This window comes from Tinamus guttatus, unplaced genomic scaffold (assembly GCF_059628265.1).
Source record: "Tinamus guttatus ecotype Peru unplaced genomic scaffold, ASM5962826v1 Tinamus_guttatus_pri_ptg000171l, whole genome shotgun sequence".
NCBI lineage: Eukaryota > Metazoa > Chordata > Aves > Tinamiformes > Tinamidae > Tinamus > Tinamus guttatus.
Window position 1 is genome coordinate 2,422,702 of NW_028288705.1, and position 144,179 is coordinate 2,566,880.

A 144,179-nucleotide genomic window follows, 5' to 3' on the forward strand; every position below is an offset into this window, starting at 1 on the left:
TTTAGCAGTGACCAATGACAGCAAAGAACAGTCGTATAAAATTTATCTCCCACAAAAATAAACTATATATATAAAAAATTTTATGATGTTCTCACTGATTCAATGGCCACATGCAATTTTTCAGTCTGAAAAAAATGAGGTATAGTAGGCCCTAAGAGGTAGTAATGTGTTTTGATTGTACTACAATATATAGAAAATACAAGATTCAGTTCATCAGAGCAGTAAGTCTCTTGGAGGTTAACATGGGACACGCATCTAGCGATTACTTCCGTGTCACCCACTGAATACTATGTTTTTATGATAAAAAAAAAATGCAAAGAAAGTTGTGACAATGAAATTGCTAAGGCTTGATGCGATGCCCTTTGGAGCCAGTAGAATCCCTTCCGCAGGCTTCAAGTGACACTGGTTTTGGCCCATAAGAGCTCCCATATAGTGGGATCATTCCTCATCTACTTATAGTGTTAACATGCCTGGCTGTACTGCTCCGATCAGCTCTTTCTCAGCGGTTTCCGCCAACAAACCCCGCTTTGCGGTCTTCCGAGGAGGTCCGGATTTCGTGACACTGCCTCTTTGAGGAAGCCAGTACGTAGTTACCTTTAACTGCATTTGGCTCAGTACTAAAGCCATGCTGATAGATGCCTTCCTGAGAAACTACCCCTGGCCCAGTTATTAATACAATGTTAAAAGGTACTGACTAGGAAAGAGAGGAAGAAGGGAAATAAAACAGAGAGAAAGAAAAGGAAATAGAGAGAGAGAGAGAGAGAGAGAGAGAGAGAAAGGAAAACGAAAGTGAGTGAGAGAATAAAAAAACCTCTACAAAAGAAGCATTTAAAATAAATCTGGCTGAAACATATTACAAAATCACATTTGTGTAAAATACATGAAAATACTTGTCAAGTATTTTCTTACAATCTACTAATTATTTTTAAACACATATTTGTGATTGCATCATGCAAAAGCTGAGCTTGTTGCTTCCACCTACAAAGCTTCAAGTTTCTTTGAAGGTTTTTTTTTGTTCTTTTTTTTTAATACGAAAGTAATTTAAAATGTGTTCATTTTCCACAAGTTATTTTACAAAAATAGTTTTGAATTAGGGATTAGTTGCAGTCCTAACTGTTTCAAACGTCTCAAAACTGAAAGTAACAAGTTCATTCCATTTAAAGTCTGGAGGTAGGTCTTTGTCAATCGATTAGTCCATTTCTTTAAACAATTCATTTGAGGTACAAACTTGGACAGTAATATTTAAACATTACAGCTAAATTTTTTTCTATGTCATGTAGTGTCATTGAGGAAAATTATCCTTACAAAGCTATCAGCAATTCAGTACAAAAATATATTCAAGTTAACAGTACATTACACAGAAGTCTAGCAGAGAATAGGATAAGTACATTAAAAAAACAAACAAACCAAAGAAAGAAAAATACATAGTCATGCTGAAACACAATAAAGATATTGCTTCCTTAACTGCAATTAGATGTTGAAACAAAAATTAGGGGAAAATGCAGATACTCATGATTATATCTACCCAGTAAAAATTTCCTGCATTGTATGTGTATAGCAGCATGTATTTATCAATCTGTTGAGTTAATTGTAAAAATCAGAGGTAGCATTGAATAGTGGGGTAATATTGCATCTGTTGCTAAAAGTGCTGCTTTGAATGAAAAGATGGAGAAATGCCACTGGCATGGAAGTGCTCAGTGAACCATCCTATGTCAAAATATATTGCTTAAAGTAATACACAAGCTTAGCTGAGGTACATGGTATTGGTTCTTTACATCATGACTGATGAGTAGTGAGATTTATTTCTTTTGAAATACTGGTGCAGGGTGAGTGGAATTAGTTGAAACTAGTCAAACCATTTGGATTATTTTTGCTTTTTTTCAGGTAAGTTTGTGATTAATTCTGAGGTACCTTTCTATATGTTTTAAAATGCTTTTCTTGGTAAAGATTTAGTCATTAATGGCGTAAGAGTGTTTGATGGCAGTCATTTCTATGTCCATAAGCAATGTCTGGCTCTACAGAAAGCCAACTCCATCTGACTTCCTAGTGTCCAGAAGATGACGGGTGTTCATTTTGTTTATTATTACTTCTGCTGATATGTTTGTAACTATACAACGTATCTTTGTCTTTCTTCCCTTTTGCAAAATGAAAGTACCTTTTCTTTTTCTTGTTGATGTCTTTCTTCTGATTACCAGCTGAATGAAGTGAGATCAGCTTTCGATTTTTTTTTCCTGAAATAACAGTAAGTCTTAAAAAAAAAAAAAAATCAAGTACAAGTCTACAAGAAAGTTATCAAAAAAAAAAAAAAAACAGAGTAGTATCTATCCCTTATCTTTGGTGTTCTAAAACAGGGAATTTACTAAGTAGGGAGTGGGTTGCTGGAAGTGTTGCAAGGCTGTGTTTCACACCAAGCCTTTCCTATCTCAATGCCCATTAAAATTAATACGTTACAAGTTTCTTGTTTCTATGCAGTGCAGTGAGTGACTTAAACCTGACTTAAAGCTCTTCTGACCCATTCACCCATACTTAGCAGCTCAAACAAACTATTAGTAGGTTAAGGAAAAAAGAAAACAGTAATTAAAAGTTGCATCCTTAATCTGTGTCCCCCGTTGTGTTACAGCAGTTTTTCACTAAACCTGGGACTGAAGGGATTACAAAGAAGATGATTAGTCAAATCCTTTTTAAAGTTACTTGATTTTTTTTCCCCCCAGGCAAGTGGAAAGACCATGGCAATAGAAAATAAGTGGTCAAGGCAGTGTCTTCTCCCTTCAAAAGACCCAACTGCTGATGAGGTAGAAATTGCGTGGTGCGGTCTCCTAGTCTTCCTCTGCAGATTCTTGTGAGGACGTTTCTTCAGTCTCTTCCTGGAATAAACAAGGAGAAAACATAATTACTTATTATATATATATACACATATATACATATATATATATATGTATATGGCAGCAAGGAAGAAACCCCTGTAATGCTCTGGCATGGACTTTTCATCCCTAGCAGCACCAATTGCTTTGGGGAGGCCGGTGTTTGACGAACAGCTTGCCAGCACCCAGCACCACACAGAATGGTGAACTCACCTTTTCCTTGGTGTCCTCCTGCATCCCGGTGCCTGTTCCACCCCTGCATCCTAGTTACATTTACTAACATCCAGCACCTTTAGGGATGCAGGGTAAGCAGGAGATGATAAACATGTTCGACAGAAGGGGCTGCTAGGGAGAATTGTATTTTAACCCACCATTTCACTGCCTAAACCAGCACGTGAAAAAGCTTGAGGAGAATAAGCATTCCCTCCCCCACCATAGCTAATGGAGACCTTTTAAGAATGACCAGCTTAAAACAGCTTATAACCGTCTTCATACTTTAATAGATTTGATTTTCCACATGGCTTCGTTTTGTCTGGGTGGCGAGCTGACACAATTTATAACCCTCTTCCTTTCCCAGGCCACTACAGTGCACCATTCAGCAAAGCATGCCTTAAAGCTCGGCTGCGTTATATGGCCAAGCTCCCATTCATTAGTGTTTGAAACACCTCAGCTGTGAAGGGCTCCTAAATGCTACCATGTGTGACACTGCTGCAGAAGAGCGGTGTCAAGGCAAAATGAAAAAAGAAAAAAAAAAAAACCCACCCCAAAACGCAGAGCTTTAATCATAGGGCACTGTTCACTGCAACCCCTTTGCAAAAGGCTTCCCCCCGCCACCCCTGAGGGGGGGAGAAAAAAAAAAAAGCTGTAAATCCAGGGAATAAACATAAGTATAAGTGAATGCATGACAGCTTAAAAAATATAACCATAGCAGCATCAAGCCATGAGATTTCACACTGGTTTTGTTTAGTCTGCTTTGGGTTATGTGGGAAATGTGAAAAGCATGAAGCAAACGCTCCCCCCTCTCCCATCAGCCCCCCCCTTCCCCTGCTAAACCTCGGGCCTCAAATATTTAAGCCAGCAGGTTTATACCTCTCGAGTAGGAAACGGGCCATGACCCGGGGATACTCTCTCGAGTACCAGGCACCAAGAAAGATGTAGCATGATCAAAGCTGCGGACGGACGAAAGAGAGCAAAGTCAAGTGTCAGCTGCCCTCTGACCTCTTCTTTTCAATTAATATTTAAATGCCAGGAGACACCAATCTATCACATGGATGGACAATTTTTTCCCCGCTGCAGCTCCTTTCCGCTTGCAACGTGGCTCTCCTTGGAGTGCAGCTGTGGAAATCATCCCAGGCCGCAGGAGGAGTAAGTGAACTTTGCTCCATCCCTTACAGTTTTGAGGGAAGCGCACTCAGAACTTGGGGTCATGGAAAAACAATTTCGCTGCCTCCAAAGTGCAATTTCCACTTAAAAATCATGACCGCAGGTTCTCTGTTCTTAGCACAATACAGGTAGGAGTGGTTTTGCTGGTGGTATTTGATGATGCTCACATGCTTAACTCCTCACAGTGCCAACATCAGCCCTGAACTCTGTAAAAACCTTCTTCAAACACCAGGTTGTGAGTTCTCCAAACTCTCCCTCAGGCCTCAGCACACACCAAGGGGGTTCCCTTCATTTTATGATGAGCCTGTCCAGAAAATACCAAAACCTTACTAAATCATTCTCCATGAAGGTGGACCATGGATCACAGCATGACAGGAATGGGACAAGGGAGAGCATGGGGAAGGACACACTTCTGAAGTCAGCCAGGGGAGCCACAGAGAGCTGTTTTTAGCTGAATACTTGTCTCCTCAAGCTATTTTACTGTGACTCTCACAGTATTTTGTTTTACTTATGATCCCTGCTGCTGTGACTGAGAAAATGAATAAAGATATTTATCCTCCATTAAATTATATATAGTATACATATATGTTATATATATGCACATATATGTTGTATGTGTGCACTATATATACTATATTCACTATATACACTATATATTCTATGCACATACATACAGGTACGCATATGTATATATGTCTAAATATGCATATGGATATGTACATATGCATATACATGTGTATGCCTGTAGTACCTAAAAAGATCAGAAAACAAGAATCAAGCTAAAAATCCTGCAATATTTAAATAATTAACTTATCACCAAAAAATACTTGCGACTGGGTACTCTGCTTTTCAAATCCATGTCAATTTGGGGAAAGACATTTCTCCACCAAGGAAAGCTGGCAAAGGGAGCAGACAGCTGCGCTGCAAAAAAGGAGCGCAAAAACTGTAAGATGGCCTCAGTACAACAGGGCACTTTTAAGCAACATGTCATGTGCTTTGTCAAGACACAGATGGAGCCACAATTGCTGCTCTGAAGTGCTTACAATTCAAACAAGATGATACTACAAATCAGACACATATGGATCCAAAGGACCTTGGCAGAGGTTCTGAAAGAGCCAATGCAGGTTGCAGGACAGGGACACCTAGGGGTTTGGGACAGGTGAAGGATCGGTTACAGGGACCGGCAGATTGTGCAGCCGTGATTCTCAACCCAGACTTTGCCAGCATCTCTCACACACATCTCCTCAAAAAAGGAAGGGGCCAGGACTTTGTGCAAGCCTTGTAAGTTGCAAACCTGCCCTGGTCCTAGTTCAGCCACTGAAGCTCATGGTTCAGCCCATCAGGGCATTGGGCACTTCGGGGAACAGGCTGTTTGACTCCTGTGGTGCCCTCCAGAGATCACAAGATCTACCACATCCAACTGGCACAGCCCTGCGCAGACCCAGGCTCAGCCCCCAGGCCAAAAGTCAAAGGAAGAACTTGGTCCAGCGAGAAATACTGTGCAAGTCCAGCTGTGCTTCTGATCAAGTTGAAGAGAAGGGCAAAAATCAAGACGGAAAGCGCAGTCATTAGCGTAGACATTAGAAACCCAAGTTGCTGTGTCACAGCATGATACCCATAAAGAGCATAAATTCAGAAACACCACCACAGGAAGCGCTCGGCTAAGCTGCAAAGGTTTCATGTTACTTGGCAGCCTTAATTCAGGTTGTTCTCACTTTGAGGTGCTTTCACTGTAGTTGTGGAGACAGAATGGTGACATGTGTTAATTGAGCGTAAATGTGCATCAACCCAGTTTTGCTTTGAAAAGCTGCTCTCCTGGTTATTTGTTTCCGCCTGGATCAAGCTCGCGAGAGACTGGGGTAGCAGCCTGCAAGGAGAAACCTGAGAAAGCTTCAAACCAGCCAGGTCTGATGCAGCTAACAGGGAATCTGCTGCCATGCTGAGCTCAGGGAGAGATGGACAAGGACCTGAAAGGCCAGGAAAACACTCAGATGCACAGTTTTGGCTTAACCTCCCACTGCTAAAACAACATCCCAGCCAGCTTGTTTGGTACGAGCTCCCTGCATGTCTCTGTGCCCAGCAGGCAGGTATCCTCATGGGCTGATGGACACACAATGTGCCTGACAGAGGCAGTTTCACTTGGTGCAACCTGCACCCAGTTGTCCCATGCATGGGTACAGTTTCTCCGGAGCTGCTGCTGGTCACAGCTTGGTATTTCAAGCCGAACGGTCAAGCAGCATCCGTGGTTATTCCCAAACTTGGCTGCTTGAGCTGAGCTACCAAGCAGGGAGTGATGTGGAGCTGCTATGTCTCAGCAGCAGAGAGTGGCAAAAGCTCCTGGATGCACAAGTGCTCCCCAGGGGCAGCACATGGCTGGCAGAAGTGCACCCCTCCTCTGTGGGATCCAGATGCTGAATAGGAGGTGGGGCCATCCCAGATACCCTTGGCATCGTTGAGGGCTGCCAGCAACCACTCCAGAAGGGTGCTGGCCTCTCATGTCTTCACAGAATCACAGAACTGTTAGGGCTGGAAAAGACCTTGGAGATCATTGAGTCCAGCTGTGAGCCCCTCGTCACCACCCTGCTAAACCGTGTCCCTAAGGTGACTCCACCGCTGCCCTGAGCAGCCTGTTCTGACGTTCCACCGCTCTTTCCATGTAGGAATTCTTCCTAATATCCAACCTGAGCCTCCCCTGGTGTAACTTAAGGCCGTTTCCTCATGTCCTACCCGTAGCTATTCCGGAGTGGAGACCAACCCTGTCTCACCACAACCTCCTTTCAGGCAGTTGCAGAGCGCGATGAGGTCTCCCCAGAGCCCCTCTTTGCAGCCCCCCAGCTGCTCCTCGTGAGCTCTGTGCCCAAGCCCCTTCCCCAGGGGTGGCGGCACCCAAGGGTGCGGGGTGGCCCCGGCGCTCCTCACTCTGCCTGCGCACACAGGTGTCCGCACTGAACACCGACCTGTTGTTGCTGACCAGCGCTGCCTGCAGCTCTCTCCTTCACGGAGATGTACCCGCTGCGGTCCATGTCCACCGCCTAGAACCAGGAAAACACCTCCGGATCCACGCCCGGAGAGGCTCCCCTGTCTTGTCTGCTTGCCCTGTGCGGAACCTCATGGTTCCACAGGTCACCTAAAGGGGCCTGCACTGGGCGTCGAGACAACTTGGTCCGATGTCATCTGCCCCATGGCAGGACCCACTAACCCTCACCAGGGTACTAATGTTGTCTTTCTGCTTTTGTAGGTTCTCCACTGTGGACAAAGCAGAAACTTGTGTCAATTATAGGAATAAAGCATTCACCACTACCACGTGCTTCTCATTTCTACAGCTCAGCTCTGGGACCAGCCAGAGTGCAGCTGTGCCACTAATGACCATATTAAAACTACAGCGCCTTTTTCAGGTCAGAGCCACTCCTTGTTCTCAAGAGAACTCCTTCCTGTGATAGCCAGTGCAGGCAAAAAGGGTTTATCACTCTCCTGAGGCCTGTATTTGGGATCCAGAGTGAGCTGGTTGCTGCATGTTATTTTTCTGGCCATGTATAACAGCAATCAGTAGCACTCTGGGGGTCCTCAAGAACATACAGGCTTAGTTTGGTCTTTACCTACCACCTGCATTTTTTTTTCTGGTCAACCTCCATAAGGTAGGGAGGGGTACAAGCATAACAAAAAAAAAAAGATGAAAAAATTGTTCCTATTTGAAATCAGTATTCCCTCCCTGCAGGGAGCCTACCTGCAGAACGCTAATTGTTTGCCATTTTTCTAAAAATGTTTATTTTGTTCAAATTCCCTGGGGCAAAGCTCCTTTATAGCTACTTCAAGGTTATTTGTCTTTGCCTCAAGAAGCTCACTAGCAATTCATTTGGTAATTCACTTTTTTCCCCCTCCACACTCTGCTCATGCATCTCCAAGTTGCCAATTTAAAAACCGAAGATCAGTTTTACAAGATGAACTGCAAGATCATGGTAACGCTACATGTGGAACCTCCGAATTTGTTAGAGCTTTTATTTTATAACAAAGTATTTGCTATTGGCACAGATTTTGCTGTCTGCTTCCGAAGGCCTGAGAGGGCATGCTTGAATAGATATGTCAAAAAGAAGTGCTGACAAGAGCAACTTGCAAACTGTGGACCATTGTCTGCAGTTAAGTTGTCTGAAATGCCCTGGCATGCAAGCTAATATTTTCAGAGGGGTCTCTGAAGTCAGTGACTCCTCTTGATGTTGCAGCAGTTTGGGCTGTGCCCAGCTGAGATGCAGTGCCACCTAGACCCAGGCAATACAGCAAACTTTACCAACTTAAATAGCACTAGCAGATACTCTCACGGGGTTTGCTTCATATAAAGCTCTGGGTAGGACCTGCTGCTTCAATCTGCTTCACCTTCTTCAAAACACATTGGCGAGACCTGGAGCCTGGCCTCTGCAAGGACGTCAGTCATCACGCAGCCCTGCTGAGCTCCCTGACATCACTCATCAGCAGTGAGTAAGGCAAACTTAAATCTGAGAATCAGGATTCAGGGCTCAAATTTTTAAGAGTATTTACTTCACCCATTCCAATAAAAATATTTATTACGGCAGAAGAGATCCCCATGACCATATACAAAAAGGCCACAAGATTCCTCTTAATGCTGGATTAAAGCATATTTTTCACAAGGGCGTCTGAAGAAATGATTTCAAAGAATATGAATGCAAGTTGGTCACCACCCTACAAGCAAGCCGTTTCCACGTGGTGTTGCTGCTGGCAAGTGCAGAGGAGCACAACTTTGGTTAAAAGCTCTCCCGGAATGGGGTAGTAGTGGAAGCACTGCGCTCTTGCACGGTCATCACTGCACTTTACACTCAGTACTCACGGACCAAAGCATGGATTAGCCCTGGGGTTCCCCCAAATAATCACACCTCCTGGTGCATAGATGTATTAAGGACAGAGAGACAACTGGTGGACGACAGGGCAGTTTGGGATTTAGGGGCTTGAAATCAAGCTTGCCTTAAATGTCTGTGTCCCATATTGAATGTAGCCTTCAAAGGTCCACCTTGTCACCTAAGGATCTTGGCCTTCAATGACCCTACTTGACCACTGTGCCAGTCCAATGTTTGGGCACTAACAGACCAACACATGTAGTTGCAGAGCTGGCAACACTCTTAAAGCTCCCTTCCGTCTGGGCATGTCCTCAGAGCTTTCAGACTTAGGTAATGCACAACAGCAAGGACAAAACATTTCTGGGTGTGCATGTGTAAGGAGCAGCACTGATCTGGAGTCTCACCTAAGCATGGAAATGCAAGACATATCTTTCTTCTGTTAAAGTCAGTCCACTCTTATACAAACAAGCAAATATTGCCCGATTAACCAAAGGCCTGCCCAGGGTTTACTAGATTTACTAGATAGCCTAGGTCTTGCAGCAAGTGAGCCGGCTGGGGCACCAGGAGCCCAGGCACTCAGCCGCTGGGCACGCAGCAGGAGCTTTTCTGTCACCTTGCTTAGCTCCCAGTGGTGCTACCCAGTGAAATGCTTGATACAATCAAGTGCTAATAAATCTCCCCAGCTATTTAGAGAGAAAGGGCTTAACTGTCAGGATTTTTAAATCCAGGAGAGCTCACAAGGAGAACTTCCGGAGGCAGGGATCAAGGTGACCTAGGCTTAGATATCCTGGAAAGTAGCTATTTTAGGCTCTGCCTCTCAGGATTTTCTGCAGATGGGCTTAACTGAGCCTCAGTCCGAGGTGCCCAGCATTTCCCTGCATTTTAGAGCAGCCCTGAAGGTAACTTGGCATGGAGGCTGCGAGGCAGCAGGCCATGCACTGATGAAGCCTTTTGAAATGGAGACTCAGCTGTCCAAGTCAAATCAGGTCGGATTTCTTAAAACGCCTTTTGGCACTTGAGTATAGCAAGTGCCTTTTTGACCGAAGCGGGTCAAAATACTTTGAAAAATCTGTTCCTCATGTGATTAAAAGGAAAGCGAAAATCTCCAGCAAAATCTCTGCAGCAGACAGAAGAATTTTGCTGGGAGCACTGTGTGAAGCCGGTCAAGCATTGACCCACAGGGAAAATATTGCCTGAAGCCATTGTGGGTGTTGTATCAGCATAGAGAAAAACACATTTTGGTCTTGGAAAGCTTAAAGCCCACAAGGTGTAAACAAACTTAGTGGGAAGAAAGTAAAATACTGAAGAAAAGAAGCAGCAACGAGCAGGGCTACGCCAGCCTTGTAAAGCCACCCTTACAAACCTCTCCTGGAGGCTGCAAGCTGGAGGAGCTGGAAACTGCTGTGCTTCACGCAGGGCACCACGCTTCAGGGCCAAGATCCTGATCATCTTTAGAGCTTAAGGAAACAAGAGGCTGTGGTAAGAGCCTATAATTAGCATGTGTGTTTATAAAAAGCTGAAAGAGCAAAAAACACCTGTGTTTTTTAGTCTTACAAGTTTTGCAGGCCTACACCCTCCACCGAATCTCTGCAAGCCACAGCGTAAGTTCTCTCTCATGGCTGTGGAGACTGCAAAGCCCAAAGCCATATCACAAATCACACATGTACACCCAACAGAGCCTGTCATCCTCCCAAGCTCCTACAGGCCTCTAAACAGTGTTGATTTCTGTGCGTTTTTATGTTCAATTTTATGTACAGTGACAGAGGATGGACTATGGTGCTGGTCTGGCTCCTAGAAGGGGAGGAGACATAAGGAAAACGTTGATGGGCTGAAAGGAAGGCCAAATCCACATCATTCACCTCTTCACCTCGCTCTTATTCTTGAACATGTGAAGGAAAATAAAGTCTGTTACATTTCTATTTTACTTAATTTTCCTTCCGAAAAAAATGACTGCTTGTTACAGACAGGAAGCAACTGCCAGAAGTTATTCACCTCCAATCCTTTATCACTTAAAAAAGCATTACGGGGCTGCCGGCAACCGCGGTTTCGGAGCTGCTATCTATTCATACCGATAACTACTCAAATAAAGCATCTTCCTCTGGAATCCCAGCTGAGGGATTCTGCCAAGTGATCAAACTTGTCTGAACCTTGGAGCGGCTGCTTTGAAGTAGCAAGAGGGAGACAGAAAACCTGCAGCCGCGCGCCGCGCACACCTCATTAGGGCCCAGCTATGTGGGAAGGCCAAGCGGCAGCTTCCCGGTCAAGCGGGCTCACCCGCTGCCATGGGGCCTTCGGGAAGGCGCAGATAAAAGGGCCTTTCAAAGTGCCGGTGCCCCGGTGACATTTTTATGGCGCGCAGCCGCTTGCGCGCCCGGCTCCACGCGGCGCCGCCACGGGCTGCGTTAGGGGCAGGTGCGAGCCTCGTGCTCGCCCGTCGCTCGCCCGCTTGCCCATGTGGCTCCTCAGCTTCTCCACTCCTGCGTCCAGCAACGATGGCTCTACCTTCTCCCAGAAATGCCCAGAAAAGGCACTCCCTCCCTTGCAAATGAGAAACATATTTTGGGAAAGACAACTCACCGGGTCCTCTGATTCCACAGACTTCTTGGGAGACTCTATAACTCAGCTAAATAATTCTTTCCCCCCGCTTTTTTTTTAAAAACACTAAAGCCGAACAGACTTGTAAAACACTTTTAAAACCGTCTGCAGAGTTTAATCAGCGATCTTACCACACAGACACTGGTGAGGCCACGCGCTGGCAGCAGAGCAGAGTATTTAACTCTCCAAGCAGAGGCTCTGGGTTTAATTTTCAGTTTCAGACTAAACAGCGGGTCTGCCGTGAAAGGCAGAGCAATGAAAATGCTTCTCCTTGCAAACTTTACTGACGGTGCAGGCACGGAGTACCAGTTTGTGCAGGCAAAACAGCACAAAATCGGAGAACTTTCTCTTGGTTTTAATAAACCCACCTCTCCCCCCACCACCATCCCCTCCTTTTTTTTTCTGACTGCAAAGAATTCTGCTGCTATTTTATTATGTAATGCTGCAGGCTAAAAATATATCCCTAATTTAAGCCATCTTGCCAATAAATCTACAAATACCAGGTAATCCAAAAAGGGTAGTTACAGTTTAATGACATACTCTTCTTGTCATCTTAACATGTTCAACTCCTAAAGGATTTAGAGTGATGCATTTAAAGATTTTTCAGCTTCTTAGATATCTCCACGCAGTCTAGCGGAAAGGGCAATAAAGTATGGTCCTGTCCTCCCTGCTTCTGGTGAAGGAACCCACCTCTCCGAGCCACAATCGCCCCGGGATTTGTGCTACCAGAGAGCAAAGCTTTTTCTCTGTCTAGATAGTTTGATTTGAATGGAGTGTGGCCGTCCAGACTGATGGTCAGAAGTTATTTATTTTTGATCAGACAGCCCTTTATGGGAGCTTCCATTGCGACTGAACACATCTGTATTTTTTGATCAAATCAGTAAAGGTTGCTGGTGGAAGTCTGTGTTTTAAACACATTTTCTTCCTGGGGTGGGGGGTGACAGATTTGCTGCAATTTATTCCCCAGTGTTAATTCTCCTCTTCCTAAAAATGCAAAACATACTAATACGTACGACAGTTAATGCCCCATCCTATAACACAGCTTGCGGAAACTATTAGAGGGAGCTGCCTAAAATACTGTGATTATTTTTTTGTTCCGATTTCAGTTTCCAGATTTTGCCTCAGAATAAGCAAGAGAAACAGGGAAGGTGGGAATCATTCATGGCCCTGAATGCGAGATCTCCTGGGTCCTAGAGCTCACTGCCCCATTCTTCCAGGCCCCAAGTCTGGTTTCAATGGAGCTCTCATTTTTCTTCCCGCTAATCCTGCCGTGAGATCAACCATTGGTAACTCTGTGAGAAATTAAACACTGGGATGTGGGAAATCTGAGAGCTGAATTCGGGCAGAATGTGGGTGATTCTTTTTTAAAAAAAATTCTCTCCTTTTCTTTTCCCATGGTGGTTGTGTGGCAATACTCTCCAACCCTGAGATCGGAGATCAGCCCTGCACAACGTTACTATATCAAGAGAGCAGAGGCAAAGCAAGAAGTACAGCAGCGATAACATATATATATTTTTAATATAAGCAGCATTTTTAAAACTAGATTACGGACAACATTTTTTGAAAGCGCTCCGCATTTCTACAAATGCCAAACAACAGGATCAGCAGCAGAAGTTCATCATGGTGATGCTCAACATCTGCTGGAGCAGACTTCATAAATAACTTAACATTTGTGGCACTGGCTCTCACTGAAACAGGATCCACGAGATAGTTTGCCCTGGCGATGTGAGTGCTACAATGGCCACCAGTCAGGCAGTCATTTTGAATGGCTTTTCTTCTGCCTCTGTGTGAGAAAAACACATTAATTCATTTAGGTGCTGCAGCGAAAAACTCAAAAGTTCACACAGTCATGGTGCTATGTGATGGCACGGTGGGAATACCGATGAAAGGGATGTGAGATGGACACTCAGTGTGGGGGAAATGTCTACTGTGATTTTATTACTTGTTGTCCTCTAGGAGCCCTCTGCCCGAGATTTCTTCTGTGGGCTGCAAGGCAGGAGGCATATTCCTAGCTCCATCCTCTCCTTCCTGAGTCTTAAAGCCTGGCATAGGTGGCACAAGCTGACGGACAGCCCAGGGATGCCAGATGTCACTCTGACACGCCAAGAAGGAAATAAATTCCCTGGATGCCACAAAGCCCTCAGTGCCTATAAGGGCAGCTGTGAAAAATGTTTCCCATTCTGTTTTACACTGTTACTTTGGGGGAGTAAGGGGACCTTATAAAAATCCCCAAATAACATAGAAATTGCAAAGAATAAAACAAAATATTGTCTTCTTATTGCTTTCCCACAGAACATGTTTTAAAATATATGTCACTTATAAACACTGAACATACTGCTATTTTCCCTAGCCACATGTTTTTTAATAGTGCTGGTATGCAAACACTGTAACTGGCTATTCCAGCAAACTATTTAACAGAGGATGAATATATTTACCTTGTTTTTAATGTTAAATCTCATTCCATTTCTCTTATTCTATGTCTAGTACAGCACATCTCATTTTTAACATGCATTTGCAACAGAAGATTATATGATCCCAAACAAGGCAAAGATGTCACGATTTCTAACAGTGCATCAAAGTTCTGTTGGTTAAGGTCGTACCATATAACTCTGAGACCAATCTGGGCTACAGAAGATTCACTTCCCGTGTTCTTCAGTGCAGTCATTCACAGTCCCAGCATACTTATTATTTTTATTTCAGCACATGGGACATCTTTCAATGATTTCAGCTGGCTGTGGAAGGGGAATGGATTATGATGCTGACTGGGAAAAACACAGAGCCTCCGTGAGCGCTCAGTAAAGAGCGCAAAGAGAGCTTTTTGTTTTGCAGAGCTCTCACACACACTAATCTTCACTAATTACTATTTTGATTATTTTTGTTGTAATAAGCTCAAAGTTGGATCATGCTGATATTTTCAACTTTCTGGATATCATTCCGGGGATATATAGAGGGTAGCCAAGTTCTTCCTAGAACTCAACTTTTAAAATCTGTCTGAAGTAAAGTACCCAGATATTAGCAGTGCAGACCCCAGCTCTCGTGGAAATTTTGGCCAAAATATATAGCGTGAGCATGCAAAAGTAGCCCTGTCTAATTTACTCTTGGCTTGCATTTTCAAAATACTGTTCTGTGCCCAGCCATCCTTCTTGGTGGTATTTCCCAAGCATATGTTACTGCTCCTTCTCTTATGGCTGTTGCTAGTGAGACTGCAGGTTGCTTCCACGCAGAGCCAAGTTTTGAACTGCACACAGTATAAATCTAAGCAGTTTTTCGGTCAAAGCCATGGGATTAAATACAAAGCTATCCTACGCACAGCCATCTCAGGCTTCTTTGCCAAGCAGGGATGCAAGAGGGAGGAGGAGGAGAGAGGGCAAGGACACGTGTTGCAGACTTGGGGAAAGGCTTTAGCTTAGCCCTCGAGTCTCAAGCCGTTCATCATCAAGCGCAGTGCCTGCTCTGAGCGCCAAGCACGGGGTTGCTCAACATCTCTCGCTCCTATATGTTTAGCAGGGATTTTAGGGAGAATCTTTGCTGGTAACCTGATAGCATGTCTGTATCAAATCGGCAAATGTGTGACCAGCGCTGCATTCAGAAGGTTGCTTCCTGCCCTGGGTCTCATCTCAAAGGAATTAAATGTTGCAGTTATGTTGAAATCTTCTTTTTGCCAGGTGACGGTTCAGTGCCATGCTGGGCTACACAGTGACACCGCTGCTCCTGGACGGACTCAGAGCAATTGGCTCCATGGCTCTGGCAGGGACGCGACATCCCTGAGCAGCGCTTTACAGCAGGCGATGCTGAATCCCCCAGCTTTTACCTGTCCAGCCGTCCGTTACGCCTGCGTACTTGTCCCTTCGAACTGTGCTACCTGAAGGCTAAATCTCTCAGGAACTCAACTCACTATGCAGCTAATGAGTAGAGAGCATGCACAAACAGCTTCCAAGACCTGGCTCCTTTTTCAGTTGTATCAAATCGTCAATGCATATGCTCCTGCAACTCCTTATGCAAAAAAGAAGAACTAGCATCTGCGTTTAAGCACACGTGGAGCCACAGCACAGGGAGACATGCCTGAAAAGGACACTGCAGTGCTCAGAAAACCACGGACAGAGCAGACTGCCCAAATACTTGCTTCTTTTCTGGACTCATTGCTGTGCAGCACTGAGGTAGGTGCCGCTGTAGAGCCAAGATGCAACAAAACCCTTTTCCTCTCCCCTGTTCTCGCAGGAGACCATCACTCTTTGAACTATAAACTCCACGGCAGCCCAGGCTGCACAAGTGGCACTGAGAAACATCTGTCTTGAAGGTCATTTCTCTTCTCCTTTTTCTTTCCCTTTGGCCATATATTATCACAAATAGTATGTTTAATTTACTTATAAATGAATTTCAGGAAGCAGCAGTATCAGAAACGTTGCTCTACCTTGGTTATTTAATAAATAAAAATCATACAATATTTAAATGTCAAAAACCTGCATCTTTGACCAATCTGGGTACTTAAGAGGAGCCACATTGAATTACATTCTTCAGATTCTATTCAGAACTTACGCCATATAAATAAGCAAAAAATTGCTGCCAGAAATATCAAACTTCCTTTTCTAGCCCTCATTCCTTAACATAGTTAAGTTCCATGCTTCATCTGCTTGCAAGATTAATAACTGCATCTTCCTTTATTTTGAGGGCATTTATTTTCCCTGTTTTTGTTTTGTTTTGTTTCAAAAACCTGTCCTCTTTTTAAAATTATTTCAGTCATCAGACCAACCATTCAGACTCCCTGCCACAATACCAATAGCAAGACATCTTCCTTAGGAAATCACATCACACAGTTGACCTGCAAATGTCTCAGAAAAAGAAAGATGGTAATATCTTAGAGTCCAGCACCCTCCATGAGATCTGTTTACTGCATCCGTGAGGAAAGTAAAAGACTTTTCCAATTTCCTTAAAATCAATTTTAAACCAGTCTCAGAACAATGGTAGGTAGTACAGGCATCTACTTTCTTAGTAATCCTGGCTCTAGTTCGCAAATATGGTATTATTTTTATTTTGTTTCTTTTTTTTTCCAGTTTATGCCAAGCAATAAAATAGGTTGCTTGAAATATAAACAGCAGAACTGGTAAATGTAAAATATAATTTTCAATTTGGAGACACTTTTCATCAGACTTTCCATGACATTTTATCCACTTGTTAAACTAATCTTCCAAATCAGAAAAATGTTTTCTGAATACTCAAGAGGCAAAATCTGGAAGAATTTTGCAAAGGAAAAAAAAAAAGTACCAAAATCAAAATCGAATCCTATCTTGATTAAAAAAAACCTCAAGCCTCAAGTGATGATAATATTGTGAAGTTTCAGAAAAATGAAAACTCTGTGGACACAAATGGGGGAAAAAGGTCAGTAAAACCAGGTTATTTCTTCTTGTGCAGCTTCGTGTGCAGTTTTTTATGCGCGGAAGTGTGACTGCCTTGGGGTAGCTCCCTGTTTGCTGCCCCGGCCCCACGCGCAGACACCGCGTGGCTCCCCCGAGACCAAGATCTGCCCTGGGCTGCGCAGGGAGCCCGGGCTCCTGGGGCTGAGATATGCGGGTGCTCAGCACATGTGCACGTGGCCCCAAGGGCCTGCGGCACAAACAAGATGAGCCCACAGGAAAACGCTCAGCGTTTGCTTTGGAAATTTTATTAGTAAAGAAAAAGCAGCTCAGCCGTTCAGAGGATGTTTTGGAGTGTGTGTAACGCACATCCAGTCAGCCTGCGTTCAAGTTAAGACTGGAAAATAGAGTTTCCTGCCTCTGAGAAGCAGCAACTTTCTGCCTCTCTGCAGCAGTGACCACGGAAGAAGAACACAGACACTCAGCACAGCTTCCTGACCGCTCCGGGAAGGCTAGTAAGAGCCCAGGGTCAGCCGCAAGGGCTGCGCTAGCCAAGCCTTGCTGAGGAGTGACAGCAACATTCCCTGCTCCAATGGACGGTGGGCGGCCTTGCGCGGGGGAAGCTCCTTTCCACTCGCAGCCTCGCTCAGGTCTCTCCCTGGGCTTTCCCATAGAGGGAAGCAGAAGAGCACATGTGATGGGGAGCACTGAAGCTCAGGGAGGTGCCGATTTAGGGCACCTGCAGGGCCACCGCCACAAGCCCAGGCGCTCGGCAGGCCCGGGAGGTTGGTGCTCCTGGGACACATGTGCGTGAGGCAGCTCCTGGGCTCCAGGCGCGTCCTGCTGGGATTTGCTGTGTGTCCTACAGGGCACATGTGGGGGTGCATCTGGAGAACTCGTACAGTTTGGGGTCCTGAGCGTGTATATATAATACGAGTAATGAACATGCAGAGCTTTTTTGATATCAAATCTAAAATCAGGAAATCAGAAAATCAGTAACAGGAACAAAATGTAATAGATATGTATTTTCGTTCCTATTCAGAAATAATATTTTTCATTTTAGCTCTTATTCTTGCTGAAACTTGATTTGTTTGTTTTAAAAGCATCTAATAAATTTAACACTACGTTGAAAAGTTTACCTGTATTTGGTCTGACAGACTGTCTTTCAGACTCAAATACAGGCTGAAGAGACTCCCAAGACTTGAAATTTTAATGGACCTCCCAAAGAGATTATAAGAAGTTTTTCAAAGGACTGTTCCACATTCACAATATTTCTTCCCTCCAGAAATGATAAAAATAAAACATGTCCTGTCTCCAAAAAACTCTGATAGCTCTGATGAAGTTTTCCTAAAAATATCTATTTCCTTTGCATTACTTAAGAGCGTAACTCCCCCATATGGCTGAGGACACAGCTGCTGCAAATGGCTTAAAAACGAAGAAACGGAGAAGTTTCCATTTGGATGACTTATTTGTACACTTCTCTAAGAATATTGCTATATCATACTTGCAAGATCTCGTTGCCTATTCTTTATAGTGAGTGGATTTAAAGGGAGCTTTGTATTTTTGAGATTTATACACATATTTACATGAGGATGCTAAACTTACTGATGTCAAGTGGTTAGGCTTGCTATCTTTTCCTAAGTTCCCCAAGGAAGCCTGACCATGCATGTCAGTGATGATCATAAAGATGCAGACAAGTCATATTATTCAAAGACTTGTATTAACAGTTTGGATGTGTAGGTTTCCAGTGGAATTTACTGTTGCATTTGCTGTCTGTGTGACAGTAAATCTTCAGGGCTCTGGGGATGTTTGAAGATATTGCAGTTCATATAAGCATCTGCATGGCCTTAAACTGGATAGCAGAGACCTATAAGTAGCTTTAGAACACAGTAAAGCTCTACACAGTGCTTAAAACCTGGGAAATGGGGATAGGAACAGAGAGTAGAATATAGAATTCAAAGCCACAGAATTTCTATGAATAGAGAATTTTGTCTGGTTTTACTGATTCTGTACTTTTGAAAAAGGCTTAAAACCAAGAGGTATCTGCACTGGCAATAACAACAACAAGAGTAACAGTGAGGTAACCTAGGACTCAGGAATCTTTGAAAATACACCAAAAATTCAAACTACAGCACTTGGGGTAAAACTTGACCAAGGGTTTCTGCCACTTTTGCCAAGCAGATCATGGTAACATGCTCACCATCACACAGCAGTTCTTGCATGTAACTTCTTACAGTCCCACTGATGAAGAAAGGATACATTTCTAACTTAATCCAGACTGCCACATGGTAAAGCCATCTGGGAGGATATTTTGAAGGAAACAGATGGAAAAGGAAGAGATTCCTCTGAATGTAGTGTAAGATTTACATTATCCTCCATGAACTTCCATGTAGTCCCCATGTTTATATAATTTATCACTATTTCCTTAGACAGCTCAGATTAGGAAGCCTGCATGAGCTCATGTTCTTGTTGTTAATTCTGAGCCTGAACCTTCCTCCTTTAAAGGGAAATTCAGTAGTGTAAAAAGCAAATGGAGAAAGGCAACTGGGTTTAAGAGAAACTCAGCAGCATGAAGTTCCTATTTGTCCCAGGAATTATGCTGCTTTACCTCCCCCTTCTTTCAGCCTCTGGAAGACCCTCCCGAGTGCTTGCTCCAAGCCATAATCTTGGTTCTCTGCCCTGCGCCCGCATCCGACAAAACCGCAGCGTTTCGTCAACATAAGTGTGGGAGAGCAGGGGCCTATTATCGTCGTGAAGGGTTAAAGACAAGGCAGTGATTTCACTGAAAATATTTCAAGCCAAGAATTAAAAAAAAAAAGAAATGTTCTCTGAGTGAAGACATAGCACACAAATATTTTAAAGAGTATAATTTCTCTAGTCGAACTGTGATGACTGGGGATTTCTAAAAAGTGCTCGCTCTCCTTTCATGCATTCTTCTGTGCCTCTTTGTTTTCTATGCAAACATTTCCATTAGTAATGGGAGTTTCAAAGGGCCTCCTCTTCTCCCCCTCTCCCCACAGAGATGCTGCAGAGGCTCCATGCACAAGGTGCTGCATCCCACTGGCTGCATCCATGGCATCCCTGACACAGGGAAGGAAAGGCCAGGCACATCCATTCGGGGAACTCTCACGTTTTGTACGTTCAGATGTTCACCATTTCACCACCACTGAAATCTGTTGTTAGCAAGAGAGTCCCCAATCCCCCTCTCTTTCCTAACCCTGGCCCCAGACCCAGCCTGAGGCCCTTCCTGCTCCCTCCCTTATGCGAGGGCAAGCATCCGATCAACGCTCAGACAAAACCTTTGCAGGAAAAAGATCCTCGGCAGCAAGGATTTCTGCCAGGCTGGGCCATGGGAGAGCAACAAGCCTGAGACCCCATGACACTGGAGGAAACTGCAAGGCGAGCAGCCTCCCTCCTGCCTCATGCGTCTGGCCCCCTCACCCAGCACCGGCCTAGGCCGCCCGACCATGCAGGTGCCACAGAAGGGACATGGGTTTTGCACCCACATGCAGATTTACTGCCACACTGGGCTAGGAACAGCATGATTGTGGCTGTAGCAGTCAAAGGATATAAGTAAGACAGGCAGAGGGAATATCTTTTATTAGAACAACTTGGTGTGTTTTGAATTGTGAGCTGCAGTTGAAGGTTATAGATGGTAAGTCCTCCGGGGCCGATGTTATGTTTCTTGTGTAAGTTGGCCTAATAAAAGACATTACCTTTCCTTGCAAAACTTACCTCACTTGAAAATACTACTACATTTACCCTCAATGTTATCTCTCCCATTAGGAGACATTAATATTATTGTCAGTGCCACTGATTCATCACTGCTGCGACCGTATTGATTTCTTTTGTGGAAACCTGATTCCTGCGCATACTTTTGAGCGTTACATCATTTTACCCCTTTAACTCACAGCTAGAATGTTTTCTGTTCCTTATGTAACAGCTCTTAATTCAGATTACAGTAGACATTACAATAATGTACACTGTACAGTAATGTATTAAAACCATAAGGTGGAATAACAAAAGTAATATTCCCTTGCGAAAGCAGACGTCTTTCCAGAAAAGCAATGGGCCCTTTATGCTCTTGACTCAGCAATCAGTCATGTTCACTGAAGTATGGTAGCACAGACCCAGGGACTGAGGCAGGATGGACCTGTTCCCATACCCGTGCAGTTTTCTGTACTGAAGTAGCAGAGCTCGGGCTGTCTTTTTACACAGAGTGGGTCAGGGAAAGAAAATAGAAGAGACAGCAGAAGTGTTACCCAAGTTTAGCGCATACCTGATGTGTGTGTGTGTTTGTGTACACACTTGCATTATTGTCACGTGGTGGCCACTATAGAAAATGGACATTTGTGAGCAAGAACCATTCAGCTGGGCTGTGGCTTCACCAAATCCTTTGCTCCTTCCCACACACCTCTGGGCTGGAAATTGGCTTGGTGGTCGTGCCTAACAAGCGAACTGCTACCCCCCAGCTCACATTCTTCATGCATTTTCCTTCATTCTTTACAATAAACAAGAGCAGCTGAAACACTGAGGAAGTGTTTATCACAGTCTAAAGAATGTATGTTAGCTTTTCTTACCTGAGCAGGCTTCTTTTGAACCACTTGCTGAGGCTGAAAAGAAAAAGGAAAGCACAGTGAGAAACAAAATTCATTCAGGTCACTTCACAGTGGCTTCAGGAATGCTAGAAAAATATTTGCATCATATGAAGTAAAATATAGGCAAAGTCCACATCCAGAAATGCAATGCTGAACATACCCTGCTATCACCCAGCTTACACTTAACTGTGAACCTTACTCTGAAGTAATTCAAAATATGGTGGATCCACAGGAATATATAATTACATATAAACAAATCAAGATCTAACGTAGACCTTTCTGGCATGCTACATGCTACATGCTTTGCTCTGTTACTTGTCAGACTGAGAGAGTGGCCTAATCCTGTAACCAGATTTTGTTATCTCCATTGACACTATTTATGCTCTGACATCGTGCCTGTGGATGCGATTTCAGGGCCACCCACCATCCAGGTGGTTTGGCGTGCAGGCCAGGAGAGCGTAGCCGTAGCCGCTGGGGGGACACAGGCAGGCGCTGCGCTCTGAAAGCTGCACCTCAGCAAGTCTCTGGTCTGGTCGGTCCCTTCGGAAATGGGAAATACGGTTCCTGGGGAAGTCTGGAAACCCACTGAGCCTCCTGTACCCTTCATCGCATCAGAGCAGAGGAGGAGGAGTAACGATTAATTAACTATCATCCATGCACTTAAAATATACCACTGATACTCTGCTTACACAACCTAGGAACAGCACAAAACAGTAAAAGCACAGATAAAGGATGAAATCCTGACACCGTGAGCACAAAGGGGCTTTTCTTCCTTCAGTGGGACAAAAATCTCTTTCCCCTCACCCCTCACGGGATTTTCTGTTTTCAAAATGCATTAATTGCACCCAGTGATTTTCTTCCTGCCCTTCCTTCCTGCTTGTCTTAATTCTGGCCATGACTTTAGTGCCTTCCTTGAGCAGAAGCCAACAGGCTGTCCTTCTGGATGGCCAAAAACCTAATTCTCATGACATTGTTGTAGGAAATAACTGGAATATTTCTGAATAAACAGTTTAGTGTAAATGGCCTTTCAGAGCAGTATTTCAGTGGGTAGGATCAATGAAAATGTAAATTAAATGTAACTGATTCAATTCAGGCTGCCTACCACAAACCTCCCATTTTAACAAGAGATGCTTTGTTTATTTTCAGTCCTTTTCTAGTTTAGTAGAGTCCTGTTGCTGTTATATTTTTCTATTTATGCCTCAGGCTCAAAGTTCTGCTCTCAGATAAATAGGAGAAAAGAATGTATGATAACTGGGTCCATTTTTAAACATCAGGGTGGATCCTCTTCTTTTCCATTAAATTCCCTTGCAGTGGAGAAGCTATTACCAAGGCACACACTTATTGATGTGTTCTCCAGGCGGACTGCAAGCCCTGCAAGGATTATGGACATTTGCTGCCCTTGGACAGAAAAATTATTTGTTTTAGAGCAATCCCTTATAATTACAGAATTCATTAAGCTCTTCAACAGTCTGCCATTAGTGCTTTTCTGCCTTATTTTCCTTTTTTTTTTTTTTTGCCTGCTTATTACACCTGCACACCTTTGCTTGCAAACCACATCAAATTCACTGCCATTCTTAGAGGCTGACTGCTTTTTCCTGCTCAGAAATCCCCATATGTTTTTGGCAGCTCACTCTGCATTCATGTGACTCTCACACACTGTAGCTCAATGAAATCTTCTGAAAGAGCTGCCAACTCACCAAATTTTCCATGAATTAAGTCCTGACACTTCAATGAGAGGAAAGACAATGTCTGAAACAAGGCCAGCTCTGGCTTTCTGCCTAGTATGTGTCACAGTAATTCTACCAGCTGCCCTTCTACACAGCACTTCATACTTTTCAGACCACCAAAAAGCCCCTTGAATACTTCCAGTGATAGCTGGGGCTTGAGCTGCCAGCATGTTTTCCCAGCCTCTGGCACCCACTGGCTCCAGACTGGACCTAGAAAGTTTCTGTGTGTGTTTGTTTTGTTTTGTTTTTATTTTTATGAATGGCTCTAGCAGGGGACTCTGACTCAGGCACAATACTATACAGCCATTCATAAAAAGCAGAAGGAAAATGTTGTACTTTACCCAATTGGAAATGGTTGCTGATACGGACCAAGTCTTGCAAGAGCCTGACTCATTCAAGACCTTTGCTATCTTAGCACTTAACATCAGGAGTTCCCTGGCAGCGCTTGCTCCCTGCCAGCTACATTTCTAGTGGCTTTGCGAGCTGCAGCGTGGCGCACATCAGGCTTTTGCACTTAAATGCACAGCAACCAAAGATCAAGAGCAGGGTGCAGGCCCCGGACACATCCCGTGGGAAGCGCCCCCGGCTGCACCAAGTGCTCCAGCTTGAGTCAGCGCGGAGGCCAAGCACTGGGGCTCGGGGGCACTGCTCTTCCCGCTGGACTCCTGCTGACCGGCTGATTCACCTGCAGTTAAATGCCAGCCAGATATATCAAGCAAGGCCTGTTCCTGCAAGGACTCCAGTGACTCCCCACTCCAAGACCACAGCACTCAGGTCATCCCAAACCTAAAGAACTAAGGCATACAGGAATGACAAAAAATCCTAAAAGTGCCTCCTCCTATGTCTTTAGCTAACTGTTGTGGATGTGGAAACCTCTTGACACACCAGGGAAAGAAATGCCTCTACCTGCTAAGCTTTGTGTTCACCGAGACCTTAAGGGACCTTTTCAGAACTTCAAAGAAGACACCTCTAACTGAAAAGACTTGCAACCGCATGTTCAACTAGCTGGAAAGAAAGAGAATCTGTCTTGGTTATGAAAAACATTGGAAGCACACAAAAGCCAAGGACAAGAGACTTAGAGGAGCTTTGTACCACAATAAGGCTGTACACAAGCCATGAGAGCGTGGAATTATTATGGATCCCTCCAGAAACCTACAGAGTAGGATGGAAGATGACCTGCTTTGGCAGATGTTGTCTCCTTAACGCAGTGATTCACACGTAAGCAAAGCTTTGTGGAACACTGAACTTTCATATTTTATTTTTATCACAAGTTTAAAAATTGATTATTTTTAATTGAATGTGTATCAGTTGACCTGAAAGCAAGGTTCGCCTTTGTAGGTCAAATACAAGTAGATCTTACATAACTTCCTCGAATCGGTATGATAAGAGAGCTCAAATGTTGGAAAAATCCCATGACAATGTCATTTAAGTGTCTGTCATACAAAAAGAAACATGAATACAGCAGAATCTGTTTTGACAGATTTAAACTATTACGTATGTTAGCTAAGATAAAATATAGCAATTTAAAATTTAATGACAAGATTCCTCATTTTAAAGAGGAAAAAAAATGTCCACAGAACAATGTAGGCAAATCTTTTTGTGGTTTTATCTTTAATTTTAAGCTTTGCATTTTCAAAGCCCAACTGTTTATCATCTACATCACTTTTTCTGACACCTCACCCTTCATTTATTTCAGTTTCAAATTCTGTCACTTGACTTTTTTTCAATGTCTTAGATGCATCTTCACAGCCAAAATCTTGCTCAGGCATTTCTTTGTCACTGACAACACCTATAACACGAAATAACTTCTCCCTATGCCAATAAATACAGATATTGGTCAAACAATTTCTCTGCCTTTTATATGAGAACGAAAGAATAGCTTCCTGTGACATTTATCTTGTACCAGGAATCCAAAACTGCACCAAAATCCACCCATCACACTTCTGACTCCCTGGAGTACTTCTTACCTATGACTTTTCAGAATGTTACAGAAAATATGTAAGGATAAGGCAAAGTCTATGTTAAGTAGCAAGACCAACGCTGGACCACATTTTTCACGATCAAAGATAAAAGCATCAGTTTTCAATGCAAGTCATTCAGCAAAGGCTGCGCCCGGAGCTCCGTGAGCACGCTGCACATCACAGGGCCCCTACATTGTGCAGTTGTAGTTTCCTCTTTAAATGCAGCGTTATGAAGATGTTTGACTGACAGCTCTTGGCAACAGCAACTCTTCCCTTCATTGCCAGAGCTTGACACTGACAAGACGTTCGTATGGGGGTAGCTCTGCTGGTGAGACTAAATGACCATGATGGAAACTAATATCCAGTTAGGATGACATTTATAGTGCTGACAGCTCAGTGTTGTGTGGAGATCATTACAATAATTTCATAGGTCACCCAAACACTTGTAGTTCTAAATTAAAAGATGAGTAAAACCATATTTAGACTTTTTGTCTACATATCCTAGAAAAATCAGGAAGTTCATATTATACCAGTTGAAACCAATATAATCCAAAATAAATCATGTCTTCCAAGCAGTTCCATATGACAGCATAATAACTACTGTTGTGCCCTATAGCTTTAATTGGTCAGAGTCCAACCTTTTCCTCCTTCTCCGAGGATACATTGATGCAGTGCTGGGCTTGGGAGGCCAGAAGTCTGGGAGAAAGTGCTCCCCCCTTGAATAAAGCTACTTTTTGATTCATGACCTGCAGAAGGAACCATCACAGACTGGGGGGGGGATAGCACACCTGTCATCTGCTGCTCTATTCCAGATACACCCATGGCTTTATTTAGAAAGAGGTTTGCAGAAGTGCTTCGACACCATCAATGGCAATGGGGATTCTCCCAGAGGCCAAGCAGCAATTGCCCATGTTTTGGAAACACAGGCCATGAATCCTCTCGCCCGCACCGCCTGTTTGCAGTCAACTGGCAACCGCGGTGTCTGTGTACGCACACTGCTGTGGGTCATTACAACCTAACAGCAAAACCATCTGGCCCTTAGAATTCAAATGAGATTTCACAGTCCTCTGTGCCGTCTCATAAATGAGACTAATAGTAATCTGTGGAGAATTTCTGGCAAAATCTGTGGAACTTTTATTCTTTATTTTCTATCCTACTTGGCACTACTCTGGGGTTTTAATACCAAATACAAAGTCAGGTCATTCAAAAAATATTTATTAGCTTATTAAACTGACCTCCCCTGACTGCTGCTGGAAAACCCTGCAACATCTTGTGAACTGCACAAGTAACTTCGGCTGATGACAAAGTAAATAGCACTTTACTCCCCTTGTTGATGAGAGCAGCAATCACCTTAGCGCTCAAAGGACACAAAGTGAATTTTAATAGTTAAGCGACCAGCAATGAGATTTTATATTTTGATTGGCAAATCCAAAGCAGAGTGCTTCAAATTACTCTTTTGGTAGTGTGAAAATTCAGGCACTGGCATGCATATCCAATTCGGTAAGTATATATATCCAGTGGAAATCAACTGATTTCACTGGGGCTAGAATTTCATCCTTTTTGTTCATAGAGGCTACCTTCACTATAAAAAGTTTAGAACTTGCTACATTTGTGATGCTTTTTCTGTTCTCAGAGGATGAAGAGGATGGCAAGAAATGTGTTAAAAATCAAATCCGCTTTTCTTTTATAGCAGTATCATTCATTATTTTTTCAGTTGCTTTGATCCAACCTTCCTCATAGTGGTAGATTTCTCACAACTGCAAATCTTCGGTAAGAAATCAAAGGTTAGAATGGGAAGGGGAAAATGCAGTTTTTCTTCAGCTGTTAATTCAAGCACAACAATACCCATCTGAGCTTGTCAACAGCGTAATCAAAATTCAAAGCACAGTAGCTGCTAGTTCAGTGTTCTTGATAGATGCTATTAATTTTTATAATCTTTCAGTTGGTGTCAGTTACGTTTACATAAAATATTTAGAGTAGTACAGCTTATGAAATACCCTTTTAATGGGCCTTGTATCTATGGTCAAAGGCTAAAGCAAAGGCTGCACTGGTGTACCCAGCCAACATCAATGAAATTTCAGTACTCTTAAGTTTCAGTTGCAGAAGGATCTGTTGCTGCTGACTGCTCCTCTTCAGAGGCATCTGTGTTCTGCTAGGCTCCCCTGCATTATCAGGTACCTTGCTTTCCTGAGGAACTTTCCTAATGCATTTTATTCAGGTTTAAGACAGCACTCTGCAGTTTTTTTTTTTTTCTGTTAAAATATTAATAAGCACTTTTTTGCCTTTCAGAATAGTTCTGGTAAACAGTTCATCATTCATGTCTTACTGATATGCTCCTAAGGAAACACGGGCTGGGTTCCTTTGCTTAGCTAACTTTGTATCTCTCCATCTATTAATAGCCTTCTATACAGACAGATAATGGGAGGTTTGAGTTAGTCTCAGCAATAGTGTAAGGAAAAGGACTATATTTTATTGGACTAAAATAAATGGTAACTGTTTTACAAAGAAACTATACCCTCATGAGACAGGGATATAAACTGATCAAGAATGACTTAGTTTTAAAACCTTGCAGACTTCTCCACACAAGTAAGTATTGTGCAAATGGTTATCTCTGCACTATCTTGTCTGTTTTGATACAGAAATCCCTGCAATCACCGTGCATTTCTCATGACCCATATGGAAATAATTTTTGGTCACTACTAAACGGGCTAGATCTGATTTGATGACCTAGAGGTGAGAAGCTCTGTATTGCATTACCATCTGTTCCAACTTTTGTTTTAGAGTATTCCCTCTCTTTTTACTCTGTCTCCTCCTGTCAATTGTATAGAAAAAAACAGACAGCTCCCACTTCAGAGACCATTTGCAGCAGTCCCACTGCTGGTGGCTGCCTGCAACCGATCCAAGTTGCAAGGAAGGGATTGGTGGATCTCTTCTCTGGACTGACTGCTTGGGAGCTCCTGAATCTTCCAGCCTTTCCATTGGCCTGAAGTGAAATAACATGGTCAACTGGCCAGTGAAGTATCAGCCCAGACCTTCTGCAAAATCTGGCAGTGATTGGAAAGGGAACTTTGAACCCCAAGGCTTTATAGCTGAAAATATAATGATTGTTCAGGTACCTTATCTCACTCTGGCCCTGTACCTTTATTCTCTGCTAATTTTAAGGTCACAAAGACCTTAAATCGTTCAGTGATTCAATGTATTCAGTATTCGACATAAGCATGTGCTTGGGGCATCTTCTCTCTCCTGAAATCTCTACTGTGGGCAAGTGATACAAAGCCAGCCCCTGCAAATACAGACAGTTGTGCAACATGACAGGAGTCTTAGCTTTTCCCTCCTCCTTTTCACAGTGCAGACCAAGAAGCCTCAGCATCATCACTCCAGCACTTCTCAGAGGCAGCCAATGCCACTCTTCTTCAATTTAGCTGCATGCCGCGCTGCTGCCTCCACAGCTTTGAGTGCCATGTTTTAGCAAGGAACTTCTCACGCAGGGCAGGTGGGCTTCAAAGTGCCAGGAATAGCCCCGAAGACAAACATAGGCCCAGGACAACATCAGCTTTTGGGGTGCTGCGGCACACAGCCCATTTTGCAGTGATATGTGACAGAAGCAGCTGCGACATGTCCACGCAGTACTGAGGTTGCTTCGGATGAGCTCCTGTAGGACAAGTTGCACTGTATGAGCAACTAGGGCACCCACTGAACTCAAGACCAGGGCCTGGTTGTAAGTTCACTGGGCGCTTAATGTCTTAAAGACTCTCCGGGAACAGAGACGGTTTGATTTCACTCTGGTTCACGCCACTGGAAGGGGATATGCTTTTTTCTCTTCTTTTGCTCTGTAACACCCTTTTTGGGTCTGTGAGGCTCCTCCCAGTGTCTTCCATATGGAAGAGCTACAGCCCCCTCATCTCCCCAGACTGATGCATGGACACAGCAACCTAGGCAGCCTCTGCTGCCTTGCTGTTTCTGCCCTCTTAGAGCCATAACGAAGCTGGCACAGAGCTTACGGCCATTCCCAGGCCCAGTGCTGCAATTCTGCAGGACCTCCCTCTCCCATCCAGCCCATTCCTTCCATGACCTCCCCTTGCCCTGGAATGGCAGGGCAGGGCTCTGCTCCGAAGCCAAGGCACAGAGCACAGGGAAGGCCACCCGACAGGGCCTTGCGGATTCTCTGCAGCTGAGATCTGGCCTCAGGCACTTCTCTGCAACGTCTTTGTCTGGGCAGATACGTCAGTAGCCACATGGTTGGCTGGGGATGTTTTTGTACGTCTGGGATATACAGATGTCTGATAGCTGTCTGTCCATTGTACAGATTTGGTAATTATTGCTGCCGCCAGGAAACTGATGCTGCTGAGAGCATCTGTCAGAGAGGCTGGACGGAGTCTGCTGACATCTGGCACAGTTTCATAAAGAAGCCAGTGTCCAAAATAGAAGTACATTTTTCATGTACTTAAAATATATCAGGGGCTTGGTGGCAAACGGTTGTAATTCATTCATTTGCTCACTTGATCTATTTTGGTGCATGGTGCACCATGGTACCATGGTGCATGGTACGTTAAATACTGAACTCAGCTCATACTGCTATTTTTTAATGGGCAATGGGCATTACATTCAGTATGTCCAAGTGAGTAATTTGTAGGCACTCCTTGTGAACAAAAAAGGAAAAAAAAGAAAAAAAAAGAAAACACTTAGACTATATTTCCAGTGTGCTTTTACCATTCATTCTGTAATGGTAATTTTATCATATACATATAGACATCATCGTGAAGTCCACAGGACACAGTAATGTTTTTTTAAAAATGATAGCAAAGCGATCTTCTCATTTATTCAATAAGAACCCATTTGCTAAAGGATTGTAAAGTCAGAGCGTGTCGCCAGCCCATTGATGGCTGCACAAGCACGAATGGTGTCTGTGTGCACATGCTGCTCTGCCTGGGAGAAAAGGAAGGAGGAAGAGGGAGAGAGAAAGCGATTCTGCTCTTGATAAACCTGGTGTAATTTTGGGCTTGTTCTGTTTATGTCTCTGGATAGACAATGAATGAAGCCTAGTCTAGAGAGAACTCAACCATAATTTTTAAAGGAAAATTACCTGCTGTCGAGCTATGGTTATTTAATAGCCTTTTGGAAGCTACATCTGACCTGAAGATCCTATTTGTTGCTTGGATCTAACAACATGAACATCAAAGGTATGTATGTTAGGTATGCATGCAAATCCCCTGGAGCTTTTTTCATAATATTGCAGTAACTTGATACCACATCAAGAATGCAGTGCCTAGAGCACCCTACTCCAACCCGCCTTGCTGGTACAGCTTAAAGCAGTTTCCTTGTTCACAAAGCACCATACGCCACTTGGAAAGGAGCCTGGTTTTAAATTGTAACTGTTGCTAGGGAGTTCTCGTGAGCGTTTGACCAAACGTAGCGCAATCCAGATAATCAGACTGCTTGATTATTTACTCTTAAGGCCTGGTAAGTCCTTCTATTTTCTGTTGTTTCTCTTATTTGTTTCTAAGTGACAACGCAAACTAATTGTTCATTTCGGGAAAAGAAAAAAAAAAAAGAAAACAAGAGCTAAATCCTGTCCTTGGCTAAATTCTGCCCTTGGTTAAAACCTAGTTGCAGAGTCTACTCGAAGAAGTAAATTCTTCCCGTCTTAGTCAGATTCTAATTTTGCTTGGACCCTATGTGGTTTGAGGGGTGCCAAAATGCTACAAGTTGGTAGCATCTGTGGCTAGGTGGTCCTGGCAGCAGAGGAGAGAGCAGCTCGCTATGTGGAGGATGGCGGGCCTCCAAATGCTGCTGTGGCTGGCACAGAAAGACGTATCCTTCCTTTCTGGGAATGAGGCACCAACCTACCACGTGGGGCGGAGAGAAGCTTGATTTGGAGCAGAGCGCAATCTGCCTCCGTGAGAGCAGGAACTGGCAGCCATAAGGCAAAGGACCCTAACCCTTACAAGACTGCCTTATTGCTGTTGTGTATTTGGCTTTTATCATGTTCTCAAACCATGCGCTTTATTGACATATTTGGGGTTTTTGCATTTATGTCAAGGGCACTGTAGCCTTTCAAAAGAGAGAGATCAAGGAGCCTGGTTAGAAGGACTGCCCTTGTGTACTGTGGGTTTTTCAGTTATTAGGGTGGGATGCATCTCACAGGCATTACAGGAGTGCTTGTCCTTCTCACATCCTGTAGAAGAAGCCACAAGCAGAACCTCTTGACTGCACTGCCGCAGGGAGCGGCAGATTACGCCCCTTCCCGCAAGCACAGCAACACTCTGCTGCTCAAGACGAGCAGGATCCACAGCGGCTCATGCCCTTCCCAAAGAAGAGCTCTATAAATCTCTCAGCACCGCAATCTGTGCACGATCAGGTCTTCCTCAAATGGACTGCCCTGAGAGCAGGACAGCCAGAACATTCCCTGTTATACAAGCACTGCAAGGGTGGGGGACAGTGATGGGATAAGGAGCTGCCCATGCCTCTTCGCCTTTCATCACCTCCCAGGAATGTCTGCCCTCAGGGATAATTTAGATGGGTTTACATTAATAAATGTGTGGCCTTTACAGCCATGTTTTTTAACTTTAATTCCTGTCTGCCCTTGCTGGCACATGCCCTTGGCAATTTGTGGTTGTTTTGCTTGTTCGGCATCATATAATTATCCTTTATTACTGCATCTAGATGTTTTCTTATGGTTAAACAAACACAGAGCTCATGAAAGTGATACAGTCTAGCTTCATTTTGGTTAGCATATACTTTTTTTTTGTAAGTAAGTCCTTGTTTTCCTCGGACAAAAAGATAGTGTTTTCCTATCCACAAACTGATAATTTCATGAATCTTCCAGATGCACCATCACAGTTTCAGAAAGCTTCCTAACTGATGAGAAATCTGTGCCTTCGGTAAAAGCTCCACATTAGGATATTATTAATGAATGTTCTGTACCTCAGAGTCAACCCTTCAATGTCACGTAAGCTCCAGACATTTCCCTGTTTAGCATCATGTTGGTCCCCTCCTTCTCATGACTCTTAAGTGTCCCAAGTCTCAACTTTTGGTTTGGGGTTGGTCGAACGGACTCTTATGGAGGCACTCAAGATCTCTATGCTCCACTCAAGCTATGGTTTAAGGCAGAAACACACTTCCTTCACATCTGTGCCCATTCCATGACAAGGTTATGTCTGTAACAACTAACGGAGATGAGATCAGATGGGTGAGGAGGAGGTTCCATGTGGCTTTGAAGAGAGAACACAGCAAAAAGAAGCTGCTCTCTGTCCAGAAATAAGGGCCTTCAGGAAAGAGGCTGCAGGGTAGTTTTGCTCTGCAGGTAGTTTTGGACCTTCTTCACCTACAGCACTGGCCTTCAATATCTGGGAGCACACTTTTCTTTTGGGCCAGAGTTTCTTATCTCAAGCCACGTTAAGCTCCACGTACGGGACTGCCAGCATCCTGGAGAAGTCTTAGGGGTGCAGGAGTTATGAAGACCTTACCAGTGAATCTCAGAGACTTTGGGGGCAAAATGCATAATAAATGCAAACAAAAATGCATACACTGATCCACATTCTGTAACAACACAGATAGAGACAAGTATGTCTCGTTCCTAAACTACAGAACTAATTGTATATCAATAACCTGTTGATATATAGTGGACAAGGGCTTACTCCAAGCAAAAGAAGTGCTTGGAGCTCCTCAGTGAAAAACATTAAGCAAATCTCCTCACTAGTATCTCTCATAGGGATTTTCTTTTTCCAAATATACTTTTCTTAACTCACACTGACTCTTTTGAAATGGAAATCTAACACATTGCGAGAGAACCTGTGGGACCTGTAACATTGTGTAAGGGGTCATATAGGTATTATTCCTTGGTTCAACAAGAGTATTCTTACAAAAAGCTTAAGAATATGAATTAATCATGAGATTACAAAAAATGATCACTACTTTGAAATACATAATCTGCATATTCTTTTCATCTCTGCAGATCCCAAAGTCATTTACAAACTGAAAGTGATATGGAGACCTTATAAAAGGATCTGTTTCACTCCGTATTGAAATTCAACCATTTCTGGGATTAAATCTGGCAGTTCTTTTAACAGCACAAGACAATGTTGCCTGCAGTTAGGGTATGAGGTGAAGAATACCGTATCCAGTAAGTGGCAAGGAAGGAAAGATGTAATTATCCAAATTGGAATCTGGCCAAGACACAGGGGTCAATACTCCTTCTCTTTTCAAAAGTGCCACGGGAGCTCTAATGACCACAAATGGTCAGGGACTTCATTTTACATCTCATCTGAAAAGCAACACCTCCAACCACACAGTTTTCCTGAGTACAATGCAGCGGCATTCATTGTAAGTGGATCGGAAAGAACCGTAGCAGGTGTTCTTGGAGATACACAGTTTTGCTTCCCAGAGAGTCTACATCTGACAGCTCAGGGATATACACACACCCCTTTTACAGCGCCAATGTGAAAACAGAACGGGACACTGGCACAAGACGGAACTCTGCTTGCATTGGATGCATTTATCAAAACCTGAGATCACCCCCAACTCTTTTCAAAAGAGCAGTATTCATCCCATGATCATCTCGTGACTTGGCTTCTGCTGTCTTGAATACGGACTTTTAAATCTATGAATAGCCAGTAGCCAACACAACTTTCCATTGTGGTATTAGTCCTGATGCATTCTGCACAATTTACTAATTATTTAGCTGCTAATTATATAGTTACTAATACTTACCAAGGATCAGTTAAGATGCTGCAATTCAGTTGTGTTAAATATCTCGTAAACTAAAATCTCACAGACTAAAAATTATTGCAAAATCTTACAGATTTGGAGAGACGAATTTGGTGCCAACACATGCTAGATTTTCATAGAAGGCTTACAAAAGTTATTTTTAAACAGTCTTTATTCTTAAAAAAAAAAAAAGTCTACCTGCCTTATACAGACTCTCTCTGGCACAACACATCATGCATTTTCCAATAAACTACAGTTCCTTCTAGGGTATTTCTTGGATCATTACAAGTGAGAGCAAGCCCCAATGTCCCACGCTCTCCAGCAGCTCAGGAGCAGTCTCATGCTGGACCATGTACTGTGACCAGCAGTGGGGCTGGGAGTAAAGCAAATCCTGTGCTACGGGAGACAGAAAGATTGGCTAAAGCTGATGTTTCCAGGTTGCCCAGCAAATGGTCACCCAGATCTGTCCCCTCACCCCATCACAGAGTTCTAGGGCAACAAGCCCAGCAAGAAAGGCTGAAAGCCTGTTGGGCAACAAGATTTTGATATAGCACCTCTAGAAACAGAGGAGTTTGCTGTCCCTGCATTAGACGCTATACAACTGCTGTACAAAAAGCTGGTACCCTGCACAGTGAAATTCCATAGTCCTTTTCTAAATTTGACTCAAAAGACTCTAAAGAGTTTGCCACCTGCACTCACATGATACCTACAGAACGGCATCCCTCTCTGGGCAAATTTCTAAGCAATTTCTGGCAGACCTTCACTTGTGATGGGCTCTGATGTCCTGCACTGGTCACATTAGATTATCACAGGGTCCCATCTGGATTTAGCATCTGCGAATCAAGGGTAGGATACTGATATCACTAATCTAACAAACAAGAGCTAGTCTATCTTGTAGAACTATCTCCAAGAGGGTTTCTTTTTCATAAACAGTTCCTCAGATTACAGGAACTTACATGCATGTGCTACAAAGAAATTAAATGATAAATTATGATCAAGGAAAGTTAAGGACCTGACACTAAAAAAAAAAAGCCACTAAAACCAGGTGCACATAACTAGAAACACCACATTTGTTTGAACATTTTTATGGAAGTGAATGCAATACAGATCAGCTGGGTTGATAGCATGAGTAAGGATATGTGGGAGAGCACAGGACTGCTATACTGAGAGAAGATGAATCCTAGAGGTTCCACAGATGTGCCAAGATACTGTATAGGCTTTTTAGCCATGAAGTTGTATGTAATATATACAGTGCTGCACTGTCTGCTCATAAGAAATTTAAATAGAGTCATTAGTCTCTGCTCCAGGCAAGTACTGGTTTTGAAAAAAACTGAGGAGACAATATTATATAAACAAGGTAGCACTGTATTAGAAACCTAATAGCTCCTCACCTCTTTTTTATAAAATCAGAACCAAAATTTTGTGATTTTTTGCCTAACTGTAGCCAACCATAGATTGTCTTGTTTTCAAAGCAAAATCTAATCAATGGAAATGCAAACATACTTGCTCCTGCCTTTTCTGTGAAAATAGTTGCTGCATCTTCACCACACTGAAGGCCCGACAGCATTAAAAAACAAAAACCAAAACTCAAAAACATATAAACTCCAAGATTTTTCTTGCTTGTGGCTTCACTCAGTTTACTCTCCTTCTGTTGTTTTACTTTAACCATTCGAGCTTGCTACCACACTAATTTTCCTCTGTCAGTTCATAATATCAATTTCCCTGAAGGTCAGAAACAATATCTCAGGAAATACAACCCGCTATTCAGGGATATCACAGGAAATTTGCATTTCCACTTTGTAAAGTGTTATTATTTGGGACTGACAACCTATATTATTTCATTATCCCAAAGTGTTAGGGTCCCTGAACGCTGTAAAGGAGTGAAAGAAAGCAAAATCAGTGCCCTGGCTGGCCTCCCGCTCACTTTTCATGGTCATTAGTGACCGGAGTGAGAAGATGACTTGTTGCTGAAGGACGTGCACAGCCCTCAGTGTCACTGCTGCAGGAGCATGGGAGCAGCTCAGCTGTGGCCCTCAGCTCCTCGAGCCTGGCCAGCCAACAACATTAGGGCTGGAGTGCTGCTCTCCATCTCCTACGAGCATCCCTGAGGAATGACGTGGAAGATACAGCCCTTGGATTTACTCTGCTACAGGAATACAGGAGATCTGCCATTTCTGCAGGAACTTAGACAGTTTCTTTCTAGAGTTTTATTCATTGAGTGTGAAAACACACTGTTTCGGGACCATCCTTGAGGGAACAGAAGGAAAGCTGCCTGTAGTTAGGTGCTTGCAAGCCTTGCAAACTTCCACAACAGCTGGAGTGAATATCCCAAAACAACCTTCAGCCCTTACAGCACATTTTCCTCTGTGGGTTCCTTTGAGGCCGTCATCAATAGAGACTCCAGCCACTTTATTGCCTTGGCATTCTTAGTACGACCATAAGGGATCAGGCAGGAAAGAGGAGACCTGTTGGAGGGAATCTGCAGCCCTATACATTTGTGATGCATTTTCCACACAACATAAAGAATATTAAACTGGAAAGGAGCTTTTCCCCTAGTTCTTCAAGCTCAGCCTTTCCCTTGGCCATCCTATTTTCTCCTCCTGAGCCAATGCAGGTGGGGAAGGGCCGTGCGTTGCAGAACTGAACTGGGTATGTACCTAGAGCAGACGAAGGCATGAAGACAGCAACAGGCAAGCACCATGTCCTGCTGCACGTGCCAGGAAATGTGCACAAGGCAAAATGTCACAGGAGAGAAGTATTTACAGCTGCTCAGGGATTCTCCCAGTGAGTCTGGCCTGTGCCCAGCAATATAGGTAACGATTCACATGAGACGACCTGAATGAAGGTAGAAATGTGTTTGAAACGGCTTTATTTATGGAAGTCCCACGGAATTCAAATAGGGGCTTAGGAGAAAGCACGACTGTGGGAACCTTCCTGCAGTTTCTACTTGGCAGACAGAATACATCCCTGAGACTTCACTTTTAGAAGTGAATGGCTCAAAGTGACTGTTTTTTTTTTACGATGAGAATATTTCAAGACACATGTCTATTTCATGTCACAGTTCTGCAGGCTGCAGAGGGAGGGTAGGATGAAAGGAGGTCTGCTTTCTGCAAGGTGCCAAGATGCGGCCCAAAGGAGCTGAGGGCTGAGGCGAGCGCTCTCAGGCAGCCTGCGCGAGTTACACGCGCCAGCCTGCTCTGGGGGGCCTCACGCTGGGAGGAATCCATTGGGGACCCAGTGCAGAGCCACAAATGCTCACTACGCCAGCAGGTTTTGCCCCTGAAGAGGAAACACAAAGAGATGTAACGCTAGCATGTCCTTTCTGAGCCGAGCCTCTCGCCCCCTCACACCTGGTGCTGCGAAGCGGGGAGGCCTGTGTGGGTATTCCGGTTTAGCAGGCAAGAGTCAATGGTAAATCTTGCTGGCAGAGCAGAGCCATGAGCTGGCAGGGGCTCAGAGTGTGTTCCCGGCAAGGCCGTCTTTTAAACCTGCAGACTGATGAAACTAATGACTGTGTTGAGAGATGCTCCTAAAACCCCGAGCCACCCCTTACTCAATGAAGGAAGCTGTCACTGGTCTTTCAGAGAGGCCTGGATGGGTTATTCCCCTCTACACTGCGCTGAACTCAGAAACATCAATCTGCATGACACCTTGGACTCCTCTTGCCAGGAGCAAACAGTGACGCACATTTGGAAACAACCCTCTGAGTCACAATTTGGTACCTGCTCCTGGCTGGAAGCTCTCGTGCTAAAAAGTTACCTAGAGATGGCAAGAAATGACTATAAAACAGCCCCAAGACTCCTTCAAGGCTGATTTAAAAAAATCAGGAGGAGGAAAAATGCCAATGTTTAATATTTAAACAGAAAAATGTTTAATTTTTAAACATTTATGTTCCTTTTATGATTGTTAAATCAATATTAATACAGAACGTAAACCATTTTACAGCCTCCACACTGGACTCCCCTGTCGCTCCCTTTCCCAACAAGTCTATTTTTTAGGAAGATGAGCAGAACCAGCAGGAGGTTCAGAAATGCTAGTCCTAATAAACAACTGCGGAGCGAGGCCTGCAGCCATTCTCCAGACACATTGTCTAATGACCTCAGCAAGAGCTCTGCCCGAGCGAAAACATGGAGTTTTGGCCTACTACCTCCAGATGAACAGAACGCTTTATTGTGGTTTGAGGTGCTTCCTCCTGTCTGAACTTCAGCTTTCTAGGCTGATCCAAATAAAGGGGCATGCTTTCAGCTCAAAGGGGTTTTGCCTGTGTGCCCTGGGTGGTATGAATGCTCCAAAGGGCTCCCAAACTACTCTCTAGAGTTATGTGACTTGAGTTTATCCCTGCAAACCCTGCCTTCAGCGGAGGGGAGGTTCTCTCCCAATAACCCGCTTCTTTCTCCATCATGTTCTTGGGGAGAGGGGCACAGCGAAGTGCCTCTGACATTTATTCTACTGATGTTTTAAAGCATATGGTTGGAATGCTCTGAATGCTGTGGAAGATTACTGTCACATGTCCTAGCCCACTGCGTATCTGTTGACACAGTATCACCTTTCATAAATTGCTGGATACCATTTTCCCATCAGCATCGCTCTGAACACAGGAATTACAGCCAGGACACAAATCCAAACAACCCTTATACGCTTAATAAAATAAATAACAATCAGCCTCTTAAATGTTTCTCCTTTAAAGGAATTTTCCTTATTTTAGATCAAACACTTCTCTGGGATCCATGCTAATTTGTAGTTTCCAATTCCATATATAGCTAACACAAAGCAAAAAGACAGAACCCATACAAAATTAGGCTGATTTGTATTTTTAAATTCTAAAATATGTACTTGTGTAGCGCTTTGGGCACAGGCAGAATTTTTGAATGAATGCAAACAAAGCCAGAACTGCTCGAACACATCAGGCCTCCTAAAGCATACTTAGCATAGCTCCAGGTCAGTGGAGCTAGACCAATTTACACGAGTTGAATGGTTGGCCCACAAGGTTCACATGAGCATGGTACCTCTGCAAGTACCTCCTCTTTCCCCTAATTCTGAAACTCATGAATAGGTTAATGCTGTTATCTCTATCTCACAGGCCTCTGAACTCTGCCAACTGTTTGGATTCTGTTTGGGTCACGTGAGAACAGGCTGGAAAATGCACACACACCTCTGCCCCTTCCCCCACAGAGTGCACAATTTTACACACTGATGGAGAGATAATGTCAGGTTTTCATAGAAAAAACTGATTAGAGATATGCTCCTTTTGGCTTTGAGTATAATGTTAAATTTGTTTCTTTTTTCCACAAAGACAAAATATTCTGGAGTGAACAAGTGAGTAAGAACTTTCAGTTCTACATTTCAAAACCCTGAAATGCCAATTTTCTGATGCAAGGATGTCAACAGAAGTATTTCTTCTTGCCTCAACAGTGGCTACCAAAGCATTACACTGCTATAATAGTACACTTCGGTGAGCTCCCACTCTTGAAACCTGTATCCTTCTCAAGCTCCATAAATATCTGCTTTCAGTAGGTCCTGAAGATCCATGGATGGAGAATTCCTTGACTCAGACCCCTGTTGATATCCTCTTGTCATTTAAACTTAGAGGTCAGCACATGTTAAACTATTGGATTTACTTGCTCCATCTACACAGGAAAAAACAAACCAGCAATGTGTTTGAAAGTCAAATATAAGCCATTTGGGGATGTGCAGACAAAATCAAAATCTGGCAGCTATTATTCAGGCAGATTTCATGCCAATGATGCACCATTGCTGAGAACAGCTTGCCTCAAGTAAGGACACACACTCTTCCATGAACAGCTAAGAGGAATTCCAGGGTAGAACACCCTAAAGCAACCAAGTCACTCAGCGTGCATAAGGCTCCAATTGCTACAGTGTCAGAGAATTCCCCATATGCTTAAAATGTACGTTAGCAATGACTCTCCTTTTTTTGTCCCTTTCCTGTTATTTTAAAGAAACGAATTTTGCACTGAGTTCATCTAATGCCAGAAGGTGTCTATGAAAGATATTCTCAGGAACAAGCATCATATTCTTGCACACTTCTGCAGCCATACTTACGCAGCAGAAAAGAAACTATGCCTCTTAATATTTTAAGATCTCCTTTGGTTTCTTCATATTTCTGAAGTTTCTGAGGCAGCGGGTTTTTTTTTACTTTATTTTTTATTATTTTACTTTATTATTTTTACTTTAATTCTTCCATCACATCTGCACGAGCCTTTGTCAAACTTGATGTAAACAGTGGTCTGGGAAGTGAAATGTTAAACCGTCAACCTTTGCTGGACATGGAGACTTTTACAAAAAGTTGTCTGAAAAGTGTCATTTACGGTGCATCATGTCAATGTAGATGCCAGGGGCATTAGCCCCTTCCCATTAGCAGCGTTCGCGGAGCTGCCCGCACTCCCAGGAGGACTGGCCCTGCAGAGGAGAGGGACCACATGCTCCAAGCAGTCCAGCCTATGCTTTGCTGGAAATGATAAAGGTGCTAATCATTAACATCACAGTCTTAATGGCTCCTTCAGGTCAGTTACTAGTGCTTACAGAGTCTTTAGTGTAAGTTTAAAAACCTAACAAAGATACAACACGTCGTGCAAACTCGCATCAACTCCCTTGGTACAGAACATCCTGGCGGTGTCCCAGGCCTTCACCAGCAGCTCCACTTCACTACACAACCAAGTATGCTACAATCACTGCTCTTCAGAGCTCTTTTAGCAAGCAGAGATCATGAGCCAGCAAGGAAGCTTAAGATCCCTTTTTTCCTCCCACCCATAACTTGATTGCTGCAATTGTGGGGCTGGCATCTTTTCCAGGCAGCTATGGTAATAATGATAATATAATAATGACGTAATCCAGACAAGAGATTAACAGATGACTTTGATTTCCACGACTGTCAAGCTAACAAGCATTAAATTCACCTTACGAAACAGTTTTTGAAAGGAAGAACATACAGATGCCAGCCTTGACAAAACAGGCTGTTTTATAACTTAAAAAAAATCCTGGAATTTCCCAAAGAACCAAGTAGATATTACAGACCAACAATGCCTACAGAAGTTCTACTCACAAATCCTCCTCTCTTGCATCCAAAGAGATCTCCCCAAACAGCTGGCCAAGAAGAAAAGACATGGAGTCCAACTGCAGGAAGATCCCGTTTTCTTCCCTTTTTGTTACATTCTTCCAAGTCTGGGGCCACTTACGTTGAGGCCAGCCCCACCACACTAGGTGAGAGCAGTAACACCAAGTTTGGTCACCAGGGTATCATACAGTGGCCCTGCCGATCACTTCAGACAGGCTGATGTGAGGTAGAGGGCAGAGAGAAAGATTCACCTTTTACCAGCACTCCAGTCTGCAGACACAAAAAGGTCAAAGCACCAGTATGTAGCTACTCTCTGGTTGTGACAACTGTGTCACTTCTGCAGTTCCCAAACTACAAAAACTCACTGGGTGGCTTGGGAAGGGTGCAAAAAGTGTTGGAAAGGACAGAATCTGGCTTGCTGCTTGCTTATTTACATCAAACTGTAAGGGTAGCTAGAGGAACTAAAGGAGAATTGACAAAAATGAAAAGCTGGATTAAGGCCACTTGGCCATGGTTAGACACTATGAGTTCTACATCTAAATCTTCATGTTTCCAGGCATTTGACAACCATTAAAGGCCAACAAGCTAGAGAAAATCTTCCCTCATAGGCTTCCTTAGTCGTAATTGTCCATTGGGAAAATGCTTGTACCATTTTCTTGTGCTGATTTCTCCATACAAGACACCTGATTAGTGAACTCATGAACTAATCCTGTTTTGTATATAATTATGTTTGAAGAAGATGCCTACACGATACTTTCACAGCATAACAACCCCTACTCCCTCCCTATTAGCCTTGAAATAGAATCCATTTTCTCAAGAGATAGGGTGTTACGACACATTTCTCACATGTGGATAGCCAGTTAAATCATACACAAAATCTTTTTATTGTCTCTTTCCTTAGTTTTGTTACATATAAAAACAGTAAAGAAAACTATTGCCTATAAATGTTTGTTTCTCTTTTAGTAAAAGAAATGTGAAATATGTCAAAGTGCAGCCAAAATCCTATTTTCGTCTTCTTCTAACTAAATCATGGCCAAACCAATTTCCTTCAAATTTTAAGGAAAAGAGAAATGCTCTTGGATCTGGCCTGAGAGCTTGTACACTACATTTCAGTCTCGAGAGAATTTTTATGGTTGTGTTATAACAACATTAATAAACAAAGTTTATAACGGAAACATTGACAGGACCTCCACTGAAGTGATACTAGCAAGGACTGCTGTAATAAATTCAATTAACATCTAATAGGAACTCTGATATCATCACATGTCAACTAACATTATGCTCTGAATAAAATAAAACTACATGGACTGGCTTTGGTCAGTTCTTTAAGACTGCTATCCTCAGATCCCACTCACTGAGTAGCAGGTTTTATAAACTGAGGCACCTTCTTAAAGTCAACACAAATTATAAATGTCGGAGAAGTTTCCCATTTCAGTCACACTCATTTAGATCTAGAATATCACTGCTGGATATGCAAGTCCTTCATCTTTACTGAAATTACATGGTTATGACTACGTCTGACTTTGGCTCAGAAGCCATTGAAAAGGATAAACAAAAATTAACAGTTCCCTTACAACAAAATATTTGGATATTAACCAGAGTTAAAAATCAAGCCTTAGTTTGCTTCCTGCCCACTGAGCATTGTTCTTGAATTCCACAGGTAACAAACTTACATTAATGAGGCTGGTGTCAGCACAAGTCTGTGCTGATGCACAACAGTCTCGTGTGCATGTGCTCTGCTGTGAAAGCACGGAGGCTGAAAGGCGTAGGGGATTCCTGAAAAGATGGCGATTTACGGGCTCGCTGATAACTTGATAGAGCTGATACAGCAATTATTGCACTAGGGAGCAGGTTAGCATCAGGAAACAAGGCCAGTACAACCCACAGGTTGTGAACTTTTGTTTCCTAGACAAGTAAATAAAACAAAATCCTTTTCAGAAGAATGTGCCTGTAGCCTGGATGACATATGGCAGAGATGATACAGCAAAATAATTACAGAGGAATTCAGGTGGGGCTTGAGTGCATGAAAGGCCCTGTGCCACAGCATAATTAGACATAAGACAGCAGGAGCCTGATGATCTCTTCCTGATGAGACAGTCTCAAAGGTGGGAACTCGGAGGGGAAGGGAACGGAGCGCTTGGTTAGCACTGACGGTGCTTTACCTTTGAGGACACGTATCCTTGGCCAGGCTGGGGATGCTGCTTCTGCCGGTGGAGAGCCCTGAGGCCTGGGCTGTGGGCGGCCGCTCTCCCAGCTCTGGGACATCTTCCTACAGCTGAACCAGGCCATGTTCTCCACAGGAAGAGTTGGCAAACAGCTGAAATGGACTCTGTCCCACAGCCTCCATCGAGCTCCCCTGCTCCATACCACCTGGGAACCCTTCCCTGCCTGCCAGCGCGCAGCTCGGAAAGCGGGGAGCTTTGTGTTTCACGTCTTTTTTACTGCTACAGCAATGAGAAAAGTCTTCAAGGAAACCGCAAACTAAGTAGAATTACAGAACTGAGACTCAATCTAGAGGTTTTATTAAAAGATAATAAATCTCCCAGCACTCACTACCATCATCAGTAAGACCAGAAAGTGCCATTTTTAACACTTAGCCTGACCTCCTACACAGCACAAGTCACAGTGTTGGTCAGCAATCCTTGCATGAACATTGTAATTTCAGGTTAAAGTACTGCATATCTTTCAGAAAAACATCCAATTGTGATTTAAGACCACAAGTCTTGAAGAATTCACCACATCCCCTAAACAAGCTCGTCTCCTGATCCATTGCCTTCATTTTAAAAAATTTATACCTTATGTGCATGTGGGAAGAGAAAATACAAAGAGTTACTCAGCCAAGTCCTAGTGCTCTTTCGCTAGTGCAGAATCAACCTCACATCAGTTTAATGGGGTTATTTTAATTCCACAGAAGAGGCTACAGTGTCTTTCTGAAATATCTTGTGAAGAAGTTAGCACTGATCAGTATTTTCGCCACCTGGTTAGAACTTTTCAAACTGAGTTTCCATCTCGGGATGAAAACAGACATGACAAGTCCTGTAACTCATGCACAAGATGAATGATCTACAACAACAACAAGAAGAGCAGTGGCACCATGGCATTTCTCTGGCTCCCAGACTGGCTGCTCTACCAACCAGCTTTGGCTGAAAAGTTGGCTAAAAGAGCCCCAAATGCTAACCAACAAAAAATAAACTTTTCTTCCCAGTTACGATCTGGCTCTTCCAAGACAGAGGACATGGCTCTGTCATATAGACAAAGTAGAATGTCTTGCCCTGATCTGCTGACAAATCCTATGATAGGACAGAGAATTGGAAGTTATATGACCCAAAATGTGCTGTTTCAAGGACTGAGGAAATATGGTGGATGAGAGTCCTTTAAAAATAAAAACAGCAAAAAAAGTTCATGATCAAAAAATATAAACAAAATGAAACAACTGAAATTTCTCATTTCAGATACTGACATTCAGTTCTGATTTTTAAAGTTTATTTTAATTATAGATTGATTTTTAAAATATATTTTAAGCAGAAAAACTGACCTTTTCATTTAGAGAATGTTGAAACAGGACATTTAAACATTTTGATTTTAACTGAAATGGGAAATGCACTGAAGTGGATCTTTCCTCTTAGGAATCTCTGATTAAAAGAATTTAGTGTTTTGGATGAAATAAGAAATCATCCAAAAATTCCAAACCAGTTCCTGTGACCTCTTACTCAAGCTGAATCACACTCCAAAGCATCTCAAATTTTGCTGTAGTCACAATCGCAGCCCTGCGCCTAGCAGAGAGAGGATCAATCTCCTCACACTCAATTCATATTGCTCTTGAACTCCACCTGCACATCCTAGAGGAAAACTGGGCCCAGCACTGTGAACTCTCCGTAACAGGGGGACGTGGCTGCTCACAGCCCATCTGTGCAGGAGCCACTGGTAAGAGGAAAGCAACGAGCAGTAAGGGACATCCCTTTTTTTTTTTTTTTTGAGGAAGTATGTGTTACATGCCTTTTGTTTTCTTAACTTGGAATAATGTCCAAAATATGCACATATGTATGCTGTCATCTGTTCTTCCCTTGAAGCTAGCAATTTCATCCCATTAGCATCACTGGGAATTAAAAGGAGACTTGTCATTGTGCTCTTTCTATAAGCCAAAATGCTAGAAAGCGTTCTCCAATAAAATTTTATCTGCTGCACGGAGCTTATATTCTAGCTAAAGGGTTTTTTCACTTAAAGGAATCAGATGACCCAGAAGGGTTTGGCTATGGACGAGACCCTCAGTAGATTCTCACCTATTAGTTTACCTCATCCAGCAGAGGCCTTTGACCCTCTGAGGTCCATGTCTTTTTTCAGTGGGCTGGAGGAGGGTAAATGGCACATGGAGGTGCTGCCTTCCCCCTCCTCATGCCAATATTTGCTAAGTTTGTCAGAAAAGGTAACATTTCACTTGAGTCACCACAGTTTTCAAGCTGTTATTCTTACTATTTTTCAGTCAAATACATGGGAAATAGATCTGCAGAAAACCTGAACTTGTTGAGGGAGATGCTGACCTGCTGATCTCTGGGGTGACCCCTTCATGACTCTAGTCTCCAGCTGAACACTATAAAGACTTCATCTTCAGCCACTGTTAAATATGACCTCACATCTATATTTCCCTACATTAGTTCAGCTGCAAGCCTACATTTTAAAGTTCAGCACTGTTAAAAAAAAAATAAGAAAATAAAACAGCCACCAAAATTAGACTTTCACCATCAAAAATCAGACTTCAAAGACCTTTGGTCTGTTATGCATAATTAACATACTAGGTCACAATTAAACCATGATTTGCATTTTATAGAATTAGTTCTTTGAGGACAACCAGGCTCATTTTTACCAGTTTTCTCCAGGAAAAGAGGTTTTGCTATTTAAAGGTACCTTAAATTTCTAGATCATTCAAGCTATTCTCAGGAGATGTAATACATGATCTCAAGCATAATGTTGCTTTCACATTATTTCATTATGCCTGTAGTATTTTTGGCACAGTGTTTTGGAAGGTGCACTTCAAGAAGAGAACAAATATAAAATAAACCTGCCAGTACACCCACTGGAGCTATGACTACACATCCTTTAATCATGAGCTCCACTCCAGCTCCGTGCACTCCTGAGTCTGTATGGCCCAGCGTCGAACCTCCCACCGTAGGCATTAAACACTGTAAGACGTTTGATTAACTTACTAAAACTCATGGAGGTCCTTGGATACCACAGCAATGGGTGCCAAGTAAGTGCTTATGGTTATAGCAACTCTTAATAAAACATTGTGTACCCCTGCTTTGGAAGCTGATGTGGAAGAGCTGAAGAGCTCTGGGGCCTTGAGGTCATATCTGGCGCCTCCTTACAGTTAAGGAGACTGAAATTTTGTAGCTGCACCTGATGTGGCCCAGCTGGTATGAGCTACTCATGCTATGAGCTGTCCTTCCCAAAGAGCTCTGCCTCGCAAGCCAGTGAGACATGGCCAGCAGCTCACGCCTGATCCATACTGCCAGGACATGAAAGTTTTGGGCAAGTCTGAAGCGCAACTCAGGAGCATGTGATCTTGAGCACCAGGTATATTTGAGATGTGGAGTTTTGGATGCTTGTACCTCAGGTTCCATTTTATCAGCTCCATCCTTTTCTAGGTAAGGGCCTTTTTTTTTTTTTTTTTTTTTTTTCCCGAAGATGGGGCAGTCATTTAAGTTGTTCAGGCCTGCAATGTGCTGCAGAACAGTGACTAAATCTTTTTTAAAGGTACTTTATTATCCGATAATATCTGATTCTGACCTCCTTTGCCTCTTTGTAAATCAGAGTATGCACAAAGTAAGCTGCACATTACATGAGGTCAGAACCTCAGCCGAATGGGCCAAGGATCACATTATTTTACTAGGTTTCAGATACACACACACACATGCACATATACAAACATGTACAAGCCTAGACAAGAGTCTAACAGGACCTACAAGATTATTACTTCACTCTATCATCACAGAAAATTTGTAATGCAGAGCATAAAATAATAAAAGTCTGCAACAATGTTTATGAGGAAACATATTGTATCTAAGGGCACAATTGTGAAGAAAAAGGCATTAAGATGGTTCTTAACACAACAGAAACCAGGCTAAGTTGCAGATCACTCTGGGATAGAGTAATACACTGACTAACCAGACAGCACATGTTTCCTGCTGTCTTTTTCCTGATGACATACAGAGCTATCACTTTGAATCTAACAGTTGGAAGGACGGAAGGACGGAAGGACGGAAGGGAGGGAGGGAGGGAAGGAAGGAAGGATGGAAGGGAGGGAGGGAGGGAGGGAGGGAGGGAGGGAGGGAGGGAGGAAGGAAGGAAGGAAGGAAGGAAGGAGGGAAGGAAGGAAGGAAGGAAGGAAGGAAGGAAGGAAGGAAGGAAGGAAGGAAGGAAGGAAGGAAGGAAGGAAGGAAGGAAGGAAGGAAGGAAGGAAGGAAGGAAGGAAGGAAGGAAGGAAGGAAGGAAGGAAGGAAGGAAGGAAGGAAGGAAGGAAGGGGAGGAAGGAAGGAAGGAAGGGGAGGAAGGGAGGGAGGGAGGAATCATTAAATCCTATGAATTTTCAAGCCCTCAGGAATTTCTCCTGAAAGAGCTACAGGCAGGCCTAATTACAATTTATCAGTTATGATTTCTCTAAGCTAAACAAACCCAACAGGTGCTTAGGGTCAAGAATCTCATCCAAATAGCTAACAGTGTTTTCCCAGACGTAAAAGAAGGGAGCTCTGGGCTGTGAAGCCTTCATGTCCAGTCTGCTGGTCTACTGCTTACAAGCATAAGGAGGCCTCCCTAACAAATTTGTGGTGCATCCAGCTTCTTCCCAATGCTTTCAGATAACCCTGTCACCACAATGTGTTCTTCATCAGGTTGTGTAAGAAATTATGAGTTTTCTACTCTTCCATTTTGGTGTGGATAATTTGAACAAAAAGTTGTTAGGGAAAGAGATCGCTAGGCTTTAAGAAATTCTGAAACAAAAACACGTAGTTTAGTTTGTCTTAATTGATTATCATCAGCTTAAAAAACAGATGAACTAACACTTGCAGTGGTCAAAGTGAAAATGAACTGGTTTCAACTGCTAGTTGAAAATCTAGGGTTTTTTTCAAATTAAAGATTTTCTTTAAAAAAAATCTTAAAATCTTTTTGTTTTTGAAGAGGAGTGTACTGCTCTGAAGTCATTGGTGTGATATATTTTCCTCAGGAAAATCCCGAGACATTTAAATATATGGAGGTTTCTGCAGAGAACAGTTTGCTCCCATGGGATCCTGTGCAACTGCAAGCTCACTGAGGAGTTCAATCCACGCAGGGTTCTCTCAAGCCTGGGGGTGAGGCATACAGTACACAAAGACCAAGCATCATGCTCTGATAAAAGCAGCTGAAACTTCCCTCAGAATGAGAAAACATGTTATGTTAATACTTCTGTATGTTAACCAACCTTGAGGTCAAATGCAACTGGAAAGAGCACCATAGAATCACAGAATCATAAAATCATTAAGGTTGGAAGGGACCTCTAGAGGTCATTTAGTCCAGCCTCCCTGCAAACACAGGGTCTCCTAGAGCATCCTAGTGTTTGTATTTTATTGGGCTCCATCATCCCAGAAAGACAAGCAAAAAGAACTTTAAAGAAAAGATGAAGTTGTGCCTCATCTTTGAATGCTGAAATTATTTTTTATATATAAAACAACTGGCGTATTACCCCTTGAGCTCAGATTATTACTTTTCACAACATACCCATTACTAGGGCGGTATAGTACTTTTTAATAAGCTACTGGAGACGGAAAAAAAAGCAAATGTGTTACTTGAAACACCACCAAGTAGCTATATAACTTACCTCTAGGGAGATAAAGTTTAAAAGCAGAGTAAGCTCACTTTTATTTTGATACCAAGGTGAGTCATTCCTTAACATCCTTTTCCTTCCTGTCCTCCCATGAATGCCAGTTATTATTGGGAATGAAACCTAGAACCCACATAAGGGGAACACAGGAATCAGGATCCTTCAACATCTCTGCTCTGAGGGCGCATAAAAACACTTGGAGAAAACAGAGCTGCTAAAGTTGTGCAGGTTATATGAGTTTATAGTTCTCCTGAGATTCAACAAAGGCAACGAGCAAGCTCATTGCCTTACTGTAGTGATCAGAGTTTACATGATCTGCCACCTAAAACAGTCATACAGACAAAAAAACCCACAAAATTAACAAAAAAGCAATGTATGCTCATAAGAAAAAACAACTAAAGAATGAGGGAAAAGCTGAAGGAAAATGGAGAATGGAGGAAAACAGAGAAAGGAGGAGAGAAAAAGAACCACATTGCCTTACAAGAGCAGCTTTGTGATTCCTCCAGTAATGTTACTCTGTTTTGCTTACCATGAAAAGATCCCATTAATGCTTCAGCCCCATCAAACAGGGGACCAAGTTCATGAATGGCACCTATCAGAGCCCAGGGTAAATCCAATGATTAGAGGGAATTTGCCAAAGGGCCTTTGTAGCTGAGAAAAATGCCTACTCCAGTGAGGAATGCAGCAAATTCCTGGGAGGACAGGCCCTCCTTTGTTGGCAGGCTGGCGGTATTCTGGAGCAAATAAAGGCACACAAAAAAAGTGGGATCTTAGATGCAATGAACATTTGAAGAAAACGCTCAAAGACCTCCTTGAAATATTCACACCCCCTTCCTTCTTAACTGTACTAATTCTGTTTAGGATGAACGAAAAGGCTATACTCAAAACACTACGAAGTCAGGGCTGCATAATGGAAATGTCTCCCTACAGCATCAACTTTACTTATTTAGTTTTTCTACTCCTTCTTCCTAATTAAAACTTCTGTTGACATAAGCTTTCAGGTACCAGATTCTCAGCCAGAGCATATTGCTCCAGACCTGCTGAAATAAATGGAGTTCCGCTGACTCACATCAATATAGAATTTGAACTCAGATTTAAAAAATGAAAGAAAAATACACACGAGCAACAGGGATGGACCTGCAACTGAGGTGTATACCACTTCTGCAATTTATCGCAGTTTGTTAATGTATGTGCAAAATGAGTATGTATCATCTACAAGGTATGCACCAGTAACCGAGACTGCAGTGTCAAATGAAGGATAAGATTGGCTAGATTCATCTTGAGAGCATAAATACATCCAGCCAGAAATTAAGTTAACAAGATTGACAAGACAAGTTGTCACTTAGCAACTAAAAAGGACACAACATGCAGGTGTTGATTCATTCTGACTTACATGGGAGACGCTCTTTTACTTCTTTTAGGTTAAGAACTCATTCACATGTTTAAACTAGCAAAATTACATGGAAACACAAATAACTCAGTCAAATACCAGGAAAAATATATTAAAGCTTCAAATATTTGCCTACCATGATCTTGTCAACTAAATTACAGCAGCACTGAGGTACTTAAAGCACATACCAACTATTCAGCACATACAACTATACTAAATGTACAGAGGCAATGCTCTGTCTGCCACAGGCAAGACTCTAATCTCACTTACATCAGCGCAAATCCAGAATATTTTCAACTATTTCACTGAACACCAGTATAAGTGAGATCAGAATTTGGCCCTATGCCTCCTTCACTGTTTCTCTCCAGAGAAAACAAAACCATTTTTTGTTCTTTTGCTGGTGTGAAAAATCAGATACAGATTTTATGGCTGAATTAAAAGATCTTATCTGCTTCTGAAATCTTGAACTGCATAAACTGCATGTAATCCTCACATAAACACATTCAACAAACATGGTTTCCTCCTCCCCTCCTCATTTCCTAAACTCTGAACAATCTTAATGCCTTATTCTTCACAATGTGCCTTAAATACAATATGTTTCCTCATAAACATAGTTGCAGGTTTTTATTTCATGTTCATCATTGCAAATTTGCTGCGATGATGGAGTGAAGTAATAATCCTGTTGTTCCAATTAGGCTCTGTGAACTTGTACGTGGTTGTGTATGTGCGTTTATGCGTGTGCATCTGAAACGTAATAAAATACTAGTCATTTGTAATTTTGGAGACTGATACCCTTAACATTTTTTGAAATGGGGATGAATTGTTTACAAAGGTGTTTCCTTTATTACTCTGCAAATGCTGTTCATTTTATTACTTGTTTTAAATGATCTTTTACTGGTCCAAGTGGATTTACATTCATAAAGCAGTGCAATGGAAGTGGAGGGATAAAGAGCGGTGTGCACAAACAAAACTGTGCACTGTGCAGAGCACCACTGCAACACGCAGTTATGCGTAAAAAAAACACCTATGTTAAAAACACATCTTTTCCTCTATTTTTTTAAAGAAGGAAAACAGCTCAAGTTTTATGTTAACAACTAGGTTCTGCTTCCTTCTGCATATCACTCAACCAGGTTATTAGGGGGATGTCCTGGCTTCCCTCACAATCAATGGCCTCTGTAATCAAATGCAAAACCGAGCCCTTCTCTCTTTATTCCATAGGAAATGGAGAGCCAGATTCCATGCCCTCATTCATGTTGCCTCATTTTCTTCAATGAGACTCTTTTGAGGATAAGATATCAAACTTCTCTCACAGGTGACAAGCCCTGAGAATAGGGCCTCAAGAAAAAGAAAAAAGGGCATTAAACCAGTCAAGAAAGGTTGTGCACCCACCACTCATGCACCTATTGGGTCTACACTTTCATAGATACTCAGCAAAACAAGGGATTTCATGGTGCATTGCTCCTCCAGCAAAGGTATCCAACACTTACAGTTCCACTTAAACACAATGGAAAAATGAGGATAGTGAGCACCTTACAAAATTAGACATTCAATGCACAGTTTGAAAAGAGAAAAAGGGAAATATGCTGAGAGACAGTAATTAAATTCCCTCCAAAAGGGGCATATGTCTCCACGGAACAGTTCTTTTAATCGCCATCAGCTGCGTAAATCCTAGGAGCATCTTCTGCAAAGCAAGTATCAATTTAGAAAACTGGTCATCAGAGAAATATGCAAAGCCTGCAAGACACAGTGCACACGTGTGTGCACTAACACTCTCATACAACTTTGATTTATTGAGCCTCTGCTTGGCAGATGGCTGAGATTTTAAAATACGCTGCTAAAACTATAGGATCTATTTGTTTGTTTGTTTTCATCAAAGACTGCAGTAACTCTAGACATAACTAATTGCAAAACAGAATACTAGGGTAAATAAATGTTACAGGAATCCTTGTTTGTGGGGACTGTCATGGAGCAGCACGAAACTCTGAGCTGTTCCTCCCAAGCAGAGGTTACATCAGCCAGCACATGCTGCTCATGCTAGCCCATGTACTGGGCTCCCTTCAGAAATGGCCAGCACTTACGTACCGATTTGCTCACCGTTACGCACTGCCAGAATGTTATCCTGGGATCTGGAGCCCCGGGACAATTCCTGCTCTACCACAGACTTCCTTTGGGTCTTTGGGAAGACACTTAGACCCAGGCATTTACAGGCAATTTAGGAACCTAAGGGCACAGACAGATGTTTGCAATAATATGCCAGACTGAAAACTGTGTTAATCCAGAAACAAACACCTTGCCCTGCTCACGCAATAGCGTAACCTCCGGTATGAAGAGTGACACAGACACTCAGGGAATTAACAGCACGAAACCACCCTGCATGAGTTGGCAGATGGGTGAATCACAGCAAACCGAGACAGAAACTCCCTGCTCATTTCTTCTTTAAAGAGGGAAAAAAATAATAAAAAAAAAAAGGCAGAAAAAGAATGACTGTTTAAGAGGGAATTTGGTTCAGGATTTTGAACTCTCCTTTCAATCAAAGCCAGAATTATTTACTACTGCAAACAGCCATTAAGCCCTAAGCCATTAAATCCTGTAGTGAAACAGGGATTGAAGCAAGAAATAACTGACTGGCCTAGATTCAGAGTTCAGTACCGACAAAAAGAGAAGCAGAAAGGCAGCGCGGAGGGTCTTTATCCCTTACCCGGCTTTCTCAGGCTGGTTCTGCTTCCTTCAGCTTGCGCTAGCTGTGCGTGGCCCCACAACCATCTCTTCCAAGTAGCAACTTGCTGCTCACGTAGCTGAGACACCCCGCTCCCTGCCTGTCTCTTAGTGAAATGACCAGAACCCACAACATCAAGTTAAATAAAAGGGTTATTCCTCCAGCAAATGCAGGTTGTAAAAACCTTTACAGAGGAGAGAAAAGGTCAATGCGTAACTGGCTCTTTCCTGTTACAATTTGGTACTCTTCACTGTCCCACTTCTCTGCAGTACCAACTTCACCGCAGTATCAACTACTGTGAGTATCCCTCCTTAGTTTCTGATTTAGATTTAGAATTGAGAAGGAATTATCTCCATTAAAATAGTGGCGCTAAATCAGTATGAAACCAGACAGAGAACTGTGGTTTATCAAAGCAGCTTCATGATGGGATTCCTCCAAGCATCAAAGATACAAGCACTCCTCTGAAAATGCTTTGGGAACTTTCAAAGCCCTTCCTGTAAATGCTAGATTTCTTCTCTTCTGGCATCACCATGAAAGTGGAAGAGGGCAGAAGGAAAAGAGGACATGAAGAGGGAGCGTCTGCTCCTAAAATACTCTGACAAAGTTACATCAAGAAAATTAAAAAGTAGATTTTTGCTTTTGGAGCTGTAGCTGGTGAACAGATTCAGCTGCTCATCACCAGCATGAGGAAGCAGCCCCTGTCCAGGTGAAACTCTAGAGAGTCCTGGGATTATCCCGGAACTCTCCCAGAGTTTATCAGGATATAAAGGTATCTGGCTATGCAGGAGTAGGTGCTGCTTCCCAAATGAAATCTGGACAGTGTTAACTTATCATGCCTAAGTCTGAGGCCTAAAATTACAGTTCCCAACATTTGTGTTTTTGTGCACTCTTTGAAAGTTCTTGGTAACCAAAACGAACTGGTTTTGGGTTTGCTTTTCAAGACTTAAAGCACGCCTGACCTTTTTCCAACTAGCCTCTGTAAAAATAATGAAATATAGGCACGTTTAGTGCTTTTTCACAGGAACAAAAGTAAACTTAGTAGAAAACAAAGTGGAGAAGAGAGGGCAGAGGTAGCCCTGAGCAAAAAAGGTCTTGCTATATTTCTTAAAGGTTCTCCTGTACAGACAGCTGTTAGAAAGTTCAGCCTCTCATTAGCACAGCACTACAGTGCTGACAGTACGGACAGCAATTAGAAAGTTTCGCCTCTCATTCATATAGGACCTTGTCTCACCTTAAACAGGAAATAGGGGCTGAGTTAGCAGAGCCTGAGTATAACAGAAGCCTGTGACAGTGAGGCAGAACTGCCATTAACATAAATCCGTCATAACCACATTCCATGAGGAAGAGGAATTTCCACACGCTGCAGCCTCTATGTTTTCTGATGCAGATGCAGATTTATCATGAATGGGAAGCAATAAGCCTGGAAGCCAGCGTGGGCTTTGCCAATGCACAAGTATGAGCTTGCAAGTTTGACCCTGAGCTGGGCCAAACACAGCTAAGGACTCCTGATTTTTACAATAAGATGGTCTACAAAAAGAGAACCAGGCTGTTTTAGCTGGATGGAAAGTGATTTGCTGTATATTCTTCCAATTGCCATTCTGCACTTCCAGGCAGATTAAATGACCAAATTCGGTTGCCTGCATTCCCTCTGGGAAGAAGCATGAGGGGGATGTGCACGCACGTCAGGGCTAAGGGACTGTTCAGGGATAGGAAAGGTAGGAGAATCAGGACCACAAAGCCAACACAATTCCAGTACCATTTTGTTCATCCTTCTAGCAAAACTTTAGTCTTTTTATAAAAAAAAAAAAAAGAAAGAAAAAAGCCCTGTCTAGGAGGCAGCTAAGTCAAGTGACTGAATTAAAGCGATTACTCTTCTGAATTACGATATCTTGAGTATTTTTACATAAAGGGAACTACAAATGAAAGCAGTTTTGAGCAAATTAACAAACAGCTCAGTGTCACTATTAATTAATTAAAAACATTTTTTCCAAGTCCACCTAATAGAAGGCTTCCTACATGCAACCAGTAACTGATTAAGTGAGTGACTCAAGCAGTAAAATCACAGTTGGGCCTATTTTCTTCATCCTGGAAGGCCAAGTTCAATATTTTTCCTATGAAGCATGCCTTACTATAAAAAGAATGTGATATTTGAACGTGAGTGTCTCTGCTCTCTGCGCTGGCACTGAGAGCCGTTCCTAGCCCTCCTGCCACATTTCAAGAGTACAGTATGAATCATAGTCATGTGGCTCCCCTCCCTGCCAAATTCTTTTCTTCTGCTACCACGGCGAGTTCCTCTCAGCCGGCTGCCAGCAGGACCTGTCCCCCAGCCAAGAGCATCAGCAGGAGGATCAGCGGGAGAGGCCGGGCTCACACTATCCGTATTCCCCGCCGAGGAAACGAGGAGGCAGCTTGTCGGAAACCGTCGGCCCCGGTGCTTGCCGAGTAGGTGGTGGGGCAGGCCGAGCAACAGAAAATCTGCAAGTGGGAGGTGGAAATGGGGAGAGCCACAGCAGGGGAAGGAGCGCGGGAGGGCCGCAGCCACCCTCGCGCTGCGAGGCAGCCCTCCTTCCTCCCAGCTCCGAACCCGCAGACACGCTCCTAATCCACCTCTCCTGCAGCGTCTGATCCGCACGACGCTGCTTGCCATCAGGCACGTTTCTCCAGCAACAGAAATCCCTGCACAGCAGAGCTATGAGGATACATATCTTCATGGAGGCTGCTTTCTCAGGATGTGTTGTCTGCCAGGGCCCCAGGCTGCGGTGGTGGGGAAGCGGGGAAGAAGGGCACTGGCTCAGAGGAGCTTGAAGAGGATGAGCACGTAGGTCACACCACTTCGTTTTGCAGAAGGGGAGATAAGATGACAGCACGTCTGACACTGGTTTGTGTGCCAAATTCATGCTGGCGGCCGAGGCAATAATGAACACCCTGTACGTACCCATGATAAGAATGATTAGAGTAATCCAGTAATCATTTCTAAGTTCTCATAGAGAGAACTCATTCCCTGCTCACAGCATCTTTTCCCGTTGTGAAATATCACCCTTTCTTTTGACTGCAATGTCCTAGGATGGGTAATTGACTACCAGGTGCTTCCTAGAAATGTGAAGATGGGGAAGAGTCTTTGACTTTGGAAAAGAAACAGTTGTTCTCTGAAGTGCCTGAGATCAGGGACAAACCCAAAGCAAGCTTTTGCTAGGGCCATTCATTCCACTTGCCTTTAGAATGAAGAATTAAAAGAATCATGCTTTAAGACACAGCTATACGCATTTCAATTGCTGTTACAGATTTTTGGCCTCATCCTGAACAACTGAAAAATGATCAAGATAAACGCATTGCCACTGGAAAAGTTTTACTAATCTTGGATGTTTTTACTTGCTTTAAGGTAGGGAAGAGAAAGGGTTCCAGCTGGATGATGCTGGGCTATATATATATATATATTTTCCCTAAATTATACTCTGACTCTTACACACAAGCACTCTGATGGATCTGCACTGATTTACACATCAAGCTGAAACCTGGAACTTTTACAGCTTACCTTGTGCCATAAAGAATCTGAGACTTAAAATGTATACAGTAAATCTAGTCTTGCATTATTCTCACAGGTTTATTCACTGTCCATAAAAGCAAGAAAGGAAAAGTACCCCAAAGGATATTAAATTCTGGAATCTCTGTGCTCTGTTCTATTTATGTAATGTTCCCATGTCCAAAGAAGCCAGAGCTTATAGACTTCCCAGAAGTAAATGCCCACGTTCCCAAGACATGAAGGCCAAGTTAAGAACTCTGATAAAGTGAGGATAGAGTGATTTCTCCCAATTTACATTGAATGAATACCCTTTTTACTAGGCATGCTTCCATAGCAGTCATATCTTAGATTTTCTCTGCCAAATTTCTCTCAGGTAGATTTTATTACCAACCAGCTTCCTCAGGGTCACCTCAGAATAGGAATTCCAGGTACACAATCAAATTCTTAGCCACAGGCTCACCCAGTGGGAACAGTTTCAGTGATGCCTTTTACCTTTCCTTTACCACGCGCTAACAACACACACATGGCTGGCTACTGCAGCTCAGCTGACAAGCAAACCTGCTCACAGGCCCTGCTCTTTTTACGAGCTGTCTCTACAACATAACATGCCATGGCTACTACAGCTCTGACTTGCTTTATAGGAAAGAGAATGAATAGGTGCATGCAAAACTAACAGGGTCAAACTCTACTCTTTTTTTTTTTTTCCTGAAATGTGAGCAGTTGATTGACTAGGTTTTTTATTTTCAGTTTCAAGAGGCAAAAACTGCTGGTGCGTTTCCACTTAAGAGAAAGGATATTCTTTGAGAAAAATTGTCAGTTTCTGAAACATATTTATAGGACCCTTTTCTCACTGCTGAAGGACACAGCCTTTCAAAGTATCATTATTTCTCTTGTAACCAGTAGAGAAAAGCATTATGTAATTTATAATACAATTTAAATTCCTGAAACAAACCTGCCAATAAAAAAAGAATCACAGTCTGTCGGACGAGGAATGAAGAGTTGGAATATGCCACTAATTCCCATTTTGCTCCATGATTTCCTGAATGGGACAGTGGCATTTGCTTTCATACAAAGTGCAAAGAGATATGAAGAGCAGAAATGTGGTGTACATATGAAGGACTCCATTTGCAGTGTTTCACTCTTGTAAAAACTACTTCCCTAATCAGAGTTCCAGAGCACTACGAACAAAAATGCCAGCCAATTCAGGAGGAAAAGAGACTATTTAAAACGTAGCACAGTCCATTTTAAATAAGTGATCATTAGCTTTCTCTAAATACATTACAGTCTCTTAGCCTAAAATTTTCAGAAAGTTGAATAAATCATTCTTAGCTCTATCTTAATGGGAGAAAGAAACATTTGCAGGCACCAATAAATTCTGGAAATAAAAGTGTCTGAGTACAACAAGACTGTACTATTAATGTTAGAAATATTCCCTTCCTTACATCATTCTTGATAGCAAGTTGCTTTAGGGACACATAACAGACTGACTTTAGTCTTTGAACTAAACCTGGCAAATAGTTCCATTAAAGTTAACATAGGACATGACACCTTTGGTACAGCTTTACTCCTGTGGCGATCATATAAGTTAAGTGTTTCAGAGCATGTCGATGGAAAGAAAACAGGAAGGTGCTTTTTCAACAAGATACCATGAGAAGAAATCTGCCCCAGAAGCAGCAAGTGCTGTTTGCACTGAGGAAAGGTGGGAGAGGGCTGTTTCTATCAGCAAGCTTATCCTTTTAATTCAGCAGTCCCCAATGACAACCACCTAGACAAATGTCTTTTTCACTCAGATTGTATTCATACTGCAAATTCATGCTTAGCATCCCAAGTGCCATCTGTGGGCTACTTCTCCAGAGGGTCTCTTCAGTTGCTTCCTTTTTATTTCTTGCCTGTCCCACTCTGTCCCTCCCAACTACTATTCAGTCTTCCAAAAGGTATTTCTGCTGTGGCTGTAACTTAGACAGGAGATACGTCAGTGTGTACTCAGCCTGCACATGTAAGTTGATGACTCAGATGCTCTCAGTACATGCTGTTTATACGCAGCATTTATCATTTCCTGGTCAGGAGAGGTTTCTACCAGAGTTCAGTGAAATCATCTAATCAACTGGAACTGCTCAGAGGTTCATTCACCTCCATCTAGATCTGAGTAGAAAATGACTTGGGGTTTTCCTTCTGGTGTCTTTTATCCAACAAAGGAGCTATTCAAGCCTAGGGAAACATAATGCCCAGTTTGGCTTTTGCCTATAAATAAATTTAATGCCATTATTGTGCCAGAAGAGAAGGGGAGCTCCAGGACACTGCTCCAACATTATTCAGTGAATCTATTTGTTAGCAAACACAGATGATTCGAGGGGTTGTTTTGTTCTGTTTTGTTGCTGGATCCACTACAAACACAACTATTGGCAGCTCAGCGAGCAACATATGAGAAGGGGCTTCCTCTCCCGCTGTAGTGTTCCTGGCTGCTTGAGCATGAACAGAAAAGGTGGCCTAGTGCCAACTGGCAAAAACAGCAGAAATAGCAGTGCATGATTCTAATACAAGCAGCAAAAAGACCAAGCACACAACATCGCGCTCTCGCTCTCCCATTGACTATGGTTGCTTTTGGCACACAGCTGCAGGCTTTTCCAGGCTGATTTCCCTCTGCTCAGGGCAGATAGCTTTGATTATGTAGTCATGCAAGGTAATACTGTATAATCTCAGGTACCGCTGATATACTAACAGAGTAAATAGAGGGCAAAAACACCAATCAGCTGTTAAGCAGCTCACGGATACTCTCTCACCTTGATTTTCTAAGGAAATTCTGCATAAAGGGGCTTAGCTGGGGGCTCCTCCGAGCAAAGCACATACACTGTGGGAACACATGGGAAAGGGTGTGCACCTACAGGGGAGGGAAAAATGCGTAAACAGCAGTGACTCAGTAATCCTGGTACATTTATGAAAGGCAGGTTCACTGGGATTAACATGCTTCCTTCACAAACAGATCTTCATTAGCAACTGCATGGAGCGTGCAAGCCTTTCAGCATATACAGGGTATGGCAGGGGGTGGACCAACTTCTTTCGCAGTTTGCTTTCTTTCTCCTCCTTTCTTTCCTGCTAGATATTGGCAGATCAAAACCAATCCAGAATGAAGCTGATCTTTCCACCACTTCACAATGCATATGAAGACTTTTGAGGGGGCTTTTTCATATATTATTATGCTTCTCAATTGAAAGATTGCTTATGCTTATCCTTTTAAGGATTCCTCCTCCTTCCAACCAACATTTACACTGTGATCAACCAAAGCAAGGTGGTTAAATTCAAGGACTCCACAGAGCAAGGAAATTCAGAGGTGGCTTTTCCTGCAAGAAATGGGCTCACATGATAACAAGCACAATTCCCATTTCCCTCTTCAAGAAGCACTTCTCCTTCAGGCAGTTTTTTTGTTACAGGTGAGACTGATCCAAACTCAGTAAAGACAATTTTCCACTGACTGCTCAAGGACAGTACAGGCTTGTGCAACACCTATTTTGACAAACACAGACATCTCAATGCTTAGATTCACTGAAGATGTGTATGTGCCTTTCTTTATTCTGCCTCTGATGTTATTAAAAGCGGGCAGCTCTGAGGTGTATTTGAGGATGCTAAGGGTAGCACCTTTCTCACAAGCATCCCGACCACAGGATTTAAAACAGTCATGCAATTGTTTCCTTGCACAAGCAATTTCCAATGAAGTCTACAGGAAGCTTAAGACTGAGCCCTCAGTGTTCTGTCCTTGAAGGCATATTGTGATCGGTGCTCATCCTTTTGTCTAAGAAGAATATATATCAACATAAGGATGCTCAGAGTATGGTGCCCAGCATCAAGCATTAAGCCCTGCTTGTGTAACTAAGGATGAAGGAAGAAAAAAATGATTGCACATATGAGGTATCATCCCTTCACAACAGACTTATGCTTTGCATGCTATGACGCGAGCACAGCCCTGGTAGGTCAGTGCAAATGTTGATCTGTCCAAGTAATGTTTTCGTATAGGCAAATGCCTAGGAAAGGACATGCAGGGAAAGCATACAATGATATATAATCCCCTGATATTTCCCAGGCATTTAGCTGTTTTAAGTTTTGGAAGCTCCTAAGCCCAATGCGATCTCTATGTGTTTAGTAAGCCTCAAAGGATTGAGGCTTCATGAACTCATCCAGTCTTCCCTTGAATACACAGAAAATTTTAGCATTCACGGCACCCTGAGGCAAGGAGTTCCACTGGCCTACAACTTGTATTGTGAAGATCTGTCTTCTTTTGTCTGTTTTGAAATAGTTTCCTATTGATTTTAGTTGGGACTCCTTACTCTTGTCTTGCAAAAACTAGTCAGCGGTCAATTCCTACCAACTTGTTCCAAGTTATCTCTTTTCAAAGCTGAAGATTCCAGCTTACTGACTTCGTAGGGTAGCTTACTGACTTCGTAGGGTTATCATTCATATGGTAGCTCACCCTTGAACCTTTTTCTGTCCTACTACCTTCTTTCTGAGAGCAGAAGACCAGAACTGCATGCAGCATTGAAGATGTGGACAACCACTGAGTTAGGACTTACCTTCAACTTGCATGCAATAGTTTTGAGAAAGTGTTGGATACAGAGTGTCCAATGTCTGAAAACAGTCTCCTGTGGCACCAGAAATGGTACAGCCTTAATAAAAAAGCTCACCTGAAAAGTTTCTCTGGACAAAATTTAAACACACTGCTCTGCAAGTTACACCTTACCGCAGTGGAAAATGGTTGGTTGAATAGGCCTTATGACATATATAAAAATCCCATGTCTCTTCTCTGGCTATGTGGGTAGGGGGCGGGAAGAAGGATCAGGGTGGAGTAAGGGAGGGGAGAATCCTGTGTTTTGTTTGATTATAACTTGTGTGATTTGGAAGTGTGTGCATTTTCCTATGGGAAGTGCCTAAATCTATCTCTAGTGATCTAAAATCAGTGTCAAAGGTTTGTGAATGGGTTACAGAATGAGCAATGGCACCTCCCATCGTTAGCTGTCTACATTTTTTATAACCACTTGCATACTTTTGGTCAACCACTGTAAAATAAACAGTCCTTCCCAAATGTTTTTGTTTTCTTTGACAGCACAGCAATAATTCACTTGGAATGCTGCAGAATATAATAGCACTTTAAAGCTGTTGTAAAGCTGCCTTTTTATGATTTATGTTTGAGTTGCTTTTTAACTAAAAAAGATGCCAGACCTACAAAAGTATATGGAACTGGAAGATGTATCATATGTGCTTGCACACGATGCGTGTGTGTGTGTGTATGCGCATGTGTGTGTGGGCTCATGCAGGAAAGACTATTTTAAATAATTTTCATTTTTCAGAGAAGATCTGATCGTTTGCCTGTGTCTTTGAAAAATGACTCAATGCAGCAGGCGGATTAACTTTTGCAACTACTAAAATCTAATCAAGATGACTGGAATGAATCTCCACAATATGAACTGTGAGGATCTCATGCTTACTACGCCCTTGAGTAGAAAAACAACACGCTCATAAACTGGACATTGCATCTGACCAAAAGAAACACTTTACAGATGGAATATTATATGACTGCAAAAGCAAACAGCAAGTCATACTCCCGACTAGTGCAGAAACTTGTGAAAACTATTCCAGTGACTGTTACCCTGCACTACCAGGGAGTGATTTCATGTGACCGCAGATGTTTATGTTCACTATATTTCCGTCTCTCATCTTCCCTCTGAAAACTCTGTCTCCAGCCTGCGCGACGAAGACCCTAGATCGTGCTGTGTGACAAACACGAGCAGGCTGTGTGTTAAGTTTGCTCTCGAAGGCTCAGAGGTTATCGGTTAGGCCATCACACCTGCATTCCTGACGAACGGCTGGAGACCCGGAGGGGCCTGGCCCAGCTCAGTGCTTCTCCAGCAGAGAGCAGTGATACACTGTCAGTGAGCTCGCTCCTGGAAAGCAGGGCAGCTTCCCAGCACAAGCAAAGGCAACGCTCAAAGCTGGCAAGCTCACCAGAGTGCATGTCAGAGGAGCTGGACTCGGAGAAACATGTAATAACATGGGGTCACCTGAAAAGAAAACCGTTAAAAGTACCTGCAAATGCAGAGGCTGAGCCAGCAGCCCTCACTTGAGAAAGATTACTCGTGTGAATATGAGCTCTGCAATCAGATGTGTGCTCTCTCCTGTGTTTTGCACTATAGGCCAAGAAATGCAGGGGGCATTTGTAACATAAACTCCATCTGCCTCCAGATTAGTATCCAAAAGTCTCTGGCAGCCAGGATGCTTACACCTGCTCAAACAGTACCAAAGTTTCTCTCTGCTGGACAGGAGAAGGCACCATGCCACCAAAAAACACCATCAATTTTCTGTGTCTGCAGTTGTACGGTCACTATAAATTTAGCTAACTCAGGTTATGAACAAGGCAAGTTTTACAGGCAGAAGGAAATTCTTCTATCAAATGAAGCAATAATGATTGGAAATAATGACAAGCTTGTAACAAACTTGTAAACTTCTGTACATATTATAGGGATAGGCTTATACACATATCCATGCATATGCACACACAAGCCCACTTCACCCTTCACACTGATCTTTCATCCTTGTGTATCCTCTCAACAACCATTATCAGCAGTGACAAAGTCAAACTCTGAACTACCCCTTCAGCAATAAGAGGTATTGATTGTTAAATTATAGATTTCATTGCTATCGTCTAAATGTAAAAAACAGGTAGATTATGGCCCAAACAACTGATTTGGCCCCTTTGTAAAAAAAAAAAAAGCTGCAATCGTAAAGTTTTCCTGTACCCCATAGGCTGATAAAATAAATGCTTTTATCTTAACCTGGCTACCCAGTTGGTGTTTTTACCCCTGTGAGAGAAAAGCCTGTGATCCCTGCTACACGACCCACTGGCCTGGCCTAGGAGAAACAGCCTTGCAGTGGTAGAACCTACTGTTCTTACTATTATTATTACTATTATTATTTAAAGACAGCCTCTATTAGTGGCCTTTTGACATGCTTCTTTCAAAAGGGACACTGAGGAAGCAGTGATCTCCTTTCCCCAGATACCTGGAAGGCATAAGAAGAGCAAAACATGGCTTTGCACAGAGCAGGTGCGAAGCTTCAGAACAGATGGCTATCTTAAGCACTGTCTTTGAGCAAAAACCTGCATTTAATTGGTATTTTTTGTAGGTCACTGTTCATCACTACAGGTTTGGCTCATTCTGGCACATCCTTGTAAGCCTCAAGCATTTGCAATGACCTTTTGTGCTTTTTGGAGGAACAACAGCAGCAACAAAAAAGCCTCCTTCCATAACGTTGAGGTGTGGGGAAAAAAAAAAAAAAAAGAGTGCTAGAGTTCTTATTCATGTAACCTCCGGGAAAGTGATGAGATCCTCTGCCTGTAACAGCACTTGCTTCTAAGCCTGCAATAGGCAACGTGATGCTCTTGATATCCATTACAGGTTCCACCTTCAAAGGAGATTTACACCACCATGCTAGACGGAGCATTCGAGAATACAGTGGAGGCAGAGAGCTCAGGGCAGGCCCTTTCCTAAAAGGCACATATGCAGCGAGGTGAAATGCAGAGGGCTGGCTCAAATCAAGTGACACTCCACGCTTAACATTCCTCCTGGCGATCGGCATCTTCTGGCACTACGTGAGGTTCCCTTCTAAGCGATCCTACCCGAGGCTCTGCCCTGATCCCTACTTCCTTCCCGCTCCATCACTACGACGGGCCCTGCTTGTGGCCAAGAGCAAATACAGCAGCATGCAGCGCACCTCATGCCCGGGCTGCCAGGCCGCAGGAGAATGTAGCTGCTGCGACGAGGGCTGAAAAGCTTGGGAAAGTGCAGCCTGGCTGGCTCATGGCAACATTCCACCCCCTCTGCCTTTCCCAAGGTCTCAGGCAGAAAATCCTTTTTTGTTCTTATCAGTTCAAACAAGAACAATGAATTCCTCAAGCCCGCAAGAATGTGACAAGGTGCCAACAAAGCCAACCAGGAAGGTGATGTATGGTCTATAGGCTGCAGCTCAAATAAATCACTTCACAAACCAGCGCTGCAAGGAGTGAATTCAAACAGCTTAGAGCCTTGAGTTCTAGTTCTCCCCTTCAGATTTCCACCTGCCAAGTAACCCAAACAAAAGCAGTATGTGTGATGCTAAAACGCTGCATGCCCTTTGCTTTTGCTAGCAGGAATAACTGTGTAGCATGTAATTAAAATGATATTACAGCGGTGTGTCTGCACAGCTTTTGTGAAGGCAGAGTTGCAGTTTCCATTATAAACCTTTATATTCAAGAGTTTACAACTGCCTGTAAAACTGGCTCACTGAGCAAAACTTGGCGCACACAGCTGTCAGACAGGGAGTAAATGATTTTTACCATATTTCAAAAATAATTGGTTTGGCTCTTTCAAAATCATACTAATGTTTTTTTAAAAAATGAGGCTACCCCGTTTGGATGCTTTTTAATATATATATATTCCACTTCTACAAAGAAACACCAGCAGGCAATTAATCTCCTAGTCAGGCAGTCAGATTGGGAAAATGAAAGAAAAATGGCCAACATATTCAATCATTAAAAGGCTGCTTACCAGGTATGTAGCCTGATTGTGTGGGGATTCTTATGCCTCATTCTTTGCTTGCATGATACGTACTCTAAACAGAACTCATATAATGCTTGATACTGAAGAAGGCATTAAACTACATTTATTATGATGAAAATCCACAGTACACAGAGACAACAGCAAGCAGATGCCTAAGATGCTCAGTCTGTGCATGGATTCTTTATGGGGCAGTGAGTAAAGCAAAGCATCTAGCCTAGCTCTAAGTGAAAGAAGGTTCCCACATTCGTTTTTGCCAGTGCATCACTATAGGCTGCAGCAGCAGCACGCAGCCCTTTGCAGGCATGGGCTTGCATAGGAGATGCTTGGCAGTGCAGGCAGCAGATCTGCAACACCCTGAAAGAGCCTGCATGTGCTCAGCAGAACATGTAGCACTGTGCCAGCTCGAGGGAGCAACTCCCTGAACTAACAGCACACCACACATCGGCAAACCTCCTCATACAGTAGCAGGATAGCCACACTGAACTTGTGATTTGAAACAAGTGACACTGCTGTTTAGCATGGTCCACCCAATGGACATCGTTTCTTGGCCAGAGACCTTCATGGACTTCACCAGGTAGCCTCTTTGTGGAGCAAGTGCAGAAGAGCTATGGAAGGCAACCACGGTGCTGCAGCCAAGGTAGCTCTACTCACCAGGTGGTGATGGGGTCAGGGTAGGAAATAATGATTTACAGCTTCACACTGCTGATTCTACATACTGTGGATCCTTGCCTGAGGCTCCCCAACATAATCCTCATCTGTTCCTACTTGGTGCAGAGAACCTCCTCACCACAGCTCTATCTTTCCCATTTTACAGCACTTCAGCTCAGCTCCAGAACAGCAAACAGACACCCCAGCCCTGTTCCTGCTCCATCATCTACCTCATTTACCTCCTGCCTCACCACTCAACTGGGATGTCCACACAACCTGCCTCCCACACAAACGGGGATGTCCTATGCCAAGGGTATGCTAAACCTGAGCATCCCCATCCCGCTTGCCTAGCCTAAGGAAAGAAAGCACCACTAGACCTCCCACCAGTAGCCTGCAGCAACCAGGTTTTTCTGGATTTGCCTCGTCCAAGCTGGTCATGTTTGCAAAGTAGAGAGAAAAGAAACACAGTAAGGCGGAAGAAATAACATACCTGACTCATGGAGCTTGGTGTTTTCCAATTCAATTTTTAATGCTTTTGTTAATTATTGATAGTATACCAGAATATGTGTTGCAGAGTACACTAAAAACTACGCTACCTCAGCAATGTCACATCTTACTGTGGCACTAAGTCACTAAATTTTCCTAAGAAGTGAGAAGAGACAATTCCTGAGCACCCGAGACAGGTGCTGAGCAAGGCTCCAGCCTACAGGGCATCTTAAGACGCCTTCAGTTGAGGTTTTCCCCAGTGAAGATGGTAGGATTTGGTTCTCCATCTTTCATGGACAGGTTCGCACAGCTTTGAAGAAGGAGTTTTGTTTAACTACTCGCAGATACATTCCCCGCCTCCCCCCAAAAAAGCCCTGCCCTAAATACATATTTTATACAACATACCAAAGCAGTCAAGTAAGTAATTCATATGCTGGGTTGAAATGGCTTATTTGGAACTGCTGCAGCCGAAAGTACAGCCTGCGGAGCATGTAGAATGGTCTGAAAAAAAAAATCCTCCTGAGAGACTGCTATGTAAAGGTTATTTTGGTGGAACTGGAAAGATTCTCTCCTGATATCCACCTTGCCACTTTACTCACTAGGGAGGTACTTGTGGGCATGGATCTAGGCCTGGAAATATTTATGTATATAAGCATCTCTGATTTACACCAGCCAAAATGATCACTCCTGCCAGTGAGCAAATGCTTTTTGGTTTCTCAAGTAGCCTGGATCAGAGCCTTCCTATGCTGAAGGCTGCATAAAACACACATAGATAACAGGGAATGCTTCAGGCTGTGTCTGCATCTAGAACTGGCTCTCTTTTTCTGTTGTTACGACACTGAAATGCAGCATTCCTGGTGGGTGAGGTGTGACAACAGCGGAGGTGAGAAATGGCACAGAGCCCAAACCCATCAGCTCAGGCACTACAATTAGCCTGGGCTCTGGGTCTGGTCCCTGAGACCATGGGGTAGGCAGGGAAAGAGAGAGAAAAAAAAAAAAGAAAACAAAGCTGGGCTGCTGGAGCCAGTAAAATAGGTAAGGAAACAGCAGGCCAGGCTGGGAGCGGAGGGGAAGCTGAGAAGGGAGGATGACACAGAACACGGGCAGAAAAGAGGCTGGGAATCACTGCCTGGAGAGACTCTCCAGATAAGTTCCATGGCACGTCCTGTAAGACTTGGTGAGTTTCTTAAAATTTCAGATGCTAGGGTCAAATGCATATATAAAAACATTAAAATACATCATCATTAAACTATTTTTAAGGGAAAAGTTCAAAAACCTGAATGTAAAGGGGGCTTTTCTTTTAAATCTCTCATGATTCTCAGCCAATCCCATGAAGCCTGGTATATATATTCTTTAGAAAAACTCTGTACAACAACAGAAATCACATGCAGAAGGCACTGAAGCACCAAAGTAACATACACAGTTTTCATTTGCCAGCTTTTGATGTTATGAGACAAATGACAACTAAAGGGCAGAGAAGAACAGAGAAGAAACTAATTTTACATTATCACTATACATCTACCTTTTATGTTACTTACAAATATAAAATCTGCTTACCTAGCTGAATATAAATTATCAAAAATATTTTAATTATATATTTTATTCTACTCTTAATTCACCTTTGCCTTTTAACTGTAATTCAGACCATACTAAATTCTATACATGTAGAATCCACACAACACAAAGATAAAAAAGGATAAAAAATCTATATTAGCTCCACTCTTCTATCAGATCACCTTTTTTTTTAAATATTGAACTTGGAGAACACCACAGGAACTCCAGCTAATGCAGACAGCACGCTATTCCTTTCACCTCCTAAGCAGAGGGTCTCAGCACTGCATTACAAGCAAAAATCATCTTTTGCGTCCTCTTATTCCTACCTCATGAAACAAACGAGTGAACATACAGTTTGGCACAAACACCCCAACTCAAGAAACCCCCATGAAAGCAGATGTCATAGGTCGGAACTAAAACACAGAAAACCACCCCTCAATGTGATCACCCTGTCCTGTGTCTGACAAAGGTATATTCTGCTGCAGGATCTTACCCACCTACATATCAAATACACACTTTTAATATAAACAAATGATGTAATAGAATGAATCACCGATTTCCATCTCTGAAATAAACAGTGTCAAGAGTCAATCAGCTGCCTAACAAAATTGCAACTCAAATGTAGTGTTTAACAAAATCCAGTATGCAGTTTATCATGTAAAACTTTTGTGATGTCTGTAAAGGGAGAAACTCAATTTTCCATGGGACCTAAATAAGCACTTTCATCTGGGGGAAGGAGGGGTAAATGATCTAATTCTGCTTGTTGCCAACTTGAATTCACTTTGGTCTCGGAAGGACTTCACTAACAACTGACACTACTCAACACCTTGGAGCACTGAGACCTCACAGAATTTCCAAACAGCTGGAGCAGAATTACACAGGTCTTTCATAATGAAAATGAGGGACTGGTAATACAGTATGCTCTATGTAATATTATAAACCACAATAGTGCCTTGTTTGTTTATTTGGTTACAAATACTATGTTTTTAGTAGCATCTGTGCATCACTATTGAGAGCTCAAACGCTTTCTTTTCTCATTACCTCAGTCCAAAAAACATCAGAATATGCATTCCAGTTAGACTATCAAAACTACAAAACTAACACTGGCCAATGATGAACACTTTTGGAAGAGTTTAAGAAATAAGCACATAATGATACTTTCCATAACGCTGTCTCCATTTTTAGTGTTTAATGGCTCTGGCACCTCCTGAATCCAACCTTTGGTGTTGAATAAGCCAAAATAAAATCACCTTATTTGAATCTGTCCAATCAACCTTTCAATCTGTGTAAAAACTTTCAGTTTCTGCAGCATCCTATAATCCTATTAAAAGGATCTTCTATACGTATTGCGTGGAAAAACATCTTCCTTTGTTTTCTCTGGATCTACCAGCTACTAGCTGCATTAAATCTGTCCAGCTCTGTTATCAAAAAGAAGACAGGGAGTGCACACTTCCCCTTCTGTGTGCTGCACCTGGTTTTTGAGACCCCAAGTCTCATCCTATCCACATTCATTTTCCCTCCTGTTCTGTTTAATTCTTCACTTGGAGTCTGTTATTCATCTGTAATTATCCACTTTACTCTTCTGTGTGTCGTTTTCAGGTCTCCTCTCTTCTTGCCTCCTCATGCCCTCCACACTGGCATTTTTGGCTAGCAGACGGGAGCCTCCAGTATGGCTCAGGAATGTTCACCGGAGGCGGGAGGAGACCTGCAGTTTCCTTTGGCTCTGTCTAGACTAAGCGGCGGCTGAATGCTCTGCTGTGCCAATCGCCCAGCTCAGAGATGAAGCTCGAGTGCATCATGGCTCCCTTCTCGCCTCTGCACTCCAAAAAGCTTGTGTGTGTCAGGGGAGACAGGAGAAGGACCCTGGGGTGCTCCTGAGTCTTGCCTGCATATGGATTCAGGACATGCCTAGCATACACGTCTAGAGTTGGGGGCTTGGAAACACTCCCAAATCCACTAATTTATATGTAACCTTTTTGCTCTTGCAAAGTTGCTAATGACTGGCCGAGTTGCTTGGGTAAATTACAACTCCTGTTGCTCTGAGGGTCAAGCAACACATGCAAAGTCATCCCAACTTTGTCCTCTATCAGTCTTTGTAGAATGACTACATGTTTCTGATGATAGGATGAACTCAGGAGTCTTAAAATCCCTGCAAGGCCTTGCAGCATACACTTCTAGGAAGACGCCTTTTGCCATCTCATCTACCCAGTGCCAGTCATATTAGCTGTTCCCCAAATGCAGGATGAACTGTGTGAGGGTGGCATGAAATTTGGTGCTAACTAACTCAGTTGTTTTGTCCCTTCCTCACTCTGACTTTTTGACTGTGAGCCCTTCTGTGACCTAGCAGGACATAGCTCATTTTGCGCACTGCTGAACTATAAGTAATGATGATCAGGAACCTTTACCTATGTTCTACCTAGCAAATTAAAAAAAAGAGAGAAAGAGAAAGAGAAAGAGAAAGAGAAAGAGAAAGAGAAAGAGAAAGAGAAAGAAAGACTCAGCTGCAGTTTCTCTTCAGGACTTCTGGCTTTCCACAAGATTCATTCTGCAGAATGCAGAAAAGATAAAAGTAAACTGGGGACAGTAATGCATGTTTTACCTTGTTCTCTTTATAGATCTACAGAGATTAACCAGAAACAAAAATACAGCCTGTGGCTATTTCACCGAGTTACCAGTGTTTCCAAGACTCATGCTAAACGTGAAAAGTACATATTCGTGGAGATTTATTTTTGTTTACGGTTTGCTTGCTTTTTAAACTAAGCTTCTTAAAATCCCATTAAGGAATCATGCATTGCATATGCAGACACTGCTAAAATAGTTTTGCTGCAACCTGTCTTTGCCCTAAGCTGCTCTGAATTGCTCCCAAAAACATTCCAGTTGTTCTGGGAAACTCAGGATCTGTCAAATGGTAAACACGGTCTTCCTAGTGCTAAACTGTCCCCTTCAGCCAAGAAGACAGGAGTTCGAAGGATCTAGTTTCTTTTCTGACAACTTCAGTAACTGAACCCAAAATGAAAGTGAAATTTCAGTTTTCCACTTAATTCATTGGCTTGGCGAAAATAGAAGCGCTCCTGTCACATTGTTTCTTGAATCTATTTGTACACTTGCTAAATTTTTATGCCCACTTTAACATTTCTTGCTCCCTGTAGAGTTAAAAAAATGGGGAAATTAAACCATCTTTAATCTGCATTAATATGATGGAGGCAGGTGTAACATTATGTGGCAATGTTTCCACATTAACATAGATATACATAGATATATAGATATAATACATATAATACATATACTTATTTTAAAAATGTGTTACTGGGTTCCACATCCTTGATAGGGACCTCCATAAGGTATTATATGGAATCACCTCCCTTCCAACACATGCACAAAAACACAGGTTGCTGCTGTTGTCTATGGTGCAGCAATTGATGCAAGAGGAAGAACAATCCCGTAGAGAAGAGCACTGACAGATCTCAATGCTGTTCCTGGCTGTCCTAAGGACCTTCAGTGCTAAGTCAACTGGGAAGCAGGTCTATTGACTCCAAAGACTCTTTATCACAGGTATATTGATCTCTCTGTTTTGAAAGGATGTTTTTAATGCATATATTTTCTTTTTTGAAGGAGAAGGAGAAGAGCAGTGCAGAAAGAGCATTACTTTCTTGCTATGCTAGCATTCATTATATGTTTCAACTTATGATATTGTGTGTATTTCAGTTAATCCAAATGTAACTTGTGCTGCAATATCTCTGAAATTCAACATGTTTACAGTCCTTCCTATCTATTTAACAAATATACTTCATTATATATCACTAATTCTGAACATCTGGAAAAGCTTGGGTAATAATATGGAGAGTTTTCCACCTCCAGAACTTATTTGTAACTTGCTAAGAGTTATTCTCTCTCTCAGACAGGTATATACATGTACACTAACTGAAACGTAAACATAGATATAGCTGGTATGGAATTGCAAGACTGACAGTATGTGACAATTTACTTATAAAAAATGCTAATAATTGCTTTCATTCTACAGGAAATTCTAGTAAGGCATATTACCATATTCTGCTGTCAAAGATCTGACAGAAAGCACACAAAAGCAACTGCAGTTTCTTTGCATACAAAAGAAATTGTAATTTTGATTTATGTCACTGCAAAAACATGCTAATGAAAGGTGGAGAGATACTTCCAGTCCATGAAACCCAGATATTTGCAATTCATCAAAATATTTATTCCTTACGGTATTATATGTTGGAACAGGTACTTCAGCTGAAAATTCTTATTATTGAAATATTAACTATCATATAGAAGCTTCTATACAGTAAGACCGTAAGAGCAGTTGCAGTAAGTCAGAATCAAAATCCCTCTAGAGCAGTACCACTTCAGACAATAGCTAGTACGGATGCTGAAGAAAGTAATGGGGCTAATACGGAATGACACTTTCTGCATCTCTGGAGCCGAATAAGGCACTAAGTAAGTTCATAGCTCTTTATAAACACAAACAAACAAGAACTTTCCATAAAAAGTCTATTTAAAAAGTCTTCTCTAATTTAAATAGACTCATTTTCTATTAATTTGTCTAACAACTCTGCCAACTAATTTACATATAAAAATTTTAAGCTAACGAGCCCAATAATTTAACTCCATGTTTATGAAAAAAAATCCTTTCATTTTTATCCTAACCATTTCTACTGATGTGTCTCAGTTCTGATATTTTGAGAAGGAAAAACAATCAGTTTCCATTCATCTCCTTCACAAAAGCAATTATGCCTACAGACCTCTTTCATATTTCCTCTTCAGTCTTCTCTTAGTTTTATTTGAGGAGTTTAAGTCTGTTTATTCTCTCCAGTGAGGAAATAACTGTACATCTGAATAACCTAACATTCATCTGTACTTCTTCTGGTCCATTATTATTTCTAAAGTCCAAATGTGTCCAAAATACAAGCGCACTAAGTTATATATGACATAGGTACATTTTATGTTTTGTTGTCTATTCTTTTCCTAACAATTTCTAAAATCTTATTAGCCTCTTTTGACACCATCACAGGTCTGACATTTTTCAAGGACTATCCGTAATGATTCCAAGCTCTCTTTCCTGCTTGGAAATAATTAACTTGGAGCTCACCCTTGAAAAGCTAAAGGTTTCTCCCTGAACACAGCAACACAAAGTGTCTCCTGCCATTGCACCACTGAGCCATTCAGTATTATAACTTTCAACCACTCACAACTTTAGTATTAACTACTTAAATAATTTGGTACCATACCAAATTGTTACTTTACTCAACTATAGTTCCATAACTGTGAGTTTTGAACAGCACAGGTGCCAGAACAGTTCCTGGTGGAAGCACACAGATACCTTCCTGCTATTGCCAAATCAGCCCAGAACTCTCTCAATCCCTGACAGTGTAATTCCTTTGCGAGCATTGATGAAAAATGCTGAAAAAGCCACGTTTTTTAAAAACCAAATACATCATAGTGATTGAACTGCCACTATCCACAAACTTCCTATTTTTTCTTCAGAGAATTTGAACAGATTGGTTATACACAACTCCTTTCTACAAAGGCTTAATGTGTTATTTTTACTTATCTTTCCTTATCAGTACCATATTTACCCAAGTCTCAAATTATTTTTCATAGTTTCTATCAATTTAGCTGGGACAACAAGGATCCCTCTGGGTGTCAGAATGACTACTTTCTACTTCTCCCATGTCAGACCACCTACTTTATCTCCTAGCATTAAAAGTTAGGAAATCCCATATTTCAGTTTGACCAGATTTCTTAAGTGAGCAGTATTTTGTCCTGGCAATTTGTCACTACATTTGAAAATATGTCACTTTTATTTCAACGCTAGACAGTTCCTCAAAATCACTCCCTATAGAGTAAGGTTCTAGTTTTGGAATCTCCTTAAATTCTTCAAATGTAACAACAGCAACCCAGAATACATCTATTGCTGAGGTTTTAAGCTACTTGAGGTCTCCTTTCACACGTTAATTATTCCTTGCTGTTTCCAAGATGTTAAACAGTTTTTCTATTAGCAGTTTCATACCTTTAACAAGCTGCTCCTCAGAACCCTTTTTAGACCTGTTTCATCAATGTTTTACATTTAATATGATGTAGGTTATTCCTTTCTACTACCTTCATATGGACATCACTTCCACTTTTTTAAGACTTTTATTATATGTTTTTTCTCTACTCTGCTGCTTAAAAATTACAGCCTTTCTGTAATCTCAGTAAAGTCTGTTTGATAGCTAGTATGCATCTACTTTGAACACCTAATAAGCAGTCTTCCTGCCACACGAAAGTCCTTTCACCCTTTGTTCCTTTTAATCCTCTTTTAGCCAACATTCTCAATTTTACGTTGTTTCTCCTTATGAAATCAAATAGGGTAGTGAATTTCCAATGGAGTAGAACAACAAGAATGATGCAATCAGGTATCTTTGTCAAGCATGATTCTTACTGTATGGATTTCACAAGTAAGCACTAAGTACTTTTACATGACATAATTCAAGGTTGCTTTTCCCAAGGAGTGATAAAATCCTCTTTGGAATCACATGTTCAAGTGCAGACCAAATGACTGGTGATTGAATATTGCTGCACTTTAACTCCTGCTTCACTGACCGACGTAAAATGAGTTTGTGATCTCAAGTTCAGCTCTTCATGAATATTCCTCTATTCAAATATCTGCCTTCAAGGATTTCAGAGGAAAAACCTCTCAAGTCTGTATTTAAAACTACTTCAACAGCTCGAGGCAGGCTGGTGGAACAGTACAGGCTGTGCCCCACAGCTCTTCTGGCTGTGATCAGATCTTTATATGCATGCAGACACTATTTTCAGAGATCATTTATCCAGCACCTTTAATTAATACTTTTAGTTTCATTAAGAAATTTATATTCCAAGTATGTGCTGCTTTTGTCAGTACTTTTAGAAACTACTTTAGATCATTCCTTTTCAGAAAAATTGTGGCTAACAATTTTGTGAGAAAACTAATTTAGAGGCTCTGTTTTGTTTTGTTTTCTGTTACTGACAGGGCTTGACCTCATTAATTCTTTGGCTGGAATTTTGCTTCCAGAAATACCTGTGAGGATTATTTCACAGGTTCATTTTCTAGTTCTTAGATGTCTAATTGCCTAATTTGTAGATGTGATCAGGTAGTTAATGTTCTAAGTACTATAAATGGCAACCACAATTATTTCCTGAAGCAAATTTGCAGGCACAAAAATGAAGGCCATTTTTCAAAAACAGACTAGAAATATGTTTTCAATTGTAGATAAAAGCATCCCCAGCCACATTAAAATATAGCTAGAGGTATCACGCCCAAAATGGCAAAGACTAGGCTCGTAATTTTTGGATATTGGCTACATTTATTAAAGCTGTAAATGTTGCCTGGTGACAAATACTGCATTAGGTTTGGTCTTTTCAAAGATTTCCTTACTTACTATGAACTGATTATCAAACCTGGCAGACAGTTGGGCAAATCTAGGATCTGGTTTTACTTTGTTGCATGCTGTATTTTGCGCTTATGCCTGTGTACACGGATAATAAAAATGAGGTCTTTCCTTCTTCTAACTGCACAAGGCATAAAGTCAGAGAAACAGTCTCTAAGTGGTTCCTTCTCAGTTTTTGGCAATTTCCTGGCCTCTTTGGCAACTTCCTGGCAACTGGCCTACTGTCCTCAGGTCTTAATCTTCTGTAGATTAAAGGAATAAAAGTCAAATAATGCACAAATATATAAAAGAGACAGTCTGATGCTTTGCATTGCTATCAAGACTCCTTAAAATGAGAGATTTCATTGTGAGAACTGACTAGCGATCCTGGTGGCATCACTTACTAGAGCTCTGCTAGTTCTTAGTATTGCTGCCCTTCAGTTTTCTGATGGCATATTCCAACTTTCAAAAATGGTTTTACATAGTGAGTGCAGCACACTGAAATTCTCAACGTTGTAACTCAGTAGAACTGCTGCAATTTGCAACAGCTGGGAAACCTTATGCAAACCCTTCCGTAACTTCTCTCACCGGCTATTGACAACCTGCCCACTGCATGTGGTTGTTAGCAGGCCAGTTTGAGAGAAGCCACAGTAATGCAGACTACTAGATTTTCAGAAGAACTTTGGACTGCACCTGTAAAATTCTTTCATGGGAATATAGATCCACAACAAACAACAGATATTTCACCTGCTTTTGCCTTGGATAGTAAGGAAAACTAGAAGAATATTTAAGAAAACATCCTTGAATACAGAGGTAAAGTCTTCTTTAACTCCCGTTTCTTCATCTCTAAGTCCCATCTGTGGAATGCTGGAACTGGGAAATTTAAACACTGACTTAATGTAAAGCACTTAATTGTCTCTAGATGTAAAAGTAAAGGTATCTCTACTGTACCTCCTGTCCTGGAACTCTAAATGGAACATATGTCACAAGTGGGTGGAGAGCCTGGATTTGAAAACACAGATATAGTGCTCTTTCCAGGAAGACTACAAAGAGTTACTAACTGATCAAATGAAGTTAGAAACTCACACAACACCAGATATGGTCAAGGAATGTCAGAGTTTTAGGAAATGATGATTAGATACAGAGACCTAAACTTGCTTACAGTTGTTGGTTATATGGTACCCATCAGGGTTAAACGTTGTAAGGAATCAACTCATCTCTACTGAAAAGGCAAGGAAACAAAGAAAGGGGAAAATAATATCTGGACTTTTAGTAGTAGTTGCCTTTCTAGTTGGCATTATTAAGGAACAGAAGTATGTCACAGTATTGAGTAACTAAGATTGGAATGCTATCTAAATATTCCTTGAGTGATTCTGGGGTATAGAGCTTGCTGGTGATGATAACTGAACCAGTTCTGTGTTATTTCCTTTTCCTCTTAGCCATGGACACTAATAGCAGAAATATTCTGTTTGGTTACTCTTATATAAGAGTTCTCCTCCTACACCGACGTTTTAGTCACAGGGCAGGTCAGTGGGCAAAATACACTCATTATTATTTCCTTTACTACAGAAACATTTGCCAGATCAGGATGGCCAAAAGTTTTGCATTTGCCTTTTGGGTTGAGTGGTTTGGAGACTCTGGAAATGACCCAAAGACCCGCAAAGTGGGACTGCTCTTGTGACCACACAGAACTCTGCATCAGACTATGTACACTGTATTCAGCACTGTTAAACACAGCTTTCCAAGTGAATAATGTCTTAAAAGGCAAATAATTTCACTGGCTCTCACTTTATAAATATGTAAGTATAAACTCATATATTTTAGGTATTCTGAGGTTTCCTCTGGAGTTTTGTCTTTTTTATTCCACTGAAATTCTTTTTTTCCTCTATCCATCTCTTCTCTGATTTCCTGTCCCTCATTGTTTCTTTAATGTCAATGTTGTTATAGAACCACAAAAGTCCAAATGGTGAAAGACCTTTCACATCATCTAGTCTGTTAACCACAAGAAAGCCAAGTGACTTTCTAATACATTTCTTCTTTATAATGCAGCTTAATCTCTTGCTTCTTCTTGACCTTCCCGTTTTCACTCCATTTTCCCTTTCTTCTATGTTGTATAATAGATTGTGACATATCTTTCTGTCCGTTTTGTCCTTAGTGTTTTCTTCCTCTTTCTTTTTCATCCATCCATTCTTTTCTCTGTTACACCTCTTCTACCTATCCCTGCACTTCCTCTTTTCCTCTTTCTCCAGCTAAATCTCTGCCACCCAAATCTGTTTTACCATCCCACCTTCTCCACATGGGAGGACTAAGTCTTCTGAACAAAGTCTTAGAAGAAAGACTCCTTTGTGTCCCTGCACCCCTAAGTACAGCACCCAGGTAATTCTCCTAGCCACTGGAAAAAGAAGTGGGGGGTTGATAACATTCTTACCAGAATTGTAATTCCATTTTTTCCTTGACTGCTTTATACTTTACATGTTAGTCTCAGGCTTTAGACAATCCAAAGATTATTAATCCGCACTGTTTTTAGCCGATCTTGCTCCAAAGGCAAGAAAGGGGATGTTCTTTTCTGCTCATTCTCTTTTTGGACATACTCAGTCCACATTCACTGTGAAATGGTCTTTCTTACACTACCTCTTCTCAACCAGATTTTTCTAATTTCTCAGTGAAAACTCAGGAACTAAAGGAAAAAAAAAAGAGAACAAAGGAACTATGTGTTGGTACAATGATTTGAAAATATCAAGCTAAAGCAGTCAGGATAGGACTCAGATGAATGGGAGGCTTTTGAAGGGAAGAGGGACATGATTTCATAGAAGGGAAATCTGCCTAACTGCTTAAGTAGCTGAAGAAGATGGAAATTCACTGCCAAGAGGAAGCGACTCCATGGATCATAAGAGAACACAAGCATTAGAAAGTACATCACAAAGCTCTCACATGTCGTTGCTCTTTCCCCAAAACCCTGAAACAAAATGAGGCAGTGATACGCATATGGTCATTTATTCTTTTGTCTAGATCTCTGTAATCTCAGACTTCTTAAAACAACTTATGTTTAGAAACCCTTATATGTCAATTTTCTTTCCTCAAGCATATGTCTCTCAGGAGAGCATGACAATGTCATACTGCTTTCAAGTTTGGACGTCCGGGATAAAATGAACTTGATAAAGACGAAGGGTGATCAGTGATTCCAGAGGCCATGTGGCCTCACATCTGTGAAAAAGAAATGACGAGCATGTGCGTGGGGAGAGAATGGAGACACCTCAAGACATGATCCTGGGGAAACCTATTCCGAGCAAGAAAGCATGGGAGCGCCTACGCTGGCTGGCCCACAGAGCAACCCAACGCGTCTCCGCAAGTGAAACTCTACCAGAGCAGCAGAGGCAGCGGCTACCTGAGCTGTTAAGTGTGCTGAGCTTAGCACTGAGCACAGCTCCTGGCGGGGCATCAGCAAGCACAGCTGAGCTTAACTCCAATTTCTTTTCAGTTTAGCAGTTCTCCTTTAAGTGCCACAAACAATAGGGTTTCCAGTACATCCCTTAGGAGTCTAGTCCATAGCCTAATATATCTCACTCTCTGGAAATATTCCTGATATTCCATCTGTATTTTCCTTTGTTCAATTTTTCCCTCCTACATCTACTTTATCTTATTATTTTTTAACCGGGTCCTTGTGTGGTTTTATATTAAATGTGCCTGAAGTGCTGAACTTCTGCTAAAAACTTTTATAGGATAAAACTACAAGTATACAAGTATTTCACATACCGTTCTGCATATTGACACTCACTGTCCCTAGTGAAAAAAAAAAAAATGAAAGCACTTTAAAGTCTTGAATTTCAGTACTATTAAAAAGAACTAGCAATAGCAACAACAACAAAAAAAATCCTTATACCTTTGCTCTCACATTGTACAGGATACTTTAATAAGGTGTTTTTCTATTATTTTCTGTTTCTTCCAAAAAATTGCCAAAGAAACAAATCTAACTTTATAACTACATCATTTTATAATTTAATCAAACATTAAGGACTTCCTTATGAAACTGAATCTTCAGTCCTGCTCATTTGACTTGTGCAAAATTCCTAGCTGGAGAACAGAATACCAAAAGTCACTGAAAGACGCGCTGAAAATCAGCCATATATCCACTGTGTTTTTCTTGATTCATTTCATGATTCATTGCTACTCTGCAACTATTATTTTTGCTATGGTGGCTTTTAATATGTTAAAAGGTATTTTTTAGAAATAGTAAAAATCTGCTACTGCTATGTGAAGAAAGTGTTTTATCTCAAAGGACTGAGATAATTGATAAATATTTTTCACATCTTACATACAAATACAATTTACAAATAGACAAAGGAAGTGCTTTGAAATTAAAATGAAGGGAAGTATTTTTCATGCAAGAGAGCTTGTTAGCCTCACTTTAACCACAAACATATTTTCCAACCCTGTCTAAAGAGATGAACATATTAAAATAAAAAAATGGACTTTTACTCAACAAACAGCTTTACTGCTTAGCACTGAAAGTGCACTCCAGTATTAAAGAATCAGTTCTGTAGTAATGGCAAACTGAATACTTTACATTGCATCTCATTACTATTCACAAATCTCCACTGATCACCACAGAAGGCATGTTAATAAAGGTCAACATTACCACTTATCTGCATAATCTCCCATAAGAACCATGCTATAAAGGATTAACTAGTTTAATTTTTTAATTCATCGGCAAAAATCTGATTAACCTGTAATAAAATCAAAGAAAATTCTTCCACAGATTTAAAATACTTGAGTCAGGCCTGAGCAATGAAGGTACAATAGGCTCTCTATCAAATATTTTAGTTTGATATTAAATTATTTCCGCTCCTTTAAAGAGTACACTAGCTGACTTATTAAATCGACTAGTTACTCATTTAAAAGTACTTCCTCAGTCTGTGGTACTATAACTCTTTAACAGGTATTCAGAAAGTGTGTCCTTGCTCATTTACTTAGTAAGATAAATTGATGCCTTTTAAAGCTGTGTATCAATTTCCAGCTTTTAAAATAAAAACTTAGGCAGCAATTAGCAATTATTGCTGAATAAGCAATTGGCACATACCCACCATAAACAGGCAAACTTAGTAAAGAACAGGATTGTTCAGTCACAATATCTGCTAACCTTAACTCTCCATACTACCCCAAACAAGCATTTATCTTTCATATTTCTTTTGTAAAGTGCTGCATTAGCATTATTTTCCTGAAAGAGATTAGTTGGTGGGAAGCTTCCTTTTCGTAAGCACTTTAATAAAACCAGCACATATGTTAGCAAACTTAATGGAAAAGTCACAGGGATTTGAATGCCTCATGTAGCACATGTCACATTAAATATAGCCCTAGTTTCATGCACGGGCAGTGCGATTGTTTGCCAAATCACTGAACATCGCTCTTAGGATACTCCATACATTTTATGTATTCCATGTGTACTATTCCATATTATTCCACAGTTTGTATTCCATAATTTAAAAATATGCATCAGATAATTTTCTATTAATAGATACTGTATCTTTGTCACTAAAGACATGGAAATAATTGTCGATAAATGTTGTAGGCCATGTACGTTGTGTATGGCTTTAGAAGCAAGATGGTCTCCTTTTTGCAGAAAAATACGAAATTAATTATATTACTTTTCTACTAGTGCGGATAAATCAGGGATGTCCAGCTGACTACCTGTGGGTTGAACATGACCCACAGGACAACTGAGTCTCCCAACTTTAGTACATCTGGGCAGAAGCAGGAGCCATGAAAGCTCCACAATGACCTGAACCATCAGGAAAAATCGAATTGAGAAGGTTGGCCACCTCTTTGAAAATGATAGCATGATGCACATTTAAGTTTGAAAAGGAAGATACGGGAGACAAAAATCACAGTTAAAAGGAGAACACACACCAAGTGATTGCAGTGAGCACAGAGTTTAAAAAAATGTCTTCATTGGCATTTGCTGAAGGGCTGGATTGACAGGTAGCTTACTAAAACATGTTTTTAGCATCAGAGGTCACTACTGCCATGTCACTATGTAAAAGGTTGTCATTAAAATCCTAGGTTGTGAGGACAGGAACATCGGATGAGATAAAAGTGTTTGAATGACCTTAAATAAGCATTTACATACTTCCAAGGTTTGGTTTGTGGGTTTGGGGTCAGTTTAAGTTTTAATTGTGATAGGCTTTTATGTTCTAAATCATAATAAAAGATTTTTGCCTTGGAATTTCCTCAGTTTACAAATACCTTTGTGTGTCTGTACATATGTAGAAGAATTGCTCAAAAACAGATACTCTGAGGACCTCATAAGCCTCATACAGATTTAACTGTTCCTTCTCAGGCATTTAATTTATACCAAATCATTCTCTTGCTCAGTTCTCGTTCATCACCTCATTTTGATCAGATCAGATCTGACTCAACAGTTTAAGACTTCTTGCCACAGTCATTCACAGCACGCTGAAGTCTTCTTCAGACAAAGCAGGGAGTTGGACTAGATAATCTCTAGAGGTCCCTTCCAACCTCAACCATTCTGGGATTTTGGGAAAACATTATTCAGGTCTTATCTATACTACAGAATGCCACAAGCCTGTAAGCAGTTTTGCAACTTATATAAAAATACAGTAATGCACTCACCATCCATGAACTTAACATATTTATGCATGTATATAAATGTATGTATGTAAAAGCACAAAGGTAAATGTGTGTGTCACATGTCTTTACATACAATGCACACTTATCTGAGGAACATTTAACCCATGAACACTTAAATATATTCTCACAAGCCCCTGGAATTATACTCTTCACCATGACTATTGAAATAAAATACTCATTTTAGAAAGAGAAGAAGCTACAGGAAGGTTGAGAAATTCAAAACCAAAATGTGTGGCTAATCCAAATTTTCCAGCTCCTAAATGTGCACGTGTTTGTCTCTACAGCTAGCAGCACAAGCTGCAAATAAGTCAGGTTCGTTTTTTTGCAGAGATGTTGTGGTCCTCACAATTAAATAGAAGCCACTTACATGAGTCTCCCAGTTAAGCACTTGCAGCTGCAGGAAGCCTCTACTTCCACTGCGGCTGCTCAGCGGTGCAGGACGGAGAATTCCAGCCAGCACCACTCATCACTTTCGTTTGGCATTAAAATGTTTTGTATTGTATCTCATGTAATCATTCCAGGTACAGTCACTGTGAAACTGAGACTAAAATAACCACCCACATCACAGCTAAAATATGATATAAAAATGTATTAAGGTGACTGACTCTGCAGTAACCGCAAACAGGATTTCAGAGTGCTGCATATGTGTGCACGTACCAGGAATGTGAGCAGCATATGTCTTTGCATTTCTTCATTGACAGCCACAGGTTTTCTAGCTCCCAGCTGAATGCAGCGAGTTCTCTCAGCAGCAGACACTACTTGTCAGTATCTGCAAGTTTTCCCACAGCTCAACTGTTTGCTTTTTTACATGAAAGGTCCAAAGAAAGCAGTGATTACTACTAGGGGAAGTATTTCTAAGAACGCTATTCCTGTAGGTTAGGACTAGTTAGGTGAAAGGGAACTGGAAAGAGGTGCTTAAGGCAGACTGGAAGACCTGGCACAAAGTAGAAAAGGAGAAACATGAGAGGCAACCGTGCGAATGCAAACCAACAGGAACTCTACAACAAGCACTGTCATCTCTTCAGGGCACATCACCATACTCACATGTCAAGAGAATGACAGTCAACTCTGACTGTGCCTCACCAAGCAGTCTGTCAATGGGGAAAAGTGGTCAGTCACCTTACCCAGACATTTAGTGTAGTAGTAGTTCACAGACCCTGAGAAGACACCAGTATCACTGTAGCAACCCTACAAACTCCTTCTGCCAAGGGCATTTGCCCTCACACACACAGCTTTAAGCACCTTACGAAAAGTATGTTGGAGCCAGAATCACAAGAATGCCTATCTTTGAAAGGGGAAAAGGCACTGTTTTGATAAATAATTAGAAAAGTTACACGATAAACAGAGAGTTGACAACTTTTGCCAGACAGTCGGACTGCCCAGGCAAAACCTGCTCCTTGACTGGTATCCCTCCAGGACCAGGGGTGAGAAGTCTTCCTTCTGTCCCAGGAGCAGCAGGCAGAAAATCCCTTTATGCATCCTCCTGTGTATGACTCAATTAATAGGCCATGACTAGGCTCAGAGGATGTAATTACAAAAACTGCAGGAAGCAGAGAGTCCCTGTCCAAACTTTGAAATGCTAGAAAAAATGAGACAAATCCTAGGGGAAATTTTCCTGAGAAACTAAGAAGCAGTGCCTGTGGGAAACTAAAGGAAAAAGAAAATTTGGATATCGTTTAGGCTTAGAACTACTGGCCCACACAGAAACCCCTCCTGTCTTTGTCAGAAGAGGGAAATGAGTGTAAGACAAAGGTGTCTCAAAAACACAAATGCAATTAAATAAGCTAAAAATGACCACAGTAATCAACTTTGTTAACTGATCTGTCCATCGTTACTGAAGTCTGTCTTGAGGCCTAACATGGGAAGAAGCAGAAGGAGAAATACAGAGAAATAAGCTCCAGTGGGATATGTTGGGTCTTTAAATGAAGTCCTCATAACCTTACTACCTCTTTCCTTTTTTTTTTTTTTTTTTTTTTTTTTTTTTGTAGAGTTTCTGAGGGCAGAGGGGGAAGATACCTGCCATGGGGAAGGTTATCTGCCACAGGGAAGAAAACTCATGTCACAGTGGCAGATTTCTAGCCTGAGGCAAACCAAGGCTGTGAAGCCCATACAGAGTCTGGAAGTGAGGCCCAAGGCATGGGCAAGGACAGACTTCCATCTCCACTGGCAGAGCATGGAATAGCAACCACGGTCTCACAGCTGCTGTGACCTGTAGCCCTTCTCTGGAAGAGGACTAAGGGCTCTGTGGCATACAGAACACCAAACACAGAAACTATCTGGTTGTTACAGACTCAGCCGCACATCCATAGGCTTGTTTGAGCTAACGACTCCAATATATTGGGGAATAATTAACAGTCTACTCGCCATTACCCTTAATAATAACTCCTCCAAGAAGAGCTATGAATGTGGTAGCGACTCAGCAAGAGAATTGAAAGATGAGCACTGAGAACCAAGTGAAGCAGCAAATAGGAAACATCAACAAAATGTTTTGGGACCTGCTGGCATCAAAGGTAAGAGTAATCCTGGTGCAATTCTCTGTGTGACACCAGGAAGGAACATGATGCCACTGAAGCTCAGCTGGAATGTTTGCTGCTGACAAACCGAGAGATATCTTGCAGGAAATTCCTTGCTCTTGTTGGCTGCACTTGGATCACACTTGCAACCAAGTCCTTGAGGAATCAACTGTAGTAGTTTTCCCTGCGATATTGGCCAAGCATAGCCGCAACAGGCTTTCCTCAAATGTAGGAAAAATTCCCTGTCACAAATGCAGATCAATAAAAGTGTAAAACAATATCATAGATAAAGAAAGCAATTCAAATCACTTGCAAGAAATGAAGAGGATCAGGATTTATACAACTGAAAATCTAACCATCCTCATAACATAACACCGCAGGCCTAAGGGACTTAAGTCCCTAAAAATATGAATATATTCCAACAACACCAGCTCATCTAGTAATATATATATTATTTATCCCCCAATACCTTCCCACTCTTCAGAAAAGCTAGCCTTCAATACTATATCTAAGCTTTTCACAAGCACAAACTTCCCTACACATTTGTTTTTATGTTATTTAGGTTGTACAGGAGCCCAAAATGCAGCACAGACTTCTCAAGTAGAAAGGAAGGCAGTGTTCTGAAAAGCTTCAGTTACTCTTCAATGAGCAAGAGTCTAGTTGATATATTTTAATGCTACTTTGAATAACCAGTCTAGATCTCATTGCAGCCATACTGCATGCATTTTGACACAAAAACCCAGAGCCAGTTGGGTCTTGATTGTCCCTCAATAGGCTCCGGGACAGAGTGCCATGGCCAACTCTGCTGATTCCCCCTCCCCCTACAAAAAAGAAACCAGTTTCTCTTCCCTCATGTAATGGACATAGTTGTGCAGCTTGTCCCTGCATGCACATGTGATAGCTGAATATCAAGTGCATCAGAGGAACACAAATAGCATGCGGTATCTAGTAACTTTACAGGTGATTCTGTTGCAGGCACAGATCCTTGCTCTCTGTTCTGCTCCTTTTCCCAAGCCACCAATTCACTGGTGCTGCCAGGCACACGGCTGTCTGACATCTGCCCTCCCTTGCACAACAGGCAGGGGGCACTTAGAAAGATTTTAGTCCCCTGGGTCTGCTCTTGTCAGTGACATATACGAAAACACAGATGAAAATGCCTTTCACCTTTGTTTTCCGACTTAGGAGAAAATGCAGCAGATCTGGGGCACCAGGGGTAAAAATCCACTCAATAGCAGGGGAAAAAAATCTATTCCTGCTAGAAACAGGCAGCACAGACAGTGTGGGAACACCGTCTGGCTGTCATCAAGGTTTTCCAGAACCAGAGGTCTCTGTCCTCCCCCCTTCACTTCATCCTGCACATGATGGACAGCTAAAGTAAAGCTGGGGCAATTCCACAACTCGGCTATTCACTCCGGGCTTTGATCTGCCACAGAAGAAAACTGTAACTACTCAAGATTCAAATACCTCTCATTTCGCCACTGTAAATCAGGAAGAACACCAGGAAAGATGGCCAGCTCCACAGCAAATTACCCTACACAGCTGCTTGGCACATTCTGCCCAATGTCAAGTCCTTTCTGTCCTTTCCCTCCTATGCAGAAGAGAGCAAAAAAAGAGAAAGAAAGGACTCAAGCGGCACCTAAGCGACACTCACCACGTACCTTCATGCCCCAAAGCCTCCATTCTCCACGGCCTAACTTTGTACAAACCCTTCCCTAGTCGGGGCTGGTGCCTCCCAGCAGGCACAGGATGGGTAATTCAGATGCAACATAAGGGTGGCACTTCAGTATAGCATGTAGCTGTTTATCCCATCTTTCCATGTGCCTTGAAAATAAGGAATTCTCCCGGATGTTTTTGACAGGCATATTGTATTCATAGTCTCTTTATTCTGTGGATGATTAATTTAAGGGATTACAAGCACATGCATGTAGAGTTGGAGAGTTTATTCTTCTGTAAAATACTAAAAATGGGACTAACATTTAACTTTGGAAAACAGATGCCTAAAATGTTCATTAAAGGATATTCACATCTTTCTTCTCTTCAAAAAAAAAAAAAAGTACTCTAGCTACACAGACAATAACACAGTTCTCAAATGAAAGAGGCCTTGCACTTGGTAGGCTCCACAGCATTCATGAAAGCTTTGTGACCTCCGTGCTTTTACTTTCATTAAATATATATATACTATATCCCCAATAAAAACAACCTAAAAGACATCAAACACCAAAAAAAATACATTGAAATAACATTAATGATCTAATATAAATCCACAAAAGCCAGGAAATTCAGAGATAAAGAAAGACTTTCAGACGAGGGAAAGCTTTCCAATATATTAAACTGGAGCATAAATGCACTTCCTCTTCACATGTTTGCCATCAAGTCATTCCAGACACAGGGGGTAAGTTCCTCCCTGGGGTAACTCCTGCCTTCAGCAGCACTACACCAAGAATTAATCTGGCCCTACAGAACTATGTTCTAAAAATGTACCTAACCATTTCTGAAAATTACTAAAGATATTTGAATTTAAACAGCAACTTCCTCTCTTTCAGTTCATTTTCTCCATTGTTCCAGCACTGCTGTAAAGCTAAATTTATGAGACTGCAATAGTTTCCACAATTGAAAACTATGATGTCAATCATGGGGTTATGATTTCACTGATGAATAACTAAGAGGAAGATCTCAGTGTGAAGAAGAAAATTTGCTCTCAGATACAAATATATTTGAAATTAGCAAAAATAAGACTGCAGCTCACTGGACACTGACATCTGCTGCTTCCTTTTGTATGAAGTATGAAAATGCATTTTAAAAATTTCTGTTTTGTTATTAAGTCACTCATCATGCTGATACATTGCCACTCAAAATCAGCCCTGGTGCTTGTGTTGTCTGGGTCAAAATTGATGTCAGGGGTATTTTAAATCATATGCTGTCAGCCCAATTCTTTGCTGTACTTTTCTGGAAGTTCCAAATCAAATGTATGGGGTAGGATAGGACATGTAGGGAATGAAGTGATTTTAAGCTGACTACAGACCTTCCATAATTCTGCCCTTGTCTTCAAGCTGACATGCTTTTGGCCAACAGATCTGGAGTCCAGCTCAGTCTTTCCCAATAAAGTAAGTCTACAGCAATGCTACAATAATGATACGCTATTATAACAATAAACAGTTACCAAAAGATGCCTGGGTATCAGGCTGAGTGATCGAAATAGGAAACATGACAGTGAAAAGTGGAAGGACACAGTCTTCTGAGCTGTATCTTTCCACAGCTAACCTTGGTACATAAGACAACCACCCCAAGCCTTGAGATACAGCTCGGAATCACTGCAGAAAGAAAAACAGCTTTCAGAGTCACTTTTGTTTCTAAAAAAGAAAAAATGTTTTTTTCTTTTCAATTTCCTAGACTACAGAGTGTAGAAGGACTACGGTTGGCCCCATACAGCCATGTGAAGGTGATGGATGCACCTATATGCATTCTTTTACCCTATAATGAAAACTTTAAATATCAGTGCATGGGACACGTTTTAACTGAGAGCTGGTTAGGTCAGATCCCGAATACGGGAGCAAGACTTTCCAGCTGCCTGTTCCCACAGTGCTTCCAGCATGTCCCGTGCACAGGCACCACACAAAAGAGCTACGGAACTAGCTCTGTGGCTCTTGACTTTGACTCTGCTCTCACTTATTCTACCTGTTTTTCACTCTTTGCTGTTAGATTTTCCCAAAGGTTACCTGAAATTTCTCATATTTAAACATGGATCATATTTTGTCAAAGAGCCTCCAAATAAATCCATTCAGACCCTTTTTTTAAAAAAATTAAATAAAGGTCCTTTTCATTTTTTCGGCTGCTTTATCATGTTCAAATTGCTCCAAACTAAACATTTTTCAAAGCTCCTATCCATGACATTTATGTAACCCTGAGCAAGGATAGCAGGCAAACTAAATATTCAAAAGTAGACATCGAGGAGAAGAAAGAGAAACCAAGAAAGGATGTGGTTATGGCTTGCTCACACTCCTGTCTCTTTGCATAAGCAAAGTGGCAAGAACACTCACATCGTGTAAGCGCAAAGGATCAACAGATTCTCTCCTCTAACTCCTTATGGTATGACCACTATTAGCTTTTATGAAAATAAACATGTCAACCAACGATGAGGGAACTGAATAAATCAATAGAGTTTTCTATCCCAACATTACATACTCAAGAAAATGGATTTTAAGGTGTAAAAAGGGCTGTTACTGACTTGTAAATGACAAAGATTGCTCTGGTACATTATACAATTAACTGGTTGAAATTTTAATCATTCAAAATAAATCACAATGTTTTATAATTATGTTTAAAAAAAAGATCATGATGGATCTAACCTCTCCCTTACATAGCTTTCTTGGTGATTCATGAACACAGAATTATTAATCTGTACTTTGGATAAACATGGCAACTGTTTTGCCCGCACTGGCTCTGAGACCTCCTACTCCCTGAAATGAAAAACAGAAGAGATTAAATAGTTTCTGATTGGAGCAAAATTATTATTAAGTATTTAATTTTGAAATATTTTAGTGTGCATGTGTGAACTTCTCTTTACTGCCCTCTGTGCCTTTACCTTACAGAGTTTTGACAAGTTTTGAGTTTAAACAATAAGTATCACACACAAACCAACTCCAATGAAGTCAGTGAGAGTCTTGCTGTTAAATCCACTTCAGTCAAAACAATATTTTACACAGTCTTGTCTTATAAAGACTCTGGTTCACTGAGTAATATCTGGTTCACTCAGTAAGTATCTACATACGACCACAGCTGAGCATGTCCTTAATGAAGGTTATACAAGCGGAAATAGCAGAATCATTCAGCCATTTCAAAACTATGTCTTCCTATATTCTAGAAATAATTGCTGAATGGTCAAGTGCAGAGATGTACATATTCCTGTTTTCAAATAATGCACTGAAGTGATTAAACAATAATTAAGTTCTACTTTTAAAAAAATGGAATACGGTTTTCAAGGCACACCAGCTTGCTTTGTAAGAACAAAACAGTATCAATAAAACCCCTGCTGTCTGATCCTCTGTACCCACCTAATCAAGCCATTATTCATCCAGTGACTCCTAAACTCCTTGACACAAGTAATAAATTTATCCTAGTCACAGAGCAATTCAAGTACCATCTTGGCCATGCTATAGTCAGCACACAGTTTCTGTTCATTTAGTGCAGAACTTGAACATGTGCAGATCTTCCTCAGGCCATCTGAGTTTTGTACAAACATGGCTATTAGCACAGATTATACACATCGTTATATACCGCATTAGAGGCAGGCAGGGAAGGAGGGAAATCTGGGGATAACTGACTTCATTAGCTTGACCACTGACTTCAGGAGGTCCATCAGGCACCGGCAGACTGCTTCCATCTATCTCAATCCATCTGTCTCAATCAGATGTATGTATAAGTCTTGATAAAACAGCTGCTTCAAGCATAGAGCCATCTCTGATTTCAGTGGGAGATTTGTAATGAAGCATCATTAAAATTGTGTCTAACTTCGCTTCCTCCAAATAGTTAAGGAATAGTAACAAATCCAAGAGTGCATGTCAGCAGAGAGAGCTTTTTTGCCTCTGCATTTTTTAAAGTTACAATCCCAAGTACTGTATATATATATTTTGTCAGTGTTGTGTCAATTGCTTTTTTTTTTAAGGCACAAACAGACTGTTGTTTGTGGAATAAGGGTCCCCAAGCAGATTCCTGGAGGCATTTAGCATCGTTAACAGGAAACAATGGAGTGCGAGCAGCCAGGGGATGAATGAGTTCTGTGTGAATACTAAGGAAACCCCAAGAACATGTTAGCACAATGCAACTTTGATAAGATCATAATAGTGAAGCTCACATATGTGTTTGTATTACAACTTGTAACGGGCCCCAATTGCTCTCTATTAGGATAATTGATATAACAGTCAAAATGGATTAAGATAATATATTGGGTAAAGTAATGATTGTTACTGTATACAGGAACTACCAGGCCAAATGTATTCTAAGTTCCCAGCAATTATTCTAAAGAGACAGGATGTAAAGACTCTAAATCTTGGCAATTCGCTGATAATCTTAATGGCTCCAAAACGGAGACTGCTACTACTGGTAAATCACCGTTAATCAAAGCAAACCAATCTCTGTAGACCAGACGCTGTTCTCATTGACACTGATACAGATACACAAGTCAGACATTACTTGAAATGTAGTTTATCCACACTACTATTTAAATCATCATAATTGGCACCAAAGTCTGGCCCTACAATTCCACAGCTACCAGGACTGACAGAGTGAAATGGAACAAACTGAAAATAGCAAGTTTATAAAAAATAATTTAAAAAGGTATAAATTAAATGGAGGATAAAGGCATACATTATGTATTACTAGCATCCTAAAACAACAATGGAAACCACACACACGCATATGTACAACTGAATTACCAAAGCCCTGAAAGACTGCAATACTTGCCATAATAACATGTAATACTATTTGAACCAGTAAGAAAAAAACTTAAAATCACGTGCAAATAGATTACAGCAAGCTGTTGCCTGTAAAATTATTGCAGCCACATTTTAAAACATGCAAGTAACGTCTTATGTGTGTGGAGACTTCTCTAGGGTTGGATGCAATCCATCTTGTTTCCACAACTGCCTAATTCTGTAAGTTACCAAATTCTGCAGTATTTTCCCACTTAGCTTTAAAGCCTCTGCACATATGCTCAAAATTGTTCGTTCTACGGCAGTAAGCCTTACATCCCAACTAACACTTTGCTGCATTTACAATTTCCACTGATAAGACACCTAAAATCCACCTGCTTCCTCTGAAGAAACATTCAGGACTCAGGACCAAACCCCTTCTGAGCACTCACACCCAACTCGTAGGTTAGCATTTTGAGGTAAGAGAATCGGCAGAGGTTATTTATCCTTCAACACACAGCAGGAACATCTAACCCCCACGCCCTCTACAGAAGCATCCTCATCACCAGCTTCATTCCTTTACTGCATGAGAAATATTCTCCAACCTTTCCCTTGAAGCTGCAGTACCCTGCAGAGACAAGGCCATGGAAGGAAAGGAAGGAAAAGGCTGACATCTGAGTACGAGTTAAGGCCCATTCCCTAATGGAGGCAGAAGTGGGGTTTGTTTTCTATGGCTATGTTATCTACCACGTGCCTTTTGGAAGAGACAAAAATCACCCTTGGAAACATCATCCTAAATGTTTGCATGAACTCTTAAGCACTAGGCTAGGCCAGGATTCTCATCTTCTCCCATGTGGCCCTCTGACTTCTAAATATCCCACTGCACAGCAGCCTTATTTCAACAGGCTGGATTTGCGAAGTTCCCACCCAGACCTGTGCTTGAGTAGCTTTAGGTGGAACAGATTTCCCACTCCATCAGCCTACAAAAGAAATGGGATGAAATTCAAAGATATTCATGTTAAGAAAATAGAACAAAACAAAAACCATTCCTTTTAATGCCTACCAGCTCAGAGCGGCCAGAGCATGTCCTTGCACAGCAAAAAAAAGTTACCTTCCTAGCAAGAAATCACAAAAAAAAAAAAAAGACTAGACAAACCAACAAAGAATAAACTACCAAAGAAACCACCCTGGCTGTTTCTCTCTATCGCAAACAAGGAAATCATACTCCATCAACAGCCTCCAATAACAGCAAAGTTGATAAGAACGTTCTGTGAAACCAGAATCACTCTGAACAGTGAATGGCAAAACACTGCAAATCAAACAGTGTTGTATGAGCATTATGATTATATGTTCCTCAACAGATGGCTTTTTCATCCAGTCTTCTATTTCCCCAAACCTTGGAATCTCCTGTTTTAGGGTTCTCCCTGAAGACTAAAAATATCTGGATTCTCTAGGACCTCAACAGATCTTGCCTTCCACTGTGGTGTCACATCTTTAAACCACTAGTTGTGACTATTTCATTAATAAATGCCTACGTTGCTCCTTATAAAGCAGCTATTTTCAGAGTTGATGGTCAAGTTCTTGTCCCTTTACTTTTTATTTTGCTTTTCCTTTGTGGTCTGATGAACAATTTGGTTGGATTTGGGGATTAAAAAAAACAGATGCATTCACTGTGAATGTCATTCTAAACTCAGTTGTAAATCGTGCTCTTTGTTTTTTAAATTGGCAAATTTAAAAAAATTATTTAGTACAAAATAAGACTAGAGAGTAAGAATGAATCATGCCAACTAAATCAGATATACAAAACATGCCAGTTCATACAAAATATGTCCTACATTCAGAGTGCTGTGCAGTAAAATTAGTAGCCACCTTCTGGTGAGGACATTCTGCAGCTTTCTGAAAGAAGTCCCCTTTCTTGTTGAAAATCCAGCCTTGTAATTAAAATATAATACTGAACTGCAGCTGAAAGCGAGGCTTAGTCCCGGGATTAAGGGAGAGCAAATAATCGTACTTGCTTTTATAGCACATAATGGTTTTCATTCAAATACCTAGAGTGCTTTCTAAACATGCATGATGGCAGTACTACCCTCCTTCCCCACCCTTCAAGCACAGGACAAACACCGCGTTCCTCCAGCACCCACATCTGCTGGGGGCTACAGAGAATGCAGGTGAAGCCGAAATTCTTACTCCTCTTTAATTACTGTCATTACTCTTAATGGAGAGCAGTAGATTCATCCACAGAAGGGCTGACTGCCATTTAAAAGATGGACTTTTTCTGTCACTGGGGGAGTGTAAATATGATATTTTACTGTAAGTATAGTAGTACTATTGGAGCTTGCAATATAAAACAGAAATTGGCACAGATGCATTAAATATACTGCATAGTTAGCCAGAAATTATAAGAAATCTTAGAAGTGTTGAATCCTAATCTTCTGTCCTGGTTCATACTTTAACAGGTTTGTTTTTTGTTTCCTTTTTTTTTGTTTTGTTTTGAATTCCCTCTCTACCACTACCTTTCAGAAGGATGGAGAATGGAAATAACACCTCTGGATGTGATAACGTGGAATGGCCCTGTCCCATAGCTATGGCTGAGGTGAGCTAATCCTGAAAAATGGATTATATAAATGGAACACATTCAAGGAACTAGGCACCTTAGTTTGGTGACTACCTCTGTCATTTACTGGACCAATGCTGGACTTCCATATATAATTAGGTTAAAGAGAGGATGCCACCAACACGCATGCTTTTCTTGAGTATATTTTAGCCTGCTAGTTGGACTGAGTTCAAGCAGCAAGACCCTCCTGGCCCCTAGCCTCTCTGATCTAGAGAATATACTATGTACATAGAGAATATGCAGGTAATTATTACATACCTTGCTCCTAACCCTCACTGTCCCACCAGCTAGACATATGGCAGATGCATACGTCCGACTTTACAAAAACTAGGAAAAGCTCTATATTGGTGTAAGATGCAGAATTCAAAAGTATGTTTTCCCTCCCTCATCCAACCTGTTCACAAGCAAGCTTTGCTGAAGAAGGATGGCCTTGAACCGAAGGCACAGGGCAGGCTGCCAGGAAATTTGAGTTCTATTCCTGGCTCTTCTACAGATTTCCTTGGGCAAGGCAATTAACCTTGGGGAGTACATTTTCAATGGAGGTGAGGCCCAGCTTCTCTTTCTGCATTCGTAACATTTTCAAGAGTGAAAACAGAATTGCAGGAGCAGCAATGAGCACATGTACCTCTCACTAGCTGATATGTTTTCTCTGTCAGGTAGCCACATGTGCAGCTGCAGATAACTGTGCAGCAACAAAGCGGAGCATTCAAAGACCGAAAATGCAAGAACACTTCCTGCTGCCGGCTTTACCAGCCTCCATGCTCAGTTTCCTCTTATGTAAAATGGGCATTGAGTCGTATGGAAATCAAGATACACTGCCAAACAGAAAATTGATTTTTAGAAATTAAGTTCAGAGTAGGCATTAATAATATCTGAGATCATAAAAAATAAACGGCTCAGAATTTCAGGTTACCTTTCACTACTGATTCTTGTGATTTAAATTGCTGATTTTTTGCCGGTTAAAAATTCCTGTTCGAGCCTCAAACGGAATATAAGATTTTCCTTTACTAACTCGGAAATGACAGTTAAAGGCAAAATACTTTTTGGCAAAGCCAGGCATCCCCACTTGAAGTGGAAGAGAATTAAAGAATGCGTGAAATATCCTTTTGGTTATATAAATTTACATTTATAGATCATCATATTTTTATTATAGGTCATCGCTGCATGTTCTGTTGTGGTATACAAGGAGACCTGCCCTTGAAATAAATGGTACCACATCTACTTACAGCAACAAGGAACATGACTCTGAGATTCTAATAAGGACAACAACAGCGCCCAGAATGTGCTTGGACAAGCTTCTAGGGAAACGAAGGCATGTATCTCTCTAAACAGAAGGAAGGCAGAAATAACATAATTTTGATAAATATTTTTATTCTTTTGGGACCAGTATGGAAAATAAGTGCCCCAGTAAGTTGAATGCAAATTTAAAAAGTCAAAAATTGCCCAAAAAACAGCATCACATATGTACTAGCCATAGGAGAAAAGCTTAAAAATGCTGTGTGTGCTGCTTGTCTCAAAATGTTCAGATTTTGAGGGATAATTTCTTTTACGTATCATCTTGGAAGTTAGACATAAAGTATAAAGCTTATAAAGCTTTTAGAACACTTATTTTGTGTTCTTTGTCTACGCTTTAAATTTAGGAATTTTGAAAAAAGAGACCTCCTTTTTGATAAATATAGAAGTCCCTTCGGGTTCTTTATATCACTAAAAATAATGACCCTTCGCACATGACAGTCTTGACCACTAAGATGTAAAACACCTTCATGACAGAAGATATTTCAGAAAATAAGCTCAGTGACCTTAACAACGAAGGTAAGGTAGTTTGGATGATTAAAATAACATCACCATGTGCCAGATATCATGACTTGTTCGCACAAGGCAGTGACACCACATATATTGCAATCAAAAGTTGGAAAGACATAAAGTAACATGTTTCAAATGATATTATTCTCCCAAGTATGAGTAACCACATTTTTGTCTCTAGCTCTAATTACATAAACATCAACCTTCTTTTTCATTGACCATCACATTCATGTGATTGAAGTTTTACCTCAATTAGTTTGCCTCAGACAGACTATGAGGTAATTCATTCAAAGGAAAATATTTTCTCATAAAAATGGAATCTAGCTTGGCTATACACTGATAAGCACCTTATTACCAAAGGGTAGGTTTATCTCACATAGCTTTAGCTTTCTAAGAGTCAGACTCTAGTCTTATTTTGTCACCTAGATTGTCTCTCCCTGCAATAAAAGATTGCCATCTCAAAAGGGAATTCACCATCCCTATACCGGGAAAACCCATTTCAGGGCAGGATGGACTATGATCTCCAAGTGTCTTTCTCTCTCCACCACTTGGTGGAGAAGCCTTTATGTGACTTTTTCAGAGCACCTCCTGAACTACCACATTCTATGAGAGAAAAATGACTGAACTGCATGAGAAATAAGGAAAATCGATTTAAAAGCTTCACATCACAAGGCATGTACCTGTCAAACAGAAACTGTTACTTAGACATAACGAAAGACTCGTTACAGGCAGGTAATAGCCTCAAAATATTGATGGGCCTTCAGGTATTTCTATTAGATTGTAAATGATCAGAACCAAGTGGCTTCTTTTGAAAGAAAATTTTCTAAATTTCATCAAAATTTAGAACTTGACTTTCCAAATCTAACCAATAAATAGAGATTAATAGTTCTTGACTGTCTTTGTGCAAGAACGGTTGAACTAGATGATCTTGAAAGGTCCCTTCCAACTTCAATCATTCTGTGACTGTATGTCACAGACCTTCCGTTACAACTGGAAGAGAAACATCTAATAAATACCAGATTTAAGGTTCGATATGTCAGCTATGTCAAAATTGCAGTGGGAAATAATCCGGGAAAAACATTATTAGAAAGAAGTATTTTTCTTTATGATTTTTAAATGCAGTTTGGCACCTTTAAAACTGACTTCCCTCACTGAAAATAGGAAAACTTGAGCTTCAAAAATACTAAGATGTCTAGCTAATCATTGAAAATCCCGCTTAAAGAAATGAAGCTCATTTCTCATTATAATTATTTGATCTTCCACCAATCTGAAATCTGCTATCTAGATTATCCAGATACAAAAGGTTCGGAAGAGCAAAAATCTTTTTTTTTCTGAACAAATCACATCATTGTTATTTGGATTTCAGCGAGCACTAAATGGATGTGTATGTGTATGCTTTACAGGCATCCTGTGTTTGGAAATAAATTCTTTCTGTTCCACAGTTAGTCATATGGCTGCTAGAACTGCATTTTTCTCCTTTAAAACATTTTCACAGCATGGAAGCAGCCACCTTTCCTCCCCACTTAAGTCCATTCAAAGCTATAAGAAGCTCTGGACTGTTCCTTGCTTTTATTTGTGATCCTGCCATGCCATATACAGAATCTGTATTTCATGTTAAACAATGTGGAGGATAAATCTGAAAATGCCCCAAAAAAACAAACAAACAAACAAAGCAACAAAGACCCCACCAACCATCCCTCTTATCCCCCCATCTTACTCAGGGAAATATCAAAAAGCATGGAAATAAAATCCAAATATTCTTGCAAAGCACCAAGCTCAGGATCACGTTTCAGATTTCTCCCTTAAACTAACACACGAGAGCACCAGAAGCTTCTGAAATTTCCTGAGGTTTTGGGTGCAGTGCTTTGGAACAAGCAGTACCACAGCTGATTTCTCAGTCTCCTGCTCTACTCCTACCCCCATACTTCCAGTCAGTTTCTGCTGACTGAAAGGGCAGCTGAACAGTCAGCAGTAAATGGGGACAACTGGGAGATTCGCTTCCAAAGCACATCCCTCATCTCAGCTAAAACATTAATGTAGATGCACCCAAAGAGCCTAGAACATGTTCTTGGATTAAAACCTCTAAAATTAAGGATTACCAAGGTCGTGAAAAGGTTTCCTTCCCTTCCAATTAAAAGGACTCACAGCTTTAAATGCATTTCACACGTGTGCAGCAGCTTACTGGGAAGACGTGTGTTCCCAGCTCCAAAGACCTGCATTCCTCAGCTATGCAACCCTTGTTACCTTCAGGATTTTTATTCCATTAGTTCTCGACATTTGGAAAGTTTTTCTGTGTGGCTGAATATTTTATTTTCAGAAGAGTTCATCAACCTTTACTGTATTCTCTACTCACCAAGGCCTTCTTCCCCTTGACAGTTTTACAAAGTGCACACTACTGCACTGCAAAGATAACCGGCTGTCTCCTGTACTTCTGTTAAATTGGGTTCCTTGCCCTCTTCATGTGGCTTGCCCTCTCCCTCCCCCTTCCCTCTTTTATACTAGTCAAAAAGATTTAGTTCTCTTCTAAAATATCATATATAAATAAATAAATGCATTGCGAGTCACAAACATTAAATGCTTAATTTGAACCGGCAGAAAAACCAGCTACCGGAATTCTACAGTGGTCTGTTAGCTCGTATGTCTCGGCATGTGCATATTGAAGGAAACAGCAGAAATAATACTTTACAATTTGATGAACAACATATGACACAAAACCTCTAGACTCGCAAAAGGGTTACAAACTTGGAAAAATACCTGTCGCATGAAATTCTGCCCTCTCCAAGAATCTACATGCTCTTTACCTTAGCTGATATACAGCTGTTATCATTAACACTTGATGTATAAATACATTGGATTAAGAAAGAAAGTAATTACTAAAAATGTGAATGAGATTCAGATACTAAAAAGCGTTGGATGTTAAAACAAAAAGGATGGTATCATGACATCTGCTTTTGGGCAAAATCCTTGACTTCAACTATAAGCTTGGCTTATAACCTGTAGGCACCATAATAGCTCATACTAATTTAAATTATTTCTTTCTGGAGAAATATCTAATATCACTCTCCATTTCATCATGTATGCAGGAAGAATCCACAAATCCAATTTGGATTGGAAAGAGAACAGAAGGGATGTAAAAAGCAGTATGCATCATTATCATGGTCCTCAGAATTATCTCAACTGCAAGCTTCAGGCACAAGTATAACCTGCGAGTAATCCACAAAGCCATCACGCTATCGCAATGAGCAGGCAAAGAGACTGGGCCACCAAAAGGCACAGCAGGACGTGTTACCAAGCTTGAAAGTAAGCCTTAGTTTCAAAGAAATAAGTGAACCTGTTAAAAATATGTCTCATGATGAAGCAATGTCAATGCTCTTAGCTAATCAGTAATTTCCATTTCTGCAATTCAGATTCTTCACCCAACAGACTGTTTTGAATTTAATGCTCCTCTGAGACTGCCTGTTCTTTCTTCCCCATACAAGATATAAATCTAGAAGGGAAATATGCTGGCCTAAAACCACCACAATTATTATATTTAGTCCTTTTCACTGAAAACTCATTTTAATTTCTGACTATGAGTGTTTGGAAGAGAAAATCTTTTAACATTTCAAACAGCTACATATTCCCTTTGCACAGAGCTATTCAGCATCCATGGCTGGATGGCTATCGTGCATTCCTTATGCAGTGGGGATGGCTTGGCTGTTATAAATTACTCTCATAAAACAGCTATTTCTGCTGCTTCCTCTGGGATTGCACCCAAGGTGAGGAACAAGCAAGTAACACTTAGCATCCACACGTGCAGGCTCAGACCCTAACAGGAGGAAGCAGACAACGATTGATCTGTGTTTTACTATGCTCCACAGTCGTCTTCTGCAGGCTGCCTTGAGGACATTGCCTTGCCTGCATAGACACGTCTGGATAAGCCACCAAGTTTCCTAACACCAACGGGCTTCTTCACCTGTCTGATTTAAAAAACACAGCCATAAACATCATTCCCTCTAGTACGGAACAGTGTGCTTTGCTCCACAGACCTAACAGAAATATCCTGGACAACACTACAAAACCGGTTCTTAAAGTGACTGCTGAAGCCATCCCTCCTCTCCTGGGCTTAGCTGCTGAGGCTCAGGGGAGCCCGGGGAAGCAGCTAGTTTGACAACGGGGCTAGCATCTAGGCAAAAAAAAATGAGCAAAATCGGGGGAAATGGCAGGACTCCAAAGCAGATAGAGTAGGCAGAATAAAATAAGGTGGGAAAATGAGATGGGGGAGGCACTGACTCAAAAAAGAAATTTAAAGAAAAATGTTGCACAGAAAATGGGAAAGGGAACTAAAGAAGGAAAAGCAGATATGTTAACTTATGATGGAGTAAATGGCCACAGCTCCCACATCTTCCAGCACCCCACTGGGTTTTTCAAGGGGCATTCCCTCATGTTTCTTTTGCAAGTGTATGCTTAAGGGCAGGACATACAAAGGAGAGGGGAGAAAGGCAGGCTCTCAGCAGCTGTAATCATCAGTGAGACCACTAAAATTCACGTGTCTGAGAGCAAAATCTTTGCATGGACAAAGAACCAGATCACATTGCAAAAACACATTTGTGTGACAGCCACATCTACAGAGTCAACAGACAAGGAAAGAGGAAACTTCAAATGAAACATATTGCCAGTTATTGCAACAACAGGAGGGATGAAGATGAACCAGAAGGAAAAAAAAAATCCAGCTGCAAATATCCAACAGTTCATTTTTGCTCTTTTTCAGTGTTTTTATGGAGAAACACACTGCATTTCCAGTGGACGTGAAACAAAGAGATTTGGGTTCTTAAACTTTATCTGGTACACACTACGTTTGAACGCTATCATCTCTCCTAACCACCCTCTGATGTCTGATAGTGCCCCTTTAACCTCTGTTACTCAGTTACTGAGCAAGTTATCTCACTGGTACTCTTTTTTTTGAAGAAAGAGTCCTGCCTCTTTTCATGCTGATAAGAGACACATAAATACTCACTCCCAGCAAACATTTAATAGTAAAATGTCTTGAGCAAACCGCCAGAGTCTAAAGGTAGGAAGCTGCAGCTAACTTCTCTGTTGTCTTAACCCTTTAGTCAAGCTACCAGAACAGACAGAAGAGATTGAGTATTCTTTCTTACAAATGAAGCCAAAATAAGTGTTCTCTTAAAGAATGGACTAAAACATGCTTTATCACATTAAAAAAAAATCAAACAATTGGAAGTGGAATATCTACCCATTTTCTGGGCCGGCCTCTGGGTCGCTTTTCACCAGTTGCTTCTGCTTTCTGTAAAGGGAAAAGAAACACATCATATTTTATACTGCAACATTATTTAAAAGCCTTGGTAACTAGGAAGTCCTTTCCTGCAACATTATCCATAATTACATTTCTCAGGTGGCACCAAGCCTCCAACTTGCTTGAATCTCCTTTTTTTGTAGTGGGGAATGTGATTATGTTCCATGTGCCAGAGCGGAGAGGCTTGTGTGGACACCTTGCCAGGGCAGACTGGAGTCTCATGATGCTTAAGTATCAATGGATTTGAATGGCTGTCACCATAAACACATGATTATTCATATTTGGAGGTGCTTTTCTACTTTATGTGACGTTTTCCAGGTAAAGGCACATCCTTAAGCTCTAAGGGAAGCTTTGCCTGTTCCAAAATATGCCTTCCGTTTTCAGGCTTTAGGAAACAGCATGGAAGGTGCCCTAAGTGACAGTTCTATTTATGTAAGCACAGCAGTTGGTCCTGAAGCTCAACTTAAAGGAAATGCATGTTTTGCTAAGGACTATTCCATTAATTCACTCTGTGACACTGTGAAAAATATTACTTACACACTACAGTAAAACACTGACAGACTTCTAAATGCAAATTGCAGGTTATTTTCTCCAGACAGGCCCTGCCTGTGCACATGCCTACATATAAATCTCAGGTCAATAACCCTGCCCTATTGATGATGGCGAGAATTTTGCCACCAGCTCAAGTGAGAGCAGGACTCGTGCTGCATACGAAGTCCCACAGAACGAAAACTTTCTGCACACATTCTGTAAATGCATTTCCACATTTCCATGACTTGCTTCTTTCCAGCTAACTGTATGTGTATTTGATTTTCCCTTAGAAATCAACTGTCTCATTAAATCAATCACTTGCTGGTCAACCTCTGTAACATACACTGTAACCCTATGCTGTGTAAAGTGGATCCCTCTAAAAGAGAACTTGAGCTGAGGAAGTAGCGGATGAATCTCTACAGAAAGACTGCACTACAAGTTCAGTGAAATAACTTTGAAATAAATATCTCATCAAGAAGAAAGCTGTGAAAAAACAAAATTCACACTCCTAAAGGGCAAAATTATCACTCAGACTTGTTAAAAGGGTAAACCTGCTCCTTAATAGTTTATACCACTGTTACATGTAAGGCGAAACCCTCTTATGAGAATACTTGTTAAAGTCCATTTGCTATATGCTGTAGCTGTCTATTTCAGAGTTTTGATTCCTTTTAAAGTGTTTTTTTCCATATAGCCTGAAGGATGCAGAGAAAGGATATGTTTCAGTTTTGAAAATCTGTAGTCCCTGCATTTATGCTTATTTCAGAAACTACACAGGGCACATATCTTCAAAGGAAGTATTAGCTGAGATTGTTCTTAACAAATCAACAGCTGGCATGTCATGAAGCACAAACACAGGCATCTTATTCTGTATTTTAGTACATTTGATGGAAAGACGTTTTTCCTACAGTCTATGAAAAAACAAAAAACGTAATTTATTGGAAACTAAAACTAACCTGGTCTCATAATGAAAGTTCCTGAAAACATGACACAAATTTTAACTGCATTATATAATATAGTTGGATGGGAACAAGAACATGGGAGATTTCTTTGACTAACTAATCTTTGCCTTCTGTCCTAAACTGTCACGCAGGACGGCCGCTTGCCGTTAGCAATGCTGCGCTTTGCCCCAGAGGAAGGGCCATGTCAGAAGCAGCTAGTGTTCCTGCTGGATAGTTTGTGTATCAGTTTGTCAAGTGCTTGGGGACCCTTCAGATTGAAAGGCACTATATTCCTGCTGTATATGATTTCCACCTCATGTTAGAAGAAAAACATTTCCACGGTTCTTATCAAAACCAAATCTTTCCCTGAGGTGAGCTGAGCAAACAGCAGGGCATGCCACATACTATGTTTCGGTATAGAGAGATTCTGTAAGCAAATAGGAGGGCTTCCATAGACTAAACTGCAGAAAAAATAAATGACAAGAACCTCCAAAGTGGACATTTTTATCTCCATTCTAAGGGAAGAGAAAGACAAAACACTTTGGGAGCAACTGAGGAGGAGTAGTGGCAGTCCAACGGTGATAATGAAGACATGAAGTTTAAAAAAAAATTTCCATCTCTTTTCATTTGGATTTCTTTTATTTTTCATTTTGCAAACATAGGCCATATTTCCTCCAAAAGCATAGGACTGCCTTTTGAATTAAATACTGGAAGATATGTTTTAATTGTTCATCAGGCAAATAATTAAATGTTTCTCCATGCAATTTTCATGCAACTCCTAAGAAAGGATAAGTCCCAAAGCAGTGGTTTTCCACTTAAACAGATATTTACATCACTGAAAACAGGCTAGTCTGTTGGCTTTTTGCTTTAATCAGAGTGCTGCCTCTGAAGCTGGAGAGAACCCCAAGCTACCCCGAGATTAGAACAAATCTTATTTGGGCAGCAAGATGCAAGTATTCTCAGGCACCCTACGCCCAGCAGCTTGCAAGTGTCTTGGCAAAAAGGAAGCTGCTGCCTTAATCCTCTAAGGCACTTTTTGAAAGCGAGATGTGTTTGCTCAGGATCCTCTTAACAGTTGATGCTGCACTGTACAGCATGATCTTCTTCTGAATGACTAGGTTTGCATAAAATGACCAAATGTAAAGGAGGGCTGGATCAAACACAGTTTTATGGTATTTCATGAAAAATTCTAAGACTTCCTATGAACAATAATAGGAATCCTTTTTGCTATGTCACATTTCAGGAATAGAACTATGTCACATTTCAGGAATTAAACTAGATGTAGCTGCTTTTAAGCACACGATCTGTACAGAAAATGGTATTTTTGTCTCGGGTGAGAACGATGACTATTGCTTACCAAGGAGAGTTAACAGACAGATTTGCAATTCACTAAGTAAGTCCTGTACCACCAGGCCATCAAATGCTGCTTCCAAACAACTGCTGTCAGCAATCGTAGTACCTGACTGCCCATCATCTCTGCCTCCTTGTTGCATAAAGGTGCCATGCCCAAGCAGGCACTGAAGCTGCACTGCCGAAGGCAATTAACCAGACAAGACAAGTATGAATAATTGAATGGCTATAAAGTGCTCTTTGGGCATCCGTCTATTGTCCAGGAGGATGGCAAATGCAACAGAATCCAAATTTGGGGAACTCGATCCACTCTGCAAAGTGATCTGCTGGGGACCTCAGAAAAAATGTGTCAGAGATGTAAGTCAGGTGACGGAACCAAAAGTTCTCAGAGCAAAGATCACTTCTGTCAGACCATGTCAAAAGAACCTACATAGGGAGGTGGCCCTCTCCTAAAAAAAATAAAGGTATTTTGTTTACAAAAAAAAGTCTTGGAAGAAACCTGGACATTGGCTAGATGAAAAAAAAATGCACCTTCCATGTTCTATTTTTCCTGCTCTGTCTCTAAGCAGGAGCCAATCTTGTGCTTCTCACACCTTGCTCAAAACATCTAATGTGTGATCTCTTCGTTTTTAGGTACAACAACCATACTGCGACGTTTATTAAAACTGATCCTGTTTTCCCTTTAAGCCTGTTATGACTGGTGTTGGTGAGAATGAATGAGGCATGGAGAAGCCAAACAGATTTTCAGGAACCAATGTAGGGCAGAGTGCTGATCACGTGCACTCTTTTTTTTTTTTTTTTCCTCTTTTTTTTACCTTTGGACTGCTCAACTCACTGCCTTTCTACGTAACAGCCTCTGGCCATGTAACGTAGAAACAGTAGTAGATGCAGCCACACACATAGTACCACAAGTGCCAGTTTTCAGAGTTTCCAGTTATCCAGACCAGGATACACTTTAATTCAAAAACAAATAACTACTTTAACAACAAATTCAACAATACTCAAAATTTTTTAACTGCCAGTGAACATTACTAAAGAGCTTGTGCTGTTGGATACTGCAGGGCTATCCCCATAACGTTTTCTATATGACACAAACATGTAATAATTATATACATTTTTTTAATCCTCGTAATTGTGTTCCTTCCAAGCAGGACAGCAGTTATGCCTATACGATACTTTTATCAAACACAACTACAGGTCCTAAACAAAAAAAAAAAAACAAAAAAAAAAAAAAAAAAAAAGAAAAACCTTGAATGCTGAAGGGAAATGAGATGGGCTGGGAACACAGCTCAGCCTGACAAATAAAACTCAGCCACAGAACCCCCCAGGAAATTGGGAAGGAACATCCCTGCTATCAGCTTTCTGCACAACTAAAGCTGGTCCCTAGGAAAAAAGAAAAACTTCACTTTCTTGCTAATTTTTTACAAATATTTTAAATGAATAACAGTATGACTTGTTCAAAGGCACAGTCTGCAGTAACAGCATAATTGTGGAGAATAAACCTCAAGCATGAGGTGATTACAGTCATTTTACAGGAGTCTATCACCTGCCGTCTGCTTGCATGTTGTGTTCATTCTGCTTGTGAAAATTAAACAATTGAGAAATGATTTTTTTCTATAAAATGCAGGCTTACCTTTTCGTGCATTTGATAACAAGTTAGATATCTATGATATGCACATTCTTTTTTATGTGCATTACCTGAAATTAGAGTAATTATTAGCTGTCCAATTGGTCTTGCAACATTCTGTATGCATTGTCAAGTTTCACATTGCTAATTTCCTAACAAGCACAGTTTGTTTTCAAATGCCCCAAGGCCAGTTTACTAAGACCAAACACAAGCTCTGAACTCAAAAAAAAAAATCCCATGAACCAAGAAATTTAAATGCACAACACAATCATGCAATCATGATTCTAGGGCAATTTGTCCCCAAACTGATTTAAAGGTATTTACTTTTTCAAGTATAACAAAACAAAGTCCCGGGGCTTGTGTGAGTATTATACCACCTCGCCAGTTTGTGTAATACATTTTTAATTGTGATGTGTAATGGGCTGCAAGAGAACACCCCATCAATTAATCATGAGTGCCTTCATGAGTGGCGGACGTTTACCCTATAAACATGTTGTGAACTCCAGAGCACACTGCAGTGAGCTCACATTGAACGACACAGGCCACACGGTACTGCTTAGAAATACCAGCAATTTCAGTTGCATCTATAGTCTCCAAGTTCATATAGACAGGGGCTTAAGTAAAGTCAGCCTACTCTCTTTCTGAGAGTCAGGACAGGGTGTAGAAAGCTTTAAATAAATATATGTATGTGTATGTCTGTGTAAATATGTTTACCAGAAAATCAAACATAGTTCACTTCTTTTAAGAGCTGACACCTTCACTACCAAATGTGCCTTACAGTGCCAAAACCTTTCAATTCACATTGCTATTAGCTACATTGTCAAAATCAAAATGACATTAAAAAGAAATTTTGAGATGTCAGGTAAGAAGCTGAACTATTTTAGAGAAGGTTAATGATCTATTTTGAAAAAGAGCTAAAATACCTCTCGGAAATATGATCTCAGGGGCTTCTTTTCTAAAATGCTTTACAATTGTTTTATGTTTGAGAAGAGTTATCAAATAACTGTTCTAATAATATAATAATGCATATTTGATCTATAAACCTAGAAAAAATAAGATTTTTAATTTAATAACTATCAAAGATTTCTTTATGATAAAAAGGACAGAGGGCCTTTGGTCAAGTTTTTATATTAAAAGCACTCAAAAGAGTTTGCTTTAATTAGAGCAGTAATTTTATGCACTCTGAAAATCAAAATGTTTCCATGAAATTTTTCAGTTTATAACTTGGATTAAAAAACAACTATACACACCACAATCACATGGGAATGACTAGATTTGATATATTCATACATATGAATGATTTTAAGTTACTTTCCATTTATACTGATTTTCAAATCACTCAACTAAATGAAGAAGTGTTAATATTTCTCTTAGAAATATCTTTTGAAAACACATTTCTATGAATTACTTAAAATTTAATCTTACTACAAATATTTCTTCTAGGAAAGCCAACACTCCTAAGAGTAATATTTAAAATACTAAAGCTCACATTTGGACTTGCTAAACTAATAAAAAACTGCTCTCTCTCTTTTGAAGAGTGAAATTTAAACTATTTTAAAGTGAATCTGAGGAACATTTTTATTATAGTAAAAAAATCAACATTTTAAGCTCACTAGGTTGCAGAGTGGCTTTGACACATTTTAAATACTTAACTTGTAAAGCATTTTTTAAAATAAATTATGAATTTTTGACAGAATATACTGCTTTTTTCAGTTCAGAAAGTAAAAAACAATTGTAAGTTTAAAGAGTTGGAAAATGTCCCTCAAACAAATGCTGAAAACACTTAAAACAAAACAGACACAAAACCATAGTCACCCCTAGTAATTTAATATATTATCAGTAGTTGCTATAGTAATTTATAACACTGAAAACTATCAAACTTAATATGGTCAGTGCTATAGGCATATTGAGAAATTAACCATAATTTGATGAGGCCACATTTTGCCATATAACTGCTAAAAGATACTGATACACTTAAGCATTACAGTTCACTACCAGAATTTGTAAGCTTTTGTTTTCAATTTAGTACCTGTAAATTAGTGCTAACTGCTGTGTAACCATCTACATAAACAAAACTCCTGTGTTTATTTTCAAGCCTATGCACAACTATTTGCTTCCACTAAAATTATTCATATAGAAAGGTTTTATTTCCTTTGTTAGTACCATTCTCCAATGCTGAGCTTCTGTAAACTTATATAAATAAAATAGAATCACTGTGCAAACTGTGTATGTGATTTCAGGTCCATGACTGAACGGAATGACTTCAGTGAGCTTGTACTATTGCTGAGGATATTTAGTACCACCATAATAAAAATTTGCCACGATCACCAAAAGAAATAGGGTTCAGAAGACTGAAAGCACTTTAAGAAAAAGTTGCTTTGAAGCTGATTAGTAAACAAGCTGTAGTAGGCTTTTACTGTAATTCACAGTTTACCATCATATTTCGAAGCTGTAAATTTCAATAAATGCAGCTATTTCCATCAACACATAATTGGATTTACTTCTAATTAGAGTATGTTTGACAAAACACTTTGCTTTAATATACAGATTCGGTCTGTAATAGAAAAAATGTGTAAGCAGGCAAGAAATTAATATTCCTTTTTCAAGAATCTTAAAACAGGAAAATAAAATTCTTACTACTGATTTCCCTATTATATGGAGTAGATCTCAGCAAATGCATCAGATCCATCATGTTATTTCACCAATTTGCACAATATTCAAAAAGTAAGTTACCCTTAGAGTTTCTGTACCCAGAGTCTTCCTGCAGAATGCTATTCCTACTCTTAAAATACAAAAACGTGCAGATGTGGCTTCCATAATTACAAAGTTTCAAACCCCACAGTTCACAGCCCAAATGACTGGAATATTTGCTGCCATTTGATGAAAAAAATATAACTTTAGAAACTCTTCTCTTTTTAATAATCTCACCTTCTGAGCTGCTTTAGAGGGACTCTTGTTTTTGCTTCCTTTGGGTCTTCCTCTTGGTCTTTTAGGAGATGGTTCACCAGTTGGTTCCTAAATACAGGAAAACATGCTATTGTAGCAAGAAACTACAATTAACCAAGAAGATTTGAAGAAGAAGCTAGAACCCATTAGTATGAATAAACAGTATAAATGGCTACAAGAAAATGTAAAATTCAACATGGAAGAGTAAACAACTTCAAGTAAAGAAAAAGTCTATTTTGCATATTAAAAGAGAGCTTGATTTCTCTTAAAATTGCATTAAAAGAAAAAAAAAAGAAAAAAACAATAGTGCAAACTTTGCGTATTCCAACATGTAAATTATACCCAAAAACACTTTTTCCAAAAGGATGGCTATGGAACCTCTCATGTAAGAAGGATCACACAAAAATTAATAGTTACCTATTTAATTTCAATTAAATATAATTGTAACAAGATACAATTGTCATATGCAGCTTCCAGTAAACACTTTTTGAGAAAAATAAATAAAAGAACGTTCACTACTGGCAAGCTGGAAAGCAAGCTACGTTACTTTCTCTCTCATGAATATTTTGGGGACTGTTTTTCTAAGTATGCATTATATTCACATCCATTCCAAACACAATTGATTTGAACTGAAATGTAGAAATGTAGACGTTTCTCACAAAAGAGTACTAGCAAGCAAAATAAAAATACAGTAAAAATCCTAAGGAACAAAATATCTGAAACAAACACCAAATCTGAAACAACTTCACAGAACAAGGATTGTTTAGCACTTTTCTTAACTAGTTCCTCTGCCTAACCAGCCTTTTACAAATGGGTATGAATTACCAAGAGTTCAGATTCCAAATATTTATTCAGTGAATCACAAATACTATAAAACTCTTCTCGTCTTAAATATTATACATTTCATTCGGATTACAGGATGTGGTAAAACTAATTAAATGCAGTTTGTTAACTTAAACCAGCTTAAAACCTTCCAGCTCTTTAGTTGCCGGGTCGGTTCTGGGGAGGCTGCCGAGGGGACTCCCTGGCAGCTCTCGCTGCCCCTGCCCAGCTGCGCTGGTCTTGCCTAGGATGGCGCGGGTTGTTTCCCTTCCATGAGTTCAAATACAAGGGGAAAAAAATGAAAAATAAAAAAAAAATAAATGAAAATAGGGAAGGAGGGGAGCGCGGAGGGAGGCTGGCGGGAGGGATGCTGGGGCTGGCACCCGGCGGAGCAGGCAGGGTGCGAGGCACAAAGCTGGGCTGCTCAGGCGGAGTTAAGTGTCACTCAGAGCGGGAGAACGAGGGGGCTCCGCTTTTCTGGCGCTCCCCGAAGCGCTTTCCGCGCAAGGGGCGCTCCGCGGAGGGGGCCAGGCCGCCGGCGCCCCCCGCCCGCGGGCTCCGCTGCTGCTGGGGCGCTCGCCGTGTTTTCGGCCCCCTCCTCCAGGCTCTTCCCGGCACGGGCTGCTGCTCAATGAATGGAGCGCGCGTTTTTCCAGGCAGCCCTCCCTGCGCCGGCAGCCTCCGCGGGGCCGGGGAGCGCGCAGCCCCGCGCAGCCCCGCCGCAAACCTGCGCGCTTAATTGGTTGCATCCGCAGGCCAAATTCTCCCTCGCCGCCTGCGAGGAGCTGCCGGGGGCTCCCTGCCCCCCTCTTTTCCCTCCTCCTCCTCCTCCCCCCCCCCGCCACCCCGGCCAGGAGCAGCCCCGCATTTCCCGGCTAGGCGACAGTGGCACTTGGGGAAGGGGGCGGAGAGGGGGGGTGAGGCACAAATCTAGCACCCTCAGCGCGGGTTTCGGTCTCGCAAGTCACAAGTCACCCGGCGCGTCCCTCTCGCTGCCGGGAAGCGGGGGGAGCCGGCAACAAGTTCCCCCCCAACCCCCGCCCCCCGCCTCGACCTGCCCGGTAAAGCGAAAGGTGTCGCAAAAGGCAGGGCGAGCCCCCCGCGGCCACCCCCCTGCGGCCGCACTGGGGGCACCGCTCCGCACTGCGGGACGGCGCTGCGCGCAGACGGCCGTGCGTGGGGGGGGCGGGCACAGAAAATAAGGACAAAAAAAGCAATGCGACTTTTTGTTGTTGTTGTTCCAGAGCCCGGTGCCCCCCAGCCCCGTTCGGGCGCCCAGCGCGGCGGAGGAGCCGCCGCTCGCCGCTCCCCGGGGCGACGCGAAGCGCGGCCGCGCTGAGCCCGCCCCGCCGGCCGCTCCGCGCCGCGCCGCGCCGCTCCATGTCGCGCAGTGACCCCGCGCAGCGCCCGGCGCACAATAGCGAGAGCGGCGCCGGCGCTGCGCTGCCAGCCTCGTACCTACATGAACACGCCTATAACGCTATAGACCTGCGGCTCTACGTCTCTGCACGATACTGACTTGTGGTTGCTTCCTGGGTCTGCCTCGTCCTCTCTTCTGAGGCTCTGCGGTTGCAGGTTGCTCCTGGGCAGCAGTGGAAGGCTGACCGGGTCCCTCACCTTGTGCACTCATCGCGACTCGTGCTGCTCAGCCTCACAGCGGTCTCTCCAGAGCACCTTGGAAGGGGGGGAATCAAAAGGAGCTCTCGCTGCTTTTGCTGCTCGCTGCCACCACCACACCGGACGTCCTGGTGCTGCCAAAAAGGAGAAGAGAAGGGGAGGAGGAGGAGGAGGAGGTGATGGTGGTAGTGGTGCTGGTGGTGGTGGGAGAGGAGGGGGAATGAATCTCGCTTACAATTTAGGAATGGTTAGTAACATGAAGAGGGGAGGCGAAGAAAAAAAAAAGAGGAAAAGAAAAAGAAGAAGAAACGGCAGAGTAAAAATTGCAACTCTGAAAATGGAAGGAGAGAGGGGAAATAACTCCGACGGTATTAGGAGCAAACCGAGAAGGGGGAAAAAATGTACAAATTGAAAGCAAGTGGTGGCTATCGCCCTTAGATCGGATCAGGACAAATTAAGATAAGACACACTGAAAATGGACTGAGAGCGGTGCACGGTCTTGCTAGAAGCATGCAGCCTGGGAAGAGGGGGCTTCGGCAGCAGCGGGCAAAAAGAGCGATCATTTAAAAATAATAAAACGATTTGGGAGATTGGGAAGAAGAAGGGGAAAAAAAAAAAAAGAGAGGAGAAAGGGGGAGGTGGTCCTGGGTTCGTGTCTGTGAAGTGAGCTGCTGGGACTGCAAATAGTACTATGCGCGTCCTGCCCACGGGTTAAACTAGGATGAGGATTTAAAAAAAAAAAAAAAAAAGACACCTTTACTCGTGGGTGGAAAAAAAATAGGAGGGGGCTGGAGAGAGAAAAAAAAAAAAAAGGAAGGAAAAAAAGGAAAAGGGAAAAAGGCGCGGAGGAGGAGGCAGCGCGAGGAGCCCCAGAGCGCGGCGCTGGCCGCGGGCCAGGCACAACACGAGCGCGGGCAGCGCGGAGCGGCGCGCAGGGCCGCGCAGCCGCCGCCTCACGTGCGCGCACGTTTAAAGGGCCAGGCCGGGGCCGCCGCCGCCGCCGCCGCCGCACGTGGGCGCGGGGCCGGCGCGGCACAAAAGGCTCCGCCGCGGCGGCGCGGCCCGTGTCCGCGCGAGGAGGCGCGGAGCAGCCGCGGCCATTGCCCGCGCGCGGCCGGGCTGAGGGGTGGCCGGGGCCTCTCCCACGGGACGCGGCTCCTGAGAAACCCTCCCCCCGCCGTGGCCCTACGAGCACCACTGAGCTGCGGGTCTTACCAAGGGTGTCCCCAGGTGCCTTCCCGCCTCTGGGCTCGGATCCTGCCCCGCGCAGACCTCGCTTCACTGCGGCACCAGGAGTGCTGCTCATGCAAGGGCCCGCGGGGAGCCTGGCGTCTGCGTGCCCCAAAGGAGCCCCCTGCGCCCCACGGGCGGCCGGGATCCTCCCCAGCCCCTCATCGCCCTCAAGGCCTCGGGCCTTGGCTAAGGCACCCGCCTCTGCGACTTGCTTCTCGCTCCCTCTCCCCCTGCTCTGGATAGGCACAAGAGAGCCCTGAGGAGGAAACAGAAGGGATTACATTATCCTATAGAACTGCCGAGTGGGCAGCCCTGTTGGTGCAACACTTCTTGCACTGGCCGGCCAGATACATCCAACCATGTATGGAGATACATTATCTCAGTTCTTAACTGCCTGTGGATAGATGAAGAGACATAATCAGGCAAGAGTTACTCCAATCAAACATACGCAAGAGCTGAAGAGTGAACAGTGTGCTGAGGGGACAGCTGAGAGACCTTCCTGTGGAAGAAGAAAAGAAAAACTCTGCAGACAGATGGTCTAAAGAAAGAGAAATCCTAGAACACTTCTTAAGGCTGAAAATATTCCCTTAGTGTTCCTAATCCAGTCGTGAGCTTTCCTAAGCTCTGCTTCCCCCATTCCTCTTAAGCAACCAGCTATGGAACATGGATGCAGTCCACCTGTTAAATCTCATAGCTATCAAAAAAACCAGTCTTATAGTCCCAACTCTACTTTGAAAAATACTGCTTTCCCATCACACCGTGAAGACATCTGAAGGTCCCTGCATCCATTCTGTGCATCGAAAGGTTAAGCTGCTGCATGAGAGCAAGATTCCAAGCGGAGATTGTAAAGTCTATAGTTTAAAGCGTAGCAGCAAATAATTTTTATAACATCCATTAATCTCTTTGAAGCACATTCATGTCTCTGGAAGACAGTGGTACATGCTATTGCTAAAAGCCTGTAGCGCCAAAACTGCTGTCTCTACAGATTCATCCCATATGGGCTATTAATAGTTCCATTAGTCTTTCCTTGAGTAGTTCTAGTAACAACACTATGGTCCAAAGATTTTTACATACAGCCATAAGCAGCTAATCTTCACATGGGAGCAATGCTCTAAACTTACTGCTGGAAAGCTGCTCGGGGCAGGAAAGGTCTCAGCACTTGCAGTGGGCCCAGCACCAGAGACTGCTCATCCCATTAGGGGTATCTGCCTGCAAATTCACTAGCATGAATTAGCACCAGCAAAATCCTAGCTTTATCATCAGGGACCTAAATGGCTATGGGTTTGTCACTCATTTGAAACTTTGTTTTCCCCTCAGACTAATCAACAACTAGCTCGTACCTAGATACCTTAACACAGGTAAACAATACAGCATCCAGACTTGAGAAAGTCCTGAAGTGGCTAGTGGAAGCAACCACCTCCTGGATTTGTTCCAGATTCTTCCCCAAGAAAGAGATGCGGTAACTGTTCCTTCAGCAGTCCCAGGCCAACCTCTTTTAAGATTACTGTTCCATCTAGAGCAAACGCTCGTGAGTTTAACTGTATAATTCATTAAATTCATACTGTGAAGCCACAGGAGTAGAGATGACCTACTTTCCACCAGCTTTGGGCTGATATTTAAGTTTTGGTCTGTCAACAGAAGTATTAATTGTCAACGTTGTTGTTATTTTCTGGGAGCACCCATAGCCAGATAGGCATTTCATAAATATAAAATAAGGCCTGGTTTCTACTCTCCTTAAGCCTAAAAATTCTGGAGATTTTCTACAGTAAGCTTAAAGAAACTTCCTATAGGATTAAGAGATTTTTTTTCCATGCATGATGATTTCAATGTCAGCGTAGAATTCAACAATTCAACAGTTATATATCTTACAAAATATTCAGGAACTCTGCTTACCCCTTAAAGCTCCTCTGACCTAAAGATTGTCTTAGCCTATTTACAGGTTTGTCAGGCCAGAGAAATGTCGAGGGGTGCTATGACAAATGCTTTACAGAGGGACATCCCACATTATAGGTGGGAAAACCAGGAGCAGCTCAAGCAAGAAAGTGCATAGTAGTGCCATTTGAAGTCTTCACCAAATTTTTCACATTGCTAGTACATCTTTTGTACAAGGTGACAGAAATGTTTAAATATAGGTGTAGTAGATTCCTCTCTTTCCACTACACAGACCCATAGCTGAACTGGAACATGTCCCTGGAAGATGTTATTCAGTGGTAAAGACTGAGGCACAAGATGGTGCTGGAGACCATCTCCTCCCTGAGAGACCTTCCTACCTCCCTCTACCTCACACCCTCATTTCTGTGAATCTGTTGAATTAGGTCTGTTCTTGCATTTTTGGGGGGGAATGGGAGAGTAGATACCAAGTTGGAAACTGGAATTATGGCCCATCTTCAACCCTTCTTTCATCTTCTGGCAACTGGAGCAAGAAGGGGGTTACAAGGTACTACTCCAGCTCAGAAGTGGTTGCATCTCAAGGTCATCTGTTTTAAAGAAACCAGGCCAAGTGACACAGAGTAGACTCAAGACCATTTTCTTGCAATGTATCATTGCAAGATAATTTTGATGTTGTTTAGTATTCCACCCAGTAGTATAGGGACTTTGTTACTTCACCAAGAACACTTATAAAAAGATCATTTCTTGTTCCGTAGTTGATAGGATAGCTTGTATTGGTAGACTTGACCTAATACCACCTTGTTTTGTACTTAGAGTGAATCTTATTCAATCATGCAGTTTAGTAGCAGCAATAGCATTTGCCTAAGAACATAGATTTTCAAGTTGCACCATAGTATCTTTTAGAAAGAAATCACAGTCAGAAAATAACAGAGATTATAAATAGCAACAAAGAACCTCCTTCTCTTGCTCACTTTTTCATTTACCTCCTTTTTCAAAAGCCTGTGGAAGCAGAAGAACCACATCCTGTAAGTCAGCAGGCTCATGCTGTGCACAGTCACAGGGAGTTGTAAGATAACCTATAGATAATTATAGTTCCCACCTATGAAAGTGTGGGGGCTCATGTAGTCTTAACTGGCAACATATCACACAAGGAAAGAACACTTTTCAAGCTGCAGCATTTCCTTCGAGGTCTGCAGTGTTGTCTATGTGATAGTAAGTGTGTGTCTGTTTTTTTAAGTGCCTGCTCACCACACATGCAGGTGTGCGTTGGTGAGGCCACATCACTCTTTTGCTCAAAGGAGCCCAAAGTTTTTCCACCCAACTTCTCACTAAGTACAAGCTACTTCAAGCAAAGAGATAGCAATAACAGCAGTTTTAAGGCCCTGCCTCAGGGTAGCAGCAAAGCTTTCACTTTCTTCTTTTTTCTTTTCCATTTAGAAGATTTTTTTTTTCTGCCCATTTCCTCAATCCTTCTTTGAGCTCATAGATCAGCACCCCTCAGAGAGTTCCTTAGCCTGACTCTACTGGTTTTAGAGGATACCCTAAGTGTAAGAGTGTCATTTAGTGTTAGGTCTTTCACTGTTGTGGTTCACAGTAGCAGCTAAAGATATTTACCTAGTTAAATGCTACACTGGGTACTGAGAAGCTGGGAATAACGCTGTTCTGTTTCTAGAAGAACACTCCTCTCAGGAGAATTACATTCTGTGATATGTGTATTGGTGGAAAAAGATAATTCTCATTTTCACTGGTGCTTTCTGAATGGACAGAAGGAAGAGCTTGGACACAGGAACCTCCAGTGCATGTATTAGGTGGGCCAGGGAAAACTGCAGTTCTTCCACACTTTTCCTTTCATGCAGCTGATGGAACCAAAGAGGCTGCTGCTCTGAAATCAGCAACGTGCAGATGGCTGGGGTAATGCTGCAGGGAAGCGTATCCTCAGCTGACAAACAAGACCCAGAAAGGAACATTAAGGCTCACTCTCAGGCCTTGTCTACACTTGGGAATTTTCCTCCCTCCTCCAAATTCCCACCATTGCTAGTACGAATGCAGCTGCACACTTGTTAGGGATGCTGGGAGCCATAATAGGAGAGTTTTCATCTCATCAGCCATTTGCAGCACTGTGTCAATTAACCCTCCTCAGAGCAGGGTTAACTGATACAGTGTTGAAAACGGCTGCTGGAGCCGCAAGCTGTCTGTACTGAGGCTCCCATTGTTGCTAACCCTGATGCAGCTGCAGTGGAATCAGACCATGTGGGATTATTTTAGTAGAAATTCCCCAATCTGCAAACAGCTTAAAAATGCAATATAGCCACCTTGTGGGCCGAAACATGCTTTGGCTTCATCTCAACATCTTCGGCTTCACCTCAGCAGTGAGATTTTTGGTACAATCCTGACAATCCAGAGGGAAGGTGTGTTGTGTACAAAATGCCCAGGTGAGTTCCGCTCAGCAGGCTGGTGTGGAGTTCCTGCTGCTTCCTTGCATGTCTTTGCCCATTAGTTCTCTCTTGCTCTGGACCTACAGATGTGTCTGGAGAAAGAGGTAATTGTCCGGTATAGCCTCTCGTTGATTCATACATTCATTAATTCAGAATTGTGCTATCACTCACAGAAACATGACCATTTATTTCTGTTTTTCATTTCTTTAATGCAGATCTATTATGGTTTATGACTGGAGATTCTTGTTCATGAGCAATTTTGGTTTTTAACTTTTTATGTCAACAAATAAAGCCTTATTTATGCAGAGCAGTTCCATAAGCAGACTCCAGCTGATTTCCTATTCTGAATGAGCACAAGTGGCTGAGTCAGTCCCACTTGTTTCCATATCCTTTAGGAAGCAGTTATGAAACAGGCTGGTGGAATGCATGGGTTTCCCCCTACACTGAGTAAGATTAATCATTCCAACAGCCCATCTCTATCCTCCCTCCTCCATGACCAACACTAACTGAAACAAGTGTTGTTTTGGATTTGCTCTAGTTCTGCACAATACTGATCTGCCAGGTATCAATAATTAGATTTTTCTTTCTAAGTGCGTGCAATTCAGAGGTGCGAAAGTACTGAAACCCAGGCTTGAGGAAAACCTCAGGGAAAGACTCACTGAACCCTTGATTAATGACAGTCAGGTTTCATGTCATGCATGGCATTTTTTATGGAGATACATAACATTGCTATATGCAGATTGCTGGGCAACTGCACATGCCTGTAATTATCTACAGAGGTTCAACATACCTGCCAAAGGAAATGACAAAGAGGTAGGCACAGAAGAGACACTGTCCACAGCTTACCAGCTGTTGCAGTAAGCTGTAGAGCACAGCTCAGCCTGCTGGGATGTTGAGCAAAAAATGATTTGGCCGAAACCTGGATACAGCTGGGAGTTTCCAGAAAGGGAAAAGGCACTGGCTGGCTCTTCCTTCATCTCTCTCTCTGGTGTGATGGCTGTTTCTCTCTTGCTAGGATCCCTTTGGACAAAGTGAGGGAGTGGGCAGAGTAACTGAGCTGCCTGCAAAGCAGATGGCGCAGCAACCCTAGAAGGAAGGAGGAGCAACACATCAACCACCCTTAGCTCGGAGGGAACAGTGGGGATGCACAACAAAGCTACAGGTCACTGTTGTCACACAAGAAGTCTGCCACTTGGTGAGCATATTTATACATTTCCTTCAATGGTTTGCTGTAATCTTTTGAAAAGTTCTTGAAAGAATGGTAAGAAGCCCCACCCCAAAACCCTGTGGACCAGGACTTCTTCTCTCTGTTAGCCCCCTTCTCCTTCAATATTAGGCACAGTATCTTGCATATGTTTTTATATGAAACTCTGTGATTATAAAAAGTACTTAAGACTGGCTCATTTTTCTCTGCAATGAGTTCAGTTATTTCCTTTTTATACCTTCCAGAATTTACTACACCATATCTAAATATTGGCTGCAGTCCACATGTTTTAGATCATTTTCTATAATGGTCCTGTTGTTATAGAATCCTTTGTGTGTGTGTGTGTGTGAGTGAGAGAGAGAGAGCTTGCACATATGTCTTGAAAGGGAGGCAGGGTGCATATAATTGTTTGGAAAAAGAAATCAGGGTATATTAATTCCATAAGTGATTTCTGAACTGATAACATAAAAGCAGTAAAAATAGTGAGCAGTGAAATTATAGACCTCCGGTGCTTTACCTTGTATGTGTGGTAAATAATACTTCTGATCCCAGCATGTTACTGTACTATATATATTCTACCAATAAAATGATTCATTCACCTTTTATTGCTATATAATTATTTCAGATCAGATTTATTGTTGTCACATTTCCTCCTTTTTACTTGTGTTCTAAATGTAGATCCTTCAGCTTGAATCATAAAATGTGTTAGTCAATTGAAAGCTATACGAAGATGAAGCTAAGGCAGCAGCTGAAAGTCCTTATTCATTACACAAAGAGCTTATTACCTGGTAAAGACCATACAGAAAACGTACACATGTAGGCCATGCTGGGTGTCCTGGGTACAAACAGAGTTTCATGCCTCATTCAACATCATAAAGCTCTGCCCAAAATAAGCTAAAAGCTTTACCCATGTTGTTATAATGTATGGATAAAGCTTACGAAGATTTAACTGAGAATTACTTCTCCACTGACATTCATTACAAAATGAAATCAGCAGCTCTGTCCCCGTAGTCTCATCTGACTCGTTCTCATGGCTCCACGCACGGAGGATGCATTTAAAAGGCAAAGTGTCAGCATTCAATCAATGCATCTTCTGTCTCCACATGGCCAGTTTCTGCGGACACTGAGTGCGAGGTTGCTCGCACCACATCAACAAACTAATTCACACTCACAGCAGGCTCTGCTCCTCACAACTGCAGGCAAATGCATGGCAAATTTGCTCCCAACTCTCTTTTAACTTTTCCTTGTACACAAGCCCCAAGACCGTCTGCAAGCACTGTAAGTTCACACCACTTCTTGCAGTGGTGTAGGTTTCCCTTGTAGAGAAGTGCACAACTTCCCAGAACAGAACAGATGCAGAAACCTCTGCACTGCCTACCCCACTCCTCATCCACCCTGTAGAGCAGTAAGTCAGGGATTAGACAGTTCAGAGGCCTGTTGGGTATCCTTTTGTCCTGGAACAAATTTCACCCCCCCAAACAGTATATTTAGTTTCTCTACCTTCTTTTCCCCACAAGGTAAGATAATTTTATGCCCCCATCTATTAGCAATATACCTATTTTTAATCAGAATTATTTTGTGCTGTATTTTCCTTGGAAATAACAGCCATATAGTTTATGTGAAATACAAACAAATGAGGGAACGATTTTTACCTAAATGTATGAATAGCATTTTGCAATTTGTCATTGTGATATATTTATCTTTTGAACTTTAAGTGAGCTCAGCTGAAAAAAATGCTTCTCTTCAGCACATGACTGGAAAATATATTACACCGCAGAAGTATATTGCTGTTTCAGTTTAGAAATTAGTGGCTAAATATAATTTTCCACTATACTTACTTTCACAAAATATGTTGTAAATTATTTACTTTACCGTAAATTTTTAGCACATATTCCAAAAGGTGTTAGAATCAGCATTCCCACTCAAATTAATGGACATTTTGTAAGTGTGAATTAAAACTAAGATCCTTAAGATCTTTTGTTGCCTGCTCAAGTCCTAAAACCACTGTAATACAATTTGAACAAAACAAAATTATCAACAAAATGAGCCCTGGGGAAAGGAGCAGAAACCAGCACAGGGTGGAAAGATACAGGCTGTCCAGTGAAGTACTGACAATTCATAGCAGCTGAAAATATAGGTCTGGCATCTTACACCCATCTCTTTCTAGTGGCCTGCCATGTGTTACTACGTATAATCTTGAATCATAACTTCTCGTGGAGCAAGGGATGCCTGCTCTTGCCCTGCCAGTGCAGCTGGGGAGGCTGCATGACCTACCCCAGAGGCTACACGGGGTTGTTTGTGGCAGCAGCTCCCCAGCTTCACGAACCCCACCATGCACGAGCATGAGGCCGCGGCGCCCTGTCAGTGCCAGCCACATGGTGTGTGCACACACGTAGGTCACCCCCTGCTCCAGGGCTGTCCCGGGACTGCCAGGAATTGGCTGCTGCCACAGGAGCTGGCTCCTTCGGCCTGCTCCTCACGACCGTCATTCCTTCCTTGGGATGCCTTGGGAATGGCAGGGAAGCTGGCTGCAAGCTGGACAAACTCTTCTGGCAATGGCAGCTGCTGCCAGGCGCCATTTTGCCCAGGGGTCATTCGCCTGTCACATCCCGGACATGTAACCGTCTTGAGATGGGAGAGCAGCCAAGCAGGCATCGGGAAAGGCTGGGGCCAGGTGGGAGCTGCTGCTGCTGCCAGAACATTTCATCTGACGCATAGCCCATTCCTTACGCGCTCCGGAGCTGTACCCAGGAAAGAGGCTGCTGGGAAGGGGCTGGGAGCCTGATGGATTGTCCCGTCTGCCATGAAAGCCTGCAGGCCAGAGGGGGAGCACCTGTTTCCTACACAGCATACAGTCATCACATTTCCAAACGGTTCCCTTTCTTTGATAATTAGATTAGTTTTTGTGCATCTTCCCCATGTGCGTATTTGGACTACAAAGGAGGGCTGGGGGTTGTAGCACCAGTTGGAAGCTCAGGAAACAGAGAATCCTCCTTTCCCATAAGAAAGGGCTCCCATGTCACCCACATGTGCCCAGGCCCTTGGAGGTGCTTAGATGCTTGCTGAGAGGAGCAGGAATGGAGAATCTGCATCCTGTCCAGAAAAAGCAGATGGAAGTGCTCCCTATCTTCAAGCTGCACTATGAAGAAGAAGATATTTCTGGCCTACTAGGGTAATGGCAGTCATTCAAAAATTAGATACGTGAGAGAGAATAGTGCATGAGTACCTAAGGAAAAGAAACATGTTTAAATATTTTCAGTTGTGACTCAAAATAGTAAATGATGTTCAAACAGATCTTCCTAGTTAAAAGTTCTATCCGAAAATACTCCTCCTCTTGTATTTATTTTTTGGAAGAATGATATTAGTAAGGGTTCATTATATAATCACCAGAAAATTAAAACTCTCCAGGGTATGATCTTAGTTGTATAATTAACTGGGATGGTTAAAAGTACAAAGTAAACCTGAAGCAAAATTTGTACCAGAACCACACCTCGTTATGTTTCGTTGCCTAAGTCTGTCATAAATTGAGATGTTTATTACACATCTGCCATTTAAAGTACGTATTACATGCAGTGTTATATTTTATTTAGATTTAAAAATTTGAAAACACACGATGGCAAGCTGTGTTGCTATTAACATATGCCTCAGGGACTAGGGGTGCATATACACATTGCACCTTAGGTTGTGTCCCAGGTCAGCCACTCCAGAGTTACAAATCGTTTACAGAATTATATTGAGTAGTTAGTGCGCCTAATTTCAGTCCAAAGAGCTTCACGGGTGTGAAAGAACAACCAAGCCCAGTATATCCAGTCACATTTACTAGACCAGACTTCGTAGTCTGTCCTTACAGCACCACTCAGTCCTCTGCTTTCAAAAGAAAATGTCACTAGAAACTCCAGAGCTTCCCAAAGGAAAAGCAGTTATTTTCTTTCCTTATTATTATTTCCTTCCTTTTGTCTTCACAGAAGCAGTGATTCTGTAAGGACTCGAATGTATGGGTGAAAAGGGCATGAGAGGGTGCATCAGTTGCCCCAGTTGCATCCCTCATAATTCTTCCTCCTTCAGGTTTGCTTTTCTGATCAGAGTGCCCACCTGGCCTGGCTCCAGGGCTGGCTTTGAAGAAATCTTTCACAGCATAGTTTTGGCAAAAAATTATCTTGTCCAAGACCTGCATGGAACAAAGTGCTCTTCATAAGTAACTCTTGATATTTTGGATAGCGTTCTTCAGATCAATGGCAAAGGAAGCTGATTTTTAATACCTACGCTACTGGGTTTTTCTGTAGAATTTCATATTATGGATCACCTGGCAGCCCTGACTGATTTCTAAAAAGCAAAAGTAGCAAATACATATGCTCCAAAATGAATCAGGCCCTTCTGTTCAGACCAAACTCAGCAAACTATAAAGCCCAGTGCCACCTTCATTTCCCGCTCCCCACCTGAGGAGTTTTCAAAGCTAAGTCTTTGCCTGATAACATCAGTCTACAAGAGCTGGCAAGTAGGAAGGAGTTAAACATAAGCAGTTTACAAAGTCTGTCCAGCTCTGTGTTTCTTTTCATCAAGTGTAAACAGCAAAATCTCTCAAATTCCTCAAAACTACACTGTAATCCAGATCTCTGCATAAAATAACTGGCAAAAACTGACCCAAGCTGCTCCAGGGCTCCAGGGCAGCTGTATGGTCTATTCGTGTGTGATTGAGTCTAACAACAATTACCTTAGAGATTCTCAGCTTTCTTGTGAAATAAAGTTCTACATTACCTGATAATTTAAAGTAGATGCCAGAAATTCAACATAGATCCAGACAGAATATTGTTTATCCTATATATCTATGAGTTAATATACCATACTTATGAGGAAAAGATAAATGTTTTGGTGTGGGAAGATGGTGTTTGCAAGAATTTTCATTTGTTTTGAGTTTGGTCCAGTTTCTTTGCTTTTTCTGACTAAAACCAAACCTCTCCAAAAACAAGAACCAATAGAACGTATGCAACATACCTCCATGCCTCTAGTCTTTAAATGTGTGGTCTGTAAAGATACTTACTTCAAAGAAAAGCTAAACTCCTATGATTTTAGTAACAAACTTTTTAAATACAGACATGTAAATAGCAGTTTCCATACAATTACATTATTATTTTATAACAGAATAGCTTCCATCCACAAAAGGTTAATATGGTGCTACATATATGTTAGAGCTGAACAGGTTTATTTTGCTTTCTGATAAAGCATAAAATTACCTTTGCCCAGTAACACTAGTACAGATATTCTCATTAAGTTCGGTAAGAAAGATAGCTAATATCTAGACATCAGAATTTGAATTCTAGATTATTTCAAGTGTGCAAGTCCTTAAAACAAATTGAATTTATCTAGAAACCTTAGTCTGATAGATTGAACACCCTCACAAATGCATGCACTTTGTGTGAAGTCAAAAACATAGGTGCAACAATCATGCATTAATTGGCAGAGCTAAATAATGGAGTAAAGGAGCTGCAAGCAGTCTATCTCACTCAAAGCAAGACAGCTTCTCTTCACGGAGCTCTCTATACTTCTCACACTAAGCACTTTGGCCAGGACCCAGTCAAGTGGGTAATTCCGTTCTCTTCAGTGGGGGTAGCCACATGCCCAAAATTAAGCAGGAGCAGGAGCTTACAGAATGCAAGTACTCCAGATCTTTGCAAATTCCCTTCTGAATGCTGAATATATTGATATGGTGTATTCTATTTTGTTGTATAGGGTTCCCTAGTTTTGAAAAGGTAGACTAAAGACAGAAATTGAAGCAGCAAAGAAAACTAAGTCCAAGCACTTGAAGCGGCCCTGGTTTTGATCCACAAGAAAGATCGAAGAAACCGTCAATCTTTCTTTTTTTCTTTTTTTTTTTTTTTTCCTTTTCAGGATTTTTCTGCTGCAGTTGGCAGAGAGGATAAACTGAAATGATCTTAGTTTTGAAGACAAATGTTGTTAGAAAGATTATCTTGCTTGCATCAGTACCTCTATTACGTTAACATTTAGAGTAACATGCAAGGCTTCACTAATTTTGCAGGGTTTGGGATGTCTCAACAGAGATAGTGTGGGGAAGACCGCTTAGCACTGGGGTATTTGGGAAAGGCAACTTGCTTCTGATGTTATGATTTGGTCATTTATTTTCCTCCAGGGGGAGGACAAGCTTCTCAGAGCTGTATACTTTCAGAAGAACCCCCTAGTACCTTCTGTAAAATGGATGGCACACCAAGAGCAACTATGCAAAGTCTGTTGCTGTTGACAATCCATCAGTTTCAACTGTACTTGAAAGAACAGCTGAGGTCTCAAAAATAATTAGGCTCCTGCAAATAAGTGAAAGGGATCTAGATGATTGCTGCAACAGAGGGCATGTTGGGCAGAAATCAGATGTAATGTATTAAACTTGACAGTAGCCTATAAGTCAGTCAGTACAAATGACTGGCTGGCCATTCAGAACATGCACAGTTCCAGGATTCCTGCAAAGCTCCTCTTTCTGGCTGGTGGGGAAGTCAAATGTGGGATTGTATGCAGCAAAAATGAGAAAGGGAATTAAGGATAACAGAGAGAAAATCAGGCTTTATTAGCTGCTCGTAGAACAATATGGTTTAACTCAAGTTTAGCAATCGTTTAAGACTTTAGATAGTAAGTGCTGTAGATACAAAATTAGTACAGTAATAGCAAAAGTAGGAGAGTGTAGAAAACAGGATGAGTGAGGCAAAAAGGATTTGTACAGATCACCATTTATGAGTAGCAGCTCCTGTTGTAGAAAGTACATTTCTATTCACATTAGAAGCAATAGAGCAATATCCACAGAAAAGAAATATTTACTGGATGCAGGAAATACAATATTGCAAAAAGTAACAAAAAAAATGAGTTATTAAAATGGAATATTAGAGATGCCAAACCACATTTGTGTAAACAGTTCCTGTAAGAAAAAGATTTTACAGCACTTGAAATCTAAGATTTGTCTCCCACAAGAAGTAATCAAAGGTTCTCATGCACTTCTGCGGACAGAGAATAGCACACTAGGACACGGTGCTTGAGTAGGAGGCAGCAAAAAGGTAGGCATGCACACAGCTGTGGAGTTACTTGCAGGTTCTTCACAACAGGTCTTATCTTGGGATTAATTCCAATGTGTTTTGCATTTCTATTTTTTTTCCTGGAATGCTTCTTGCTTTCCTGAGGTGTATCTTTGAGAGAAGATGTCTTGAACACACCCGGGAGAACATTAGCTCTAAGTCATATTCTTTCTGATGTTCTTTTCTCTAGGGCCATGCTCTGCAGGCAGAGGCATTGGGAGGAAGAATTGAGTCTCCTTCTTCCACTACAGTGCCAAGATTTTTAGCAAAATGGTGAGATATATCTCTGTAGATCAAACAATACTTTCTCTCTCTTGATGCATCTAAAGAAGTGAACGGGGAAGCAAAGCTTAAAAGACTTTACTGGATTCTTACTCATTTGTTTTTTGGAAAGAACTGAGTTTGTTTCAACAGCTTTGCCTGAGAAAAAACTTCAAGGTAGGAGATAGGCTCTCAAAGGATACTAAGTATATTAAAGCTTATCCTAAATGCAAGGAATATTCTGCAGTCCAAATACATTCTTATCACAAAATCCCAGAATGGTTGAAGTTGGAAGTGACCTCTAAAGATCGTCTAGTCCAACCCCCCTGCTCCAGCAGGGACACCTGGAGCACGTGGCACAGGGTGGTGTCCAGGCGGGTTTGGAAGATCTCCAGAGAAGGAGACTCCACAGCCTCTCTGGGCAGCCTGTTCCAGGGCTCTGGCACCCTCACAGGAAAGTTCTTCCTCACACAGAGGTGGAACTTCCTGTGTTTCAGTTTGTACCCATTACCCCTGTCACTGTCCACCACTGAGAAGAGTTTGGCCTCATCCTCCCTACATTCTCCCCTCAGATATTTGTACATATTAGTAATATCCCCTCTCAATCTTCTCTTACGCTTTCCAAATTAACTGTTCCAGGGTCTAAAGAAGAGACTATCAAAATTCTCAAAGTAAAAAAAAAAAAAAAACAATTATTTAAGCCCGGGATTGCTAGTTAAGGACAACATTCTTTTGCTTTCAGGTTCTAGAAGAATGTAAACAAAAGCAGTAATTTGTGGGCTTGGGGATTGATCGAGTTTTCAGAATGCAAAAGAGCCCTACAGGAATCTGGTGGATGGATCTGAAATCATTGCAGAGAAGAAATTTGATCCTATTTTAAATGTAATTAAAGTCTTTTGCATCTCCACCAAAACCTCCAAAACCCTGGAGATCTCTGATGGTTTACCCTCTGGGGAGAACACACAGATATGAATTTTAATAGTGTCTTTTAGTAATGTGGTGGATAAAGACAAATTGATTACAGCAGGCTGGAAAAAAAGCAGGTGATGCATTACCAGGGCCACTGGGTTCATGTTTTCCCAGACATGGTGAAGGCCACCCAGATCGTAAAAGAAAGTTGATATCTTTAAGAAGCAACTTCTATGATTTGGAGCTTGATATGGCTTTCTTGTTTCCAGCTCCACTGTGGATTTTATCAAAAGAAAAATAAGATGTATGGTACAAATTCTGTCCTCATGTACACAAGATCAAATCTAGGCTAAAACCTCTGACAGCAATAGATTTGCCCTAGATTTACACCCATGCAGTGAAAGAGCAGCTTCTGATTGCAATAATGCAGAGCATTGTTTAATGTGGCAACATGAAAACAAAAGAGAGTGAAAGTCTAAGAAACGTGAACTCTGACAGAAGTGTTTCTACATAACTAGCATGGTTATAAGTGGACAGCACTCCTTAAAAATCCCTTTTGATGATACTTGTGCAAAGGGCACAGTTTGAAAATTGCTTCTTGAAGAATGCCGTGCTTCTCCATGCTCTGGTGGGATATAAAGGGTCTATGACAGAGTATGTTCCTTGCACTCTTTCCTTCTTGCCTCTGTGGACATATTTTGGGGACAATTAGAAAACACACATATGATTAGAAAAGACATTCCATTGGCAGGTCTGGAAATTATATCAGATCACAGTCCTTCTGCTAGTTTATCTTCTAGCTTTGTCTGTGTCTAATTTTGTGGATATCCATACACAAATGCAAGCACGCGCACACAGATAAATCAATGTGTGACACTTTCAGATCAAGGCAATTTTGAGTACCAGAGCTGGCCTGTAGCCTGCCCCAAGCCACATGCTTGGTGCACTGGGGAACGTCGCTCACTCCAGTGAGTGAGTGATCACTCCATGATCTTAGCCTAGCTCTGAAAGAGAAGGTGGATCTAATCTACGCAGCAACTTGCTCCGTACAGGGATATGGTCCCGGGAAACTCTGCCTACCTACAGCTAGCTGGGAAAGCTAAGGCACCTCTGTCTATGCCACAGGGAAGACTGAAATTCCTGCTGTCATTTATCAGGGCTGGAACTGATGCATGTGTGAGAAACACTGAAAGAATTATATGTCTTGCAAAACACATTCTTAGTTTCATTTTTTTTAAACTAGTAGAGAGCAAAATCTTGAGTTTCCATCCCATCTCCTAGGACCACTCATAAGTTTAAGCTAATTTTTAAGTTTAGCCAAGAACTTCAAATACAGCAGCCACACTGACACCAGCAAGTGGAACCCCCCTAACCATTAGAGCAAAGCCATGTTTGGCCTCAGACCTTCTCCAAAACTGTTATTTACATTTTGCAGCAACACAACCCTAAAAGCAGCAATGGGGAAAGCCCTCCTTCTAGTAGTCTCTGATCTGGTGCTTAAAGCGCTCTGCTAGAAGACAGTACTCCTGGGTGTGACTCCCCACCAGCAGAGCTGGGCATTGCCCCTGCTCTCTTGTATCACAGGTGTATGCTCAAACTGTTAATACTAATTACTCATTAAACTGTTAATACTAAATACTCATTAAAATAAAATAAAATAAAATAAAATAAAATAAAATAAAATAAAATAAAATAAAATAAAATAAAATAAAATAAAATAAAAAATGCAGCTGTGCTGAATTCATCACAGAAAGGATGCTGATTATCTCCTTCAGGAAGTGCCAGGCTGTAGCTGCAGAGTGAATGGAAACAGTCTCTGCACCAGGGTACAGGAAACAAGGAGCTGTAGATGTTTCCATGTACAACAGAGGGAATCTTTGACTTGAGAATTCAATCTGTGAGACGACCCTGCTGGACACACAAACATCACGTAAGAACAGAGAGCATTCCTGATAGGTTTGCAAGACCAGAACTTACTGTGTTCGGAGAACAACTGAAGAAACAAACAAGTGCAATTCCGAAAGAATTGTGTAATATTTGTTTGTTACGCAAGGAATCTGATTACCACAATTTTCAATCTGGCAAAGTTTGCACAATTAATATGGTGATACAGTTAATAAGGTATAACGACGTCAACCAAACAAAAAAAAAAAGGCACAATGAAATTGTCCCCATGATTTACTGATAGAAGAACACGGTTCCCCACAGAGTTGTGAGAAAGGGCCTGAGCATTAGCTGCTTTTTCTTTTTCTCTTTTTGCTTTTGTTGGATTTGTTCCAGAACTAACCATAACACGACAGTCTCCGCTGCCACTGTTCATTAGCATTGCCAGAAACACAAAAGTGCCACCCCACAGCACCAAAAATAGCAAGAACTAGCACATGCATATCGATGTGGAATATAATGCCCTATTCAGCACAATATCCTGTCTCCAAGCATGTCAAGAACTGATGAGGAACTAACAACAGGAAAATATAGGTCCTTCTACTGGCACACACTGCCGCCTGTGCGCAACTAACTCTTCAGACCAGCCTCTAACAACTTCCATTAGAAAGACATCAGTTTCACCCTGAAGCAGGAGGGTCTGTCTCTTCTACAGCTCTTGGTCTTTGTTTACTTTTTAAAACTGAATATATGTTGCTATTTATGTTTGTCAAGTTCTTGGTCTGAATCTTAAATCAATCAAGTCATTTTCCTGTGCAGTTGAAGTGACCTTCAATTCCGGTACTGAGACAGCGAGCCGAACCACCTCGCTGTTCTTCCCTGCCTTGTTCAGTGTTGTATACAGTTTGCAAAAAGACACACAATAAACAGCTCCTGACTTGTCATTTTCCTTGGCTGAATTTCTCTTTCTCACATATGGGCACCTGCCCATGCCCTCCTTTCTTGCCTTTACAGCCCAGAGTTCAGGTTCAATTGACATCTGTGCTGTGGTGCAGTCACATAGCAGTGACCACCCAGTGTTCCTTTGAAGGGGTGATCAGCCTTCAAAAGCTATTTAAGGCACTGAGAAACTCACTGATGGAATCCTGTTGTTGTCAGGAGACTGTTGTCAGTACAAAAGCTAAACTGGTTAGCTGAGAGCATTCATGAACTGTGAGGGTTAGAACCAGAGATCTGCCATGGAGGACAGCAACAGATACAATACAGTTCTGTAGGATGGTTTGCGGGTGATGAGCTAGCAACGGGCTGTGCTCTTTCATAAGCTGCCAAAGCTGACTGAGGGGAGTATCCAGTAAAAGACTGTAACTTAGGACCAGTTTTCCAATTGCTTGGGCAACTTCTGACATGTACAGGTAGCAGGAAAGAAAGGTGGATTCATATTTCACAGAGCTCGGGTTGGATCCAAACCTTGATGAGGGTCTTCCGAGAATTCTCTGTGGACTTTGCATATACGTTTTTTTTCCTCTTGACAATCCCTGCAATAATCTGCAGGATCTGCAGAAAGGAATTCTTTGTTTGCTTCGCATGGATTTTTTTTAATGGTTTATATTTATAAAATCAAAATTAAGATTGATGAGTAGAGATGAAGTATGAAAACATATGTACAGCAAAGAGCACACAGTGAAGCACCAACATTCGTTGACACCCACAAAGCCTCACCCATAGCCTTTGCTCGTTCTCTCCCGTGTAGTGTGTACTCTTTTTATTTTCTCTCATTTTTTCACAGTCTACCAGATGGGTGAACTGGGAGGCTCTATCTCTATAAAATAGGGAATCCATTTTAGTAGGTTGACTGAGTTAGTTGGCTAGTTCTCCCATTGGAGCAATTTGCTAACAGCAGGAGTCTATCCAGCAAAATGCAGTTCTTCGTGCAGACCTCCCAAGTTGTCCCATCTCTCCATCAGAGAAACGTTTGTGGGGCCTAGGGAAGGGAGAGTCCTTCTGTGAAAATAAAAATAAAAATGCCATGTCTAGGTGGAACCGTGGAAAAATTCCACAGAAGAAAATCTCATTACAAACCCTTTCCCTACGCACTATAGGGCTAATCTGAAATATTAAAGAGGGAGGCAGAACAGAGGAAGAGGGTCGAGAATGCAGTAAGTTCCTCAAAGGAAGGGAAATCCAGATTGTCTTCCTATCTATTGCTCAGACTTTCTAGGAGATCTTCATCAAGGCATAAACTTCCTGTGTCTCCTCTGGAAATAAGAAGAGAATGGCTTAATTCTACTGATATCCTTCCCAAGACCATTTGAAGGGATTATTCAGTAGTGTTTATAAAAATACCTAAATTGTGGCTTTTTGAGACCAATAAAGTAAGTACAGCACACCTTTCAAATGGCTGATACCGTGTGCGAGGCAAAGATAAACGCGCAAGATAAGCGAGCAGACACCAACGGCTTGGTGTGTGCATGGTGTTCAAAGCTCTGAAATGCCATCCTCATGTTTTCATCAGCACACACAGACTGTAAAATCCATCTTAGATCTACTGACTTGGCCTTCCCTTGGCAGCAACTAATTGGGTTTGGGTGGCATCTGCTTGGAAGATTTCTAAACCCTTTCTAAACTAGCTCTCCCTGAGAACTGTACTCACCTTAGCCAGTCATTAAAGCTACCACAAGAAAATGTATACAAGATTATATGGGAGTATGCATCTGACTTGGTTTTCAGAAAAAGAAACGGTTTATGGTGCAGGGGCAAGCTTAAACATTCAATTTATGCACGTGGAGTATTAACCTGTTTGTCTCTCTCTTCCTTAAAACATGTTTTGCATCTCTGAAAATGCACACACAAATATTTTTAGAGTAAGGATATGCTATGGTCTCCCATTAGTTCTAATGGAGATTGAAAAATACCAGGTTCTCACCATTTCTTTGCTCTAATTCTTGTTTTAGCAGAGATAAAAGTTCTGGAAACCCTGTATGACTTCATGCACTTTTTTTCAGGAGTAATGATAAATAACATGAAAGACCAGCCCAAACCAAATTTTTGAGCCAGGAGATGAACCAGATAACTTAGACATGTATTTTCCAACTCATTCCTATTTCTGCTTGCAAATTATTGGCAGTGGAAGTACTTACTTGAGTTCCTAAATGCCCATGCAACTGGAAATCTCAAAGGCACAACCCAATGAATGGGCAATTTTTCAAGAACCAATGAAACCAGAAAGCAGCAGCCTGTTCAGCTCTGAAGCTGTAGAGCATCTATGGATCAACATGACTGAGTGGGAGCATCTTTTTAATTCATTTCATTTCATCTTTCAGGAAAAAAAATGCATACAGAATTTGCCAGGATGTATGTTAGTTAAAATGTATTGTGCTCCCCTACAAAAAGCCAAGGAGGGAGAAAATGAACTGCAACTTTCCCTGGGCTTCTGCAATATTGCAGCTGCTCTCAATTAAAGTGAGCAGTGGTTTCTAGGGACTGTATCTATGGTATTTATCTTCCAACCATTTCTTTATTATTTTGCAATGATTTCATGAATTGCATTTGTAGTTCAATAAAGGGGTGTTTCACTAGTGACCATATTGTGTGCATATTTCTTCCACTGAGAATCCCAATGCGCATTATGTTACTGTCAAAGATTTAAGGTATAGCTATCTATAAAGCACCAGATCATGAACAAAAGTTAAATAATGAAGCCTTTGTTAAAAAATGCATGTCCACTGCGTCCACAGAAAGCATCCTATGTGAGGGACAAAAGAAGAGAGAACTTATATGCTCCCAAGACTCTGGAAGATACATGGCAAGTCGCTCTCCCTAGGTTAGGCATAATGGAAAACGTTACGCACAAACAAGTCCTTGTATTTAAAACTCAAGTAACTGATGGGCCTTCATCCTGATGCATCATTCTTTCCATGCCACTTCATCTGAAGTGAACAGTGGACTTCCATGCAACTTAGTTACTGACTTGGGCATTAAAATGCAAGACTTAAAAACAGGCATTTCGTTTACACAGGATGAAATACACTAATCGATTCTAAATCTGTCCCAAATGGTTCCTGAAAGCTGGTCTGTTCATATTTGTCTATTTTATGTCTCTCCCCTGAAATCACTGGTGGGCTGTCAGAAGACCTGTGTTATGCCCTGTCTCTGCTTTGGGCTTCTTTCCTGACTCTGAATGTTTTTTTTTTACATTTACCAGCCCTGTGTAAAAGGGATGGTGGTGGTCACAATTCCTTCCCTCCTCCCACGCTTCCCACAGTACCAGCAAATTGCTACTTCTCTTGGTTGAGTGCACTGTACAGTCAGGCAGCTCTGAGTAAGACAGGAATAAGCACCTTATACTTATGATGTAAGGTGAAGAGGAGGCTCAAAAACAGGAGTAACTATTTAGAGCTCTGCTATCCACGCACCATCCTCCCATATTGCCAGCTGTTGCCCTCAGCTGCAGCTCAAAGGATGCGCAGAGTGGGGATCTGCTGGCCCGCTGGGCTAGCCCATGTTCTAGCCGTGCATGCCCTACACTAGCAGAATCAGTGCTCACAGGCCACAGAGCGCATGGGTGCTCAGGCTGACATGAGCTTTGCAGGCAGACACAAGCAGTTACAGTGAGCATGATAGTGACCTGAGCTGGGGAGCCAACTGAGCTTGTCCCTTGGATGACACTACAGATATATCCCCAAAATCCAGTCAGGTTTATCCCCTGTTAGGACTACAATGCCAGTTACAGAATACAAAATTACATAAAAATCAAATCTCCACACTCTGTAGAATATGAAGTCATACCAAGAAAAAAATGATTTCTCAGGATGGTGTAGTCCATTTTGGAAACTGCTTTTGAAGAAGAGTTCTGCCAGCAAAATCTCGGAAGACCAATATGAGATTTATAAAACACAGCACTAGTTTGGTTCACAGAGCTTAAAAGGAAAGGTTTAATCTACAAATACTTTCCTCAATGGAAATATAAATTACCCTGAGTATTTGGTCAGAAGACAATGTAGTAAACATGTCCGTATAATTAGATATTCTCATCTTCAGAGAGCTCAGAACTGTCTTTCCACATGACAGTCACTAGAGAAAACAGCAGTGACTGCAGGTTACCAGTGGACAGGGACGAGAATGTGCTTTTGAAACCCAGCATTTTCAAGGTGACTATTGCCAGCCAATATATACAAAATATCACACTTTATACTTGTATGTTGCATTATTCTGTCTTAACACTGAAACAATAACTTATAAATGGAGCACAGCATATAACAGTTGCTCCTGTGCTGTAACTAAAAGATTTGGAAAATGCAGCAGTTGGAAATCTCTATATTCCAGAGAAAGAGCCAAGCAGCAGAAACAGGGAAAGCAGCAGAGTCTGTGACTCAGGATATCCCCATCTATTTTTTTGTAAGAAGTACTTCATACCCTTACAGTCATCCCCTGTTAACTCTAGCCAGCTCTTGTTCTTTTGTATCCTGTGGCATCAACCCTGAGAGTGCAATAGACACTAAACTTTGTCTCATAGTCTTGGGAGCTAAAATCATGAGAAAAAGGGAACAGAGATAAATTTGCGTCAACAGATGTGTTTTACAGCTAATGATCATCTAGCCATAACATAGATTTAAATAACTAGAATCCCCTGTATGATGATGGCCCCATAAAATGCTAAGTAAAAAATAACATCATCATATATAAGATGGAAAACAAATGGCTGAAATTTTTGAACTTGAAGCTATTGGTGGAACAGAATGATTGCTTTGAGAGACAGTCCCCTGTTTGGCTAGACATATTCCTTTGTAATGTTTTACTGCATGATTACATGGGTCTAAGGAGCCAAACATCAACGGAGTAACATGCCTTTAAAAACACTGCCCTGGATGCTCTTCTCTTTTGGGAAGAGCAAAGGAGCACGAAGCAAACTAAAACAGGGCCTTGCACTCTCTCTAGCAAAATAGTACCAAATTTTGAACTAGTCAGTCTTAGTAACAGTTCCATTTTGAACATGGATTTGTATTTCTTAGCAATACCAACCACCAGTATAGCCTTTTTCATTAGGTTCATTGTGGCTTCACTCCTCAGGCCTCCACCTGACATTGCTCTCCACATTGTCCAGTTGTTCCAGGACCATCTGCAGGACTCTATGGAGAAGATGAACACTACAGTTTACTCCTTTAAGTGCTACTTTTAACATCTACCTGTTGACTCAGGAAAGAACTACTGAATGCTTGATACATACAAACATTCGGGCTGAAATATTAATAGTAAACAAAGGGGGAAAGAAGGAGAAGAAATCCTCAGTTCTTCAGCACCTCCACTGAAAGTGAGGTTGAAACTCTGTGGATGCCAAATTCCTAGGACCTTTCAATAACTGACCCCGAATTCTCAAAGACAGAAGAAAATGAAGTGCGCTGACTATAAAACACTATTTCTGTGATGTCCCTTCACAAATATACAATGGGATTAGAGCTTCACTGTCCTTGAAGAAAAGCAAGCAGCCCAGTAGAATAAGTCGCTTTTCATTGTCGCAGGGATTTCCCTGGGAATGTGAAGGACAGAAGTATCATTGTTACTTTGTGACCACCTCTGAGTTGGAACAGAAATGCAGAGATATACATAAAATCCATGATATCTAATGTAGAAGGACTTGACTGAGTTTATCTTTGATAGAACTTGAGCTTACACATTTTCTACCCATTCCCACTAACAACACATTCATACTCTCAGGATTCTCTGCATATGTTTTTCTAAGAACCAAGTATTTTGTGAGTGTGGAACATGGGAACTAATGTTTTCCTCCTTTATGCTGCAGACAAGTGTAGATTTCTACATCAACTACAATGATGAAAATTAGCAAATTCATCCATCATATCATGAATCACCTGATCAAATGCAAACACCAACAATGTGGAAACCAACATCAGATGTAATAGTTGAGACTGTTTTATTAGTTAATGACACACAAAAAAAAAAAGCATAAATGATCTTGCTCTAAAATAAACGCCTAAAATAATGCTGAGGAATTGTGCTCTGAAAGCACCTCTTCTAAAAAGAAGCCTGTGGGTGACTCTTGGACAAGCCAAAATAGGTGAGGTGAATCCTGGTCCTGTGTTTAATTTAAGTCTGCCAAGTGCTGAGTAAGGTAAGGGTAATGCCATTTTTCACTCTGATATGGAAATCTAAAACACTGGCATCAACCCTAACTCCAAGCCTTTGCTGGCAGGTATGAAGCACACTCCTCTGTGGATGAGCAACATGGATGAACAAGTCTGCTTCATGAAAGTTCAACAGCTCTCAGGGCAGTGCCTGCACCAGGGTGAACAGAACAGAAAGAATAAACAGTGCTGAGCTGCTGGAATGAGCACAACAACTTTCTAATGGCACAGAGAATTTTCTAGCACTTTCAAAGGGGGGCAAGATAACAGATTACCTGAACAAACCATGTTTTGGCAACCCTGGCTCAAGAGAAAGAGAAATCAAGCCATAGGAAGTTTCACAACACAAGAGTGCCTAACCGAGGACCTTTGCAACTAGCAGACTTTCTAAAAAATCTGGCCCATCTGACAGACTTCTACCCTATGAACCACATAGTGAAAAAAAAAAAAAAAAAAAAAAAGGGCAGGCCAGAAGGGACAAGGAAGGAAAAGAAGAACAGTTCCCTTGTCTACAGATTGGAAACATAGGGAAGTGGTTTTCCACATGCTAAAGTCACACCATGAAATTATATGCCTTAGGATACTGTGTATGGTAAAAGTTTATTAGACAAATTAATAGGGAACAGAATCCAATGAGGGCTCTTTAACAGAAAGGCATAACACCTGACACAAGAAATCCATTAACTGCTATTTAAGGTGGCATGTCTTCCCAATATATCCTTGCTTCAGCATCTGGTTTTGCTGCTGTAAGGGACAGGATACTGAGCGAGCTGGAACTTTGCTCTGAGCTGGAGTAGGTAGTCATGTTATTCACCAGGTATTCTTGTAGCAACTGTTCTATTACAGTAAGTGTGATTCATGTTTTTTTTTTTAAAGCAGGAATTGTATTTTATCTGATTTTTAGCCACAGGCATAGGGAGATATTAGAAAACTTTATTCATGGATGCAGGTATTTCTCTCTTGTTTTATCAGAATTTTTGGAGCACTGTGTAATTGATTGGAGCAAAGGATATTTCCAAATTTTGCTATTGCTACAAATTCAGAAGTGATGTTTTTTGTTCTCTGTTGTTTGATGGACCATTTAAAAGCTTAAGAGAAATGGCTAATTTTCTATCGCAGTCTGATGGACAAGCTCATTTAGATCCTCACTTGCTAGTGATCGTCCTGGTTAGGAAGACCAAAGATGCAGTGACGGTAGAAGGCCAACAGCCAATTTCCTCTCCAGAGCAAGGTGGGAATATATTGGCAGCTCAGTGCGCAGCAGTGGCCACAGCTGCTGCCTGCGTTGGAAGTGTTCTACAGATGAACAGATTAGTGCAATTTTGATTATTTGTCAGTCCTATAACTCTCATAAGGCTCTCTCTCTCAAAGAAAGTAATTGAAAACTACCAACAGTTCCAGAAATTCCCTTACAGACCTTTTTTTTTTTTTTTTTTTTTTTTTTTTTCTGGAGTAATAAATATTTAAAATATTAGGGAATTACAGTTTATCCAAAGGCGATAAACTTTTGGATTCAAGCTATAAAATGTTCTTTAGAACAGTTCAACAAAGCTGGACAGATGGTACTAACGGTACAGAAACAACAAAGCAAACAAATTCTCAAATATTTTTTTTTCCTTTTTCATTTTCTCTGCATTAAGTTACCAAACTCTTTTTTTTTTTTTTCTTTTCATACGTATTAGAAAAATCTGTGTCTTGGAATGGGAAGGAGCTAAAGATAAAAAGATGGTCTCTTGCAGGAGGAGGGATGGATATGGTCTGGGCCTTTCTGACATTCTGAGCTATCACGTAGAGGCTGTCTGGCATATTTGCTGAAACTCTCTCAGATAGCAGAGACTGCAAGGGAAAGCAATATATTTTCTATCAATTCCACAGTAACTATCTCCTTCCCATAATGTGAGCAAAACCATGTTACAAAACAAACAAACAAAAAACGCCCACTAATTTCTGCCTCCTTTTCACTTAAAAAGAATAATAATAAAAAAAAGATTAAATAGGTCTGGTCACAACGGCCAGACAACTTCTGTCACGTCCCTTAATGCCATCTGTGCTTCCACCAGTTTGTAAAGAGTGCCCCCAAAAAGCTACTCCCTATCAATAGAAAGCAAAATGGAAGACAATTAAGCAACCTCCAGAGTAACTTCCATCAGTTTCAACTAATCAAATAACTTTTCTCATGGGAACTAGTTTTGCAAGATCCTGAGGGTAAACTATCCCTGGTTTCTACAGGAGGATAAGCATCATGAAGGGCAGGTCTTTAACACATATACACAGAGTCATGAGCAGATCCTAAACAATCTGAAGACTCATACACTTCTTATAACAATCCTGACAGCTAACTTAAAATCTGAAGTACACGTGAAGATTTACAGGATGTCAATGCTTCTTTGCATGGTGAAGGAGCCACTCACCCACATTTAAACTGTTCACTATTTTTGCTGCTTCTTTGCTTCAAATAAATTTTAGATCAGTTAGATGCCCCAACTTGCAGACTTCTAAAATTAGTGGATTACCTAAAATTGCAGTCCTATAAACTTTCCAGTTTCTACTTACATTGTAAAAATTGGCAACAGACACACAGTAACATATTTCTACATATTGTAGAATTACTGAATCTTAATTTATTTTTGTATTCTTCAAACTCTAGTCATTCCCATAACTGGAATGGATTCTACTTTGCCACAGTGACAAGAAGACCAACAACCAAGAACCCAAGACCGATAAGCCACCAACAATAAACTTCTTTAAGAATAACAAAAATTGGTGGCTTTGCTTTAACTAGTAGCATAGTCTAGTGGTACAGCACAACCTCAAACAACAAGCACGTTTTCAATATTTTTCTCACAGACTACACCAACGTGTCTGCATATGTACGGATATGCTGGGGCAAAGTGCTACATTCAGTAGGACCCTGGGTTAATTTTAGCCAAGAGTTAGAAAAAGCAGAAGTGACTCTGTCTAGTCCTTTCTTCTTACACAATGTATGCCACTAGATTTGTTTTCAGATTTCTTCATATTTGCTTAAAATTTTCTATGCTATATTTACAGGGTTAATGGATTATCATTTCAAATACACTCTGTGATTAGGCTAGTGGCTGCCAACTATCATCCGCATTTCTCTGTTACTCTGTTTTCAAAACAATATTCCAATGAGGAGCTCTAACTACCTTTTAGAAGCCAGGATAAAATTGTTGTTCCTTTGAGTCAATAGGACCCAAGTTATTGAGTTCAGCCACACCAGGACTCTATCTCATTTTTGGGGTTCCTGAAGCAAAAGGCAGGATGACAGCCACATTAAATGAAGACAAGTTCTGAGATTATTCTATGCTTATTGTGAAGTTTTTCTATGCTTAGATACAGCTCTTTCCGTTGTTTTATTACACAAAGAACTGGTGTTGATCAGCATGCAAAATTTGAGTAAAATGACTGCCACAGAGTATTTGCTGGATAACATTCCTTTGAATACACACACTTATCTAGGGAAAATGTTACAACCAACAGCTTTTCTTAATACCACTCCTTTCTCATCCTTCATTTATCCTCCAGCTTCCTTCTCTGCTATTCCAGCTTCTCCTGGCCATCCTCTCAAAGCCATTGGAGCAAATGGGAACTACCTGAGTATGCTGCTTCTATTTCCTGCTCATGTCTTTTGAAAGCATGCCCTCCATTTGTCTATCAGTGAGCAAGAACCCACAACTTTCTACAAGGCAAGTTGCTATCGCAGGAAAAAAAGGAACCAGTATGAGCATGCATCTGTACAAAGGCTGTGGAACAATGTTAAATCTGTGGCTTTCACTAGAGTAATTCTGCAAAAGGCCTGGGAAGGGGCTAGAGGCATAGCATGAAAAAATGGGAATAACAAGTGCATGTTATAGTAGCACCCAGCAACACCTGTAACTGATAGGCCAGAGGACGACATTCCTAGGGGCTTCTAGTAAATGAACAAGCTCTTGCTCCATAATTGTACGGTAGGAAATTTCATTCTCAAATCTGTAATAGATGACTATAACATGGAGGCCATACTGGCACCTTTCCAACCAGAGAGCTCTCACCTCCACTTCAGACTTTTCCCTAAGCAGCCGCACTAGATAAGCAAAAGATTACGGTGGATGTGTGTGGACAAATTCTGAATGGGGATGGAAAACAGACTGCGTGTGTGTCTGCAGCAACATCACTAAGGAAAGAGGTGCTGGAATCAGAGGCTAGGGAAGAGCGTTACGGCTGGAGAGGCATTGAGAAAATGGGGGAGTGAATTGCTGATGATGGATCATGGGAGAGGATTGCGTGAGGGAGGCAAAGTGAGTGTAGGATTACAAAGATCAATGTAAGACAAGAGAAGTGCATGGAACAATCCCAAGGGTAAGTTCTTTTAAGGCAAAGCTGAGGGTAAGTATTTGGAAGCAGACTGAGCACTGTGGTTCGGGAGTATGAAAAAGAAGGAACCAAGACAAAGGTGTATTAAAGTAAGGTAGTGCCAGAGGATGCCTCTGAGCAACTCCATTAAAACCCCGGAGTTTCTCCCCATCCCACAGAAATTTAACCACCTGACACACTGCATATAATTCTATATGGCACTTCCAAGTAAGTACAAGTTTATCTCAGCACCTTTTCAAGAATATTGGCTTGACGATTTTAAAAGTTGGAAGCTAATACTGATGTGAGAGATGCTGTGTAGCTGAAAACTAGATATTTTATTTAAAAAGTCCAAAATTATTAGATTCTTTTAAGCTGATTTTGTAGTAGCAATTGAGGAGATTAATACTTGCAGATTGGCTACTAAACATACGTAATATTTTCATACATTTAGGGAAAAAAATCGCAGATGAATTTGGTGCATATAAAAGCAAAGGACAAACTGCCCTGCCTGAGTCAAGAACAACTGCAAGCGTAGACTGTGCAAACTTTCACTCACAGCTACAGCGCATCCAAGTTCTTATTTGCAGTGCTTTGATGTAAGGCTGGAGCAAAGTCCCTGCAAATGGTGACACCTCTGCATGGTTCTGATCCTGCCTCATTCCTCTCACATGAGGACTCTCACTGACATCAATGAGCATAGTGAGGCTGCTCACGGGAATAGCAGCCTGAAAAACAAAGTTATTCCTTCCTTTCACAAGCCAAATTAACCCAAATACCATCTGCTTGAAATATATAAAACACAGGTACTTAAGACTGACTGTTTTCAACTTTTTATCGATATTACTGATGGTCACCTTGGCATTCCTGCTGCCAGGTTCGTGACTTCTTTGGAGCTTCATACATATCAAAATGAGGTCTCAGCTCATCAGCTAGTGAGACCCATGGGCTGCTTCACATACCTAACAAACAATATGAAGCCACTTTCCCATTTAAATCAATGGTTCTCAGATGAGAGATCTACCCCCACATCCAGGCATGGCAGTTAATCAGAAGTGATAGAGATATAAACATTCTGAACTGGCCCTGAGAAACAAGTCCAGTAATCTGAAAAAACTGGAATCTTGATTACCTGAAAACTTAGTTGTGTCCCTCATTTTTCCTACATTTATAAATCATTTTATTAAAAAAAAAAAAAAAGCTTGAAAATGTTGAAATGACATATTCTGATACTCATGAATAAAAATTTTCAGGCAACTTTCTTGTTCAGTAAATATTTTAATATCTCATCCCTCTTCTGGATGATAAACATCAAAATATTGGTGTTCCCTGATGAATTATTTTTTCTTTCTCCAATCTATAAGATGCGCTTCTACCTGAGAATGTTAAGTATTTCATTCCAGTTTGTTAGCTTGAAATGATAACACTAGTTGTTCAAGACTGTGCCATACTCTGAGTCATGGTAAACATTGTGGATAGACTGATTGTGGGTTCTGCTCTTCTCTACAGTCCTTGCTGGTGAATTACACATTCAGAGATGCACCTGTTTCTGACAGATGCAGGCATTATCAACCTGACATTCATGAATTCTCGTTCAGATTATTTGAGGTATTCTAAGTCTTTTCTCAAGAAAAAAGAAATCAGTGAAACCTCATTTTCTGCCATTTTTCTGCATCTGTAATTAAAAAGTAGGTCTGGGGGTTTTTTTAGGTCTTGTAGGTTTGTCTTTTTTTCTAGATCTTGCTACATACAGCCCATGGGACTTTGCACAAGTCTTGTGTACGCAGTTTCTGCCCCTATAAAATTAGATTTGTAGCTATTGCAAGACTAAATTGTCCCATTTCCTTGGGTTTGAGTAGGAGAATGTAAAACCTTACTGCAGATTTGACATACTGTACCCATGTATCTCAGTGCAGATGTCAGAAAACATTACTGGCTTTCTTAGTGCTTCCTCAAGGTGAGACAGGGTGGCCTGAACACTTGAAAGTGCTATCACATAGTTAATTAAGTTATCTGTGAAAAAAAACAAGCTATAGAGGTCTTTGCTAGCACTTTTCTTACTGGTCAGTGGCAGCAGTAAGTTCAGAAAGCCTCTGCTGACACTGTAACATGCCACCTGAGTGCTACCAGTCCTTCACAAATTGCCCTATAAAAGAGGGCAATTTTAGTAGGTGTGATTTTGCTAAATGTTCAGCATGTGTATGTGCTGGGGTAGCTTGTCAGGCCAATAAAACCTCACTGAATTGAATTAAAATTGAACAGTGAATGACCTGCAAGAAATGTGCACACTATCTGCTGCTGTTAGTGTAACAGCTAGACAAGTGATCCACCATGCGAGAAAAAAATTTTCCAGTTTCCCAAATCTGGCAAGTGGAGCAAAACGCAATACAACATAGCCTTGGGTCACGAGACCCATTCCTGGAGACTGAAGCCAAGGAAAATTTTGTCCTAAGGATGTGATCTGCCTGTTCTTTCTTCAAAAGGTATGTCTGATGACATTAACACCCCTTCAAGAGCCTGATCACACAGTTGCCATTCTGCATTCCCTCACATACAGCAGTTTGGAGGCTCAAAGTTCTCAAGGAATGTGATCTCCTGTATTTAAAAGGATTTTTTTTTCTCAGCTGATTCAGTCATTTTCTCTAAGCAAAGGAGTAGAAAAGGGGTTTCCTTTAGCAGATAAATCTTCCTCTCTGTGCTCAAAAGGCTCTGTGCCTGCCACCATGGTTTCACTGCACAGATGTTGCCTCATATGTCCTATTATTCTATCCAAACCTAGGCCCTTCAGGAGACACTGTTTAAATGAAGCAGTGAGGCACAGAAGGCAGAACAGTCAATTTTCCAATTCTGTCTTACATCCAGGAGGAGTTTTCTACCCTGTAAATCTTCACCATCTCTAGAGAGTGTCAGAAACTGCAGGACATTCCAAATTCACATTTCAACCTGCAATTCTCTCTCCTCACGCACACACACACACACACACACACAAAAAAAAAAAAAAAAAAAATCCAGGAAAACACAAGGAAAAAACTCCTTTCCTGCTCAGCTCCTGAGTGAGCTTTTCACATGAGGAAGCAGTATGAATCAAAGACCCTGATAAACCAAGGAGTGAAACACTCACATGGTATATACCAAAGTTCCAGCTTTGGTACCTAGAACTCAAAATAGATATTAAAGATACATGGTAGCAAGTACCATCCCTACTGGTGACACATAAGATAGCTCACCAATACACACAGATCTCTCCAAAATCAATTGAAATGTGCAACTATTAACTCCACTCAAGTTCTAATTGCTTTGGACAAGAGCATGTAACAAAGATTTCTGCTAAAATTGCCAAATTTAGACCAAATTTCTTTTTGGAAACATGTCACAACAAGAGTAGAAGATGTGGACATGAAGAATGAATTTCAAGAGGAAGGTAGGATATTGTTGTATGATATCTGAAATTAAAAGCTTATTCCAGGCCTTTAAATATATGGGAAATAAATAAATAAATAAACTCCCCCAAAACCAAAAAAAAAAAAACCCTCTCCTCACATATTTTGAAGAGAGTCTGCTCAGCTCTAGGACCGATTAGGTCTGATTTTTTGTTTGATTTTAACTGACATTCCAAATGTCTCCATTTTGACTTTTAATGATATTTATTGTGACTAAAATTATGGCTATTTATGATGCAAGAACACCCAAAGAATGTGGATCTCTTCAAACACGAAGTAGGTTTCAGACGGTCTCTCTCTCTTTTTCTCTCTTATTCATATACAGACACAGCAATATAGGATCATATTTGAGACCTGTTTAGTCCAGGAACTTGCTTCAGCCAGCGGTACCAGGCATCTCCAAAGCAGCTGCCCAAAGGCCATTGCAGGCAGCTGTGAGATACTCTGCCCTCATGGAACGGCACTATAACCCCCCAAAATGTTGGCTTCAGCCATGAGCCATAATGATCCATGAAGCATCAGGTTTTATTCCCTCTACAAGATGATGTTTCTGCTACTTTGAATAATTTACTTATTCTTCAGCGAAGGATGCTGGTGAAGCCTCAAGTTACACAGTAAACCCCTTCTCATATGAGGAAATATTTTCTTGGGATGGTTTCGAGTTTGTCATCTTTCACTAACTGTTCCTTGTAAAACAGGCTCCAAGTAAAGCTCAAGATATTTGACTATTTTTACCATAACCTCTCTTATTTGCCTTCTAAAGGGATCATTTGACTTCCAGTTTACCATTAGTCTTCCCATAATCCAGACCTCCTGTCATATCCTCAAAATGGCATGATTAGCATGACGTGCAATATTCTCACGAAGAAAAAGGTGTTGCCAGCTTCACTAATGGTACAAAACATCTTCTATATTGTTCTCCAGCCCATTCTTTATATTTTTTTACATACACTCACCCTGAAGACCTTACAGTCTGATTAAAAACAACCTCTCCCCAAAGATAGGGAAGAAAAATGTGCTACCCAAGCACAGTCGTTAAGATGACAAAAGGTTAATTTTATGTTAGTTCAGTAATTTTCTTTAACAGAAATGCTTTATTTATACTGGAAATGCTTAGGGAATGATTCTCCATCACCTTTGTGTCTTAATAGGGCAGCTGGGCATTCCCTGACGTAGGAAATCCCTGCACAGAACGAGGCAGTGTAGGAGGCCTTCTTAGGTGGCCGGAGTGGAAAGGAGCAAGTGGCATAGGATAGGCCCTTGGGAACTGTTCTAATTAGTGTAATTTTGAGCATTCCTGCTCTGAGTTATGCCAGGGGCCACTTTGGCATCAAGTCAACCTAGAATCCAGGGAGATGAAAAATGGCTCACAGCCACCTTCCCCCTCCCCAAGCCCTGGGCCTGCATCATGTGTGGTTTGGCTGGCTCCAAGGATTTGGCCCCAAGATTTTTAAACAGAGCATTTTAAGTTGAAATTGAAAAGTGAAAGAAAAAGGAGTAGGAAATGTTAAAAAAAAAAAAAAAAAAAAGAGTGGGAAAGTGCTAAGGGGGAGAGATTGAAAAAAAAAAAAAGGAGGGAAACCAAATGTGTGGTACTGGTAAGTGTGAAGCAGTGAAGCAGACCTCATGTTTAGCCAACTGAAGGAGCACTGGGGAGGCCTGGGTTCAGTTCCCAGCTATATCATACACCTTCAATTCCTGGGCTTGTCTATTAGGGCCAATTACAAGGTGCCCATTGAGCTACTTTGAGCACTATGCTAAGCATGCTTAGTTCTTTCCCTGAGAGCTAACCAGCTCTGCCTACAAGCATCAGAGTCTGAGGTCAAAAGTGCCTTTTGGCCATAAATAGCTGTAATAGGGGAACGCCTGGAAAGAAAAATGCTACTATCTAGGGAGATTCCACAAGACACATTAATGGAATGGCTTTGGTGCCAGGCCACACACATGGCATTCAGAGGACACTCAGCGCTGCAGCTTCTGCCTTATCACAATTGAGATTGTGCCAT

The 144,179-nt window shown here is 41.5% G+C and overlaps 1 protein-coding gene across 1 annotated transcript; it reads right to left on the bottom strand.

The window, feature by feature from the left end:
• Nucleotides 1-2,331: 2,331 nt before the first annotated feature.
• On the bottom strand, nucleotides 2,332-110,406 carry HMGA2 (high mobility group AT-hook 2). The gene is made up of 5 exons (XM_088522980.1): nucleotides 110,258-110,406; nucleotides 107,899-107,985; nucleotides 100,465-100,515; nucleotides 21,615-21,647; nucleotides 2,332-2,864 (listed from the first exon to the last, which is right to left on the bottom strand). Exons 1-5 carry the CDS (start codon nucleotides 110,366-110,368, stop codon nucleotides 2,817-2,819), a joined length of 330 nt encoding a protein of 109 aa, XP_088379106.1. The 5' UTR covers nucleotides 110,369-110,406; the 3' UTR covers nucleotides 2,332-2,816.
• Between the last annotated feature and the right edge of the window lie 33,773 nt (nucleotides 110,407-144,179).

Bases quoted from the DNA above. Each gene is read 5' to 3' on its own strand.
- HMGA2 (XM_088522980.1), bottom strand. From the start codon at position 110,368: ATGAGTGCACAAGGTGAGGGACCCGGTCAGCCTTCCACTGCTGCCCAG. The intron at 100,516-107,898 runs GTGAGATTATTA...TTCCCTTTACAG, and splicing joins CCTCTAAAGCAGCTCAGAAG to AAAGCAGAAGCAACTGGTGA. The intron at 2,865-21,614 runs GTAAGAAAAGCT...TGTTTATTCCAG, and splicing joins TTCAAAAGAAGCCTGCTCAG to GAAGAGACTGAAGAAACGTC.